Source organism: Amphiprion ocellaris, chromosome 4 (genome assembly GCF_022539595.1).
Source record: "Amphiprion ocellaris isolate individual 3 ecotype Okinawa chromosome 4, ASM2253959v1, whole genome shotgun sequence".
NCBI classification, from domain to species: domain Eukaryota; kingdom Metazoa; phylum Chordata; class Actinopteri; family Pomacentridae; genus Amphiprion; species Amphiprion ocellaris.
In genome coordinates this window covers 6,759,545-6,869,258 of record NC_072769.1, presented here as the reverse complement: position 1 = coordinate 6,869,258, position 109,714 = coordinate 6,759,545, and the positions used below count along the sequence as shown (strand labels likewise).

General features: G+C 39.4%; 1 protein-coding gene across 1 annotated transcript; it reads left to right on the top strand.

The window, feature by feature from the left end:
* Positions 1-10,972: 10,972 nt before the first annotated feature.
* Positions 10,973-100,428, top strand: pkd1a (polycystic kidney disease 1a). The gene is made up of 56 exons (XM_023275238.3): positions 10,973-11,477; positions 33,586-33,657; positions 33,747-33,815; positions 34,697-34,768; positions 36,365-36,525; positions 36,796-37,046; positions 37,582-37,842; positions 37,936-38,104; positions 40,160-40,337; positions 42,348-42,562; positions 47,141-47,262; positions 47,365-47,515; positions 50,298-50,560; positions 51,696-52,079; positions 52,330-52,803; positions 52,909-53,040; positions 53,931-54,106; positions 54,788-54,918; positions 55,079-57,708; positions 58,382-58,576; positions 58,693-58,992; positions 59,102-59,553; positions 60,947-61,097; positions 64,624-64,776; positions 65,054-65,194; positions 70,227-70,548; positions 70,643-70,859; positions 72,902-73,061; positions 73,153-73,305; positions 73,971-74,115; positions 74,789-75,124; positions 75,302-75,390; positions 75,596-75,911; positions 77,493-77,670; positions 77,815-78,079; positions 78,164-78,359; positions 79,583-79,753; positions 79,834-79,977; positions 80,052-80,262; positions 81,617-81,743; positions 81,846-81,956; positions 82,075-82,124; positions 82,587-82,801; positions 83,981-84,059; positions 84,164-84,279; positions 86,281-86,483; positions 88,067-88,261; positions 89,917-90,056; positions 90,355-90,485; positions 90,735-90,843; positions 90,978-91,103; positions 92,198-92,369; positions 92,465-92,755; positions 94,488-94,622; positions 96,746-97,072; positions 97,204-100,428. The coding sequence occupies exons 1-56, from the start codon at positions 11,209-11,211 to the stop codon at positions 98,185-98,187; spliced, it is 13,986 nt and encodes a 4,661-aa protein (XP_023131006.2). The 5' UTR covers positions 10,973-11,208; the 3' UTR covers positions 98,188-100,428.
* The last annotated feature ends 9,286 nt before the right edge of the window (positions 100,429-109,714 follow it).

The window sequence follows — 109,714 nt, the reverse complement described above, 5'->3', positions numbered from 1 at the left end:
AAGAATGTCCTTTACAGTTTTACATTACTGGCAATAAAGAAACTAGAAGAACAATTTTGCCTGAATAAAAGGTGTAGAAGTTTGTTTTTCCATCAGGTAAAAGTCCTTTTTTCTCACTATATGGAAAATTCCAAACAATGTCCGACGATGTTTAGATTATGTTTGACAGCCCACATACAAGGCTTTTATATACAGAATAATGGATGTATAAATTTTTTAAAAAGAGATATATATATATACAGTACACTGTACAGTTGTACAAGGGATTTTTGCTAAGTTTAACCTCCGTTTAGTGTTAAGAGTTCGAGCTCTGGATTGTGCATGTTTCAGATCATTTGTTGTGAAAACTGCAATTATACAGGATATCACTCATTTAACAAACCAATCTATCTAAAATTATGAAGCCAATACTTCTGTTGATTGTTGCTGATTATATCTGGTGTTAGAGATACATTTATAGTATGAAACTTGAAGTTATCTGTTTCAGCTGCTAAATTAAATAACAAATATTTGTGAAAGTATTCTAAATTTGTAAATGTATTTCAACAGTCAGTCAATCCTCTTTTAAGAAATGGAAATTTTATGGTTACTCACAATTACAAGTTTTTTTGTGAGTGTCAAAAATCTGTAAAAACAACTGTAAAAATAATGAATGAAAAAAATGAAATTATGGATTTTATTACAGTGTTTTGTGATCAAGTAAGGTAATTAGATTACAAGCATAAATAATGAAAAATTCATAATTACAAAAATTATAACTTAATGTTCAATAGTTGACACAATGCAAAGTTTTGATTCTGTAGTAAGTGTTGACTCTATACTCTGTGGTGGTTCTTAATTTGTATACATCTGGAGTTGATGCATAACAGCAAGTTGATGAGATTATTAATGACTTTCATTTGTCTCAATCTCTAACTTTTGTTCAATAAAGTTACAACGTCAGCTGAACACATGCTCAGGTCATCCAGAGGTGGAGTGAACATCTAAATACAACAGTATATCCATCAGTTTACATACAGTATCTGTAGGTTGAATTTAAGTAGGAGTTTAGGATGTAAAAGTATCTATTACATGAAAACAGAAAAACTGGAAGGTAGAAATGTCAAGGACCCATTTCACAAAATCCATTTCAAATCAAATATCACAGAAAAATCTTCAGCTGCTTCTGCTACATAGTCACAAATGACTGTCATCAGTACTGACAAATGTTAGTCTCTCAGAAATTGCAGGGAGATCTCACTCACGAATGGGCTGCAAGTATAGTATTTATTTGTCAAAAGTTTGGGGGTCACCTTTGTGCTAACATAATTGCACAAGAGGTTTCTAATCATCAATTAGCCTTTCAACACCATTAGCTAACACAATGTAGCATTAGAACACAGGAGTGATGGTTGCTGGAAATGTTCCTCTGTACCTCTATGTAGATATTCTATTAAAAATCAGCTGTTTCCAGCTGGAATAGTCATTTACCACATTAACCATGTCTAGACTGTATTTCTGATTCATTTAATGTTATATACATTCAAAAAAAACTGCTTTTCTTTCAAAAATAAGAACATTTCTAAGTGACCCCAACCTTTTGAAAGGTAGTGTACATGAAAAATGTCCCCGTTCCAATCATCTATCAGTAATTTCTTAAGTTAATTTGGATTTTCCACTCTGATAACACAAAAGTTATATATATTTAAAGTAGACGTTTTATTGAAAAATGTTTGCACTACCCGCTACTCTTCTGTCATTTGCTCCTCTGCATGTTGCTTGATGTAAACACAATCTCATATTGTTGACCTGAATTAGCTGAAACTCTTCAAATGTTATTGAAATACAGAAACAAATTTATTGAAACATAATCCCATCCTACTGTGCCAGATGAATCAATACACAAATAACTGAGGCAAGTAAAGCTATTGTATGGTTCCACCTGATATTATATGGCTTTTATACTTCTCTTGACTGAGTATATAATGAATGATGCACTATAGCACAGTGCAGCAGAAACCTGAACACATACTGAGTATATAATGTACAAGTAGCTCAGCACAGATGGAGAGTAAAGATAATTTTCCCAGAAAAATACAGAATGAGGTGGAGCTGAAAAACTGCAGGAGAGAAGCTTCTCAGTCATTTGTTGCTTGCAGTCATTGCTATTAATGGATAAACGTATGTCTTTCCACAGTTTATAACGATGAGTACAGTAGGCGTAAAATGCAGGATATTGAAGGACTACTGTGCTAGTGTGTGTTGTTAACAAAAGATATGAAAGAAAAAAATCCTGACCTTTTATTTGTTTACATTTTTTGAGATATAGGTATTGCTAAAGATGTATATAAGTTGGTTCAGGTTGTTCAGTCATTATTTTTCACTTTATTTTCAGATGTACACTTATATCAAAAGTTATTTATTAGTAAATATTGTCAAAATGTTTTTGAACCGTACTGAGGTTATTTGATTTGACGGTCAGTTATTGATTACATGCAAGCTCTAATAAAACTACCAGGTTACATCAACATATATCACACTAATTCAAGTTAGCCTTTATGACGTTCTGGACCTTTGCTTTGACATATTTTCTTCGACTGGACCTCTTTGAATTTTAGTTGAATACCCCTGCGCTAAACAGCATGTTGGCCCTCTTTTTAAATACAAAAAAACCCCCAAAGACGGAACAGTCCACCAACTTACAATAATATGAACACTGTGTGTTTAATAAACATGTTAAGTGCATATATATTCCCTTCTTTCTTGAATCTGTTTGCTCACGCAAAATGAAATGCGATTAATATAGATTGAAAATGAATGACATTTAATTGCGATTAATCAAAATTCATCAACAGCAACCCTGTGATTAATCTGACTAAACATTTTATTTGTTTGACAGCACTAATTATATTATATATATTATATATATATATATATATATATATATATATATATATATATATATATATATATATATATATGTATATATATATATATATATATATATATATATATATATATATATATATGAAAGGGGCTTGCCTTTCTAGTTCAAACTGACCAATCAGAATACGTCTATGATCCAATCATAGTTTAGACCCTGCCTACTCAACTCTATTTGAAATCTTTCTATTAGACTGCTTGTTTTGACTCATAAACTCAACTTTAAGAAGTGCAGTTCAGTCTGTAGCCAACAGAACTGTGAAATTAATTAAACTGAAAAACAAAATGGTGCGTGGTTTGTGGCCACATCTCTACACAAAAGGTCTGCATGTAGGCTTGTAGGGGCCTAGGAATTCCCAACAAAGATCATTTGCGTGTTGCATTTAAGCTGCTTTCGTAGCTTTGTGGGTAAAGACCGCCATACAACAGTCATATTACTGCCCCAAGATGAGAGAAGTTCTTACATCTCATCAAACAAAATCACATTTTCTATCTAGAGACTAACATGCAGCAACACACATGAATATGCAGATGTCCTTTGGTGAAGTTGTGTTGTCATATCAATAAAGCACATACAATATAAAACTGAAATGATTGATTTCAACATTGTGCTGCTTATTTCAAGTATTACTGCATGTGCTCAGACCTTCTGAAAAACATACTAAAAATAAACCGACTAATAAAACTGTGTGTGATTCAAGTCCACCTCTCGTCACAAAGGGTCTCCATGTAGTCACAGAGGGAGCTAATAATTTTTAACAAAGGTAATTTAGATGCTGCATTTATGTTTTTGTTTCGGGTTTAAATTTAAAGGAGGTGTTGGTTTGTCTGAAAATGTTTAATAAATAACCCTCAATATAAAAATTTATACATCATATATCAAAAGCACGGGAAAAAAATGCAGTCAACGATCCTTCCAAATCAATAGTAATTTATGCATATTCTGCATCTGTAGTTGCTGCTGTAGTCTCCTAAAAGACACACATACTTTGAAAAAACACATTTTTTCAGCATTTTTGTGTCTGTTTCTGGCTTATATATCCATTATGATGAATAACTTTGCATGAGATTTCTTCTACGTATCCTCTCCAGGTTTTTATCACTATCGTTTCATTTTATTACCACATCCTCGGCGTCCTTTAGCCTTTGACAGCAGCTCTCCCTTTGCTCTCTGCTATGTGCCTCCATGTCCGTCACCCTCTGCAGACCCTCCTCACTCTCAGCCCCCTCCTCCCCTCCGTCCTCCCCCTCTCTTCCTGTAGTCCTACAATAACACAGACAGAGGCCTCAGTAAGTGCTGTTTTCCTGGCCGGGCTGCAGGACCCTCCCCATAACCAAACAGGAGCCAAGCTCATTTTACCTTCACCCGGCCCAGACTGGACCAGACCAGGCCAGACAAATACATTTGATACATCGGGACCAAATGCATCAGCGGGACAGAATCCATGTGCCTGTATGTTCAGCAGAGTGTTATGACTCGTATCTCGTGCACACAGTTTTAACACATAATTAAAATTGACAGGTTGGGTGGTAACAATCCATATCCTGCTTTTCTTATTTGTCACACTATGATAAGACTTAGATTAAATGCAATGAACGATGTTCACCCTCTCCACACGAACATCAATAACTCATTTAGTTTGTGTCCTATCCATGCCATAGTCAGTCAGTCAGATGGTCACCAGCTTTGGCAAACGGTGAGACATTTACACAACTGTTACATTGTCATATATTTTGTACAGAACGTCATGCTGCTTAAAAATGGAATCCAGCATGACTCTGGCGGTCGTTTGGTTTTCAGTAAAATATGTTAAAAACTCTTAGATGGATTGCCATGAAGCCTGTGACATGTATTCATGTGTTCCCTAGGATGAAAGGTGGTTCATTTGCTTTTCATTTTGTGCTCTTTTCAGGACAAAATTTTAATTTGACCACTTACGAAACTACAATCATTCATGCTACAACACTGTTTCTCTTCATGACTTTGCAAAAACAAATGATCTTTTCAACTTTTGTGCACAGCACTACAGACCCTGTGTCCTTCAGTTTGGGTACCATATCTGTACATGTGAAAAGTGTAAACAGTCTATTTTTATCTTTAGTTTTTATCTTTTTTCTACTTTTGTATTTCTTGCCTTGTTGTTTGCTGTGCTTCATTTTCGTCCATCTGTAATGTGTGAATTTTACCTGTAAGGGATTGATAAAGTTTCTTACCTTATCTTATCCTATCTTAATATGTTTTTTTATGGGTTTCATTTAAATTTTCCAGCAAAGAACTGAAGTTTTTAATCTTTATATTCCTAAAAAATTTACAGGAAAGGACAACATAATTTGCCACAATAGATAAAGGGGAAATTAAGAAACTTTCATTCAGTTTGTGCTGGTTTGTGCTTAAATTCAATTCTATATTTTATATAGTTGCAGTTTTTGTCTGTAGGCAATCAGTGAAATCATATATGGAGAGTTAAGTTTTTAAAAATGAATTAACAGTGACTGAAGATTTGTGTATCAACTGCAATTTCCTGTGACGTGGTTTTTCTTCTTGTTGAAAAATCAACAAAAACTTTAATCCCACTACAACTAACTTCAAAAAGCTCTCAGAAAATGATCTATTTTATCTATAATTTTTATCAAAATAAAGATTTCTTACTAGAAGCATCTTCAAAAGTTATTTTTATTATAAAATTAAATGTTAATATTAAAGTCTGAGCGATATTGGATTTTTGGATATGATGCTAATTTTTAGAGCGTAAAAAAAATTCCGATATTGATATTCATCCATCTATTATCTGGACACCACTTAATTAGGATCAATATTCTCCATATATTTGTTATATTATTTATATTAGGCTAAATCCTTCAGGCCAACTCGAGTACATTTACATTTATTTGAATGTTGATTAATGCAAATTATCATATGTGAAACAAATTAAATGAAACTGAAGCAATGAATCTGTGCTGTATGTGCAGTTTACTGGTTCTGCAGAAAGTTCCTTCTTGTTGGAGGGATTTTTCTGCCCACTCTCGCCAAAGAGTTCGCGCAAAGGGAATCACTGGATTTTTGGGGTTTTTCTCTGACACATAAGATTGTAAATTCTTCATTTTATTATGTGAAGTGCCCAGAGAGGAAATATGCTGTGAATATATCTATTAAAAAAAAAACTCAGCTGACTAACTAACACTATCAACAATATACCTGCAAAACCTGCCTGTTGGCATTGTTAGTAGTAACATGTTGGCATGCTGACATTAGCATTTAGCCAAATGCTGAGCCTGCAAAAATGTATTGATTTGAATGTGATTTAAAAAAGAAAACCCACAACAACAACAAAATCCCTTTTTCTTTCTTGGGGAGTATCCTGGTGACACAGAAGTGTGATTTAATGGAGGTTTTCTCTTTGCTTCTCGGAGATGATGGTCTTTTGTCTTTGTAGATAACGTGGGCTTGTGAAGCCCTAATCTAACCCTAACCCTTGAGACTCCAATTCTAATTATGGGCCTTACAGCTGAGATTGACATGAATTGTTCCGACCTTGGCATTTTCCTGTCTCCGGGCGTGAAAAGCTTCCTGTAAGCACTGCCTGTCTGTCAGCAGGATGACACTTCAATAGGCTCATGGTTCAAAAGCTTAGAGCCAAACCTCAAGATGTGATAGATTCTCTGATGAGGAAACAGACAGTCAAAGACAGTCTGTCCTCAAAAATTAAATACATTTCACAGTCCAGGACACATGAATAAAATCACAACTCACCTGAATTTCTGAATTTCATCCATTTTAAAACCACTATGAATATTTTATGGGCTTTTCTTTGTAATGGAAAATGTTCATCTATGTCTATTTTTGTCTTGAAATTACGTTCAGTGACTGTACATGTCTTTCTGTGGGGAGTTTGCATGTTCTCCCTGTGCATGTGTGGGTTTTCACTGGGTACTGCGGCTTCCTCCCACAGTCCTGAGGTTAATTGGTGATTCTAAATTGTCTGTTGACTGTTGGTGCACTCTGTAAAGCTGGTTTATTAGTATTTTTTAATTATTTGCATTTTATTTTAAATTAATGCATTTTTTGTCTCCTTTTTAAAATGTCATGCTATTCTAGCTTAGTTGATTTTATTCTTGGTTTTATGTACAAAATTCTTAGATTGCTTGTGTGTTTTAAATATGCTTGTGTTCTTGACTAGAAGTCATGAAAAGTTTGAGGGTGCTGTCTAATCAAAATAGTTCTATACATACTCCTGGGTCAATTTGCAAATGCTTTTCTTCTCACATATGAGCTCTGCCCTGAAATGCTGCCAGTGAGGACAGGAGACTATGAGAGTTATTGTGGGACTTTTCTTTTCTTTGTGCAGAGCAGCAGATGTCTGCAGGGAGAATAGGTGGGCCTTGGCCAAATCAGATACCAGGGGAACACCTCAAACATGTGCCATGCGCTGCTTCAGGAAATACTGCAGTGAGATGGGAAGGGGCACTTTTTTTTCTCTAAAATGTGAAACGTGTAGAGTTTTATAAGTTCCTTTTCACAATCAAGTCACAGCAGAGCATTGTGAGATGAAAGCCTCTGCATCTCTGTGGGTGAAGAAGGCCATGCGACAATAATCTCAATACCTCAAGATGAAAGACATTCTTACATCTCATCTGAAGAAAAATCACACATTTTATGTACCGTGATACCTTCTACAGAGGTATTGGTTATGCTCTGCGGAAACAATGAAATGCAAAGACACAGGTGCATATATAGATTTCCTTTAAATAAAGAAGAGAGGCATAAAGAAGCATATATGAGCTAAAACTGAGCTGATTGATTTAAACTCTGTGCAGCGTATTTCAAGTAACACTGCATCTGCACAGACTTCCTGAGAAACATCAAGAGGGACCTGACAACTGAAACACCTTCAAAATAAAAGAAAACAAATGCCACACACTAAAAGTTATTAAAATATATGCAGCAAAATCATTTTTTTCCAAGAAATGTCAAGTATGGTTGCATGCAAAAGTTTGATCACTTTTTTTTTTGCTTTCATTTTGTTACTGTTGTAGTCAAGTAAATAAAGGACGAACTAATCTCGAAAAGGCATAAAGTTAAAGATGCATCATTCTTTTCAACAATTTAAGAAAGATCAGTGTATTTATTTATGTATTGTGTGCATGTGTGTTTGTGCATCTGTGTGTGATCTTGAAAGGAAGGGGAAACATGCCGATGTGCACGTATGTGTCTCAAATGTAAATGTGTGGACAACCCAAGACAAATTATTTCTAATATAACCTTTACTCAAGTCTCAGGTTTTAATTAGCTTGTTGGGGAAATGGCTTGCTCAATCATTGTTACCAACAGCCATTTGAGGCAAATTTCAAACTGCACCCATGGGTTCCTCTAAGCAGCTGCCTTACAGTCTGACAAATGAAATACTTGAAGCAGGAGAAGGTAATCAGAAGATAACAATGTGTTTTCAGGTAGTAGTTTCATTAGTTTCAAAAATGATTAAGAAATGGCAGTTAACAAGAGCAGTGAAGGTCAAGTTGAGGGCTGAAGCTGCTAGTAGGATTGCTAGAAAGACAAATCAAAACCCTCGTTTGACTGCAAAGGATGGAAGTCGCAGAAAAGTCACTAGAAGAAGACCTTTCCTGCATCTTCATCACAAAATTAAGCGTCACATTTTCCATGGTAATGGTCAGAGTGAGCAAAGACGTGTGTCAAGGAAAGATGAAGAGAATCATTGTGGACTGATTGCTTTGGACATGGTTGCAGACAGTGGCATGAGGAACATTTCACTCATACAAGGAACAACGGTGTCAATTAAATAGTAGCAAACTCTGGAAGCAAACGTCCCAGCGTCTGCGAAAATGCTGAAGATGATAAGAGGTGAGTGTCTAAAACAGGTTAACGACCCTAAACGCATCTCAAAATCCCCAATAGATGACCTCAAGAAGGGCGGGGTGAAGGTTTTGTAATGGCCCCCAACATCCCTCCACCCTGAGCATCATCAATACATCCAAAGAGCAATGAATAAAAGACAGAATGCCACAGAGGTAAAAGGGTTTTGCAGAAAGATAAATGGTTAATGGCTCACACTTAAATAGCGGGAAGGAGCTGGAGATTGAACCAATAACCTTGCAATTCATATACAAACCTGCTCTACCACCTGAGCAACAAAGAAGAAGAATAGAAGAAAATCTCCCAAACGAGGCCTGAAAGACTCTCCACAAATAGCCTCTGGCCAAAGGGGGCCATAGGGATATGACTAAGTCCTGACCATGCAGGTGCCCAAAGTGTTGCTTTCGACCCTTTTCATGGAAAAGAAGGTAACAAAGAAATATGCCATTCTTATCTTTATGCCTTTGGGGAAAAAAGGTCATAGTTTACTCACTTATCATTCACAATAACACAAACTTTGACTATACTTTTGCAAGCCACTCCATTTATTGTAGAAAAGAGGAAAAGCACTGACAGTACAGAAAAGAAAGAAGACCTGTATGTAATTTCAGCAGTAGAGCTGTAGGAAACACTGAACATTTTCATCAATCTTTTTCAGAGTCATTTTGACATGAAAAAGCAGGTAAACACAGATGCTACTATTCATATGAATGGCTCTGAACATAAGTAGAACAGAACCTTCATTATTTACACCCGTGCTTCTGTCAAAATGCCTGTGATGGGACCCATCAGCTGAACAGGGGTCCTGGATTTGTCTCTGCATTTGGCCCCCTCTGGACCCAAACTATTAAAAACCTGCCTGTTCTATGTTGATAATTTTAATGGTTTTATTTCATATGATTTATTGCACACGTTTTGCATTATTTTACTCTTACAACATTTCATTTGCAAATTTTCATTATCATGTACAATATTACTTCCTCTTGCTTCTTAATTTTCTATTCTAGTTTTCATATTTTCTGAACATATTATATTTACTGTTATTCTATGAGGCCCTGCTGCTAGCTTATGCTCTTTATACACTTAATTTTTTACTGCTCTTGGTAATCCTCTTGCAATTGTAGTTTCTTAAAAATATTTTTAAAAAAACGCAAGAATTAAATATATGTATTAAATACACACACACACACACACACACACACACACACACATATATATATATATGCACGTATACACACACACATTATATATATATATATATATATATATATATATATATATATATATAAAAAAAAATTATTTTATTTTATTTTTATTTTTATTTTTTTTAAAGTAATGCAAGAATTACCAACTTTTCCAACTGTTACACTGCAGCCCCACACCTGCAGGGAACTCAAACGCACCACTGGATGTCAAAACAACATTTTTCGGTTTGTAATAACTGAAAATATCTTACTTATGTCTTAATCTTATGTCTTAATGAATACCAAAATATCAGTATAGAAGTATGCTAAAGGTACACTTTTAAAAAACAAAAAAACTGTCTAAGGGGGAGTCCTACTTTATTTTACAAATCTGCTAGTTTCATGTTGTTTATATTTATGGTTTATTTTAAGGGTATTTAATGCACAAAATTCTGTAATATCCATTACCATGCAATTGGTTTTGATATTAGTACTTCAGGATTGTATTAATTTACCTTGAGCAAGGCTGGATTACCAATTTTTATAACAATTACACTGCAGCTGTGCAACTGCAGCGTTCTCAAAGGCCCTGACTGAAAATTAAAGACTTTGTAAATAAAAAAATATCATTTTATGAGACTATATGCTGAGGAGAAATTATAAACATATCTACGGTGGCTCCTGCTTTTTTTTCCAGTCAGAATTAGAGATATCTTTTTTAAAAATCGTACACCACAAATCATTTGTGAAACCTGATGAAACACGAACGCTAAAAATTATGTTTTTCTAATTACATGGTTGTCTGTTATTGATTCTACTGTAAATGGTTTGATTTTTAGGGTTATATAATATTCAGTCTCACTGCACTGTTTTGCATTAGTGCAGGAATGAGAGGAAATAAACGTGGTGTCATGACGCAGCGGTGGTTCAGGGAACTGCATCCAGTGGAAGGAGGAGGAGAGAGGAAGTTCTCCAAAAGTTTTTTTCCCCCCTGAAAGGATTCTGGACAAGCTCCGTTAGATTTTTCAGAGGAACGGGACTCGACCAGAAGTAGAAAAACAACGCTGGGGGAAGCTAAATGCAGCGTCCTGAAGTTCATCCCTTCTTCTGATTTTAGTTCTAATCACATGAAAGCTGCGCGAAAAGGACGCGCGTCTTTGTTCTGTGCGTTTTGCTCCTTTTCCAGACTGAGAGGACTTAACACCATCAGAGGCGATGAGATGTGAGTGAGCTATGCCTTGTGGAAATGGACAGACTTTATCCAAGCGAAAACATGGCGTCTGCGTCCCGAGGTTTAGCTTCTTTTCCAGTCTGCTTGTGGCGCTCTGCTGCCTGGAGGTCTGGGGTTCCGGGCCGCAGGGGGACGGCGGCGGCCGGAGCTGCAGTCCGTGTCCCGTTAACTGCAGCTGCTCTCTGGCGGGGCCACAAGCGTCCTGCGTCGTCAACTGCTCCAACATCGGGCTGGAAAGGGCCCCAGACATCCCGCTGGCCACCAACGTGCTGTAAGTAAAGTGCCAACACAAGCTGCACAGGACATGGATGTACAGTGGGGAGCATTTTTCACCCAATTTACGCAATTTGGAACCAGTTCTTTTATAACCATCGCCCACCATCAAAAAAAAAAAAAAAAAAAAAATGTTCATTGTTGGAACAAGCAAGAGTTTTCTCACTAAAGTTTTTTTGACAAATAGATTAATCTCATGAATGCTTTTCCACAGTATATGTCAACCACAACTGGTGGTTTGTTGTTATTTACACCGCATCCCTGTTCTTTTTCAATGTGCTTTTGTGGTTGTTTTAAATGGAGATAAATTAATCTGTCAATTAACCAATCAGTCCTCACCTGTAATTAATCAGTTAGACCTAACAATTTGAGCCACTTTCAAAGCAAAAATACTAAATGTTTTGCTTACTCTAACTTCTTAAATGTTGGTATTTTCTGTTTTTCTTTAGAAGTCTTTTTTTTTTTTTTTAAAGACTTTTCAGTCAAACAAACTGAATATGGCACGGCTGACTCTTGGAGAGTTTGGCGGGTCATTTTTCAAAAAATTTCATGCTTTAGGCCTGTTAAATATCCAATTTAGTTGCAAAGTAATTGGCAGATTAGACAATAATGAATTGCAGCGTGCATCAGCGCTCTGACAGATGTGGTGATTGGATTAAGGTGGCCTTGAAAAGCCTGCACAGCGCACCAGTTTAGGTTACTAACAACAAAACATGTACAAACATACATCTACAAAGAAAACAGGCAATACTGTGTTGCAAAAAAGGGTGATAATGGTGTTTACCATGTTTGAAGGTTACCTTTATCCATGAGGTTTGTGTATGACTGTGTGTGTTTTGGCGTGTGCATGTGTGCGTCTCAGTTTTTTAGTTTAAATGAGTCGGTCATCAGAAACGTGAACCTGGTGTTTGTGGTGCAGATCAGTCTTCAGCTGCGGCGAGAACATTCTGTTCTGTGCCGACAGAAGCCATATGTTATCCATTATTTATTTCCACTGAAACTACCTATTTTTGTTGAAGTATTTGCTCTATATACACACTAGGCATATAATCGATGCACATTATTTTGGGATTCTTTAAAGACTTCAATACATAGGCCTGTAGCAAAGTTTAGAGGAGGTTGTAGAAGTGTCTATAACGGTCATATTTGTGTTAACAGGTTTCCTTAATGTCAGAGTGATGGCATTCTGCATGAAAGAAGAAGAGTGATTGGTTAAAGTGTCATGTTAATTAGAGACAGATCCTGCTGGAGGATCTGTCTCTAATTAACGTGAACGTTTGTGTAAAAGTCAGACTGTATTGCAGTGTTAATTGCATCGGAGGTGACTGACTGTGAACATTACTGTCCTTACTAATTTGGCCTTCTTGTCTCCTGCTCACACTCTCCAGGCAGAAACATGGGAAATCAGATATTTTCCTCTTAATTATCTCCGATTTCATGGCCGGAAGAGACTTCCAGCCAAGATTCAGTGGAGAACTTAACAGCGTTCATTTCATACTACTGCAGGCACTCCTCGGCCTGTATTACCTACAGTATCCTCTCATTGTTAAAGGGTATAAAAAAGGCCATTCACTTGCAGGAACTTGACAGGATATTGAACTTCAGTGTCGAAGATAGAGAGATGAAAGTGCTGGACTCGAACATGTAATGCATGTAATGGTTACTCCCCCTGAAGTCACCTTTCTTCTTCCCACTTTCTCCCTCTTATTATAGACAAGAACAGTGGCGGGATCAGTAAGGCCACCATCAATCTTTGTAAAGTGCAATCCGTCACTAGCTTCAAATGGACATTTTAGACATCTTAGTAAATGGCATCTTGTATAGATATTTTATATCATAAAAGCAGTTGTTGTTCCATGTCAAGACTATTACAAGGTTGATATTATTGCCGAGGACTTAGAAATATAGTCAAAAGCTCTTGTTCTGTAGATTTTATTCCCACAAATGCAAATTTCAATGCTATTAGTCTTTTTCCTCCGTCCCAAAAACATGCAGAACTTGCAGAAAAGCTGTAAGTGAATAATAGACAGCAGCAGTGCTGGTGGTATATGTCTTGGTATTTTACAGCACTGGTTGAATTTAACTAAGGATATTTGGTCAAGTGTTGTACTTAGAATTTGAAGAACTTGTTCTTTATTTGAGAATTTCCATGTTTTTGCTACTTTACAGTTTTTTGTATGCACATCTATCAAATCGTGTGTTTAATAGTAGAATCACTAAAGAGAAGAGATTTTTGTATGATACTGTGCTGTGCACCAATATGACCTTTAATTTACCTTCAGCTACCGTTTCACATTTTCAACAGAAATGGCCTCATGAAAAATCTGTGTGATCCAGGTGTCGGTATCTTGGGATGTTACTGTCTGTTGCTTCTTTTTTATATCATATTGAAATGGAGCTAAACCATTATTAACCCACTGAACCTCAGCAGTTCCTTCTTTTGTCGCGTCATATTTTTACACACTGTGGTTTAATTTTTCACTGCACTATAAAGTCCTGCACCTCTATGAAAACAGCAAAACAATGACTAGAAGTAGAGAAAATGTTAAAATGCTCTTTCTGGAGTCTAACAAACTTGTAATGCCATAAAGTATAAAAAAGGAAAAAGTTTAATTTCTTTGGTTATCTTTGTTACAAAAGTTAAAAAAAAAAAAAAAACATTTCTCCAAGTGCTCACAGGTGTAACAAATGCTGGGTTGGAAAGGTGATTTTACATGCTACAGATATTTCGCTGCTTACATTTCTATTTCTTCTCTTCGTCTTGTATCTGCTCGGTATAAACACAGCCTGCAGTTCAGCCCAGTTCTACCAAGAAGTCCCTGAATTGACTTTTGGTTGCAGTTGTTTTACTGATACCTTAACAGTTGCGCCGAGGAGCAACAACTTTGGGTTGTGTAAACAGGGAACTTCTGGCCAATTTTGCAATAAGACATATAGAATGAAGTGATTTTGATAAAATGTCACAGTTGTGATCTGAGATTTGGTTAAGTTTTCTGACATGACGTTGAAAACGATTAGTTCAAGGACTGTTGGAACGTTAAAAATCCGGTGATGCTTTCTGTTTTTACAGTTTGTGGCTGCGATAAATGGTGTAGTTTGGCGATTTTTAAAAAGATAACATGCGTTTCAAAGTGGCTGGTGGGTTTTGGATTTCAAAGAGTTAATACATACCGTGGACCAACATGCCTCTTGTGCTCATTTTCTGTGTAAAGTTTGTGTTTATTTGAGGAAAGCTCTGGTATAAACTTAATGGTAAAACAGTTTCACCATCTAATCCTTCTGCTCCTCACCCTCCCTCCCTTTGCAGTAGAAATACGTTATTTCTGAAGCAAGAAGATGTCACCTGTACCTACATTTCAGTTTTGCATCTTTGATCAAACATCAGCTTCTCTCCTTTCTGTCTGTGCCCCTATCTGGCCCCAAATCTAAATGCTCTAGACACACCCTTGTTTTGTTTTTTTTGTTTTAAATCATCCAGTGGCAGTGAAGTATTTTAACATACTGCAGAGTGCAGCTGGAGGAAAGCATTCCCGTTACACACCAGTCCATCTGCTCCAACCCACACACATAATAAAATCTCTGAACACTTCACAGGGCAAGTTTCGCAGCTCTGAAGTCACTTCGGGGAAATGCTTGTGGAATGGTTTTTAAAGTACTTTTGTTTAGTATGCAGGTTGCTGGGCACAGATATCACTGTACTGTATGTCTCCTGGGACAGTAGACAGAGAAAGGATATCACAATACGTTCAACATTTGTCTGAAAATACGCAGTTCCTAGTGGACAGCCGTTGCTGTGCAGCATAATATGTGAGGTAATTTCTTCACCAGCAATGTTTTTTGTTGATTGTGTTGCTTCTGTTAATAATGACATCAGTTATTGATGCAAACATGCATTTCATTACAAAACCTTGGCCACCTCAGTCCATATATTGCCCAAATTTCTAAAATGGGAGACTACAGAGAACTCGAACTACGGTCATTTTTAGCTACCATAGCAATATATGGAAATTTGTCGACATACTCCCATTGATTCACTTTAATGATTGTTGGCTATTAACATGGTTGATTATTGAAGAAGAAAATGATCTAAATTTTGCATACACAGTAATTTCCTCATTTAAGTTTCATTATAGTGGACTGCACTACTAAACTATCGGATACTGTAAATATAGGAGACTTTCATGAATAGATTTGCAAAGAAGCTTTACAGTTTTAGCTCCAAGTAAAACTGTGCACTGCATTGTATTAGAACTGCTAGTAGACAACTGAGTTTCCTCCTGTTAGGTGGTAGGAATTGTAAAAATACCGCAGTCTACAGAGGAACTTCTTAGCAAAGAACACTGTTATTAATTGTTATTGTTTAGGCTGAGAAACAATGTGAAGTCATTATTTGTCTCAAAATGAACCTGCCTACACAGTGTTAAGTCTGGTGCAGTCCTGGGCAGCACACCGTTTTCCTGAAGAGTAAATATACTCTGGGTCTCACATACTTGGTCCTATCTGGTTCGCTCAGGAGAGTTTTGTCGTGTTACCATGGCAGCAAGACGCATACACACACAGACACGCTGCAGGCATGGCAATGCGATTTTGAAACTATTTTATTTACTGGGAGCGGTTTTGTCTTTACTCTGGCTCAAGAGGCCTCGCAGCAGCTGTTGAACAGGCGAGTCTCAATCTAGAATCTTCTCACGTTCTCCCATCTTCAGTATCTTTCCTGTTGTCCTCCTCCCGAGGTGGTTATCATCCATTTCACCACCTACACACGCACACTCACAGCCTTTAATGAAGTGGGAAAGGAAAGGTTGGATGTACCGGCCATATGCAGGGGAGAATTTGTTGTGTTACCATGGCGAAAGTAACTAATGACATCAGCCACAGAAGTGCAGACATTCCAGGATGTCATAAATAAGAGAATGAGGCAAGAAACGGGGAAAGGAGGAGAAGAAGAAGAATTATATGAGGCAGCTCCCCATCGTCTTCTCCACTGTGTGTGTGCGTCTGTGCACTTTGTACTTTGTGACTGCTGGGAATAGAAATGTCTTGGTTCATCATTAACTCAGTGAAGGGGTTACATGGCAGCCTGAGAAAGGAGCTCATTTTCTGAAGAAAGCCTGCGTGTCTGTGGCTACATCCATACTAATACATTTTCATTTTAAAATAGTAATTTAAGCTGATTTATCTCCATCCTGATGAGAGTGTTTGAAAAACCAATATCACATAACCATTATGCACCCGGGGTGTGCAGTGTGCTGGTGTCAACAAGGAACACGTTGTTTAGTTGTGGAAAAAACAACAGACAGAGATTTATTTGTTATATATGTTGATTATCAAGCCTGATGTCTTTGTTTTCTTTCTGAAAAGGGTCATTTTTGATAGTTGAAACAGGAAAGGACACATAAGCTGCATTTAAAATAACATAGCGTGTCTTTTTCCTTTCAGTATGTGCTGCAGCTGCCCTTACAAACTACATACTCTGTCATGCAGTGTTCATACGATCGGGACTGACTACTTCATTGTCGCAGTCTGTTGTGTGAAATGAGCTGTCATCTGTCTATGTGCTCTTGACGGCCGAAGCTTGTTTATGCTCACGCGAGACACTGTGACATATGTAACGTAGCTTTGCAAAGATTGTGGCCCAGAATGGCCAGAAAAGCATGCTGGCTTACATACTACAAAACCCAACTAGATATTGTAGGACTTCCAGGTATGTTTGGCATACTGCATTTGGCATACAATGTATTGGGACTAAACTAAATACTATATTTTTTCTGTCATACTATCTAGTAGTAGCCCCCACAGTTACCTGAAGACACAGTTAGGAAGTGGACATTGGTGTCTGTGTTATTGTGTCCAAAGGTTTCTGCCCGTCCAGGCTAAAATGCAATCATGAAACTCTGAATGAAAAATAGTCTGCACTGCTTTCAAAATGTCAACTTCACGAGTCCTCAAATACTGGAGTGGTGTGGATGCTAGTAGCAAACTTGGCAAAAATTGCACCTGGTATTGTGTTGGTGCTATGCAGAGCTTTGTAGACCCATGTGTATATGATATTTTGTTTGTTGCCACTTGGGGGCAGCATCAAAAATATGTACAACAGCCAGAAACATTGGCTGCCTTTGTTACTCCGCCAAGGAACGGGCAGAGTTATGTGACGATCGGCGTACGTTTGTCTGTGAATCTGTCTGTCTGTGTGAAACATTACTGAAAAATGGAAGCAACACATTTGGATGAAATTTTCAGAGAAGATCAGAAATTACACAAGGACCAAGTAATTAGATTTTGGCAGTGATGTGGCTTATAGTCTGGAACGCTTATTTTAACAGTAGCAAAACAAAGGTTTGCCAAAAGTGATGAACTGATCAACAGACTTTCATAAGAGTAATATACACGCAATTCAGTATCCATACATAACATGCACATGCATAACACATGCCTGTGCTCAGTGCAAGGTCCTTGTTTATTAAAGATTTCATCCGTCAGGAAATGATACGTCAACTGAACAGCCTTGGTGGAATACTGCGCTCTCTGAGTGCTTTTCTACTTCCTGTTTGTGCTATTGTCATTTCTTTGTTTCTTTTTTTCTTGCTGCATGAAAGACAGAAGTTGTGGAGTGTAGTGCATTGAAAACGAGTCCTTAGCAGTCAAAAGCAGTGATTATAGTCACATACATCGTTCGTCATATCAAAAGGACCCTTTATCCTTAAGGCTTTGAGCCAACCCCTCAACCAGTAGCCATTCAACCTAGGACTGGGGCATACAGCTGAAGTCTGTCTTGAGTAACTGTTTCATATCAGGTTTTAATTATTTTTTTTAAATGAAGACCAACAGAAATAAGGTTTATTGTTAATTTAACCACCTTTATTTTAATGATGTTAATGTTAAAACAAGGAAGGAGGAAAACATAAGGAAAACATACACACACAAATGTAATGTTCCAAAACATGAAATGTAACAGTGATTTGTAAAGGTTGGGTTCACTGAGGCAAAACTGGGTGAAGCTGCTGTATCGCGCTGAGGCTCAGAGTGGCAGGCCAGTACCAGGTGTTACCAGATGAGGAACCCACACCTGCACCTCACAGACCAACATAAAGTCCATCAGCTGTTAGAGCAGGTTGCCAGGAGAGTGTCTTTTAGGTGGACATGGTGAGGACACAAGGGCATGGGTGCTTTAAATTTGACTGCGAAGCTGATCGCTACAGACTTCAGAAAACTTGCTTGGAAGCAACTGGTAAGAGCGACAAAGGAAGAAAGAGACCCTGTTATGAAGAGATATGACAAGCTGTTCATGAGCAGGGAGGAAGCACGCTTGAGGTTGGTTCGTTCACGCAACCAAACTTTGTGTTTTCATTATGAGCTTATATGGCGGCTTGCATCTTATGCATTTAAATACAATTATTGACTATTCTCTTGAACAGTTTTCTTATTGCTGTTAAACAAGTTCCTGTGGATGGAAGATATCACCCAGTTCCTATTAAACCTACGCACTGTCACAGAGGGGTAAACTTGTGCTCATCACCATATCCTCTGTTGACTGAATCTCCATAATCTTATGTTTTGCATATGTGGATCGCTATGTAAGCATACACCAGTGAAGGATTATAAGACCGCCATTAGGTTTGGCGTAGCCTGTGTGGGTTGGTGTGTGGTTGATACATCAACTACACTGACGGTATCCATTGTCTTTGAAGGTTTGTAGCACTGCAGCTCCTTTTTTACTCATGACTTCCAACCAAAATGCACTGCCAGGTCATACTCAGAGCCTTACTTAGGCACATGTGGGCATCATTCACGTGACTGGCTGCAAATCTTCAGCCAGATGTGTTCACAGACAGAAAATCCTGAAAAGGAAACATACTGCAAACTGTCAGGGTGGCACAAAGGACAAAGTAGTCTTTATTTTTTCGTGGTAACTGTTTGAATCTCGCTGGAGATATGATCATTTTCAAACCTGCAGAGGAAGCTATTTGTTGTTACTTTGAAAGTTGTACATACTTACCTAAGCTGCATGTGGCATCACTCTGACTATAAACCAAGTTTGTTGAGTTGACTGTTTTCACTAATTATACAACATGTTGCTTACCACCACTTTCTGACTGTAAGAGCTCATTTTAAGCTTAGGTTCAAAATTGCCCAAAAACAACCACGTGAGATGTGACATTGTCTGTGTGCTCCAATGTGTAGAATTTATAGTGTTTTAGACTTTGGTTAAGTGTTCTGGATTTAATGTATAAATGTCATTGCATTTAATAGGGAAAAGTCAGAGCAACTTGTGCTTGTTTTAAAGAGAGATTGCACAGGCACACTTCTCATCCAGAATGTTACATAAACTTTTCAATATTCCTAAGAGTCTAGATTGTTAAGTTTTAAATAATGAAAAACAGATATACATTTAAGAAGACCACAATTACACTATTTTAGCATTTTTGTCTGCAGGACTGCTTGACTTTGTCTGGGTTTGGAATCAACCAGTTTGTGTTACAGCAATGCTGAAAGTTTCCTCCGTGTTTCAGCCCTCAAAGCTCTCAGTTCATGCACACCAGAGCATCGGCAAACTGATACTTTTTCTCCATCCCATAGGTGCTGTAAGGGATTTAAGTCGGCACTCATTCTAAGACTTTGATTCTTTCCTTGACAAAATATTCTTTCTGCAGGCACTTTTTAAGCTTTGGATAATCATCCTGCTGAATATTTTTTTGACTGAGGTCTTTTAAGTTTGCATCCAGAATCAGAGTTCATGAATGCATCAATAAATGCAAGTTAAACTACACTATTAGAAGAAAAACAGCCAGGGGTGTTTGACATTTACACCTCTGTGCTTTACTGTAGGGTTGGAGTTCTTCCTCTTGCTCTCTTCACACACACTTTCTACCAGCATTTCTAAACAGACTGAAAATGCACCCATCTGAAATTTACTGTCAGTGTTTCTTTTCATGTTTTTATGTACATTTATTCTGATCTGTCTTATTCTTGGAGCTTATGAATGGTTTCCTTTGTATAATTCTCCTTCTGTATTCATACTGATGGAATATATTTTGAAGTATTTGTGAACAGATGAGTCATATCCGGAGATTTTTGTTGATCTCTAAAGCAATCTTTACTGTGGTTTCTCACTTGCTTTTTTCCTGATTTATCCCACAATTATACATTCCAATCTGCTGCTGGTCTGTCTGAGTCTGTGCCTTCTTTTGTCAGTCACAAGTCTTCCATCTTTAAACTGCAGATCATGTGTTTGGCTAAGCTGTTCAATAGTGCAAATGAATTGTTCTTGACCTTTCCGCTAAAGCTTTGTTTGCCCTTTCTGCAGTTCACGTGTTCCATTGTAATATATAGTGGATGTGTGGTAGAAGGCAATTACCTTCAAGTTCCCACAGGTGCCCATTTTCATTGGCGTTACCAATACTAGAAAAAATGGTGACTCTGTATACTACATATTTTTATATACACTTTTCCATTCTTTTCTCCTCTCTGCTCTGTGTAAAAACAGCCAAATTCCCTGAATTCTTGTCATGCGACTGTTGCAGCAGAGTCACTGTTGGCTTTGCAGTTGTACTGAGGAGAACAGATTTATTTCTTTTTTTTTTTTTTACAGAATCTGACAATTGCATTTTTTTTTTTTTTTTTGGCAAATTCTTAACTCAAGTGACTTGAATGAAATATTCCAATTATATGCTCAGATTTGGGTAGTTTACCAGACAAAACCAAATGTCACACGCCATTAGTTCAAGGACCATCAGAAACCTCAAAACCTGACAGTTGTTCTTATTTTTTAAAGTTTCTTTCTCTAATTAAAGCTGTCATTTCTTTGGTTTTTCAAGAGAAAGCACCTTTTAAACCCACTGGCAGGTTTTGGGGTCCAGTCTTGTGCTTCTGTGCCTGCAGACTGGTTCTATTGGACTGCAGCTTGTCATAAAATTACATTGTGCTACCATATTAAAATCTACTAAAAATATCTTTATTTTACAGATATTCGACATTAGAACAGCTTTTACAGTTTCCGGACGAAGTTTCAGGATTCCACCATTTTTAAAACAAATAAATTTCCGGCACGCTTCTTTGATTTTCACTGTTATTTTTTACAGGATTTTTTGTTACTGCGTAGACTTAAAAAGTGGATGTAAAAAGTTTATAGTTGGCTCTATATCCTATTACTCAGTGTGTTCCCAAAAAAACCCCACAATTTTGCCACATATGTAGCTAAATACGAATGTCACAGCTCAGGAGCGTTGAAGGTGTCACCCAATTTGGAGACTGGAGAAGTGCTTCATGTGTGGTTTATATAATACAGAGATAAATTTAGCAGGGTGCAGCGCATATGTAGATGTTACATATCATGAATTACATAATTAAGGTCATCAAATCAGTGAAAGCGTTCAGGCAGAGTAACATGTAGTCGGTTGCAGCTGTATGTCTTGCTTTGCAAAAAAGTGTGAAACGCGTTATTGCAGGTGTTGATCACAGAAGAAACATTTGAATTTTACCCCAGATCAACAAAACACTTGCCTCCCTGTTATTACTTTTCCTATAGAAATAACTGGAGGGTTTGCTGTCTGAATTTAGATATAAACAGCCAGGACATGATTGTCACTGTGTACGGTGTGTGCATGCTGCATGAGCCGTCGCTGCCTGTGTTTGTGAGAGAGTTGCAGAAACACATCCTGTTTGTGTACGTAGTCTGTTCACACTGAGTGCAGACAGCCGAAGACCTAAGGCATCCTAGAATAAGACTCAGCTGTCCATGGGCTAAATGTTAATAAGGTTCTTTGAGGCTGAAAATGGAAAATTGGTTTGTTAGTCTCTAAACTTGGAATTGCAGCTCTGCCAAAAATCTAATGGAATGCAAGTTAGCAGCATGTTTCATTTAGATCCAGTGTCAAAAACATGTTTTACATTCATAGCAAAAAGCCCACTTCATATTTTTGAGTTAAGGAATGTGCATTGTCTGCCAGTACTAAACAGGAAATACTTCTCAAGTCCTATTCTGATGCAACTTTGTCACAAATAACAGAAAATAAAACTGAAACGTGATCATATAAGTGAGAAAATCATTTGTAAGCCTGCAGTGGAGCCACTGTTGCTAAGTGTAGACAGAAAGTTATGATGGAGCGCTGAGGATATATCAGGACGGTGAAGCTGAAACCAATCCAACAAGCAGAAAGCACTGTGAGCAGAGATAAGAGAAGATGAAGTAGTGTAGTCTGTTGCCAGTCGATGGTGTGGAGGCCTGAGCCAAAGTGTCTTCTTCAATACAGATTGTGCCAACTGCTAACCTCTGTTAAGAGCTGCTGAAACTTCTCTCAGTGGAGCTGAAAGCTTATTTAACTGCTGGGTGACCGACTTCATTATTGTGCTCTCTGTTGTCGATGCTGTTTGCGTTTCACTTGGTGAACTCAACAACATGGAGCTTCCAGCTTTTACTGGCATGTGATGAATTAGACAAGAATGGTGCTTTCTACAACATGCTGCATACACAGTTTGAATGCTGGTGGCCAAATGTACAAGAACCCAGTGTATGGTCCAGCCTGGAAATATGCAAATACACTCTTCAGGGTCAGGTTTACACAGATTTATGTAATGCATTGTTGTGATCTGGAGTGTATCACTAATAACTGTTAACACGATGCAGCAAGAGCCAGCTGACCTCTTTCTTTGGGTCACTTATGCTCAGAATTCATATATTGTAAGTATATTTCCTCAAGCACTGTACTTATTTTAATGTGCTTTTGAAGTATTTCATGAAGTATTTTCATGCTATGTCACTTTCTACCTCTGCTCCGCTAAATTTTTGAGACAAAAACTATGCTTTGTTCTTCACTATATCTATTTTAAAATTGAGTTGCTAGTTGTTTCTGCAGATTCACATGATTAATTAGGGATTTGCCGATTTACTGTCAAAAATCGGGATCAGAGCAGATTGAGGTGTTTTTAACTGTTCAGTTTCAGCACAAACATAAGCCCATATATTTGTTAATGTGTGCTGTCACACAGGTGTCTTAAAATGGGAGCACAATTTGTGGCAGGACGTTAGGGATGCAACTTGTGAATTATTTTCTTTATCAACACAGACATGATTTCGGCATGGTTTTGGGATTGGTGCCTCTGTCATAGATACGCTAATAGTGTGTAGAAACACTGTCTTGGTTGAACCTGGCTTGTCCTGAACTTTAAAGAAGTCTTTGTCATGGTGCCCATTGTTCGCTAAAACCTCACAATGATCTCTGCTTGCCAAACATGGAGCCGTCCTTAGTTTAAGGCACCAACGTCTTGGGTTGCCTTAATATAAAACAGCAAGAAACTCCACCTGGTGACTCAAACAGATACTGATACTGGTCTACAATAGATTATCAGGCACACGTGAAAAGTATAGTTTTTTTTCCATCTTTTCTATCTGGTAGAGCTGCATATCTTAGGATAACTAACTACATTTTGAGACGGTGCCTTTGTGGCGCTTTACAACAATGTTTATGACCACATACATTCAGGAATAGATAAATGTGTGCTTTGCACAGCTATTCAGTTGTCAGGAATATACTTTGATTTGATTACAATGTCTTTAGTGTACTAGAAGTGTGCATTATGCAGGAAAATGGTATTGGATTGGGACTAGGTAGAAGATCTTAATGGTTCTTCCACCACTGTTAATCTGAACGTGTGTGTGTTTCGGTATATTAATGACAGTGAATGTGATTGGATTGAAAACATGCATTACATGAGGTCATGGAAGTGCTAGATTAGCTACAGTATATATACCCCCCGTGAGGTTTGACATTTGTGATTTCCAATGTGCGTGTGTGCTCACTGATTATGTTCACAGTTGTTTCAACCACCTTTGTGGAAGATTTTTGGGATCATAGCCATGTTTTGTGACATGCACTTCTTGTGTGTTGAGTGTGAGTGAATGTGTTTAAATGCATTAATTTACATAATAAAGAGGTTGCATTAATTATGTAATAATGTTAGTACTTCCTGGAAGGATTACTGGAACTTTAGTCTCTAAAAGCATAGAAAAACATCGAGTCACATTTTAGCTTCCCGAGAAGCATATCATCTGACAGACCTACAAGGAATAACCTTACCAGCGTTGATACCGTAACTTAGAGGAGATTTAGAAAAAAAACCTGATTGTAGCATAAAAGAAATGATACTATCAATTAATGTGCTTCTGTGACACAATAGTGACATTAATCAGATTCAACAGGGCCAGTATAATTTTACATAATTTTTCAGATGGCCACATACGTCAGCTGCCATGCCTCAAATGTAAATTTCATCCCTTATTCCCATTTTTATGTTTAGGCTTAAAATGAAGAGGCGACATCTATCGACAATGCAAACAAAAAACAACAATCACATGCCAGTTTTGAATACAGACTATAGAGGGATCATGAATGCAGCTCAGGCAACATACAGGCCAGATGGAACCATGAATTTTTAGAGTGAAGGTCTCACAAAGAAGCTCATTATTCTTTAATGTTATTTATTCATTTCTTTCTTTTTTCAGCTTTTGATGTTGCACGGAGGCCTGATGTCAGTTAATTTAATGTCTGCCCTCAAATTGCATCCTTTGTTGTGTGTGTTGTGACCTCTAATTTTGAAATTAATGATGTTGAAATCCTTACTGATGGTTGCTTATGTGTGCTTGTTGCAATACATTACATTTATTTTGAAGAGGCATGTTTAAAGTGACTTTACTACATATTAGATCAGCGTACTGATGACGTGAGTGAGAAATCAACAAGACAAGCAGAAGTAGGCTCCACTGTGTCATCCATACATTTTATTTTCCATTAGCTTCCGAGTTTTCAGGTATCTTTAGCAGATTTTTTTAATTTCCTGGTATTCCATGTAGTGTCTCGTGTTTAATTTTTTATAAAATATAAAGTACAGTCGGAAAGATAATTCAAAACAGACTTTTGAAGTCATTCTAGTCTTCACTAATTGTCACCAGTCACCAGATCTGAACCCATTTGAACACATATAGAAGATTGGGAACATGTAAAGGACTCAAGACAAACTGTGCTGCGACTGTTATGCTCGCTATTGAGTGTCTTTTTCATGGCCTCTTTTTCAGTCGCCTACTGTGGTGACAGTGTCCATCGTCAGCTTATAAATGGAGTCCGCTAATGTCAAGAAATGACTGGTTCCCAGCACAGCTTAGACCCCATAACAAACTCCACCCAAGCACAAAAAAGTCTTAGTCGTGAAGCCTGTCTCTGACCAATTAGAATGTTGCCGACGTTGAGGGACAGCTAGGGTCAACACCAGCAAGACATTCGATTCATTGTGGGACAAAACAGGGAAAAACATAACGTTAGTCAAACTAGACTCTTGAATAGCCAGGCATGTTTCAAAGCTTTATTTTCAGTTAAATATGATCTCAAATATAGTTTACAGTCAAATTATATTGACAGTGTACCTTTTAGTTAACTCATCTAGCAGCAGGATTTCAGAATGTTACCTTTAAAGGTCCCATTTTGGGCCCATTTTAGGCAAATCAGTCAAAGTGTCACATATCCAGTGTCTTTGTTTTTATTCTGTTGCATCTATTGCAAAGATGTTTCATGTTACTGTATAACATTGACTGTACAACCCATGGTTTTGAGGATGTAAGTGGCTTTCTATTCCCGTCCCCTTCAAGAAGAATATCTGTTTCAGGTGGACAGCTATTGGTTATTAGTTTGGTGTTACATAGCAGCTGGGTCGAATTTTCACTCATAAATCCCCGAAATTGCTTAATTAAAATAATAACTTTTTTTTTTTCCCTTTTTTTATATTCGCACCCCAGAAATATTGCGGTCTGTTGATGGTTTAAGCCAGACCTGGGTATCGTACGGCCCGCCGGATGACCCTGACTGGCCCGTATGAGGTCAATGGAAAATATTGAAAGTCAATGCAAATATATATCATCACAATACATGCAAGCAATACACCTGCACTGCTTTTATTTTGAACGATCTGCTAAGTTACCGTTTTTTCCGCCCGTGCTTTTCTATAGTTAGCATAAGGTTTATGTGCTAATTGGTTTGTTGGTCAGCTTCAGCCTGGGAAGATGTCAGCTAATGGCAAAAAAAGAAAGATTTGTTCCGAATGCAGAGTTTTTAACAAGACATGGACTTTCAAGTATTTCTTCACTGAAGTCACAGGTAAAGCTGTGGGCTAGTTTGTGGCGAACAGATCGTGGTGCTCAAGGATTATAATCTGAATCGACATTACGAGACCAAACATGCAGAGAAGTACGAACTTTTGACTGATGCAGAGCAGGGAGGATGTCTGAAGGTTTGCTAGCTAAACTGCTAAAGCAGCAAGGATTTTTACCAACGCTCACAAATAAAAGGATGCCAGTTAGCCATTCTCTGACGGAGAGTTTATAAAAGAAAGGCTGGTGGACTCTGCAGCGCTTATATGCCCGGAGAAGAAAGGAGCGTTGGTTAATGTGACCCTTTCCAGGCGAACCGTAACGAGGCGGGTGGAGAGCATCGCCGAAATCTGGAGCTTCAGCTGCACAACAAAGTGGACAATTTTGACGTTTTCTCCTTGACTCTGGACGAGAGCTGTGATGTCCGTGACACAGCCCAGTTACTCATCTTTGTACGTGGACTAACAAAAACCTTTGAGATGATGGAGGAGCTGGCAGCTGTGCAGCCAATGAAGGAACCACGATGGGAGTGATTTGTTCACTGAGGTAAATACATGCATGAACAAGCTGGGTGTAAAATGGGAGAATTTGGTTGGTGTTACAACTGATGGCTGTCCACATTTGACAGGGAAAAATGTTGGACTTTTGAAACGGATGCAAGATAAAGTGACTGAAATAAACCCAGAACAGAGACTGATGTTTTTGCATTGTATTATACATCAGGAGGTGCTGTGTAAGTCAGTGTCTGATGTTGTAACCAAAGTAGTTAACTTCATCAGGGCAAGAGCACTGAATTACAGACAGCTTGTTGTGTTTTTGGAGGAGATGATAGTGAACATGGTGACCTTGGTTACCAGACAGCTGTCAGATGGATCAGCCTGGACAAGGTGCTTAAACGAGTTTCGGATCTGAGAGCAGAGGTTCAAGAGTTTTGTGAAAAGAAAGGCAGGGACATCACCGAGCTCTCAGATGCAGACTGGATGGCAGACCTTGCTTTTGCTGTTGATATGACTGCACTAATGAATGAACTAAATACCAAGCTGCAAGGCGAGGGCCTCTTTGCACATGAAATGTACAGCCTGGTGACCGCTTTTATGAGAAAGCTGAAGTTTCTCTCAAGCCAGTTGGAGGGCAACATTCTCATCCACATGCCCACACTGAAGGAAGTCACACCATCTAAAATATCTACAACTCAATAGGCAAAAATTAAAAAAAAAAAAGTTTCATTAAATAGTTGTGTTCTGTGTTCCACATTTTCATTGTATCATTGTAATGTTTCGTTTACTGTTGTTATTGAGATATATATTGAGCAGAACTGTAAGTGTACTGGTCCGGCCCTTAACAACAGTCAAAGTTTCTCATGTGGCCCCATATGAAAACTAATTGCCCACCCCTGGTTTAAGCCCACAGTTTAAGACATGAAATATGTGAGACTGACTTGGTTTCATTTACCAGAAAAGCAGTGAGCAATGAGTTTTGTTTTCCCTGCATGCATTGACAGCGTCTAAATGTGCGAGTGCATCGCTCTTTGAGTGAGTGTATTAAAATCGCTGGACACAGCTGCCCTTCGCTTGCCAGCTGGACACCAGACAACCCAGGCAGCAGCAGCAGCTGGAAAAATGGACAGAATGTTCTAAAGGAGAGGAGAGCTGTGAAGCTTTTTAGACCTTCTCCCCAGCTTCTCGCCCCTTTCCCCTAATTCCATGCTCCTTTTCTTCCTCATGCAGTGGGGAAAGTACCTAACTACCCCTGTCACCCCCTCACCCCTGTCCCAGGCATAAGATGTAGGCTGGCAGCTCTCCAATGAAGCCGGGCCGAGCTCGGACAGGCACCCATGGGACAGGCAGCCCACAGTGTGGCGATTGTTCCCGACACCTGCCATGTGTCTCTCACTGCTGCTACCTCAAACTTCTCCTCTGCTTCACCTTCACACCTGCCTTCTGCTAGAACTCCATCACTTCTAGCCTCCTTCTTGTCAGACTCTCGTAAGTCTGCAGAGCTTTCGAATATAAACAAAGCAGCAGAGCAACAGACAGGAAAAAAAAAGAGGAGAGAAATCAGGAGAAGTGAGTGGGGGAGGGAGGGAGTAGAGGAATCAGGAAGGGAGGCTGTGGGGGGATGAAAGCGACCACAGAGGAGTCTGTGTTTAGTGGGTTAGTGGACCGCCGGCCTTCACTGGCAGGGACTTGGACCCCTTCACCACCAGTATGTCCTACAATGCAGCTTTCATCACCATAACTCTTGCTATTTTCACGCAGATAGAATGAAGATGAAGACATCAATCTTCTTTCGGAGCTTCCTTTGTCTTTTTCATTTTTCCTTTCGCTTCAGATTTATTCTTTCCTGTATTGTCTCCAGAGGCCGTGCCCACTCCCCCTGTGTCATTACCCCTGCCCCGAACACACTGCAGTCAGTCAGTGTGTGTGTTTGTGTGTGTTCTCATCCTCCGGCTCAGAATAAGTGGCACCAGACAGGCCTTATAAGGAGTTCTTAGATCATTGGCCGCACCGTTTGCAAACCAGAACCATATGTGTGCCGTGTGTGTGTGTTTGTGTGCAGGCCTATACCTCAAGTGTGCCTAAGTAAAACCACGTGTGTCCAGAGGTAGACGAGAGAACAGGAGTCTGTTGCTAATAGACATGGTGAAGGTCACATTATATGGTCATGTTAAACACTCATACGCACACATTCTCTGTTTCTTCTCCTCTTGCCTATGCGATGTTGCCCATTAGGTGTGAAAGGCGGTTTTCATATGTACGAAACACACATTCGTTGATGTTGAGAGCATTACATAAGGCGAGGTGTCGGACTAATGCGTGAATGATCATCGGGTGGGTGGAGCGTCTTTTTGCTGTCCTGTTTCATCCTCTGATAGGTTTAGCAGAGGAGAAAACTCTCTCTCTCTTTTTCAGTCTCCATCTTTGTTACACAGCTTGTCTGGAATGTACAGATGTTTCCTTTTGGGAACGGGCGTCCTGGTCTGTTCACACAAAAAGAAAAAGAGTGTGAGAGAGGGAGCACAGTCCCATACACTCCAGCTCACATTTTCCCTGCTGCAGATTGTCATTTTATTTATTTTTTGCTGTGAAATTAGCGTCTATGCAGCATACACAAGCTGAAAACAGAAATATGACACTAATGCCCCTTTTTATATTTGAATTTATGGCTTTTCTGCAGACCAGCAGTGACTTGTCTTTCTCTCACTCATGGTGTTGTTTGTCATCTCACAGCTTCTGGCTTCTTGTCTCTTGGGTCTTTATTATTCCTTTTCTCTTCCTTTTGTCTTCTTTTTTTCACGTGCAGCTGAAACTTTGCTATGAAGGCGCACAGAGGAGGCTTAGTTTGGCAGCTCACATCCTCAGCTGAACTGATTACATTTTCCGACCACCTTAGTAATTTCTTCAGGTTTTTTTTCACTGATTCCAACTCTAGGTCGGAGATTGTGACATGGAAATGGTTTAGTTGCTGTGTGCAGTACTTCTTGTTAACAATATGACGTGTGAAGCAGTTACACTCCACCAGGGATACTAGTACCCCAGGAGATAATTTCTGCAGTAGCCAGCGGTTATATGGAAAGATTGCCTCAACTCGTGAAAAAACAGAAGTTACAATTTAATGAAAGAACTGAGAGAACAGAAGAAGAGAAGTTTACCAAAAGTAGTACGTAAATCCTTAAGTAATCACAAAACCATGAATACATGGTTGAAATACACTGAAATTGTTAGCTTAAAGTATAGATAAATTGCTCTATAATGTTTCCTAAAATTATTCATAAATGGTTAAAACACTTTGTTAAAAGTATGGATAAATAGCTGAAATTGTTAGTTAAACATATTGGATAAACTGTTGAACTTGTCAGCTAAAAGTGTACATAAACAGATGTAAAATGTTAACTAAACTTCTGGATAAACAGTTGAAATAGTTAACTAGCATATTGGATAAACGGTTACAAAATACAAGCTAAACATATGGATAAACAGTTGAAACTCTGCTAAAAGAATGGATAACTTGTAGAAATTGTTAGAAAAATATAGTGGATAAACAGTTGGTAGTGGTTACTTAAAATTATGGATAAACGTTTGAAATTATTAGCTAAGGATAATGGATCAGATGGAAAATGTTAGCGTGACCAAATGGAAAGCCTGTTAAAATTGTTAGGTAAAAGTATAAATAAACAATTTTGAATATGTCACTCAAAAATATTGATAAATAATAAACATTTTGTCAAAGGCTTGGATAAACAGTTCAACTTGTTAGCGAAGCATAATAAACATGAAATTATTAGCTGAAGTATGGATAAACAATTGAAATGGTGTGATAAACATAATTTATAAACAGCTGAAAAATGCAAAAAATATGGATAAACAGTTGATACTCTGTTAAATGTATGGATAAATAGTTTAAATAGTTTCGCTGAAAGTATGGATAAATGTTAAAACTTTGTTTAAAGTACAGATCAACATTTGAAATTAAATGTTAGCTAAACATAATGGAAAAACTGTTGAAATTGTCAGCTAAAACTATGAATAAGCAGTTGAAACAAGTTAACTAAAAATATATATAGACACCTGGAAAAGTTAACTAAACATGATGGAAAAACTGTTGAAATTGCCAGGTAAACATGATGGGTAAATAGTTGGAAAATGTCAACTACAATTAGAAATAAACAGTCAAAATAGTTTAGAGTTGAAAGCAATGAATAGATGATAAATCATATGAGTTAAACTAATAAAAAGATAGCTGAGACCAAACAGACCTACATTGATAGTTGAAGTGGATGCCCAAATGTTTTACTGGTGCTTGCTGTTATATAGCTAATAATTTGCAATGGGTTTAAATTGCAAATTTAGACATGAAAGATGATGCTGATGAAGGGGTTCTTGAGTCTATGTGATAAGAGTTGGACCTGTAAGTCAGACTTAAGTTATTTTGAAGAAACAGAGGAGAAATATATTTTGTCATTGTCATGTTCTTTACAATTCTTTGATCACCAAAGAAAAAAAACATACTTGTTATGTATCTGGTTAATGTGCATTTGTAATGTTCTCAAATAATCCTAAGAAGTGATACTGTGATTGCAGAGCCTTCCTTCTGTGAATATTAGGACAGAAAGCCTTTAATATACTAGAAAAAGTGTGTCACAAATACAAACTTGCATCGGTGCCATTTAATAAAATGTCTTAAACATTTTTCCTTGATCTCATCTGAGTCTTTATTCCTCCAAGTGTGTGGTTGTATCTACTTTTTGTAAGAGCAGAAAGGATAAGAAAAATACACCTGGCCATGATCTTGACTGAACAAGGATGTCTGTGATTTCATGAAGTTCATTACATAAATGTAGGAATGTGAGTTTCACATTTACAATATTATTTCCTCATTATTCTACCTGTCCTTCACCGCCCAACAGCACACAGGGATTTATGTCTCATTGTGTGAATTAATGATGAATCTCAGTGAGTCAGAAACTTCTAAATGAACTGTCACTGAAGTAAGCGTCTGACATGTTCTTATTCAGAGTGAAGGTCTAAAGCTACGTGGCCTTTCATGTATGGTGTCATAATGGGGAGCTTTTCTTGACTAGAGATAAATAAACATGCCATTTGAACGGATGCTCCACATTTTATACGTGCTCGTTTTACACATCACATCCTCCTAAAATCCGAGATTATTATCCTGATGCATCAGACTTTTTTTTTTTTTTTAAAGTTATTTTTTTGGTCTTTTATCGGCTTTATTGGATAGGTGCAGTGAGAGAGAGACAGGAAGTGGGAGAAGAGTCAGGGGAAGACATGCAGCAAAGGGCCGTGAGCGGGAATCGAACCCAGGCCAGCTGCGTCGGGGACCAGCCCCTGTACATGGGTCGCCCGCTCAACGCGTTGAGCTATACGGGCGCCCATGCATCAGACTTTTAACATGAAGTCTATGTTACGAATCAGAAATATGAGATTATGAACAATATTTACAGTGTTGGGAAGATAATAGAGATTTTGATAAACCTCGGAGTCATCGCTGCCTCTGCAGCTTCAGTTTGGACTTGGTGTTCTCCCATTGTGAGTCAACCAATTTCATGGAAGTGCAACCCAGAGTCCCTGCAACAGCTTCCCTTTCATTTAGTCAATTTCCACTATTTAATTTCAACCCCTTAAGACCTACACTTTTCTATTTCTTTCTTTTTTTTAACATTTACACCTGACAAAACAATCCTAAATTCAGTCAGTAACAGCTGCAAAACCTGCAGTGCCAAAATGAGCAGCCTCTGGCTCGATAGATAAGAGACACTCGGGAGAATTTTAAAATTCAGGTCACCTTACCCTTATCACTAGACCAAAGTGAGACACAAAAAACAGCAATCATTGATGTTTTTACTTCTGCCTAATTAAACAGCCATACACCAATAAATCAGTCAATTCTGATGTTACTAAGCCTGTTCCGTTGGTCATCAGTGAATGTACCTCACTTGACAACCGTTGAAAAACTAACCTGGCTTTATTTTTTTAACCGACATCACAGGACAGGAGCCTCCAGGGTGGATGGGTTAATGAAAGGATAATTGAGGTTATGCAGGTTATGTTCAGGTGGCTGTTCTGTTATCTTATAGTTTCTGTCACTGTGTACGAGCTCTCCTCAAATACACTGCCGAAGAAAAATGAATCACTCTGTGTGTTGTTTTATGAGCTGGAAGAAAGCTGGAAACTTACTGATTACTTGAGTTAGCCAAAACATAGAGTGATGTTTTTTTTCTAAAATGCTAATATGATATATAGCTTTTTTACTGGAAAATATCAGCATCACAGGGGGTCATTATAAAAACAATATGAAACAAAAAATCCCATGTTGTTCTTAGTACTGCATTCACTGTATGTCTCTTACACTTTAACCACTTTCTATTTGAAGTCTCCTAAGCAATCGCATTGTATTGTTAATTACGTTTGACAGGTATTTGTAATGTGGATCTGTTGCTTTGTTCCTGCAGAGATCTGTCCAAGAACCACATCTCCTCTCTTGATACCAGCCTGCTAGATCGTCTCACTGGCCTCCAAGAGCTGTAAGTAAAACCAACCCCAGTCTATCTATCTAGCTGTATATGTTATTAAGGTGACAATTTATCTAAATAAATGTATATCTGTCTTTCAGGTATCTTCAAGGGAACAGGATTAATCTTCTTCCCAGAGGAGTATTCTGCTGTGGACCACTGTCAGTCCTGTGAGTATAAAGTCTGGGGGAGATCTGGCAAATTTAGAGTTAGGAGGAGAGGAAAACATGGGGGAGGAGAAGAGGGAAAGGCTTGGTTTAGTCTGGATTTAAATAGGCAGAAATCCCAGGACCAAGCTAGCTAGACCAGAGAGCACTCACATAAAAAAAAAAATACAACCCACATACTGCACACACACACTAATCACAGCACGATTAAGTTCAATTACAGCTTACTGCTCCAGACTCCCACTGCCTCCCCCTCTCCATCTGTCGATCTCCCCCCTTCCTCCGTCCATTACCTTACTTCTTCCACCCATTGAATGGGCGTTTAAGCACATGTTTGTGTGCATGTGTGTGCGATGAGAGAGAACTCTGATGGTTTCCATCAGTTCCTTCCAAAACCACCACACAACGGCCCCATTATGTAGCCTTCTGGATGGAGGAGGGAGGCAGCGAGGAGGAGATCATGAGTGGAGAAGATGTAGAGAGAAGGAAAGAAAGCGAGGAGGATGGAAACAACGGGGATGGATGGAAACGGGGGGAGAAATATTAAAAGTCTGAAAGTTCAGCACTTCAGGAGTTGACAAGTGAGGTTATATTGTTGCTTCATCGTTCCTTTATGTGTTGTTCTATCTATCTGAGTCTTTTTTGTGTAACAAGGACGTGAGAATGCCCTTTTCTTTAATAAACATATCTAAATGTTATCATCAAACTGTTTCATTCAACAAATTACACAAAGATTGGCCTAGAAATTGTCAGTTAGCCACAACACAGACATCTAGCAAAATAACAATATGATAGTTATTAACATAAATATGTGTTGCTGAAAGACTGAAGGAAAAAGACTTTGTTTCAATGTCAACGGTGATTTGTCTCTTTGTTTCTGTCAGTGATTTGAGCAACAACCAAATCACCACCATAGAAGAAAGGATATGCGACAACCTCTGTAATTTAACTCAAATGTAAGTATCCACACTTCTTTGACAAACTCTGTTTCTGAGCTTCTTTGTCTCACTACCAAATGTGAAAATATGAAAAGTTTTGAGCAGATGTATGCACACATACTTAGACTGATCAGCCACAACATTAAAACCACTGACAGGTAAAGTGAATGGCATTGATCTGGTCGTTAGAATGGAATGTTCTGCTGGGAAACTTTGGATTCTTCTACATCTACATAAACAGACCAGACACACCCCTCCATAGCACTCTGCAACAACAGTGGCCTCGCCCAGCAGGACATTGTGCCACGATCCAAAAAAAACTGCTCAGGCACAACTTACTGAGAACACAAGGTGTTGACTTGGTCTTCAGACTCCCTAGATTCCCAACCGAGCTTCCACAAGATGCACCAGAGAAGCTTTATCTGTCACTCTGTAACCCCCAAGACCCAAAGCATCCATAGTCAACATCTCGATGCAGGATGCCTCCAGATGTCCAGTGTTCATTAAGCTGGTGGTTTTAATGTTGTGGCTGATCCGTGTACAGAAGCATATGCACAAACGCACACATCCGACCACACATGCTTAAATAAGCAGAACAATTTCAGTTGTGTCGCCTACACGGAAGACGAGTGAAGCTCTAATAAAGACAGGAGTGGGAGGTAGTGAGTCATGATTACACCCTAGTAGATGAGGATGGTTTTCTCCTAATGCAGAATCTGCAATTGAACAGAGAGAAATTAACTGATTGGTAATAGATTAGTCTGAAAGAATTAAACACACTGTATAATCAGTGTTCTTCCGTTTCTTGCTCCGTCTGTCCGCCCATTTCTCCAAATGTCGCCCTCCGTATTTTTCATTATTGCATATTGTTTTCACAGAATTTCCATTCATGCTCCTGTTTTACCTCGACACAATCTGAATAAAGAAGTGAATAGTAATAAGCTCTGATTAAAGCTTCAAGTGTCCACTTTTTTATGACTAGTTTTTGTCTTATTTCAGGACATCTCTAATTCCTCTCAGTATAAGATGTCTACTTTTTTCTGATGAATTAAGTTTGAACTAGTTGGATTGACAGATTATCTTCAAGTGGAACTATGACTGAATAGTAAACATGATTTTTTTAAAGTTAAATTATAGGCATCGGGTTTTAGTTTTGAATTAGGCAACATGACGTTCCAGATATTTGGAATTGCATCCAAAACTATATCAGGTGGAAGTTGGAGGCAGCTTGCTTTTGAAGTGTACTACGCCATCGCACCTGTAACTGCATCTAACAAGCTCTTTTACTAATGTCAGTGCAGCATTCTTGTAAATTTCAATCATAAGTCTGTAAAGAGCTTTGCATCTCATTTCATTATCTAGGGATCTCATCCGTCATGGCAGCTCCAATGATTTCTCCTGACATCATTGAAATGTTTTGCTGAACCAGTATATGAATTTTTGCATGTTCTCCCCTGTGCCTGTGTAGGTCATGACTATTTAAAAGCTTGAATTAGCTCATCACACTATCTATATACAGCAGCTTCATCAGTGGGATTTTACTCTGTGAATGTTGAGATTTTTTATCGTTATTGATTTACTTTGTCACTCTGTGTGTGTCCTTCCCTCCTCCAGCGATCTGAGCAGTAACCCCTTTGACTGCGACTGTAAGCCGTTCCGGTTGGTCAGTTGGCTGCAGGAAAAGGGGGTGCGAGTTCGACGCCCACAGGCAATGCTCTGCAACCATCCCCCGGAGCTCCGCCACCAACCCCTGCTCAATGTCAGCCTGCTCACCTGTGAGAAATCTCATCCTACTTTTTAGCTTGCAAGAAATAATTTAGAGCCTTAACCACCAGGCTTAATATATTAAAAAGTGAAGAATAAATCTATAAATGCATTATTTAGTCCCTTTTGGGTTTAATATTCAGTTTAAAAGACAAAGAGAATATATGTGATGGTAAATAAATACATCAGAGAAATATACAGGTAACCATTTGGCTTGTTTTGTTCCACCTGATCTGAACCTTTAAAGCCTCTGAACCATAAACCGTCTGTCTCTGCTTCAGGTCTGAATTATGCAGCTTGTCTTGAAGACAGCAGCAGCGGCGGAGGGGGAAGAAGCGAACTTGTCATCTTCTCTTCTTCCACGCCTGGAAACTTCACACGTGAACAGTGCAACAGCATGTGTTTTGGTGCATCACACCGATATGGAGGTCTGGGGGAAAGGCACGAGTGTCTCTGCAGCACAAACTCTCGGCCCAACTTCATCAGCGAGTCTCAGTGCTCTGCTGCCTGTACGAACCCCCATGTGATGAAGGTATGCATCTCACAGTGTTCAAAGATGATAAATAATGCGCTGTAAGATCTCTAGATAGAAAAATGTAAAATACCGCCCACTGTTTGGTGTGCTTTTATATTTTTGTCACTTAGTCGATGTGTACAATCACTTAAAGTGGGGCTTCTAATGCAGACCTTCTCTGCTGCAGCTTCCGTATTTCTCTTGATTGTAACATTCAGGATTTCCTCTAAACCTTCCTTTAGCCAACCAACAGTTTCCCTTTGTGCCTTGAATGACTTCCTTAAATGCTCCTTTTCCTGCTGCAGAGCTGCACCGAAGAACACAAGAAGAGTTATCCAAAAGTCCCCCCCCCCAAAAATTTAAGAATTGTTTATCTTAAATCTGAGCAGTTTATGTGTTTCGTTCAGTTTTTATTTAAAACCATAAAAATAATAGTGAGACCACAAATATCTCAACAATTAACTGGAAAAAGAGGTTTTATTTTACTTGTAAATACTTGTGCATATTAACACCAAAACCTCCTCTTCCTCACGTGGTTTCCTTCGACTCGCAGAAATGTGGGTGGACTCTGGCTCATGATGTGTTTGCGGTGGAGTTCACCGTCTCACTGAAACCTCTCCCGCTGCAAAGTGTGCACGAGCGGGTCACTTTCTCCACCACATCTTCTGTTATGCCCGTGACGCTGTCTTGGGACTTTGGTGACGGTTCATCGCGGGTCAACACGACAGGAGCAGCGATCACCACAGCAGCTCACAAATACGGACTTCCAGGGCGTTATGCAGTCAGTTTGATGGCCTCGGCTGGACACAAGGAGGTGAGATACCAAATATACACACTTCTATACCTACTGCAATTTAAAGGAGGTTATTTTAGAAAAGTTTTGTGTCAATGGTTTTGCTATCTTCAGGTCTCTACACGTGGGGAAGTGACTGTGACACTTCCTCCCAAACTGGAGCTGCACTGTCCACCTCTTTCTGTGGCCAATAAGAGTCTCGAGTTCACACTTGTCAGCTGGGGTGCAGTTGGCTTGGATGTAGACTGGAAGATCACAAAGAATGACATCCAGGTTGCCAAAGGTAAACTAACACACAAACCCTGAGGCGCTAATGGCGTTCAGCTAATGGACAGTCACATACACTTCCAGCAATAAAATGGTGTTTGAGTGTAAACTCAACATGGCAATTTACATCCAATTAGTTTGTTCTCTCCTGCTCATGTAAATATGAACATTAGCTTAATGGGTCCCTGTGGGTGTTATCTGGATGTAATTGTTTGCTCTGTTTGTGTTCAAAGAGTGTTTCCTAATGAGCACTTGTTCAGCTATGATAAATGACCAATATTCATTTATGAAAGGCATTTACAAAGAGGAGGATTTGAGAGTTTTCTTAAAAGCCCCTCTTTTTTTAGCAAGTTAATGAAAGTGTCACTTGTCCTCATGATGTGTCTTTCATCCATACCGCTCAAAATACTACAAAGATGGTTCATTTCACCATGACTGTACACCCCCTTTGTTTTCATTCTGTTCTAAACAGGCTGTTTCAGTGTATGTAGCTTTAAATAGAGCTGAGCTGCTGCTGTCCATGCCCCCTTCAGGAAGAAGACTCTCCCTGTGTCAGTGATTGACATCTGGCTGTACAGCAGCCAACATAGACTTAATTGAATGTGTTGGACCAGTACTTTGTAATGCTTCTTAGTCTCTGAGTGTTCATTTTCCATGGAAACATCTCCGATTTCATGGCACTCGTGATTTTTACTCTTGTCACACAGTATCCTGGTTGTAAATTATTATGATATGACTATAAAATTTGCAGTTTGTCAGTACAGAGCCACAGCTTGGAAGTGGCTCTGAAGTGACTGCTAGTTAACATTTATTCCTAATGGGCCAGGTTTCAGTTACTATTTCATACTCATTCCATTGTCTGGCAAAAGAAACCGTAAAATATGTAGATGAGAACAGCCTTATTCAATATTCAGCCGTATTAAAATGCAGTATATGTGAGCACAGAGAGCAGGAGAGAAGCCAACAGATGTACACATCGGCTGAGTTTTATGTTGCACCGAAGCACCAAATGAAAACATTGTAACCTTACCAGTCCTTGTTTCTATTATCTCTGATTGCCCTGCTGCTTTTTATTTTCCACAGACTTGTCAGCCTGCAGATATTCATAACATTAGCCAGATTAGCTACACAGAGTGCTAACACTAAGGATTTTCTCAATATTGTAAGATGTTGTCTTTAAAGTACAAATACTAGGGGTTCAGTTCCTCAGATGCTGGGAGTGCATGAAGACGCTCATGTTTACTCTTGGAGCCAACAACAGGATATTTGATGTGCTTTACTTCTGGCTGAGTATTTTTAGAGTTAGCAGAAGCAACTCTTGAACGTAAATAAAGCTAGAGGACTGTGAAGCAGCTACTTATTCTAAATGGCTCACCTTGAAGCAGCAGGCAGTGAGGGGGCAGGAGGGCTATTTGTTCTTCAGTTGGAATGTAGCCATTCAGTGATCTTCTGGCTTGTAAAGCTGATAGACTATGGCTTGTGGAATGACAGATGTAAACATCTTCATATCTTAACAGCTAGAATTGGTTTTGTAGGTTTGTTGCATATGAAACCCTTGGAAGATTAAATCTGTATTTTTTCAAACCGTTGTTACAATACTGCAATATTAGGGTGAAAATGCCTCGCCATGTCTGCTAATTTTCTCATTATGTGTCTTCCAGCATATAAAAAACCCCACCTGGACATGTTAACATGACCAGTGGTGAACTGGAAGATGTGAATATGCTGTAAATGTAATTTTTGAAACTGACATTAGCAGCATGTTTTACAGACTATATTGATCCACATTATGTATGTTTCTGTCAAGATTTTTGCTAAATTAATATTCATTCCACAATGACTATTTAGGCTCGCCAATACATTGATATGTTGGTACAAGCGTTTAACAGTACTTTCTGAGCATATTGATTTGCAGCTGTCTTTACATTGTCTAACCAGTATCTGGTGTCAGAATGTATTATACAGTAGTGTAAGATTAACTCTGTTGATATCCATAACCATTTCCATAATGTTGAAAGTGTGACTTCAAACGATGTGGAAAAATCATGTAAGTCTTTCTGTCATCTGCCAGCCTCCCCTCACTGTCCCAGAGATGGGGTGTATCACCCCGAGTCCTCAAGCTGTTTCCAGATCCTTCCGGGGGAGCTGAGCTGGACCGATGCTCGACGACAATGTTTGGAGCGCAGAGGGTCTCTGGCAATAGTCAGGAGTGACACACTGCGCAACCAGCTGGCACACAAAATCACTCAGTGAGTGTTTTCTGTCTGTATGGGTTGCAGAAATGGGGCCATAGTGTTTCTCTCCGTGAGATTCTTTCTAATACTTTATGTTAATTCTCAGGAATTGTTTTTTTTTTTTTTTTTTACTTTTATGTCAAGGGAAGAGACACAAAATAATTTCAGTCTACATTTTCTTAAAATGTATTGGTATTACTGTGTGCCCACACGCATGAATAGAGATGCAGTGTCTGTTCGATGCAGCGAAAGCTGAGAAATAATTGAGACAGAGAAAACGGTTGTATGTGGTATGAATGGGGTGTATGTGCGTAACATAGGCTTTTCTTTGCTTTCCCCTTCAATATAAGTGAGATTTATTGACTGAATACGGCTTGTCTTGTCTTGTGTGCTCACATGTTGTTGAGGTGTGAAGCCGTTGTTAAGGGCACATTCTGTGTTATTTACTATTTCTTTATATCACCTATATCAATTCATGCCTAACACATGGAATAACGTCTTTGATTTATTTGTCCTTAGTTTTTTTTCTGTTAAATTTTTTTATTTATCATTTTACTGTCAGCTTAAAATGAATTTGCTGAATTACAGAATTGTATACTGTGCATAAGACTGTTACACATTGTTTATGGACTCCATGTGAAGTAAGCCCTGGATACGTGTTTTATTTGGCTTTGAAAAACTTTGTGTTCTTGCACTGTTCTGAGTGCCTCGAGTGTTTGGTGTTTATATAGAAGAAGGTCTCAAAAACACATCTGTAAAAGCACAGCTGCATTGTAAATTTAACCCCGCAGCAGGAGGAATCCACACTTTCTAGTTTGTGTGTGTGTTAATGTGAGGGTAAAGGCCTTGGCCTCTGCCACTGAAGTGGATAAGTGAAGGAAAAAAAACTTTCTGCAGATGGAGCTTATCCCCTGCACTCGTGTGTTCCTCCACCCCCTCACTTATATAAGGAACCTCTTTCTCTTTATTAGTCCTTGTTTTGCCACAAAAATCCTTTTTTTTTTCCTGTTCCCATTTTGCTTTTATATTTTAACCCTTGTCCCATCTTTGTGACGTTGTCTTCACAGGTGCAAGTGGTCACAGTGTTGAAAAGCTAAAAAAAATGGAGATGGCAAAGGAAATTGCTTTTATCATGTTTTTTTTTTTTTTTGGGGGGGGGGGTGTTTGGCAACTGGTGTTTGTGTGTTTAATGCAGCCGTAAAACAGCTACATTAAAAAAAAAAAGTCTACATTCTTCATGCTTACTTCCACTTTCTCGCTTCTGTTTTTAGACTGCAGTGAATCACACACTAGCTCTTCTTTAGAGGAAGGAACATTTTGTTTCCAGAAGACAGTGTGTAACAGAAAAAAAGTGAAAGTGGGGAGTTTGTGCTTTCCATTAGTGGACTCATGGAGTGAGAATTCATCAGACATAATCACAGGGATGTACTAAATATCTGACATCTCATCTGCACTATCCAATCAAAGCAGCTTTTTCACACTGCCTTTGCTCTGCAATCATTGATTTTTGAAGGCAAGCTGACACATAATTCACTGGCTTGAATGTCACTTGTTGCGACATGCTTGTTCCAGCCTGGATGTTTTATGAAGAGGTTTGTGTGGCATGTTGCTCTTTGTCTGACATTATGATCACAAAGACTTGAAAAAAACATTTTTCTATCTTGTATTCATTCATCCTTGAACTGCATGTATGTTTTTTGATCATTTCAGTTGTTCTCATCTCAACTCAAAACAATAATGCGCAGTGTCACTTTTAATAATGCAGCTTCCGTGCAATCTCCTGTTCTGTTTTATAGGTTTTTATTTGATCTCATTACCTCCTGACTGTACTGTATATGTCTTGCCTCTTTTCCATATGTTGGAATTCTTAATATATTTTTGTTTTATATGTATATTTGATTTTCTTATTTATTGTCGTTAATTTAGCTTGTTTCAATGCACCGTCCAGTGTCAGCTACTTATATTTTCGTTATATATGATGACAAAGCTGTTCTGTTCTATCTTTCCTGCTCATCACTGCACCAGGGAGCGAGGAGTGTGGCTAGGCTTGAGTGATGTCGACTCTCCAGGCAAACTGCGCTGGGTGAACGGATCGGAGGCCCAGGAGGGCGAGGAGGGCCAACCGCCTCGCTCTGCAATATCCCGCGGCAACGTGTGCGTGTCCCTTGATCAACAGGGTCAGACCAGTTCACACCTGTGCAGCGCCACGCGGGCCTATGTCTGCCAATACACCCCCCAAGGTAGGACCACAGACACTACTACAAAAAATAAGAAGCAGCTCAAAGTCTTAGAAACCCTTTATCAAAGGATGACATTGAAAACTGAGACACAGATTCAATGCAAATGCAATTTCCCCCAGTAGCCCAAGTGCACAGAATTTCAGCCTTCTTCAGCATTAATTAATATCTAAATGCTTCTCAGGTTTTTCATCCAAAAATTAAAAAATCCCACAGCCCTCAAAACTCTGAAAAGTTGAAAATATGTAGACTCCATGAAGTCTGTAAGTATGTGCATGTGGCGACTAGATATAAAATAGTTTCAGAAAGTGATTTTTAGTTTCAGTTCAAATTTAGTCTATTGATGCATTTCACATTGTGTTTTGTTTATTCATGCTTGTGTTATAGTCTCATTTTAAATAGATACGTTCACCATTTTTGCCTATCAAATTACATACACTAACTCATAATGACAAATTCAACCCCTGGGCCATTCAAACCTCTCCTTAAACCACACCTGCATTGTCTTAACTTTTGGCTATGGCACATGATTGTGTTTGAAACTCGCTCATCATCCTCATGCCTGATGTTGCCACCACCATGCTTCACCAGAGGGTTGGTATTAGCTGGCAAGGAGCAGTCCCCAGTATTTGTTGGACATCAGCCCAGATGCTTTAGTATTTGTCTAACAAGATTAGAGAATGTGTTTTCTTATGCTCACAGAGGTATTTCCATGTTCGGCAAGCTTCAAGCAGGCTACTTAGAGTGGCTTCTATCCAGCCACTCTACTATAAAGGCCTAATTGGTGCTGTGCTGCTGAAAGCATTCTTTCCTTAGGTTCTACCATCTTTGCAGAAGACCTCTGAAACTCTGTAAGAAATAGGATTGTTGCTCACCTCCCTGACCAAAACCCTTTTTTCTCAGTTACTCAGTGTCGCTCCTGGAAGCACTCAAAGCTGGTTTTAATACTCTTGATCTGATTTGTGCCTGACCACCAGTACGTTTGCAGAGGCCAACAGGGGGTTTCTTTAACTTCATAGCTTGGTTTTCCACCTTTTACACACAGCTGTGTTTATAAGGTCCAATATAGTAAGTTTGCATGGAATTAAAGACAATATCTGATGAGAGATTTCACGTCAGACGTCGAGTTTCCACAGTAGGAAAAGTACAGGTGTATTAAGGAAGGCTGCCTTTCACAACCTGCATTTATGACTTCTGTTTCACAGTCATGGTTGACTGGGAAACTTAATGGAACTGAGACATCAATTTCACCTGTGCTATCCCTACCTGATCACACTTTGAAGTGCCATGACAAATGGGTGTTTTATTGAATTTACAAAAATGTCTAAAAGTTCTCCTTTCACAATAATACATTGTACTTGTATAACACAACTTATTCATTATTCAAAATAAAGTGCTTAACATAAAAGTAGATAATCATAAAACAATTAAAATAAAAAATATAAAATTTGCTTAAACTGCATTGCAGTAACAGTCAGGTGAAAACTCAACAGTGAAAGCATGTGACTTAAGATTTCTTTTGAAATGATTTGATTTAGATTTAGAGCCCCTAAAGCCCTCAGACAGAGTTTTGAGGTGAGTAACAGGGTGCCTCTGTCCAGCGTAAAGGAACCTATCAGGCGGATAAGTTAGCTTTCATTTAAATACCTGAAAACGGATTTAAAATTAATTCTGTGAGAGACAGATAACCAGTGGAAAGATTTTAAGATTGGAGTAATGTAGGTGCATTCTGGTTTTTTTTGTTTGTTTGTATGTTTTTGTCAGAAAAGGTGCTGCTGTGTTTAGCTCAAGCTGTCACTGACTATTAACACTCTATAGAAGAGTCTTAGAAATGTCTAACCTTCTTGATATTTAAGCATCTATTAACTTTTCTGTGTCTGCTTGGGAAAGAAATCCCCTATATGATCTTTAAATGACAGTAGGACGCTTTTTTCTTACATGATCTTCAAAATTTAGATCCAAATCAATGGTGAGATGAAGTTCAGTTGTTCAGTTTTTCTCTGTCAGGTTTTGCTCCAATAAATAGGATCTCAGTTTTATTTTGATTTAGCTGTATGATGTTCTGAGTCCTCCACAGACTTGACGGCCACATAAAGCATCTAAACCACCTTTGATGGAACTAGAATCATTTTATTTGACATAAATCAAAGGGTCATTTGCATAATTATGGAAATGAATGATGTCTAAGTAATATATACAGACTGACAAGAGTTTTCATTATTTCATTATACACTTTGTAATTGTTCATAGATATCAGGGGTTTAATCCATTTGAAATAAAAATCTACAACACAGTAGAAATGTACAAAAAAGTGAAGGCCTCTAAAACCGCTCTGAATGAACTAAACTTGTTGTAAACTACAAGTGGAGTACATTGGATTGTTGCTGCAAAATTACTGCAGTCTTGAATGTCCAAAATGTTTCCCACATCTAAATGTGAGGTGTGCATCGCAACGTGCGTCACTATAAATAGCACAAACAATCTCAATCTGACTGGCATCGTCAAAAAATGTATTTTTTAACTGCTTTAGGCAGAATTGGATGAAATCTGCATATGATATGCACAAGCAAAAAATACAAAAAGTAGGCTTCATTTTTATACCAGCAATTTTAAGTTAATATTGCACCACCTGTGGATTAAATGAATAAAACCATGAAATACGAAGTGTTCTGTACTTCAGAGGTCACATTTGAGTCTAAAGTAACACATACTGTAGCACCTCACTTGGTGCAGTTTGAATTTCAGCAGATGTATTGACTGTGTCAGCTTGTTACACAGGAAAGAGCTTGATGAGGTTGAATTCCTCTAAAGACATGTACAACAGCAACACTCAAAAGAGAAATCAACAATGTACGTTTGTGTCTGACCACAGTATGAATGTGTCTGTCTGACTGATGGTCCAATTGTGTTTTTTTGGTTCTGTCTGTCTTTGATTCTGTCTCAGTGTTTGTGGCTGTCTGCAGTAAACAGATACATTGTTTACTCAAGTGTTTATTTCTTGTTTCTTGGGAGCTTTGTTTTCTCCATAGACGTTTTTAGACGTTGGATGGGTAAAATTCCTGGCTTCATCAGTCCGTTTAAGTGCCAGATCTGTCATTCAGACGTGGGTCTCTATTCTATTAATAATTACATCACAAGCAATGACGACTCTGTCCACGTGTGATGACAATGACAGTGATGACACATGCGATTCCTGCTTTATCAACCATGAAATGAAACCCAGACAGCTGTGACGGAGCTCAACTCAACCTGATGATTCAATTCAATTTTCAATTGCGACAGTTACAGTTCAAATTGTCTCAAGACGCTTTATAGAACCCATAAAGCCTAAACCCCCAGAGCAGGCCCAAAGTGGCAAGAAAAAACTCCCTATGATGGACAATATGCATTGTAGTGTAAGATAAAACTGTAACTTTGTGTGACAGCTCACCTGTCTAAAGTGAAGAAAACTACACAGTTTGACCTGCTGTGAGGTCCTGTCTCCATGTCAGGGATAATTTACAATTCAAAGTATTTAATAAAGTTTCTGCTTTTGTGCTACTTGCATAAATTAGCGCTACTCTTGTTTTGATAACACTATATTTATTAAACTCAGAGGAAAGAGTCCCTCAAATACCTGGAAGCAAAAACTAAACTCTAGCTCTTGTTAATGTTTTGTCAAAACTTTCATTACATTTATCACAATTAGTACTTGTTAAAGTCTGTCTTTATTTCATTAAAGCTCCATTTTTAAGGACATTCCAGTTTGTAATAGATGGCAAATCATAGGGAAGTGAATGAGAAAAAATGTTTGGCAGCAATCTGTCTTTTCGTGCTCTCTGTGATATTTTTGGATAAATATTGGTGCAAAATACTGAAAATCACTTTACATAACTCAAAATATGTCATGAGCGTCTGTCTATCTGTCAGTGTGACTGCATATAGTTGAGACTTGCGTCTTGTTGAAAGTTGATACGTAAATATTACTGACATAGTGGGATTGCTGTTGTCACTTTTGCAGAAAATTTAGCAAGGTTCTCTTCAGACATGAAGTCAACATGTTTAGGTGCAGAAAATGGCTTATGATTCCTTCCTCTCAATTGCTACAATCTTGAATGTCCAAAGTGTTTCCCGCATCTAAATGTGAGGTATGCAATGTACTGCGAGGGAGTCAGTATAAAAAACATTTCAGGAAACAAGAAAAATCTCAGTCTGAAAATTGGCTGAAATTTGCATATAATATACACATGCAAAAAAATTTAAAAAGTATTGAAAATCATTTCACACAACTCAAAGTATATCATAAGTACTTGTCTATCTGTCATCCTGACTGCATGTAGCTCATACTTGTGTTTTGTTGAAAGTTGGTACAGGAATATTACTATGACAGAAAATTGAGCAAGATTCTCATTCAGACATGAATCCGACATGTTTAGGTGCAGAAAATGGCTTTTGAGTTCTCCCTCTTTCTCTGTCAAAACAGCTTGTTACTGTGTGGATAATTTCTCAGACACTGCCACACCTGCACCACTTCCCTTTTAAATCCCTCAATCATCCCTCCTCTTTTCTCACTTTTACCACACTCTGTTTCTGCCTCTCCAGTGCGTGTTCCAGATGCTGGGATCTTCATGGTGGGCATGGCTGTGTTTCCTTCCCACAATCCTCTGCAACGTGTGCCATCGACTCTTCCGTTCGCTCCACAACCTCCAAGCAGTGGCTTAGAGGTAAGTAGGAATCTCAGCGTTTTTATTTACTCATCAAATTGATCCTCTCAAAGCCTCCCTCATCAAACTGCTGCTTTGTTTCTTGTCCACTTTCCCTCCCAGATGCTGCTGTTTCCTGCACTGAGCTTTGTTCAGGCAGGTCGTCTGTCCTCCCTGGAGTTTGTCACTCAGGAGCTCAGCTCACGAGTCCACATTCGATTCCAGACCTACAGACCTCACTGTCATTATCTGAACCGGCACCTGCTGCTGCCCAGTGAGTCATGCACAGAAACACACATAATCACACTTTGCACATAAAACACAACGCACACATTCTTAGTTAGGACCAGAAAGTGTTAAAAAAAAAATGCATAAGCCACCTGAGCCCACACCGTCAGTTTGATGAAAGCAACGGCACCAATTTCCACACGCTGACCAACCTTGTCTCAAGTTGTTAGGTGGGTTAACATGAAAGGGAAGATTGAATGGAAACGCCATGAGGGGCAAAACAGAAGAATAAAGAGTAAAATCACCAGACAAACAACAACACCTGGGTACAGCTCCATTGAAACAAAACAGCAAAGATATTCATAGATAAGAGTCAAAGAGCTGATGCACTTGAAAGATGTGAGAAACAGAAATCCAGAGAGGCAGGCAGCTTGTTAAAGACACAGGATTATGTTTCCCCAAGAAGCTTTCATTTGAACTCGATGAATGCAGAAAGAGCGGAGGAGGAGACGGTGGAGATAATACGATAATGCAGCTGGAGTATTAATAAAACAGAAGATTGCTCCACCATACCTTGAGATGATGTAAGCCCACCACACTAATTATGTTCCCTGCTATGAATATGCAAACCGCACACATGCTCACACATCTTTCACATTCCACAAGTGCGCATTTTTTACCTGTTTTGGAAAGATTTGCTGGAATTAATCTTTTTTTTTATCCAGAAACTCACCGCTTTTATTTGCATTTTTGCAACATTTTACATGTTAGATAAAAATAGATGGACAGACATAGCAATACTAACAGATTATGTTGGGGATTTTGTACATTCACTTGTATAATTTGCCAATGATCACCCATATCATGCAGCTTTCTCCTCCATTTCACCTATTTATGTACTGCTTTTTTCATACTCCCAATTCACTATGAGAAACAACGACAACAACTTCCAGACTAGAAATCTACCACACTAAATCTGTCAAACGGTTTGGAGAGTATAATAAGGCAGACCTAAAGCTAGTTTTTTGGGTGGGTGAATTAGCCATTTTTTTTTCTTTTTTTAAATTCTCTTTATTGAGGTTCATATTTTTGTGTAGGACCAAAGACATACAAAATGAAACCTTATTTCCCACGTTTTTTTAACAACTGAACAAATATGAACATACAGCAGGTATAAGAAGAAAATAAATAAATGTTAAAAATGTTAATAAATGAATTAAAAAATAATAGTAATAATAATAATAATAATAATAATAATAATAATAATAATAATAATAATAACAAAATAATAATGAAATAAATAAAAGCACAAACAGAAACACCAGAAGTTCACCCCTCTACACCACCAGAGTGTCAATGTTTCTTAAATTGACCAGAGTACTACTGACTTATTAGAACAGGGTCCAGACTAAAACGTGTCCATAATAGCCACGTTGTCCAGAATGGGTCGCCATATCTTAATAAATCCTTCAGTATTGTCATGAAGGGTGTAGGTCAGCTTTTCTAGAGGAAGTATTCTCATGGACCTCCTTATACCAGTCCTCCACTGTAGGGCTGTCCTTTGATATCCAGAGTTTGAGGATTGTCTTTCTTGCTATATATAAGAGAATTTCAGTCACTTTAGCATTATGTTTGTCCCTAGCATTGTCCACTTTCGCTGCCAAGATACACTGAAATAGGGTGAGCTCCAAGTCATATCCCATCAAAGTAGTAACTTCTTCCTTCACTTCAGACCAGAAATTTTGTATTTTACAACATTTCCAAACCATGTGTGTGTATGTACCAAATTCCAAATTACATTTAATACAGTGAGGAGAGCCCAGGCCCAGCCTGCTCCTCAGCAGTGGTGTACAATGGAGTCTGTGCAATATTTTGAGTTGTGTCTCTTTGTCTGTATTACAGCTCAGAATTCGAAGTGTGTCTTTTATAATTGAAGTCCACACATTCTCTTCTATTTGTTCCCCTATATTGGTCTGCCACTGCTTTCTGATGTTGTCGGTAGAGTAGTTAAAATTTAAGCCAAAGGTTTTGTAAACATGAGAAATAAATCTTTTTGGTATGGGTTGTATTAAAAGGTCTTCCAGAAATGTCATATTGGGAGCATGTACATTTTTAGGTATATAGTGTCTTATTTGTAAATAGCGGAAAAAGTGAGACTGTAATAAAGAATATTTACTTTTCAGGGCTTGACTCCATTGTATCTCCCTCATAGAGTTTGACAAGCCGGTCCAAGCCCCTTTCCTGCCAAAATTTGTACACAGCATCATGACATGATGGAACAAAATCTGGGTTTTTCCATATCGGGGCCAGAAGAGAAAAATAATTTTTAAGTTTGAAACAGGCCGTAATCTTGTTCCATGTGTTCAACGAATTAGCCATTTTAATGACAGTGCTCAATTCTCTGCATGCAAATATTCCACAAAAACAATTCCCCATCACTATTTTCAGGGGACACCATTGGTGCATCCTGGACTTGGCACCGCCCAGTTGGTTTAAAGAAAAACAAACAAGTCAATGCTTTTTTTCCCCACTTATAGCAGAATGATAATGAGGTGCAGCCAGAACATTCTGCAAAGTGTTGGGTCAATGCTAGAAAATGGTCTGGCAGTGCAACACTAGCTTTCACCAATCACTGTGTTTTTTCTGATAACGATGTTAAATATGTCTCATTTCTTTAATCACTAAATAATATTTGCTACTTTTACAGCTGTTTTTACATGCAATGCATTAGAAAATGGCAGTTAAAAGAAATAAATAAATAATTCTTTTGTTCCTGTCCAGACTTTATTTTTTTTAAACTGACAAACAAATTGCATCTAATGTCTCAGGTTGTGGAGGCCCAGCGTGTGCTCCAGTAGCTGTTTGTGTCCCCAACGACACCAGGAGCAGTGATCCACCCCCCTGCCCCAGATTAGAGCAGTGGTGTCCCTTCCAGCGCCGATGCCAGCCCCTCTCTAGTCCTTGCCAGCCTTCTTCCTGTCCGAACTGCTCCCATTCTCACCGTCTGCCTCCTGGGATGTTGAGGCCGCGATACACTCTACAGAATGAGGTGGTCTTCACTCTACCAGCAGGACCAGCTGGACATGTACTGGTAAGAGGGTCTGCCTTTGTCTCCTAACTTATTCAGGAATGCCTTAACCCATCCATCCATCCATCCATCCATCCATCCATTATCTATACACCGCTTAATCCTGATTACGGTCGCAGGGGAGCTGGAGTCTATCCCAGCTGACTTAGGGCGAAGGCAGGAGACACCCTGGACAGGTCACCAGTCTATCACAGGGCTACACATAGAGGCAAACAATCACACTCACATTCCCACCTACGGACAATTTAAAATCACCAGTTAACCTCAGCATGAAGCCGGAGTACCCAGAGAAAACCCACGCATGCCTTAACCCTCTGACCCCAAAACCTTGAAGGCAAGTTTTTTTTGAAAACAGTCCTCCTTGACTGTCCTTGAACTACTCATCTGTGACATGACAAGAACATAACCAAATCCAAGCTTAAAATTGTAATATTTAGTCTACACCACTCTTCCACATGGCTCGTTTAAAAAATCGGCAAAAATAAACCATTTGAACTGACCACATTGTGTAAAATCCAAAAACTTCTGTGCTCCTTGATGCAACCATGAAGCCATTGGTGACTTTGCTTTGCCCAACAGTCACATGACATAAATTCTGTGGCTTTTCAGCTAAAATGCAGATGGTTGCGTCAACTATGGAAAAAAAAATAGACATATAAGTAATACTATTAAAAAATATCTATGGTATGTAGAGCCACCATTTTCCCTGTATTGATAACACCTGCGGACAAATGTTATGCATATGGATTTCAGATTGTTTTTGTAAAATAAATAATCCTAAGTAATTCACCTTTCCTTTTTTATATTTTTTAGGATTTTTGACATTACAGATTTGGTATTTTGCACAACAAATATATTTGTGTTCTTTCTATTGCCATTTCATGGTTGTCCACTTTCCATTAAGGTGCAGCACTTTGTATTGCAGTGAAAAATGAGGCCACATAGAGTAACAGTGTGACAAAAAAATACCTAGAAACTTCTTGGGGCATAGAGGGTTAATTTTAAGATGTTTGCAGCCATACTGGATAAATTGTAAATAGATAGCAACTGATGTGCAAGGCTGTTTCACAACATTGATCAAAACAGAAGACACTTATTGGCCTGTATCTCAGACTCTCCTGACTCTTGTTTCTTCCAGCTGCAAGACAAACTGGAGGACATCCTGGTTTCTCGTGGTGATGTGATCGCCCTGCAGCACGACGCCGGCCCGTCCTCTCTTCTCCGCTGCCAGCCGTCTCCAAACTCACTGTGGCGGCAACCCGTTTTAGCCCTCAACCAATCAGAGTGGTTCTGGATCAACAACAGCACCAGACAGTCAACGGATGCTACAGCCGATCACGATGCCAACCTTCTGCTCGACCCGGTGCTCGACATGGAGACCCTGGTGAAGGACGGTGAGGGAGGCTGGCTGGAGGAGGTGGTTTGTCCCGTCAGAGTGCTCTATGTGGGACAAAGTGAGACACAGCTGCAGGGAGCACAGCTGTCTAATGGACTGCCCCAGCCGGGACTCTACAGCCTGCTGGTAAGCAATCAAAGCTGCAGTCATATCCCAGCATTCATGCAGGAGGCCGCGTAGGAATGCAGAACCTGTTGTGTAGAGTTTTTTCAGTGGGAATTGTATTTTTCTGTAACACCAATGTCAGATAGACATTACATTGCCATACAAATCTTTTTAGTGAACAAGTTGATTTCTGTCTTTACCTTGTTTGCTCTGTGTTTGTTTTATGATTGTTTTACTGTAATAATTGAGACAAAACCTAATTGAATTTCAGGTGACCTCTGCTGAGCCATCATACCCAGCTTCAGCATCGTGCCCATTGCGGGTGGTGCCTCCACTGGGCTTAACAATCCTTCACCCGCCCCCACGTAATAATACCCTCTACCTGCAGCCCAACGACACTCGCCTTCTGCTCCGTGTGCAGTCTAGCTACGAAACAAAGATGTCGCGTCGTGGCAGTAATCTCAGCGTAACTTTCCAGCCTGAATGTCCACCAGAGTTTCCAGTGCTCTGTCAGCCTGGGCTGAGCTCAGGGTCTGGGGTCGAGGTTTCAGAGCCAAGCCAGTACGCAATGCTGGACCTGAGCCTGGGTGTGAATGAGCAGAAGGTTCCAGTGCAGATAGAACTGGAAGCCCACAATAACGTGACAGAGGCCAGTCTGATGGTGTTTGTTCACCTGGAAGAGCCGCTCAGAGGACTGGTGGTGCAGCCTCACCCTGCACACAGAGTACTGATGGAGTCGGTTGTGGTGAGTGTGTTTTTGATTTTGTGTTAATTTAACTGACAGTATATAAAGAGCTCATATTTGATATAAACATTTAATACACCACACTGTACTCTGTGTGTGTTTCAGAGCTACACAGCATCAGTGCTTGAAGGCACCAGTCCCACATTTAAATGGACAGTGGATGACAAGCCGTACTTCACCTACTACAATACAGTCCTCAATGTCATCTACCAGCATGCTGCCATCTACAAGCTCACAGTGAGTTTCTGTCTAATGCTCAGTTTCAGCATGAGTCAAACTGTTGTCATTCTGCCAGACAATCTTTTCTGTTGCCATACATTGGCCAAATTGATATATTATAAACCCCCTCCAGTGAAAATCATTAATAATGTCAGTCCAAGTCTAAGAATCAATTTCTGGTTTCGTTTTTAATGCCCGCTTATCCGATGTGACATCCAAAGACACTGACTAAATTTCTGCAAAATATATGCAAATCAAAGAAATTTTACCTGTGATTAGATAAATTTCTCTACTGGACAGCAACATAGGCACTTTAAATTTTAAGATATATTCTGTTAATCACATTATTAGAAAGAAAGCTGTCATACTTACAAGGTTGAATTGAGTATTTGGTACTAATTCAATTGGCATGTGTTTGAAGTGGTTGGCTCAGCCATCCTTATATTACCATAAAATCACCAAAGTTAGCATTTTGGTCTTCTTGATCATGGATTGCTTGTCTGTAACTAACAGCTACTTTTATCAGTCATGTTTTCTGCCCTGTTTTGTTGAACGATTGCCAGTATATAAATGTCAGAGACTGTGAAAAGTGAGTGTTTGCTTGAGCCTTGTCAACATCTTTGAACTACTAATTTTGTCCATAGGCAGTACAAAATCCATTTATTGTGAAAAGAAAATGAGAAACACATGTTTATAACAGCGGGAACCAGTAAATGTTTAGAATTCCGGCTTAAAGGCTGAATGAAAGGATTATTTGATCATAATGATCAAAATTAAAGTTACAGATTTCAGTTGTCGCTATTGTGTTTTTGGAAATATTACACTTGCATATCTTAGTTATGTTGCTGCTTTGACTACCTTGGATGTCACAAAAAACTTTCTACCAAACAACGTGCCATCTCTCCTAGGTGACGGCCATGAACCATGTCAGCACACTCACAGAGCATTTCAATGTAACTGTGGACCGGCTGCAGCCCATGAATAACCTCACAGTCAGAGGTGTGCCAGATGTTGTTCCTCAGGGCTCCAACCAGACTCTCACCGCCTCTGTGCTCGTGGACATGTCTGTGGCTGCCACCTTCAGGTATGAACATGGATGGATAAGTGGACAGCTTGATCGATACCCCCTTTAAAACAACTCAAGTTAAAAAAACTGCCAATTTCTATCTCTATGTCTCTATTTTTAAGACTGAGTGAACCCACATTGTGTCTCTGTTTGTGTGTGACTGCTCCTTTCTTCTCCTCTATCTGTCTTTGCTCTTTTCTCTGTTTTTGTCTTCCTCTGTGCCATAATAGCACTGCTGCAGTCAAGTCAAAGCAGAGCCTTGGATTTATAACCGTGTGGTTTGGGAAGATTGCTGACAAGAATTTTCCCTTCTGCGCGGCTGTTTCCCCCATGCTTTTTTTTCCCTGTTTCTTCCACTCTTTCTATTTTACTCTTTTACCTCCCTCCTTTTTTCATGTTTCCACCCTCTCTGCTTTGGAGCACTCTTTCACTTAGCTACACTCCGCTCTCCCCAATTCTTGGTCCAGAGAGGTTTCCTGAGTTTTCAGTTTCCACTTCTCCTCATCCAAACCCTCTCTCGTGTCATCAGAAAAGATTCCTCCTTTCCAGCTTTCCAGTGAGTGCATGTGTGCTGGTATTACTCATGTTGTATGGATGAAATCTGTTTACACAATCACATTGTGGGGACCAAAAAGGGACAAAAAGCTTGATCTGAAAGTCCTCCTTTAATGGTTTTACGTTGTCTCTGTTATGCTGTAGATGGTCTTTTGGTGACGGAGGATATAAGGAGTTTGAATACAAGCCGCCCTACCCTCTTTCCCTCCTCTGGCCAGATTCCCCTAATCAAATTCTCCTAAGCAACAACATCACCTATGTCTACTCTCAGCCAGGTAACCTCTCTCTATCAGATATAGTAGAATACAGTAATAGAGCAGTGTCCAGTCGTTTTTATGGAGGTTTGCAATGTTTGAAACCTGCTGGTAGTTAATAACATGTAGCTAATATTAGCTCTTTTTCATTGGTTTCTCTTTCTTGCCTTTCTCTGTACAGGAATATACACAGCACTCGTGTCAGTTTCCAATCGTTATGAGAACATCAGTCAAAGCATCAACATGAGCGTCTACAGCATCCTCACTCGCGTTGATATACAAACAGAGCCACAACTCCTCCTTGCTGGCAAATCCGCCGATTTTGAAGCTCACCCTCTGCCCTCGCCGTACGGCATTCATTACGACTGGCACTTCGGGGATGGTTCTGCCACCCTACAAGGACGTCGTGTGGCACACACCTGTGCGCAGAGTGGCGTCTTCACTGTGTGTGTATCAGTAAATAACACTATCAGTTCTACAGAAGCTTGTGCTGAAGTGTTTGTATATGAGGAGATTGAAGATCTAACAGCTGAAAGCTCCTCTCCCACAGAGTTGAATAGTCCCACCACAGTGTGGGCCCACTTAGCTTCAGGTAATAACATCACATGGACATTCTCAATGGGTGATGGCACTCTCTATACCACATCTGAACCTCGTGTGTCTCACAGCTACGTCAAAGATGGCAACTACACTGTAAATGTGACTGCTATGAATGCCGTGAGCTCTGGCTGGACAGTCCTTCCAGTTCAGGTGTTTGTCTTCCAAGTTATAAGGATGGAGCCATCCGGGTGTGTACAAGAGCGGACTCCAGTCAACTTTCAAGCCTGGGTGTCTGGAAACGCATCGATTCATCTTTATGAATGGAGTTTTGGGGACGGAAGCCTCAATGAAACACACCATGGAAATCCCAGAGTCTCACACACCTACCAAACAAGTGGGAACTACCAACTCTCCCTGCTCCTTTCCAGCAGGGTCAACAAGGCCACCAAGGACAATTTCTTTAACTGGGTGTGTGTGCAGCCAGCTTTGACGGACATCAGCCTTATTCTTGAGAAATCACATTACGCTGTGGGGGAGGAAGTAAAGTTCCATGTTAGAGCTGAGCCGCAATTTAACTACAGCTATCAGTGGGACTTTGGTAGAGAGGAAGATCTTGTGCCCATCCATGGTTCTGAGAACATCATGACAGCATATAAAAAGCCTGGTCTTTACATTGTGACGGTAAATGTTTTCAATAACATCTCCACCAGTAACACCAGTGCTGTGATTGAGGTTCTGATGCCCATTGGACCAATTGTTATTCATCATAATGGCACAAAGTACAATAACCTGACACTTGGAGCATCATACGCTTTCATTACTTACTCCTTGGCCTCCAATGTCACTTATATCTGGAATTTTGGAGATGGAAATGTGCTTACAGGCAAGAATACCCTCCATACCTACAACATCTCTGGAAACTACAATATCACACTGAAAGCAGCCAACACAGTTAGTCACAATGACACTGTTCTGCCTGTTAATGTCCTTACACCAATTCGTGGGTTGACAGTCAATGCAAGCTTGGTAAATGTCCCTCTCAATGCTTCAGTCCATTTTGAGGCCCAAATGGAGGAGGGAGACTGTGTGCGGTTTTCTTGGATGGTGTCTGGTTCTCTTGGATATTGCTGCACCTCAATCCCAGGGACACACACCATGTTCTACACCTTCCGCTCTGTTGGCACCTTCAACATCATTGTGACAGCGGAGAACGACGTGGGAACATCACAAGCAAGTATCATTCTGTTTGTCCAACGTGAGCTGGAAGGACTGCAGATTTTAGCGGATGAGATTGGAGGAGGTGGAGGCACAGGGCTGGATGGTTGTTGTTACGCTACAAATCGTGTTCTCCACCTTCAAGCAGGATTAAAGGAAGGCACCAACATGACCTTTACTTGGAACCTTATTAGAGAACTTGACCCTGTCAGCTCATTCAATGTAACTGGGAAGACTGTAGAGCTGAATTTCTCCAAGCCAGGTCCATGTGACATCCTTCTCCGGGCAGCAAACCTTCTGGGGCAGCTTTCCATCAACAGAACCATCCACTTTCTTGAACCAGCTGGAAGTGTGCAGCTGCAGATCAGCAACAATCCAGCTGCTGTAGGTTCTTCAACAAACATGACAGTACAGACTAATGGAGGTACAGACCTGCAGTACCGCTGGACTATAGATGGGAACACTCTGGACTGGAACAAGCCCTGGAAAACCCACAACTTCAACAGTCCTGGCCAAAAACAAGTCACTGTGGAGGTCTTCAATGAAGTTAGCTCGGAGGTTGTGTCAGAGATTGTCAGTGTCCAGGAAGTTATTTCTGGGTTAAGTTTCTCAGCCACCAATGTGACAGAGCAGAATTACGTAGCAACGGGGGTGAACGTCTTGCTCCAGGGGGACGTGTTAACAGGAACCAATGTAGTGTGGACGTGGCTGATGGAAGGGAGAACAGAAACGGGAAGGAAAACCTCTTTGATTTTCCAGGAGCCAAAGACAGCCAGTGTTACTCTGAATGCCACCAACGATGTCAGCTGTCAGGTGGTCTCCAGAGAGTTCTTTGTTCAAGACAAAATTCAGGGATTGGAGCTGAGGGCAAGTAAGAAGCGTGCAGCAGTGGATGAAAAGGTAGAGTTCACCATTACCATGGTAGCAGGTACGGATGTTCAACTGATCCTCAGCATCAGCGGCGATGCCACTATGTATCCTCAGCCCAACACAACCTACAGCCATGTATTCACCAGGGTGGACTCGTACTTGGTGAATCTCACTGCTCACAACCAGGTAATGAAAAAAAAAAAAGATTGCTAATGTACATTGTAAGATTCCATCCATTACATATGCAATTACATAAAATATTGTCATACATGGCTAGCTCCTCACCATTTTCTGAAGATGTACAAAGCTTCTTGCTTCATCTGAGAGGTACAGCATGTCCAACTTCTAGCATTTGCCAAAATATTTTCAAGTTCTGTCCATCTACACTTGCACTAGCATATAAGGTTTGCTGTCACTGCCTGACATAGTATCGGTACATTTACATAATTACACTGACAAAATACAGTTTCACTCGCCTTGTACCTGAAAATTGGTATAACATGCAAAACCATCTAAAACTTTTTTAGGTCTTTATTGTCACTTATTTTAATTCCTGCTTCATTTATTTTTCGATTTTGAAAGATCCAATTATTCTTAATGTTTTTTTATTTTTGTCGCCATTCTTATCCAAGGGTCTTACTTGTGTACCTAATTTTTTTATCTTTTTGCTTGGCTACATTGTAAATGAGGACTCTTTACCTAAATGCATTTTGAGTTTAAATAAAGCTTGAATGAATGAATGAATGAATGAATGAATGAATGAATGAATGAAATTAGGATATTCTGCTTATTAAAAAGGACATCAGACTAAAACATTGCAATAGTTAAATTTGTTGCATGTTTCAATGTGTTAATCCAGGTCAGTTACAAGAGGCACCATCTCCAAGTGGAGGTGATGGAGCCTGTGCGTGGGCTTTCCATCCAAGGAAGCTGTGCAGCGATTCCTGTAGGTGTGAAGAAAGTGTTTGTGGCCAACATCCAGACTGGCAAACCTGTTCGTTTCCTGTGGACTTTTGATCTGCATCTCCACAAGGCATCACATATGGGCAAAGAGGTCTGTTCACGTACAGATGAAAGCCTGTGTAATCATGACATATATATCACAAAATAGTAAAGAACTGTTAATGGCATGAATGGTGACATATCTTTATGAATCCCACCATCTCCTAGGTGCCCTACACGCCAGAAGAACCTGGTTTATTGACCATCTATCTGAGGGCCTTAAACAACCTGCATGGACAGAATATCACCAGGCACATACTGGTGCAGCACCTGCTGAAGGCTGCTGTCCTGGATGCAGTGCCTCGGGACACTTTCATCAATAAGACAGTGACCCTGATGGCCTCCGTCACACCCAGATCTAGTCCTGTGGAGTGTCTGTGGGACTTTGGTGACGGCTCTACTCAAGTTCACACCAACACCACAACTGTGGGTTATGCATACAGACACCCAGGACACTACCTGGTCCAGGTATGTTTCTTTGAATTACATTCTTTTATTTGTCCTTCAAATATGAGATATACTGATTTCTGATGTTGTCAAGTTTGTGAATTTACCAGCTTGGTTATTTCCTTTCTAGGTAAACTGCAGTAACCTGGTGAGCTGGGTGTTGGCCCAGGTTGAAGTGAACATCAGTGTATTAGAGTGTGAAGAGCCAGAAGTTCAGGTGGTTCAAGCCCCCCGTCTGGCCATCTGGCGCTACCAGCCTGCTTTGGTAGAAGCCAGCGTGGACCTGAAAGGCTGCATACGCTACGGAGCTCAGTACCTCTGGCAAGTACTCGCAGGGTCTTCCTGTGAGAGTGAAATAATGAAAGACAACCCTGTGCCGCCCAGAGCAGTTACTCAGCCCTCTCAGTTTTTGCCTGTCCAAGTAATTCGCCTGCCGGGGGAGGTGGATGTGCGGCGGCTGCAGCTGTCGTTGCCGAAGATGGCTTTGACAGCAGGGAACTACACCTTGGTGTTTTCTTTGTCATACGAAGGTGTGCCACTAAGGAAGGCTGCTTGTCTGCACCTCGGTGTCATGGCGGCCAGGTCAGTACAAAAATATGTTTGTTTAATGATTTTTACTTACTTGGCAAGGCACATTACTTATTATATCAGTAATCATCTGTGATCTTTACTTATGGGCCAGACGTAATGCGCAGCTTGATAAAGTGTAGAATTAAACCATCAATCCACCCAAAATCTTCATCACCATCTTGGCACTTATTCTCCTTAAATTCATTGCAATTAATTCTTACACTTGCCTAGTTTCATAGTGATAAATAAGTGACCCAATCCAGTCTCACTGTCCACTTCTCTGCTGGTGATCCTTATTTTCAGTATGTACTTTTGAGTCTTGACACACTTACCGCTCAAGCTTGTTGTTTGGAGCCATTCACATGTGTTTCTTTTGTGCTAGTACAGATTCAGTGTATTACATTTGGGAAACAGTGTCACCTTTAAAAACTTTAATGCAAAGAAAACAGAATAAATCGGGAAACTGAAATCAGTTTTACCCAGGTGATGTAAACGAATCACATCCATGAAACAACTGAAAGAATTTTGATAAGATTGAGACAACAACAACATCCATCCATCAAAGCAGTACCTTCCAGGTGCTAAAAAATTAAGGCAATGAATAAGTGCCAATAACTGCAGTTCCTCAAATGGCCACTTGAGGCTGGCCTCAAAAGCAAGTTAATGCCTATAGACTCCCATGTTAAAATGCCCAAATTGGCAGCAGAAATAAGTTTACAGGCTGGTACACAAGTCAGTTTTGATCTTTACAGGTAATTTGCCTATTTGTGGCAGCTGTATGTGGGCAATTTTTTTCTAAAACCATTTAAATTGTATTACGACGTAAACTGAAGTGTCAGTTTAGGGTGTGGCAGTCCATGGCCAAGAGACAGTGGTATGGCCTACCTGAATTCCACAATGTGCCTGTTTGCTTATTTTTGGTTTGACTCAGTCAGGTATTGCCAAGATATCAACAGCTGGAGCCATCACACTGAGCTTTAAAAGCACTTAAAAACACAAAACTATGGGTGATGTCAAAGAGATTTTGTTGATCTTCATATGCAGTGAGGCATACTACCCTCTACACTACTTTGTCCCACATAGCAACAACATGGGCAACAATAATAATTGCCTTTAAGAGAAATTCAGTTTCCTGTACTCTACTAGAAGATCACTTATGACAGTACTGTCCTCAAATGTACTCCCAAACTCTGAGGGAGAAAGCTAAGGAAGCTTGCTTGTTTGATGTGGAGGTTGCGCTGTGTATTGTTCATGTCCCATCATAACTTTTACTTTATCAGAGATAAAGGTTTGCAAAGATTTCTTGCACCTCTGATCGTCAGTTGGCGTTAAGAGATTGACAGGAATTTTATACTTGCATTACATGGTCTTTTTTTCTGCTAATTGTACCCCTGTTACTTGTCAGGCTGATGCCCATAATAGAAGGTGGCACCTACAGGGTTTGGCCGAGGACACAGGACCTGCAGCTGAGTGCAGAGCAATCCTATGACCCCAACATGGACCCAGACAGCCAGTCGCTGCTCAACTACAACTGGGAGTGTCAAAGTACATCAAAGGTAAACACAGCCTAAAACAAAAGTTGTTTATCATCTATCTGCTCTGTCTAAATGTAGTGAAAAGGAGGAGCACAGAAAGGAGCTACTGCAGCATCTGTCTAAATCCAGCTGATATTAGCATAGTTGGAAGGGAAATGGATTTGAGCCATTATTTATTATGTATAAGCTGATTTCTTAAATATAGAGTAGAATAGTGAATAGTGTGTTAATAACTGATGCATGTACATAGAATCAAACAGTTTCTTGCCGTTCTGCCTTTGTTTCTGAGGTTAGACAGGATTGTCTCTTGTGTTTCTTGCTATTTGTCCAACATCTGACTTGAGTCTAATACAAATAAGAGTGTTCACTTGTTAAACCAAACTCACTCTCAGAATTTCTTATCATACTTTTAAATGTTGAACTCCTAAAGCAGATTTTGGAGAACTTGATCCTGCAAAGGAGGCTCTGAAAAAAATTACATAATAGTCATCTGGTCCTGAGTTCTGTAACTGGCTTCAGAGAGGCTTGGCAGCACTGATGTGAGGAGGAGAACTTATTTCAGGACAGTTTGTTAGTGTGTCCACTGAGTGTTGAGTTTATGCTCATTTGGTGTTTTTCGCACTCACTGCTTCCTTGGTTGGGCGGGAACACATTCTGCCGGAGCAGCAAAAGACCACAATATAAGACCCAATGGGATGGGTGTATCCAGCAGGACGGAGTGTGTGTGTTGAGTCATATGTCCAACTTTGTGAGGACCAGTTTGTGTTTATAACGGTGAAAGTGCGTGTATTTCTGGAAAGTGAGTCTGTTTTATCCAGTTCTCATCAGGAAAGATTTTCGAAAAGGGCTGCATGTAGGGTAGGACTTAGTTTCAGGATTAAGGTTAGATTAGGATGAGCTTTGGGGTTTGGTATTTAGTCATGATAGTTACGGTTTGGAATGCATTGTGTCAGCAAAGGTCCTCACAAAGTAACAAGTACAGATGTGTGTCTGTATGTTGTACATCTAAGCAGGCAGGCATTTAAAGGGTTATGTAACTGTTTAGAGATAAACTCGGCATTCCACAGCTGGTGCTTTGCTCCCCACCCTGACAATTACACACACACACACACACACACACACACACACGCACACACACACACACTCATTGCTGTGCAGTACTGTTGATAAAAAGAAAGAAGGATGTTCAGTTTGACTACAGAAAGTGAAATAGTTTTTACACTCTAGCGGAAGTCAAAGCTAGAAAGGCCAAATAAATGATTGGACAGAAACACAGTCCTACACTGTCCTCACTGAATACAGTTGCAGAAGGTAGTGCAAGGGGTGATCACAAAGACTTATTGAAATCAGAAACTGAACCTGATTTAAATTTGGCTCCCATCCCCATCAGAGTAGTTTGCTTGTGCAACAATACAGCGCTCCCAGCACTTCTGCGACATTTGTAATGCTCCCTGAAAGTTATGTAAGCATGTCAAGCACCATCTGTAATGAGCATTGAATCTTCTAAACTCTGTCAAAATGGAGACCCTTCAATTTGAGTTTCATTTTGAGGAACAGGGAAAATTCACAAGGTGAAACTCTGTTGAGTAGTAGTGGATGTGGAGCAATGATTCAGTTGTTGTGGCCTAAAAACCCACCTGCATAATCACCAAGCTATGACCAGAGCACAGCGTGGGGATTTTGTCACCTCTCAAGTCATTGCAATAGAATTTTTCCTTGACAGTCCGATCCTGCGAGACAAATTCACAGTGTAAATCCACGTAAATGTTGAAGAAAACAACAAGCGTGCTCCTGACCTGATGGGGTTTTTTTTGTTTTGTTTTTTGTTTTTTTTTGGAGTCTGTGAGTTTTTTCACTGTGAAAACTTCAATTTCTTCTCTTGGCGGTAGCTGCAGACCCACCTGTTGTCACCAGTAATGATCCTCGACATGAAGAATAGATCATGTTGCTGCTGACTGACTCAAAATGTGATATTTTCATCTCTGTTCCAATTTGCAGACTATAAAGAAATCAGCCTATAACACTGGTCCCTGTCATGTGATCCTGCATGAAGAGTCCTGACAGTTACTTCTCTTTATTTGTTAAGTGCATTTCCAAACAAATTTCATGTATTTCAAAGTGTTTTACAGGCTTCTTGACTCAATGTAAGATACTAGTAAAATTTTTAACATTAGACAGAATAATTTGATTATGGTGAAATATTCACAAAATCTAAAAACTTGGATACAATAAAATAGAATGCTTTATTTGAAGACAATTTACTTGCATAAGGACTTTACAAGCAAGATAATAAGAATAAAAATCAGTATCACTGCGGTTACAATATTTATTTTACTGAAATCAAGAAAATCTGTATAAAAACATACATAGGTTCTTTATCTTATTTATTTTTAATATTAAGTAAGTTCGTGGTTCTGAGATTAAGAGACACAGTACTAAGGGAAACACAACCTCACCAAATTTGTCAGGGGAAACACTAAGAACCTTTTATTAAACCTCTTTATTTGTTTTGAACGTACTAACACCAACAGCCAGTGAATGATCTGTACCAGCCATACAGAGTTTTTAGATTAGGATAAATCTTAGCAAGTTTAATGTTAGAAAAAAAAGAAGTAGTTAGTGAAGTACTTTAAAAATCTGAATAACATCTAGGAGGAAAAAAAAGAGAAGAAAAGATCTAAGAATTCACAAAGGAATATAAACTAAAACGAAAATACAGATACAAATATGAAGGTAATAGATGAGTTTGGGCTTTGTAAACAAGAAGGTTTGAAAAGCAGTTCTAAAAGATAAATTCAACTAGTGTGGTTTGTCTCTGTCAGTAAAAATCTAAATCCCAGCTGCTGAAAGAACTGGAACTTCTTATTTTAGGAGAAATTCACAAAGCAACTTGTTACAAAGGTATTTATTAGAATTTATCAGCATTAGGTACAGAGTTATGACTTGACAACAAAACAAAAGTACACAATGTGACCTGCTGTGAGATCCTGATGAATCCTTTCTCCATGTCTGAGTTAATTTGTAATTAAGTAACCAATAAAGTTACCACCATTGTGGGATGTATGTAATGCTGCAGGTATTTAAACTCTACAATCAACAGGAAGTAAACTGAGCTTCTGCTACTGTTAACATTTTGTCAAATCCTGCAGCACATTTATTCACGTTATTCTGACCTGTTGCTCTGTCTTCATCACTGTAAAGTTGTTTTTTTTTTTATGGTCATATCAGTTTACAATAAATGTCAAATTGCAGGGCAAAGTAAAGGAGGGAAGTGTTTTGTGATTTTTGGCAGCAAACTGGTTCTTTTTTGCAGGGTTTATTCAGACATTAAGCTGACATTATTCAGACGCTGCCAGATTAATAGAAGGGAGTTCATGTCTGAAAGGAGCACAAATGTCATTAAATCTAATTTCTGATTTGTATCAGTGTATTTCTTACTGTTACTCGCTGATACCTAATGCTGATATCTTGCACCAAACCCTGTTCTTGTTCTTTGTGAAATTAACTGGTTTTATAAAGAAGATTCTTCTAATGTTTCTGTTTGCAGGGTCCGGAGCACTGTTCTAGTCTGAACTTTGGTCTGGGCTCCAGCGGTCCTGTGCTGGGAATCTCTGGCTCCGAGCTGGAGGCAGAAGTTGAATACACCTTCAAACTGACCATCAGCAAAGACGGGATGGCACCAGAATCAACCACACAGACTGTAAGTTAGTACGATCATTATTGACAACAATCAGTCTCTTCATTAAATTATTAATCATATACCAATATAAATGAGAGGAAAGAAGCAAATGTGGTCTTTCACTGTGCAACGCATACTGTATGGTACTGGTTATGTCAGTGTGAAGAAATAGTCAAGAGGAACATACACATGAATCATAAATAAATGTTTGTGTTTTGAGGTTGATGGAAATAGAAGTTTCTAATCAGAGCCGCCAACTCTCCAGGCTGCTAACCTGTGATCTCCGTGTGTCTGACAGGTGCTCGTTCAGAGTGGCCACATCCCCATGGTGTACCTGGAGTGTGTGTCCTGTAAGGCCCAGTCCATTTACGAGGTCAGCCAGAACTCGTACGTCTACCTCAAGGGAACTTGCACTAACTGCCAGGGCCTCCACCGTGGGGTAAGCACACACTCACACAGGCACAAACACACAATCTAAACCTTACTCTCCATGTCTCAGTAAATGAGGTCACTGCGCCACAGAAGCAGCTACATTTTCCAGGTCCTTTTCTTGCTTTTTTTTCCCTTTCCTCTTTCTCTATCTCATCTCCTCTCTGCTTTATTCAGACTTTCCCTGGGATTTCAGGCAGTAGTGTGTGGGTGTGAGAGTGAGCTCATCGTACAAGTGGGGCCAGACAGAATATGTTATGTCCTAACTGACACAAGGAAACTATTTGAGAGGCAAAACTCTCGTCCAGTCGTTGGAGCTCAAACTTCACATGCCAGCTGACTGTGTGCTGTGTAGCTTTATATAATTACACTGTACTTGAGTTTCCCTCCTGTGATGCAGTAAATTTGTTTCTCTGTGCATACGGTATAGCTGACTTATATGTTATCAGAGGGGGTGAAAGATAGGCATCAGCTGTACGGAGCTCAGTTTCACTTAGTGCTCAAACGCCTCGTGGAAGCGATTGTAACAAGTAATTACATACAGATTTATTCATGCAGCACTTTACAAAAAGTTGTAAGTAGCTTTATTAAGTTCAGAATAACTTGACAAACCTTTAATACAGATAGAAATAACAAGAAATAAGCTAATCATTTGTTACAAAAAATAAGGGATTTTTTTTAAATCTAGCAAATTAGAGAATATTGTTATGAGAAGAAAACCCTTAAAAAGTTTGGGTTTACAAGCGGCGAGGTTCTTTCATTTTCGCTTAAGCTTTGGGAACATTTAGTAAATTGCTTAAGTGACCAAAGAGACTTTAAAGTTTCTATGTGGACACAAGAATGCAGAAATGTACTCTGGGCTACACTGTGTAGCGTTTGGTAAAAACCACAGTTTTATTTAAATTTTAGACTCCACTGGCAGCCAGTGGAGAGAGGAGAGAAGCCAACTGTACAGTCACGTCAAATGCTTAAAAAACAGTAAAGTGATTGTTTAATGTTTACAATAATACAGCTTCTCAAAGTCTGGACCGAACAGCAACTCAGTAATTGTACCTCAAGGTGTGAATACAATACATTGTAATACACACAAAGGTTGGATACACAAGAATGTGTTCTAGTTTGACACATGTTTACTATCAGTCAACACATTTGTAGTGACGCTGAATATATGGTATAGCTGAATGTGACTCACAGCAATCCCGTCCCTGCATAAATGTGGTTTTAATGGCACTTTTTTCCCCCCATCGTATCGTTGTCATGGCGATATAAACTGCACTAAAGAGCATCTGCAGACTGTGTGCATTTATGTTACACCAGGTGGCCAAATGTCTCTTGTTGTCTCTAATGTAATGTGTCTGTCAGAAATCAATATGGACTTTTGTGTCTGCCTCAGTTTCATGTTGTTGTAATCACAAGAGATGTGAAGTTCAATTTCAATTCAGTTTCACTTATAAAGCGCCAATTCACAACATATGTCATCTGACAGCACTTCACACATTTTAAACAAAGAACAGAGAACCCAATAATCCAAAGTTGCCTTTGGAAGGAACCTTTCTGGCTGCAGCATTTTGTACCAGCTAGATGTTTTTGAGAGAGTTACTGGGACAACCTGATAAAAAAGAACTGCAATAGTCGAGCCTAGAAATTACAAATGCAGGGACTAGTTTCTCAGCGTCATTCTGAGACTGGGTGTTCCTGATTTTGATGATATTACGTAGGTGAAAGAAGGCTGTTCTACAGACTTGCTTTGCATGTGTGTTGAAGGACATATTCTAATCAAAAACAACTCCAAGGTTCTTTACAGTAGAACTGGAGCCTAAGGCAGTGTCATCCAGAGTAAATGTCTGGTTAGATAACGTGTTTCTGAGGTGTCAAATACAATAACCTCAATTTTGTCAAATTTTTAATGTGAAGAAAGTTACTGGTCATCCAGGCCTGTACTCCCTTCAGACATGCCTGGAGTTTGGCTAATTGATTGATTTCATTTGGCTTCATAGATAAATATAGCTGTGTGTCGTCTGCATAGCAATGGAAATGTATGTATTGTTTCCTAATAATATTGCCAAAGGGAGCATGTACAAAGTAAATTATTTTGGTTCTGACACCGAAACCTGTCAAACTCCATAACTAACTCTGGTGTGGGTGGAACAGGTTTCATCAACATGGACAAACTGGAATATATCTGACAAGTATGATTAAAACCACTTTAGTGCAGTTCCTTTAATCCCAATAACATGTTCCACTCTCTGTAATAAGATGCTGTGTTCAACTATATCAAATACAGCACTCAGATCCAGTGAAACCAGTATAGAAACTAGTCCACTGTCTGAGGCTATCAGACAATCATTGGTGACCTTCACCAGTGTTGTTTCTGTACTATTATGTATTCTAAACCTTGACTGAAACTCTTCCAGCAAACCATTTCTGTGCAGATGGTCACATAACTGGCTTGTAGCAACTTTTTCAAGAATTTTAGAAATAAAAGGAGGTTGGATATGGGCCTATAGTTGGCTAAAACACCTGGATCCAGAGTAGGCTTTTGGATTCATGGTTTTATTATAACAACCTTAAAAGCCTGCAGTATGTAGCCTGTTAGTAAAGAGAGGCTGATGATATCTAATACTGAAGTGTTAATTAAAGGAAAGATGTCCTTGAACAGTCTGGTTGGGATGGGGTCTAATAGACACGTTGCTGGTTTAGAAGAATTGACTTTTGACGTGAGGGCTGAGAGATTTATAGCAGAGAAGCAGTCCAAGTATAAACCTAGTTCTATGGATGCTTCCAGAGCTACAGGACCATATGTTCATGATTTTTTGTCTAATATTCAAAGCTTTACTTGTAAAGAAGGTCACGAGGTCATCACTACGAAGAGCTAAAGGAAATTTCCACAGAGCTGTACTCTTTGTCAGCCTGGCTAAGGTACTGAAAAGAAACCCGAGGTTGTTGTTATTAAGACGAATAATAAGCAGTTCTTGTCCTGCAAGTCTGTGGTGTAATCACACTGATGTCACTAATGATTGCAGGCAACAAATGTAATTTCTCCCAGTGGACTCAAATGTATTTTGACTACTTAGACTCTGTTAAACTTAGACGTTCTAAGTAAGCAAGTTCAATATCTTTTATTTTGGTATTGCCAGTCACTCTGGATCTCTTAGTCTAAACAAAACTCAGATGCAGAGCTTTGAGAAATATATGTACACTCAATAATGTAATCATGACAAAAAATGTTCAAGATAATTTCTTAGCTGAGATCTGTTTCTTTCGAAATATCGCTGATGTGGGAAAAAATGGCCCATTACTATACACAGAAAAATCCAAAATAGAGTTGAATGTGACACAAATTTGTGTATGTAGCTTAAAATTACAGGTTAAAAGTTTCTGCAGCTACAGGGACTTTCCAGCGCTTTTGCAACCATTAATAACAAGTTATATCCTAGAAATTACACTCTGTGCTGAGACCTAAACTAGAGACTCACTCTCATGTCTGTATGTCTGCTGAATATGAAACTAGAATCAGCAGTTAGCTTAGCTTTGCATTTCTCAAAGTGGTGCATCATACCCTACCATATGCTTTTCCTTCCCAGACAAGATAACTGTTAATGCCTGCTATATAGGAAAAACACACAGCTAGCATTAAAGGTTCCATATAATAAAAAATACAGTTTTATTGTGCATATTGTTTTTTATAAACTTGGAGGTGTGAACTACAAGCTGTTAAGAGCTAAGTTTAATTTTGCAGTTCTTCAAACTGTCCTACAACTAGATGACCTCCCTGCTTTCCAAGCCAGTAAGAATTTTACTGAACTGCTACTGAGACTTGCTACTGAGCCAACAGTTGTCTAGCTCAAACTTTGTAAAATCCAGCCCACTCACAGACACAAACCAGGTTTATTTACTTTCTAGAGATCCTTTAGCTAACTCTAAAATGTCTCGGCCACAAATACAGCACACCAGATGTTCTGCTGGTGGCTGCAAGTGTGAACACAAGAGTCTTTATGCACTCCTAGCATCTGAGGAACTCAAGTAGATTACTTGTATTATTGATAGCAAATTGGCAGTATCACCACAACAGCATGAAAATTTCTAGTGTGAGCACATAGTGTGGTTGATGCGGCTAGTATTACCATCAGCTTTGATTGTATATCCACAGAGCTCATTTTAATACAGTCAAAATCCCAATAAAGCTGTTCTCATTTATATATTTTTCTGTTTCTGTCATCTGACAAGAAACGTAGAGGAAAAAGTGATTGAAATGCAGCCGATTCAGACTATATGTTAACAAGCAGTCACTTCAGAGCTATTTTCCAAGCTGCAACTCTGTACCAATAAAATATGGATTTTATAACCACAAGGTTGTCTGAATAACTTGCTAAACATGTAAGTTAAAAATAAATAGCTGTGCTTTGATTTCAGCGATATTTCCCTGTAAAGTGATCACTCTGAGAGAAAGTTAGAAGCTGTAGAAAGTCCTGGTCATACACCATCATCTGTGTTATGTGCCATGTTCAACTGTTGAGCTCTGTGCTGTTAATCACAGATGCAGAGAGAGTCTTCTTCCTGAATGGGGTGTGGACAGCAGCAGCAGCTCATCTGCATTTAAAGCTACAGACACTAAAACAGCCTGTTCAGAGTGTAACTAAAAGCAGGGGTTATACGGTCATGGTAAAATGAACCACCTTTGCAGTATTTTGAGCTGAAAAACTGAAAGATACATTCCGGGGAAATGTGGAACTTGGCACATGTGGCACAAAAGTCACGTTTGAAGTGGAACATTATTATCCTGGTTTCTCAGCCTCATAAATCATTCATGTATCTAATTGGTCGCTCTTGTGACTGCTTGCCTCGAACATTTGTTCTGATATTAAATTAATTACAGTAAGGCAAGCATCAAAACTATTTTTAAAATAGAACATTGTGCCTACTTTTTAATGAAAGCTTCAAGGCTGCTAATTTAATTAATTCGTGGGACAGTATTTTTAAGGAAAATGCCAAACACAGCTTGCCATCACTAAAATCTCCCTCCCTTCCTCTCTGCCTCTCAGCGCTGGAGTGCCATGACGCTGCAGAACGAGACTCTGGTCCTGGACTTCTCCTCCACCACCACAGGAAGTGACGGCATGAATCTGGTGCTGCGACAGGGCGTCCTGCGGCAGAGAGTTTCCTACATTTTCACCCTGCATGTGACCGACAGCAGTTTAGACGGCGAGGGCGTCGCCTCTATCACGCTGCACCACAATAACCCCCCAGCGGGTGGGAAGTGTCACCTGAGAGTGGGAGGGGAGGCAGGGGTGGAGTTCGGGGAAGAGGACGCTGAAGGCTGGAGGATACAAACACTGGTGGACCGAGTGCACTTCAACTGCTCAGGTGGGAAGACACTCTCTTGCTCTTACTCAACTGTTTGTTGTGATCATCGTATTTTCTTTTTCCACACGTTCTCTTTGTCATTCCCGCCCTGCAGGTTACAGTGATCTGGGGGTCTCTGAGACTCCTTTGCTGTACAGTCTGCTGGTGACGCGCTGTAGAGAAGACTACTGCGAAGACTTCTGCGTCTACAAAGGCAGCAGCCCAGAGCACTCAGCCTTCCTGCCTCCAGGCTTCAGACCAGCCAGACACCGTGTAGCTGTTTCCATCACAGTGGAGGACCACCAGGGAGCTGCCGTCACTGCACTTAACAAGTAATAACATTTGACTTAGTTTTTCAGTTACCCCTGGGAGTCCTGGGCTGTTTTCAGACTATTATCTGAATCATTTTAAGGGCTAGCCATATATGCTCTATCTTGTTTTGTTTAGAACAGGTGAGGCTATCCATAGCTTCCACCTACATTATTAAGCAACAGGGACTTTGTGACTTACTCAGCCAAGAAGCTGGAATGTGCAAGTAGGTGAAGAAAACCATAATTTTACAAAAAGTTCAATCAAATATGTAACAAGCATAGTTACAAAGTTCCGGTACCACTCTGACTTGTGATATGATATTAACATATTATTGTCATTGCATTACATAGATATTAACATATCTGTCATGGACATTCTGGGGATATGCAACACTTCTCAAATGTCGCTCAAAATGTGCTTTTAGGGTGGAAGATGAATATTGTGGTTTCTGAACCTCATAAATTATTCATATAAATCAACAACTCAATTTGGTAGCTCCCATCATTATTTGCTAAATATTTGGTCTCACTTAAACTAATTACAGTAAGGCAAGCATCAAAATAAACTTTAAAAAGAAGAACATTGTGCTTATCGCTAATGAATGCTTCAAGGCTGCTTATGTATTTAATACTGGATTAGTATTTTTAAGAAAGTTTTCAAGAAATTGTTAAGAGAGTTGCCAAACATGGATATTACCATATTTATGCGATGATGAGCTCGTGTGTAATTTAAACAAGAGTATTGCCTGTGGAGATGGATGCAGAGCTGTACACAATTTGTCATGCAGACAAGCCACCAGCATTAATGGAAAGGTTTATTCGGGCAGTTTCATTTAATTAATGCCAAACCTCCCTGCAATAAATGCTTGAACAGCGACTGAACACGGGAGGAAGGAATGCAAATTTGGTTCCAAAATGGGTCCATCAGAGTCTAAGGGTTAAACAGCAATTAGACAAATTTAACCTTTAAACCTCAAGACATTTCTGTCACAGTTTAACTTACTGTTGACTCATTTTTCACTGCGATATAAAGTCCTGCACCTCAGTGGAAACTGTGCAACCACAGCTAGAAGTAGGAAGAACTCAGAAATGTGAGAAATTGTATTGGGTATAAGGACATAAATCATAAACAACAAAAGATTTCATTTGTACAACATTTTTCCAAGTGCCCACAGATGTTACCAATACAGGAAAAAAATGGTGACACTCCATACTGTAGATATTTTACTATGTGCATTTTAAACTTATTTTCATACTTGTCTCTGGTCTGCTTTCTGTAAACAGTGTCTGCACTTCAGTCCAGCTCAGCTGAAAAGTCCTTGAATTTTTGTCAAGTGGCTGTTGGTCACAGCTGAGTCACTCGTAACTTCTTGGTTGCATCAAGGAGCGCAAAAGTTTCTGTTTTTTTACAGAATTAGGTTTGAAAAAACTTGAGATGAATAGAATAAAATGGTTTTGATTAAATATCACACTTTAAGCTTAAGTTTGGTTAAATTCCTCATGGATCGGCATGTGGCAGTTAAATAATCCCAGGACTGTCGAAATGTTAAAAATCCAACAATTCTTTCAGTTCTTACAGTTTCTGGCCCTTACAAACAGTTCGACAATTTCAAAGAAATAACATACCGTTTGAAGTCATAGACAGGCTTCTGAGTTGAAATGGTTGAGTAAGATTCAGTCTTTCTAAATACTTTGTGTTATGCCCCGTATTTCTGCAGCTCCTGAAGTTTTTTATTTCTTGTAGAATTTTCGAAAATATTTCCATCTCCAAGGTTCTTTTTCGCTTATTGACCTCTGAACTCACTGTATACACAAATTAACAATGTCAACACATTGTTAATTTAATACTAGCACAGGGACACATCATTAAATTCTACATGATCCTGCTGTGACTGATACACAGTGGCCTTGTCTAGATCAGCTGCTAAATCATTATGGTATCCAGCAGCAGCTACATTAAAGAGACTAAAATGTTTGCATTTGTGCAGTAGTCTGCACAAACATGGCAAGGTTAGAAGCCCAGTATTTAACAGCGGTGTGTTTTCTTTTGTGCTTGTAATAAGTTCCATTGAGGTTGTGCAGCCAGATCCGCCCCCTGAGTACAGCAGTCTTCCCCACTGGCTGTCTGAGCTGACAGACACCAAGCTCAAAAAGCTGCTGGAGCAGGGAGACTCCCAGAGGGTCAGAGAGTTATCACTGGTTCTTATTACAGTCCTAAATGAGGTAAGAGAGGACACTGACTAATGCATTTATCCATCCAGTCACTCATCGGCTGATATGAGGAGTACTTATGTCTGTATTTACGTCCTTCCAGTATGAGCAGACCAAGGATCCATCACAAGTGTCCCGAGAAGAGCGCAACTACAGAGTCAGAGTGCGCAGCAACATCACCAGAGCTCTGACGGCTTTAGATCTGACCACCGTCAGCGACATCCAGCAGACCTCTGCTGCTCTGGCACAGTGCACGGTGAGCAGGACCAGAGTGACGAGAAGTAGAAGGAAATCGAAGAAAAACAGAGACATTTGTAAAGACTAATTGCCAATTCATGCTTTCTGCGTCCGTGTGAGCAGATGGAAAGCAGATGACAGACACGTGTGGTTCTGCACATACTGTGCAGCTGGTGGCATTGCATCTCATATCGACCACAGAAAAGGACACAGGTCAATTATTACAGGATATAGCAGCTTCTTACAGACGGAGCCACAGCACCATGTCAGTAAACTTTCCTGAAGTGGGTTTAGAACAGTAAGCAGACGTAGCACAGGATATCTGGAGAATTTAGGCACCGTCGATGGAAATTATGTACAAATCAAAGCACTTCCAAAGTCTGGCAGTGACTACTTGAATTGCAGCTCTTCGAATGATGAATACTAAAGGTGTGGAAGACAGAAAAGCTTCCTAAACAGTTTCTCCTCAAAACAAGCATTTGTGTTGAGCACCATTTGCTGTCTTTGTGCAGTCGGTGTACTTGCGTCACATTGACAAATTTTGGGCAGCACGTGGACATCCGCAAAGAGGATCTTTGTGGACTTCGATGGATGGTGAAATTTGCATGATGTGGCCTTAAGATTAAAGCTAGGAAATGATAAGAATAGTCAACAAATGCTAACAAATGTGTGTGTTTTTAACAGGCGGTGAGTCCTGAGTTCATCTGTGAGGAGTGTCAGAATAGCACTCTGAACAAGCTGGAGTCCATGTTGGAGATTCTGCAGACAGACACCAAGCAGGGCACCGTCACCCCCACTGAAATAGCCGACAACATCCTGAACATCATGGGTAAGAAAGACTCTTTGCTGTGTCTCTGCTTTCTTTCAGAACAGTGTTGGTGACCTAAAAATCTGGATGCAAGTAAACTGTAATTAGGAACCAAGTTGTGTATTTGTTTATTACTAAGTAGGGGGTGATGCCTCCTGTTTCTTATCACCAGATGACATACTTGGCTGTTATTAAATGGCAGCATATTAGATTTATTAGATATTATTGAAGCAAAACCTCAATGCTTAACAGTCTGTGCCCCAAGTGAGAATCCTGCCTCTGTGTTTTCAATGACCATTCTGGTCCAAGTTATACAATGTCTAAAGCACAAAGCCTCATGATTCAGACTGTTAGTCTGAAAGCAGAGAAATGAGTTCCATTTTAGCTACAAGTCTGTCTATAATAGATATACTTTCACATTGCTCTCATTTGTCATGCTCTATTCCACACTCTATGGTGGTGAATGTCAGTGAGTCATGGTGGCATGAGGTGTTACAGGCTTATAAAGAAATAGAGTTAATCAGTCGGTGGTTTCATGGACTGTGTAACTGGATGATTAATCTGCATCAAAGATCTACTGAACATTTTCACAAATTAAATAAATAAAAAATGAAGGACACACTGTGCTGCTGTAACTTTTCTTTTGCATGTCTTACCTTCTTCAGCAATTAACCTCATCTCCTGTCTCCTCCAGGTGATCTGATCCACCAGGTCAGCCAGTCAGCCTCCCACTCTTACCTCCATCCTCCCTATGTGGATTCCCCCTTACCTCCATCCACCTCCTCCTCTTCCTCCTCTCCTGAGGATCATGGAAACACCCTGTTGGATGCCTCACCCTCCTCACCCGAGCCTCACCCGCTGCGAGTGGCGGCCAAAGCCTACAGCCTGTCCTCGGTCCTCATGCTGATTCTGATGCATGCCCGAGTGCTAAACGAGGAGCCGCTGGTCCTGAGAGGAGCTGAGATCGCTGCCACGGGAAAACTGGCTGACCCCCACAGTCTGCTCTGCTACCATGGCAACAACAGTCCAGGTTGGGTTGTAAATTTAGCATCTCATAAGTCAGTAAAATCTATGTTTGTGTAGATGACAATTTCATTAAGTCTTAATCTATAGAAAGTCGATCTTATAAGCTGTACTATGAAAAGACACGTCTATCATATCAGTTTATTACGGTGTTTTATCTCGTCTTCTCTCTATGTATTTCCAGAGTGCCAGCGATTCTCCATCCCTCGAGCTTTCAACAAAAGTCTTGGCAGAGCTGCTGCAGGAAACAGCATCATGCAACTCCTTTTTCAGGTAACATCAGAAAGCACTGAAAATGATGAACGAGTCTTGTCAAAATTGTTCATTTGAACTTTCTCTTTAAATGCTGCCAAAGAAGTTGACAGCTGAAAGCCACTAGTACAAAACTCTCTCATCAGCACAACCATTTTCTCTTTTCAGATCAGTTTTTCCTGCACTTTGCCACTCCTTATGACTTTGTCCTGCTTTTTCTCTCTAGGTGGAGTCCAACCCATTCCCTTTCAACTATGTGGCCAACTACACTGTCTCAACAGAGGTGGCATCAATGGAGTTTCGCACTGAAAATGGCACCCAGATCCCAATATCTGGACTTGATGATAGTTTAGCCATCACTGTTGCCATCAACAACGGTAGCAGTGGAGAAGTGGGTACTGAGGGTTCTGGTACCGGAGGAGTTCCTGCAGCTGGAGCTGTTAACATCAGCCACTGTGACTCTGTTGTCGTCAGGGTCAGCACCGGAAACAGCAACAGACAGGCGGGACTGTTTGTGCAGCTCAACTTCACCTCTTTGGAAGGTGAGCGCTCACATCCATCATAAACACACTGCAGGTGGATGCATCAGGAGGAAGAGCGGAACGCCAGAATGTGTCAAACACAACACGCATACTCATTACTTAAGCTTTTAAATCCCCATTTTTTAAAATCTGTTTTGAATTAAGCAGCAGGATTAAACTGCTATATCAAAGAGGAACCTTTTCCTTTTAATTATTGTCACTTCTACAGTGTCCAAGCAGCTGTAATGCAGCAATTTTATTTATTTATTTTATATTAAAAACTCACTCTGTCTTTGTAATTTGAGGGCACTAATGTTATTATCCTGCCCAAATTATATATAATTATGAATCTGTCCAGTATTTAATTGCAGCAGTAGAAAGTAACAGTGTGAATTTTGAATGGGCTTGCATATGTATAGTGATTATAATGGCCCAACAGCTTCATTTTATACAGTGTTCAGTACAAGCAATCATATGATACAAAGAGATCGAATTAAATTGATTTTGTAAGTTATAAACTACAACACTTTAAAGACATAGCATGCCCTAGAAATAGTGGCTTAATTAATTTTTTTGTTTACTGTGTGTTTACCCTGAGCAGTTTCTGGGTATTTTTTTGCTCCTGTCTAGTATTTTTTTTGTGTCATGCTAAATGATTGCAGGCTTGTTTTTCACCATAGATAGATGGATGGATGGATGGATGGATGGATGGATGGATGGAACGAACGAACGAACGAACGAACCTTTATTGATCCCGCAATAAATTTTGCCATAATATAAAGTCCTGCATCTCTACGGACGCTGCACATCTATGGCTAGAAGTAGAGAGAACACATAGCCACAATGCTATATCGTAATTTTCTATGTATACAAGAATCTGTGCAATATCAATAGTACTTGTACATATTTCTTTTTTTTAATTGTTTTTTTAACCTATGTTCCCTGTGTTTTTGCACTATCCCTTTTGTTAATGTAGCACTCCAAATTTTCCACCGGTATGTTAGAGAATATTCTACCTCGGCATAGAAAAAGGGGAAAAAAAGAGAGTTGAAATCATTTTATCTCATAAAAATAATTTTAAAAATAGTATCAGTATGTGTCTATACTTGTCTCCTGTGTGTGCTGCGTAAACACAACCTGCAGTTCAGCCTAGTTTAGCCAAAGAGTCAGAATTTTTGTCATGTGATTGTGAGTCATATCTAAGTCAGGCATAGCTTCACGGTTTTTAAAGAATCTGGTTCATGCAAACTGTATATTTTTAGTGCACTTTTAAAAGAGACATGTAGAATAAAGTGATTTGTTATTGAAATATTAGGATTTTAAGCTGAAGCATGGTTATTTTTCCCAATAAAACAGAAAATCACGTATAAGTAGTAAAGTGTTCCAATTTAACGGTACATCACAGATGAGTAGTTCAAGGGCTGTCAGAAAGTTAAAAATCGAACAATCCTTTCTGTTTTTTTCAGCATCTGGCCATGATAAATGGTGTATTTTTGATAACATGCCTGTTTTGCAGTAAAAGGGCTTAACCCAGTCTATATTAGTATGTATGACTATTTCAACCATGTTTCATTCCTCTCATTATTTATCTTCCTTCTCCAGATGCAACAGGGAAGGAAAAAAACGAAGTGTATGAGGAGGAGCCGTACATCACCGCCTACCTCCATTCCCATGAACAACCCAATGAGTTCAACTGCACAGATAAAAAACTTGTTACTCTCAGTATGACCAGAGGGCAAGATCTTGACCACAGAAAATACACCTTCTTCCTGTCGCCCGAGTAAGAACCATGTTCATTCATTGCATTGTGATACAGTGTGTATGAAGCAATCAGAGAGCTGCTAATAGAGTTCAGACTTCCAGGCCTTCAAGGTTTGTCATTTTTAATCTAGTATCACAGCGTCACCTCTATCCTGCGTTACAGGTCCTTCGACACGACTCTGGACTACTTCATCAATGTGACGACACCCTGCAGCCCCAAATCTCGTCCGGTCGGTGTTCGTCTGGAGGTCGGGGTGTTTGCGTCTCTTTGTCAGTACTTCAGTGAGAACGAGAAGCAATGGAGGACAGATGGCATGGTGCCCCTGGCAGAGACCAACTCCAGCCGAGCAGTTTGCCGAACCAGGCATCTAACGGCCTTCGCTGCGAGCCTGTTTGTACCAGCCAACGCCATCAGCTTTAAAGTGCCTGTCAGTATCACACAATCACACAGTTACTGTCTTGGCACATGCTCTAAATAAACACACACTCAAACCGTTTCCCTCCTTCTTCAGGAACGTTCTGGGGCACCGAGCCTGGTCGTGCTGTTGGTGTGTATATTGGGATTACTGAGCTACGCTGTGGCAGCAGCCATCTTGCACAAGCTGGACCAGCTGGATCTCCGTCGGGCCGGTGTGGTTCCACTCTGCGGCCGAGATGGACTCTTTAAGTATGAAGTTCAGGTCAAAACTGGCTGGAGCCGAGGAGCAGGTGAGATAAGGAGTCCTTATTAAATGTCTTTGCTATAATGCAACTGTGTACAACTGTGTTGGCATGAAAAGACAACTCTGGGGAAAAAACCTAGACAGATATAAATATCTAACATGCTGCTGTGTGTTTGTTTAAATTTCATAGTTTAAATCAAAATGCATAAATTAAAATACGCAAGCTAGACTAGAGAGTGTCATAAGGAGACAGAGAATGCATGACAGTTTATTGTTTTGTATTGTTTATTGTTTATATCCTGTCCAATTTTCCTTTCACTGTGGGCTCATTTTTCTCTGCATTATGAAGTCCTGCACCCCTGTGGAAACAGCACAACCATGGCTAGAAGTAGGACTCAAAGAAGTAGAAATCAACAATCTCTTTTCTGCAATACAGCAAAGTTATTATGCCATAAATAATTTTAAATATATTTATTTTACAAAGAATTTAAAAATGCCCACAGATGTCACCAACACTAAAAAGAACTGGAGGCTCTACATAGGATAGATGTTGCTAACAACAGTGAGGAGCACAGAATTTTTAAAATTTTTAGTTTTTTCGAGAATCTGTTTAGAGGAAATAGTTTGTTGTTCAGAGTTATAAATGAGAGTTGTAGAATAAAGCAATTTTGGTGTAATATTATAATTTTATGCTTAGATTTGGTTGTTTTTTCTGACGAAACCACAAGTCACACGTAATTAGGAATGAAGTGTGAGTAGTTCAAGGACCTTTGGGAAGTTGAAAATCCAACAATTCTTTTTGTTTTTACACTTTCTGGCTCTGATAATGTCAGTCTCTGATTGTCAGTGTTGTGTCAGTTTTTGACTCATGGCAGCAGCTGAGTCAGTCATGGCTCCTCAGTTGTGCCTTTTTTTTGTTTTTTTACAGTCTGATTACCACAAATACATTTTTCTGGCAATTTTTAAAAAATGAAACATGTAGAATAAAGTAGTGATTAAACATGATGAATTTTCTCTTGCTATGATAAATTGCATAATTTTGGAAGTATTAAAAGAAATGGGTTATGGGGCTCAGAGGGTTAAGAGACATGTATACTGATGTTTTTTCTCGTCTGTGAAACACCAAGCATATCCAATCTCTGGAAAAACAATCAAGCGGAATGTTTAGAGAAGTGGTATTTTTACAGTAAATCTGATGTTATTATGAATTAAACATGCTGATCAAAAATAGAGTCTCTGCAGGATTAACAGCCTCTATGTGTCCTTCAGGCACCACAGCTCATGTGGGAATCAGTTTGTATGGACGTGAGAGCCGCAGTGGACACCGCCACCTCGACAGCAGAGGAGCTTTCGCACGGAACGCTCTCGACATCTTTCATATTGCCACAGATGCCAGCCTGGGCAGTGTCTGGAAAATACGAGTTTGGCATGACAATAAAGGTAAAAAACGTGTAGACGCTCACAAACCAACCCGTGTTTAACAGATCTGTTGTAACCATCGTCTGCTGTCCCTCGCTCAGGTCTGTCTCCAGCGTGGCTGCTTCAGTACGTGTTGGTTAAAGACCTGCAGACAGGAAGCAGCTTCTATTTCCTGGTTGAGGAGTGGCTGTCGGTTGACAACGAAAGAACGGACGGACGGGTGGAGATCGAGGTGGAGGCCTCAGGTGAGAAACCACAACCAGAAAAACAAAACAGGTGAATGGTGTCATTTTATTCACTGATGTTTCTATCTTTGCAGAGGAGGCTGCGCTCCGCCAGCTGCCTCGTCTCCTCCGCTGTGAGCTGCAGAGGGCGCTGTGTGAGAGTCACCTGTGGCTGTCGCTGTGGGAGAGGCCTCCCCGGAGCCCCTTCACCCGCCTGCAGAGGGCCACATGCTGCGCTGTGTTACTGCAGCTCTTCCTGCTGGCCAACACTCTGTGGTACAGCATTGTGGTGGACAAGAGGCACAGGTACGTGTCTGTTGATGAATAAAACCACATCCTGTTGCTACTTGTGATTTTGATAATCAAATCATCTCTCCTGCCCGCTAGTGTCACGTCTTTATCAATTGCCAGACCCCTTATTGGAAAACCAACCACTACTCACTCCTGTATTTACGTACTGTCCCCTCCATACTGAAATGTTGTATTCTGCCAATGTTCTGGGTCGGTTTACAGACTCGTGCTCTATGTAAATAGTAGGGACAGGCCAATTATCAGTCTGGTTGATTATTGTAGCCAATATCTGGCATTTTTCAGATTACCGGCATCCGTATTTTTATTGGCCGATTATTGATAAATTAAATGCACTACTTTAGGTCTAATGCAGTCCCCTCTCTCTCTCTGTCACTTTGTGGTCCCGAAATGTTTCTCAAGCAGAGACTGCAAAATCAAGAAACACGAGCTGTTCCCACAAACCAGGAAATTAGTTTCTCTCACAGTGGCTAAGGCTATGCTAACGGCAAGCGGCTAAGTTAGCAGGCAGCCACAAACTACCTTGAAATAGAGTCTGGAAAACAATGATTACTAATGCTTTAAGATATGAACCTTAGAGGGAAATGAAAGTGACAGAACAATGGAAGAGTAAGAAAATCTAAAAGAACAGCAGACGGAACTGCAGGAGACAAACTGATCAATCTCAATTCAGTTCAATTCAATTCTATTTATATAGCGCCAATTACAGTCAAATTGTCTCAAGACGCTTTACAGAACCCATATGCCTGACCCCCAGAGCAAGCCAAAAGGCGACAGTGGCAAGGAAAACACCCTTTTAACAGGGAAAAAACCTCGAGCAGAACCCGGCTCTAATGTGGGGGAACCCATCTGCCTGCTGGCCGGGCGGGTTGAGAGGGACAGAAGAGGTAGAGAGGTAGAGGGTTATCTCACGTAAACAGAGGAGAGCGTCCTGATTTAATTACTAAGCTGGAGTACCAGGTGAAAACCCACGCATGCACAGGGAGAACATGCAAACTCCACACAGAAAGATCCCAGGTGCAGGCTGGGACGCTAACTGGGGCTCTTCTAGCTCCAAGGTGACAGTGCTAGCCACCGAGCTACTGTGCAGCCACAAATTCAGTTCTAATCACCCTTATTAATCATGAATCCTAGTTCTATGCTATTTCATGCTGTCAAAATATTATATTAAATGTGTCTTCCCTAAAAAACCCGTATCAATCGATCCGTAGTCGATAGGTCACTCTGATTGGTGGCATACTAATAACACACCTGACAACAGCAAACTTCAGATGAGGATTATGAGTGTGAGTTTTATCCTTGCAATGGCTGGTGATTTGTTTCTACATTTAAATGCTATCTTCTCCTGCAGCCCAAGGGCTGTGTCCAGGATCTCCTCCTTAAATGGAGAGACGGTGGCAGCAGGCGTAGTGACTTGTCTCATCATCTACCCTTTCTACCTGCTCGTCTTCACACTCTTCAGAATGAGCCGCAGCAAGGTAACGCCAACCCGATCGACGCTTTATCACCTCCCATAAGCCAAACACGAAACTGAATATTTTCTCTGTGAACGTGTTTGTGTGTGTGTGTGTGAACGTCAGTGTGTGACCGTGGAGCAGGTGCCGCCACAAGTGGACCAGGAGTCAGTGGAGATCGATGACTTCCTGGACAACTCCATGGCAGGAAGTTCCTTCCTCTTCTTTAATGGCGAGGTAGGCTCTCTGAAGGAGACACAGAGATTTAAGTCAGGCTGAGACAATTGTTCTGCTTTTCCTTTGTGAGCTCATTAGTGTCGATGCATCAATCCACCCCTCAATCTCTGTTTCCCAGACCAACTCCGAGGAGACCAACGTGGATTTGCCGACTCCATCAACCAAAAGGTAAGCTGCTCTGTTGCCATGGTGTTTCCTTCAGAAAATATTAACAAATGCAAACATCAGGCAGCCTGCATACAGCATATGTGTTCACTGCCTGTTTTCGTTTTGTGCATTATATAGTGACTGTATTTTAATTGACTGAACTATTTGCCCCAGTGCCATCTAAAACACTGTTACTTTAATTTGAAAAGATTTGTGTAAGAGACAAAAGTAGAATAGAAGCATACTAAGAGTACTACGCTCTCAAAGAGGCTGGGAAGATGAAAATTGTTTTCATATTGGCCTCTCTTGAAAATGAAACAAACAAATTATTTTCCCTCTTGTCTCCAAACAACTCTAAATACAAAAGCCACAGTATTTCTAAATATTATTGCACAATCATCGTGCCTCTGTTTGAAACATGTTAGGGACAGAAGAAACTCTAGGCTTTCAGAGAGTGAATAATTTGTCATCTCCCTCTTTCAGCGAGGAGAGTTGGGGCATGGCGGACGAGGAGACGGAGGACAGGGATTGGCCAGAGCTGCTGAGTGACGTTTCTGTGGTGGGAGGTGCAGGACACGGAGCAGGGATGCCTCGGCTGAAGAGAGGTCAGGGCAGCCGACACCTGGGTGTGGACATGAGCTTTAACCCTGACGACGAGGAGGGAACTGACCAACGCAACAAATATTTCACCTCATCAGGTAACCAGAGGAGAAAGTCTGTTCATATTCAATCAGAAACTATTGCACCAATCAAGAAGCTAAGCAGAGTAGTAGGAAATCTGCAGGAATTAACGGGTTTAAAAACATGTCATCTTTTAAAAAAAAAAAAATCACCAAAATTACGCCGTTTATCAGAGCCAAGAACTGTAAAAACAGAAAAAAAATTTAGGTTTTTCATAATTTCTGCGATTTCTCAACTACGCAAGTGTTGTGCTGTTCTGTCACTTTATGTAACCGTATCTAAGCTTAAAATTGCAATATTTTATCACCACACGTCTCTTTTGAATAATCGCCGAAAATAGACAATATGTTGTAATCAGATGCTGTAAAAAAAAAAAAAAAAAAAAAGCAAAAACATTTTGCGCTCTTTGTCACAATCATGAGGCCATTAGTGAATGAGCTGTAATGGATAGCTATGTTACCAAAATTGAGGGACATTTTGGCTTAACTGCAGGCTTTGTTTACACAGAGCAAATACATAATCAATATGTAAAAAAATAAATGTATAAGTAGTAAAGTGTATATTATGTCACCATCTTTTTTCCAGTATTGGTGACAACTATGGGCATTAATTCCAGGATAATGTAATCAAAAAATGTGTAATGTATGGCTTTGTAGCTGTGTCGTAGTGCACAGAAAACATGTTTGAACTCTCTTGACTTCTGGTCATGATTGTGCTGTTTCCATAGAGATGCAGGATTTTATATTTATATAAGCGGTGATTAAATTAACTTCACTTAAAAATGATCCCACAGTAAATAAAGTATGACAGGAACAAAAGACAACCAGGGTTAATAAGTTTTCCACATAGCTTCCATAAACAAGGTCTTAGAAGTATTTTTGAAAGTCTAAAGTGGATTCTCCAGAAGCCTTTTATGCTTTCACTTCCATCCATCCATAATAATAATAATATATAATCACATCCTACCAGACGTAGTTTGGCCAGCATGATCATAAACAGGAATTAAATTTCAGTTTATGTGGTACAATGAAAGTCTTAAATTTGGTAAACCGTTCAAAATTGCCATACAAACATGCACACAAGAATACAGTTAAAACGGTATAAATGTACCTGACAATACATTACAGTAGTATAATAATACACGGCTCATGTTGTCTGACACCAAAAACTGACGTCAACTTGCTTTTCACTCACAGATGAAGACCTCATCAAGCACATACTGACGGACGGACAGAACTTCTTTCCTCAGGCGGATGAAAGCGAGATGGCTGACCTGTAAGTTTTCATCTCTGCTGAATTTTCACAGTCAAATAATTCATCAGAATCACTTTTGCGGATTCACTTGGGTCTGATTTTTATTTCCGTTGCTTGTTTCTCAGATCAAGCCTTTTTCTAGATAAGACTGAAGTGATTCTCCTTCAGAAACTGAACGAGCCTCTTCCTCTAGAGTCTGTCAGGAGGGATCCACCAAAAACTGCTTTCACCTCCAATACAGGTGTGTGTGCATGGTTGCAGTCTGAATTTGTCAGTCAAAATTGATCACCGCACTCAAGGCCTTTATTTATCAAACATCTATGAATCCCTTTTTAAATGAAAGCCTTAAAGAGCGTCTTCCTTCACTGTGATCACAGGACCAGTGAAAACAGAAGGATCTACCCTAAAATTGTACTTTTTTAAAGAAATTCCCCTTAAAACTCATCACATTTTTTTCAGTAATATTTAATCCTGCCAATCCTTTAAAATGTCAGCAACATTTCAAAACAATAAATAGGGATCAATAAATAACTGCTAACTAAATAAATAAGAACAAAAACTTGAGCAGCACCAAAAGTTCTGTTACTGATTAATGGGCAAGTTGAGCGAAAACATTTAACATCCTATGAGTGTGCAGTGAAATATTAAAGGAGAGTGATTTAAACCTTAATTAGACACAGTTTTAATCCTTTTTTTTTTTTTGCTTCCTTGATGAACAAAAAACAGTAACACATGCAAGTAATTGTATATATTGCTTCAGATGTTGTTTTAGTTCTAATGGCTAATCATATTTTGTAAGTTCACTCCAAAAACAAGACTAGATGGTGTGTGTTTTTGTGTCTCTACTGAAGTTGTCTAGGATCTACTCTCCAGCAGTTAACTCTCTGAACCCCAAGCAGTTTCTGGGTGTTTTATTGCTCCTGTCAAATTTTTACTCACTGCGGGGCCATTTTCCATCACAATATAAAGTCCTGCACCTCTGTGGAAACAACACAAGCGAGGCAATTGGTAAATGTCTTTTCTGCAAAATTTACAGACTTTTAATGCTATGAATAATAAAAAAAATAAATTCAGTTTAAAAGTTGCATTTCTCTGATTATTTATTCAACAAAGATAATAAACACAGCCTGCCTTCAGCACAATTCAACCGGAAAGTCTTGTTTTTGTTATGTGATGGCTATTTCAGTTGTGTTGCTAATTTAAAAATTTTTACTTTTTTTTTTTTTTTTTTTTAAAAACAAAATCTAGTAAAGGCTAACAATTTAATATTTTTTTACAAATTTTTAAATGAGAAATGTAGAATTATGTGATTTTGCTGAAATGCCACGACTAGCTAATTTTACCAATGAAAATTGAAGACAAACATGATTAGTTCGTCACCATTAGACCATCAGAAAGATAAAAATCCAATGGTTTTTCCTGTTTGTTCTTAATTGATTAAGTTGTATAATTTTGTTTTTGGTTTTTAAATAACTTGCCTTTCAAACCCACCAGCAGGTTTGGGGTTTAGAGGGTTGAGAGACTTGTGTCCCATTTTAAGGCCATAAGAAATTTAATTAAGAGTTTTATCCTTAGTAAATTGGGTGGATTTTTACGTTTCTCCTTCAGTAATTTCATAAAACTGGCACTGGCACTAAATCCAGATGTTATTTTTTTCTCATAGATAGTTACTTTCGGTCTGCCATTGCTTTACGCTCTGGTTGGATTAGTGACACATAAATCCAACTCTCATTAGGTAAAGAGAAAAGTTTGGTGATTAATCCTAAAAAGAAAGAGGAGTAATAAGTCAAATAAATACCGATGGCTGTGTGACAAAGACTTTATAGTTTGGCTTTGAAGTGAAACCAGAATAAATCCATTATATTCTCATTTTGCAGCAAAACAAGTTCTTTGTTGTCAGAGAAAAAGTAAATTCAAAACTGCACATTTAAACCAGCTCCAAAGTTCTTACTAAATTATTTACTCCTCTTTGGGAAACTAGACTTATTTACTGGTAATTTTATTAATTGAAAAGACTTTGAAGTCCATATGGATAAAGACTTGAAGTCTCCGAGAACTTATTTCCTTTTTTTTCTAACTGCAAAATGTACTTCAAAGGCATATGTGTCCCAAAGGATGAATAAAATACAAAATTCCCGGTTGATGCTCAGAGTTAAATATTGATGTTCTCTCTAAAGTCACTCTCTTTAGATCAGATTATTTTTTCTTTGTTCCATCTCTGGGCTTCGGTTCCTCCCTTCAGTTGTGACGGATGTGTGTCGGCCCAGACGTTTCCCTCCCTGGTGCGGTCGAGCCGCTCTGTGGGGCAGCTGGGCAGGAATCACTTTGGCCAACAGCGTTTCAATCTGGGCGGGACACGGCTTCAATCAAAGTGTGGCCATGATGTGGTTAATCTCCTGCTTTGCCAGTTTCTTGTGCTCCTGCCTGCTGTTGGAGCCTATTAAGGTGAGCACAAATAATCCTCTTTAAACTCCCGTGGTACTGCATGTTTTGTTTTTGTCTTAATGCGATTGCAGACCTCATGCATAGAAATGAACATCTGTTGCATTCAAGCTCTTATTAAATGAGTTCACACAACGCAGACCAAGCCTTTAGTTCCAAGTAAATCTTTCTGTATTTTGCCATATTCCATGGTTGTAAGTCTGATTTCTTTGGCAGCATGCCCATGCTGTGGAGCCCAAGAAACATTTTTGATGCTCCAGATGAAAAACAAAATCGACATTCAGAGACTCTAAAAATGAAAGCGAGGCCTACATCATGAACACCTGTACAGCTATAGTGTTTGTGTAATTACTCTCACTGCCAGAATGAGGAGACAAAGGCCACACTGCAGGGTTAAAGCTGCACAATTTAAGATTTTTATATGAACACCAGATGTAATTTGAAAGGTGTCACCTGTTGTGACCAACCCACCAAAAGTTATCACTGATTTCTGCTGGTCCCTTCACTTATAAGCACTTTAGCAACTTTCAGTGAACTATTTAGATTTTGCAACTTTAATGCCTCACTCACATCAGTTTTCAGCTGCAGCACACAGTTTATCAAGCAACTCCAGCTTGTGAATATTTCTAGCATTTAGCAGCTGAACAGCCAGATATATCCCTCTGAAGTTACTGACCCTAAAACAGAGCAAAAAAAATGTAATGAAAAATTGGATTTTAACAACTAAAAAAAAAAAGAATGTTAAGGCTTCATCATAGTATCTGCTGGGCTGTATAAACTATCAACACTAAGGTAATTGCTGTAACATCTATATAAGCTGATAAAATTGTGTTGCTTGCTACAGTTCCCCTAATTCAAAGTCGGATTAATTTATGAAGCACATTTAAAAGCAACAGGATTGTAATTTAAAGTGCAGTACTGTTAAAATAATAAACCACAATGACAAGAAGACAAATTTAAATAACATTTTCTATATAACAAGTCTGAGCAGTTCTCACATGAAAAGGTAAACTGTTCCAGTGTCCCAAAAAGTCAAAAAAAAACCAACAGATTTAGAGAATATATCAAAATCATGCTATGTTTGCATTTTAAAGATAAGTTTAAAATACACCTACTGATTTTTCCTGACAGGATTTTGCACATTTCATTTACACATCAATATTGCTTTTGAGTGAATTCCCATCTGGCTGAGTCATTTTAATCCTTTGTAATCTCAATTAAGGCTTGCTGATTTCCTGTTGATCAATCTGATTCACACAGTTGAACATTTTCCAAACCTAACAGCTACATTGCTTTCCTGTCCTGTAACACAATTTTTCCCCTCTTGTAGCTCATTCAGTGTAACGTCATTTAACACAGTTTCTTATTACAGCCCTTCAAGTGCAACACTATTCCTTTAACACTGTATTTCACTTCTAGCTCTTTAAGTGCAATAACACTGGTCTTTTCTCTCTATAATTTAACACAAACGTAGCTGTGTTGCTATGTCTAAATTTAAGTGCAGCTCTCCAGATTAGAACAGAGTAGTATTGAATGTGTTGTTTCTTAATATGCTTCGTTAGCTTACCTGCCCTGTGCGTCCACAGGTGTTGTGTGAAACAGCGTACTATGCGCTGTGTGTGCGTCGGCTGCGTCCAGAAGACCAGGACGTGCTGGTGGAGTTTCCCCGGGTGGAGAGGGTAGTTCTGAGGGTCTCCAGGGTGAGACCACCACAGGGCTTCGCTCTGTCTCAGGCCAGACATCAAGCCCGCAAGGTCCACATGCTGCACACCATGCTGAAGGTCAGTGAGAGACGGGTACAGGAGATGATGCTGGTGGCTTTCTTGAAGTTCTGAGCAAGAAAGATTGTGGCTGACCTCTTCCACTCTGGACATAAACTATTCAAGCTCCTCCAATTTGGCAGGAGGCTTCAGTCCATCAGAACCAGAACCTCACGCCACAGAAACAGCTTTTTCTCCACAGCCCAGCAAGCAGGGAATGCTCCGTAAACATTAGCTGCCTTCAGGTTCTAACAATGTTTTAAAGAAAACATTTTAAATGTAATGTTCAAAAAACGTTTTACGGACATCTATCATTTTAAATAATTTTTCTCTTTGGTTAGAAGTGAACCAAGACAGAATATTTTACCATTCAGAGGGTGTTTGGGGGATGTTGTCAGATTATGATAACTAAAGATGTACTCGAGGCCTCAGATGGCAGTATGTCTGCCAAGGAGGCGGAGCTTCTGCGGAGTTATATGACAATTGGTCTACATTTGTCTGTTTGTCTGTCTGCTTGTCTGTCTGTCTGTTAGCAACATTACTCAAAAACAGACCAACGGATTTGGATGAAATTTTCAGGGAAGGTCAGAAATGACACAAGGACCAACTGATTAGATTTTGGTAGCGATGCGGCTTATAGTCTGGATCAGTGGATTTGTTAAAGATTCCTGTATCAGTGAGAGATAGCTGCACGGCGTCACTGTAACTGTGACAACAAATGAACACTACGTTAACTGCCTGCTGATGATCACATGATTGTGATCCTACTACAAATTGACCGCTGCGGACTTATTGGGACTTATCCATCAGAAATGATACAATTGATTAAATTGTGGGGGTGTTTCTGAGTCCCATCAATTCCCACCGCCAGCGACATATTTAGGTCACGCGATTCAGTATCCGTACATAACATGCACATGCATAACACACGCCTGTGCTCAGCTCAAAGTCATTTTGTTTGTGGGTACATCTATATTAATGGCCAGATTCTATAGTGCCTTGATTACCACCACAAATTTTTTCAAGATTCATCTGTTGGAAATGATAAAACGACTGAGCAGCCTTGGCAGAGGACTGCACTCTCTGAGTGCTTTTCTTGTTTAAAAAAATGTTCCTGTAGTGTGACATTTTAACAAAGGTAGAACTTTTTGCTGTAATATTCTGAGGAAGTTTCGGGGATGTTGCTGTTGAGAAAGTTCTGCTGTAAAACTTTACCACGTTACATGATAACGAAGGAAGGGTGTTCTCAGTGCAACATGTTTTAAGAACATTCTGGGAACTAAAGTTTAACTTTCTGCTGAAAACATTACCAGAAAAAATTCTACCTGGGAGGAATGTTCAAGCTGCTTTTCTCCCTCCAAACCCCAAAATAGAAATTGACTTGGCTTTGTGCATACGACTTTTTGTTATCCTTTAGAACATTTGAAGTCATTTTCACTACATATTGTGAAACTTATGCCATTCTCTGTAGAATAATTGGAACATTTCTGCACATTGTGAATATTTGTGTTACTTTTATTACAGTGAATTTGCTATACTTACTGTTTACTTGACTTTAAACACATGCTTTTATATTTTTTTATCCTTCTTTAGATTTTTTCTGCTCGTGAGAACATGAAGACATTTAAAGCTCATTGTGCTGCTGGATAACACAACTTTTTGCGTCTCATTTTCAGAATTTCCTGGTTTACATGTTTTTCCTGTTGGTTGTTCTGCTTCTCAACTACTCCGACTCGGCCAAAGACACACACAGCCTGAGACTTCGCACTCAGCTGCAACAAGCCCTGCACACACCGGAGTACCACAACATCAGCAGGTACACACACAGACACACACCGAACAACAGACCTTATCTGAATGTATTGTGGTGGTTTGAGAAATATCTGTATTGATGAGAACTTTTCTTCCATTTTCAAGGCTGTCCTACTTGTCTACTTGTAAGACTTTCAAAAACTTTTTTTTTTCTTTTTGTCTCGTTCTCTTGAGGCATCACCTGAATGTGTTATTTTATTCAAACACGTGTGAAAAATGAGCTCAGTACAGTTTCTGTGCTTTAAACATTCTTTAATGTTTGACAGCAAAGTAAGTTCTGAATACCCCTTTTTGTCTTTTAGCCGAGATGATGTTCTGACTTGGCTAAATGAGTCCTTGTTGCCACGGCTACTGGATGAGTCTGCCCTCCTGAGAGACACGGGAAGCGTGTTACTCGGCACACTAAGGCTCCGACAAATCCATGACACACAGGGTGAGATGGCTTTGTGGTAATTTTCTTTACCCTTTGTTGTGAACTTTCATGGAGATAAATCTTTTAGTCAGACCTCGTTGATCTGACAGAAACCTGACTTATTAGGTCTATACACATGAATAATGTATTTTTCTTTGTTCACATATGTTAGCTGTGTAATACTCTGTTATCCTTACTCTTAAATGTGTTCCAACCAGATGAATGCACTTTAATCTCATTTTAATCTTACTGAAACTCATCTACTTGCAGGTGGTTTTGGAACAGGAAACAGATCATTTACTTGGGGAAGGGGCTGGGTTGCATCTCCAACTAAAGATCCAGAGAATGTGACAGTTTCTGGTGCTATTGATGGTGATCGGTAAGGACAGGATTGAAAATCTGACTCTAACAGTGCAGCTATTATGTCAGCTTCAGGATGTTTTGGACGTGCTTTTCCTTGATGTGTCATGTTGTCTTTCTCCCCTCCGTGTTTCCTCCCACTGGTTTTCTCAGGGTGTGGCGTTCGGGTCAGATGGGGGAGTCCGACAGCAGAGATGCGATCCAGCAGCTGAACAGAAGCCTGGAGGAGGCCTCGTTGACCTTACGGCAGCTGCAGCAGCTGCACTGGCTCGACCACAGGTATTGAATGTGTCAAGACTCATCTGAAAAAAATGTTGGAAAACACAGAAATTTAGATATTAAGACCAAACCCAGCTGTGGGTTTGAAAAGTATGCTGTCTTTACAAAATGGCCAAAATTACATCATTCATCAGACCCAGAGACTGTGAAAATGGAGAGAATCATCAGATTTTCTACTGTCCTTGAACTGTTCATCTGTGATGTGCCATTTGGTTAGAAAACTTAACCAAATCTCAATTTAAAATTGTGACATTTCATCAAAATCATTTATTCTACATGTGTTATTTAGAAATTTGACAAAAAATAAACCATTTGCTCTAATCAGATACTATTTTTAAAAAATAGTACTAAGTAGTTTGGAAACAATTTCAAAATGGAACTGGTAAAATATCTATAGGATATAGTACTACTAGTTTTTTCCAAACATTTGCAACACCTATGGAAACTTAAATATTGGTCATGTTGATTCATGTTGTTTTTTCTATTTTATTAAAGTGAGCAATCTAAGAAATTCAACTTTAATTTTTTCATTTGCTCATTGATTTCATCGACCAGGTTGTTCCAGAGTCCAGGGGCCACATGTAAGGGATTAGAAACTGGGCTCGATGTTCATGTGCACACAGTTTCACAATGATTGGAATAAAGCAGAACCATGCGTATTCAAGCCTTGAAAATCTCGAGTGGAGTTTTATATTCCCTGAAGTGCAATTTGCCCTACAGCCTGCAGTCATTAAGAAGTTGCTCATTTAATTGTTCAAAATATTAAAAAAATAAAACATAGAAAACAATCCAGCGAAATATTTGCCAAGAATGTGGGCTCAGTTTCAACAGTCGTTACTCAGAACTGAGGGCGTAAACAGCGCTTATATCCTGTTTTACCACATTTGGGTTTAGTAAAGGGAGAGACAACAAGTTTATAAAAATGAGTGTTGGTGGTCTCTTTTGAACAAAGTAGAGGTTGTGGGTTTTATTTCTCACAAGAAACTTTTGGCTTGAATAAAATACAGGAAGGTGACCAAAACAGGACGTAACTGTGTGAAATATTTTGATCTCATCTCATGCTTTAAGTGCTGTGTTTGCATGTGTGCTCACAGGACTCGTGCAGTGTTTGTGGAGTTCTCTCTCTACAACATCAACACAAACCTCCTGGCCGTCTTCTCATTCCTGTTTGAGTTTCCCGTTTCTGAGCGCGCCCAGTCGAGCTTTGACCTCCTTGTCATCACTCTGTGGCCAATCACAGGCCTGGACCTTCAGCTTCTTCTCATGGTAACCACTGACAACCTGAAGCCTTCTCCCTGACCTCGGATGTGCTACTTTGGCACCATGTGTTCGCTGAAACTTTGAGCTTCCTTGTTTTCCAGATGGTCCTCCTGGCCCTAGTGGTGTATTTCCTGGTACGAGGGATCTTGGGCTTCCTCAGAGAAGGTTACAGGTACCTGCTGTCGACCTGGAGACTCCTGGGCATCTGTAAATTGTCTCTGGCGGCGTCTGTTTGTGGGCTGCACCTGAGCCGCTGCATCATGGCCAAGCAGCAGTGGGCGTCGTACATGAAGCACCCACGGGACGCCTTCACAGACTTCTACCCGTTGGCCAGGCAGAGTCAGATGTACACCGTCATGTCTGCCTTGCTGTTGTTCATACTGGTGCTCAAGGTAAGGGAGAAAAACAGTGAAGAAAAGGCTGATTATATACATATTACACCTTGTCTGTTACAGCAGTGTTATTCACTTGTCAGTGTAGAATGCAGTGAAGAGAAAACAAAAGTTGGAGCGATGAACTGAATGAAATAAAAGGTGTTGTCTGTGGATTCAGTTGTCTCTTTTGTTCTCTATAAACATCATCAGTGTGTCATGTTCCTGCTCTGACTGATATGTCCCTCCAAATTTTTTGAGTCACTCTTAGATAAGTACCGTAATGTCACTATTAAAAATGAAGCTAAACATTTTGGATTTGAGAAATTTATATCTCTACTAAGAACGATGAGCTTGTGGCAGGGAGCCACAGACAAGGATGTCTGACAAATACTGGATCAATACTGTGTTGTTCTTTGGGCTTTTCATGGGATTTGTTACCAAAAGAAAAAATCAAGAATAATGCAGCCTTATGTTTAAACCCTCGGAACCCCAAAAGCAGCCTGTGTATTTCAAAGTCGTGGTATCTTTTTTAAGAAATTCCAAAATGATACAATTCGTCGAAGCCAGATACTAAAACAAAAGAAATTGTCCTTTTTTTTAAGTTTTCCAAAGTTCCTTGAAGTATTCATCAGTAAAGTACAATTCTATCAAGAGACCTAACCAAATTCAAGCATAAAATTATCGTGTTTCACCAAAATCAAGAAATGCTGAAAAAAAAATTGCCAAAACTCTTTGGTGCAACTGTCAAACCATCAATAACTCCAGTGTGCCCAACAGTCATGTAACAAAAATGAAGGCTGAACTGCAGGCTGTGTACCCAGAGCAAATAGTGGACAAATATGGAAACAAATTAAGTGTAATTGGTAAAATATCTGTTATATGAAGAGTGGCTATTTTTCTCCAGTACTGGTAACACCTGTGGGCACTTGGAAAAATGTTGTCATGCTGTACCACATATTTTCCTTTTTTGTAAAAACAAATAATCAAACAAGCTTTCATATATAGTTTTATATAGCATTATAACTTTGTTATGCTGCATAAAATACATTTTTGCGTTTTCTCTACTTCTAGCAATGGCAGTTCTTTTTTCGTACTGCAGTAAAAAATTATTCCATAGCGCAGGGGTGTCAAACATGTGACCAAAACTGGCCCACCAGAGGGTCCGATCCAGCCCAAGGGATGACTTTGCAAAGTGTATTTTTCTTAAAAAATTTTAAAATATTAAAATATTTGGCTGCAGGACTAAAATATGCATCAGTCTCATATAATGTTGACACCCCTTTTGTGGAGTTAAACAATGACAATAAATGCAGACAAAAAAAATAAAAATAAATTTTCAAGTCATTTATAATGTTTTTTTTAAAAAAAAAAAACTTCATTAAATGTGAACATTTTCAGAATGTACTTTTACTTTCTTGCACTAAAACAAATTTGAAAAAATGTTGTCATTATTTATAGGTTATTATGCTATGATTTTACTTGTCCAGCCTGCAGATGAGTTTGAAACCCCTGTCATAGTGAGTAAAAATGTGACACGAGCCCAGACACTGCCAAGGGTTCAGAGGGTGAAAGGCTGACTTCTTGGTTCAGTGTTGTTTTACTGTAAAACGTTTGCTTGTTTACAACCTGTTTAATGTATTTGTAATGACTTGAGCTCAGATGGTAGAATAAGTAGGATCCATTTATTGCTGAGTTAGTTATTTTTCCCATGTTGCACCCCTACATATATTTCTGCTCTCGGGTCTTGCAGGCGTCCCACCAATTACGCTTCCTGAGAGAGTGGGCCGTGTTTGGCAGAGCTCTGCGGCGTTCAGTCTGGGAGCTGCTAGGAGTCGCTGTGGCCTTACTGCTGCTACTGCTGGCGTACTCACACGCAGGACACCTGGTCAGCTGCTTCCTATTGTCTATTCCTTCTTTTTCTCACAGACGCACACAGCAAATACCTTATAAGCTTTTATGCAAATAAACCCACAATGTCAGAGTGCATAACCTTATATGAGATTGCGCACCTTCCATAAAGGTTACCTTTAGTCTGCTCTGTATCATTGTTGTGCCTACCATCCGACATTTTAGAGAATTTCTTATCGGCCTCAGCATAACTGCATTAAACAGCATCATCTTTACTGTCTTTACGGTTTGAATACGCCGCAATATTTATTTAATATTCGACCGAAAGATTGAGAGCATAAAATGGAAAATAGTTAGGGTACATGTGTCAAACAAAAGGCCGATTCCAGCCCGCCAGTTCATTTTATGTGGTCTGCAAGAGATGTGTGTTTGTTAATCTGATAAATTAATGAGATTTTTGTTATTATAACAGGGCTCCAGACTGCAATCAAAATAGTTGCATATTCAATCTTTTTTGAGAGTGCATGTTGAAATTTCTCATGGTCGCATTGTGCCAGAGAATGGTGTTTCTTTAGGCTGATCTGGTTCCTTCCGTCGGTACAGGTTGCTACTGTATTTGGGTTGAAAATAGTGATAATTCTTCCACATTGACTCAGATTCTCCGTCTGACGTGTAAAACAATTTCACTGTTAATATGTTCCAATGACAAAACGAGAAAAACCCAGTGAGGAGAGAGGAGGATGCTGGAGGAGAGGTCAGACACATGATGATAAAAGTGTTCAGGGGCAGGATGGGAGATCTCGACTGAGTCAGTTCAGAAGTAAAAGTAGCCCCTGCATTCAATCTTTATGGTTCAAGTTTTAACAGCATTCACAATTTTGACAAAATAAACATGATTGACCATGGTGTTGACATTTAAAATGCGGTCCACTCATAGAAAACTCTAATAGAAAATAACACAGTCGATAAAAATCACCGGTTTCAACTTGGGTAAATCTGTGTGGACAGTTTTCCAGTGTAGAGCTGCTACACTGCAGCTGCCTGGCATCGTCGACCGTAGCCAGCATGCGAGGCATTTAGGACACATCGGAAACATGTAGTACTTATAGAAAAGCAGGTGTTTAGCAAGTATTTAGCCTGTGCCCAGTTTATGACTGATGTCAGAAAAGGACTGGTGACAAAATAAGTATTTTTTCAGATTAAAACATTTCAACAACATCAAGAGTTGCATCACTGAAAGTCAATGCAACATAACTAGGTTATGCAAAAACAGTTATTCATCAGCATGCATGGTGGATTAATAGTTAGAGCAATGCTGTACCAAAGACAGGAGGTGAAGGTGGGACGACCAAATCATTTGTGTTGCAACCAACCAAGAAAGTTGGTAGCAGCAGTGCTACCAGTGGAGAAGTTACTGAGAGCCCTGTTACGATATAATATCTAATAATTAAAACTACAAACTAAAAACCTAGAAACCTCGAACCTAAAAACTAGAAACCTCAACGAATCCAAAGATTCCCCTTGAGCAGGTAAATTAGCAGCAGTGGAGAGAAACAACTCCCTTTGAACAAGACAAGACCTCCAGCAGAACCACACTCAGGGATCACTGCTGTTTGCATCGAGTTGATTGACTTCTCAAGCTCTCTTGACTACTTGAAACTGCATGGAATTATCTTGATTGCATAGACTTCAGTAGACCTCTTTAACCCTGACTGATTTGGTATCTTCATTCAAGTCGGGTGTCGGATTTCAATCCCCACTTTTCTTATTGTGCTGAGCGTGTTTATGCATTTTTGTCATTTTACCCTTGATACCACACGGTTTATTTACTTGCTTGACCGTGTGACTCCACTTCATCTGGTATAAAATGTCTGTCATTATGTTGAGAAAATCTACAAGTGAGATTCTAAGTGTCAGCCTCACTCGTATTCACAAGTCAAGAGGTCTTGATCACAGCATAGCAACTGATTTATTTTCTGCTAAATCACAGAAAATAATAATGTCCAAACTGCAATACATTTGTTAATTAACCTTTAATGACATCTTCTAATTTATTTTTTATTCAATCATTTTTTTCAATCCACCTTTAATTGCTTGTCAGTTTTTTGAATATTCTCTTTGAACTGATAACTGTTTTACTCCCTCGTCTTCTTCTCTCAGCTCTTCCACTCTGTCCTGGACGGTTACGGCAGCGTGACCTCAGCCTGTCTGTCTTTGGTGGGTGCCGGTGGTCGAGGCCTTCTGTCATGGCGTCCCGCCTGGACACTAACCGGCCCCTCCAGCACCGTCTCCTCGCTGGTGTTCCGTGTGAGCTTCGCTATTCTTCGGCTGGTGCTGCTGTGGTTGGTCACCTCGTTGTTACTGAGAAACTACCGGCGTGCGCGAGCGGAGCTGTACCGTCCAGCTGTGGACCTGCAGGACTACGAGATGGTCGAGCTGTTTCTCAGGAGACTCAAAATGTGGATGGGACTCAGCAGGACCAAGGAGGTACTGCAGCAGTTTGGACTAATTCCTTTTAAAGATTAAATTTATTTTTATGGAACAGAAGATTTTCTGGGGACTAAATAAAAGATTGATATCATTAATAATGATCTTATCTTCTTTGCGTCCTTTCTTAGTTTCGTCACAAAGTGCGATTTGAAGGCATGGAGCTGCCACCGTCCCGTTCATCCTCCACCAGCGACTGTAAATCTCTCTGCTTGCCCCCGCTGGACAGTCCAGATTCCCCCCCAACCCCAGACAGCGTTGATGCTGGCTCCGAGGCCTCGTGGCGCCCGACCTCCTCCAGCCCCTGCAGCCTGACGGAGGCCCCGGGGATCGGCCTGGGACTCGGCCTGGGCCTGGGGTTGGGGCTTGGCCCGGGAGTGGTGGTCGGAGGAACCAGCTGGAGGGAGCGAGCAGAGACCGAAGCCTCCCTGAGGAGACTCCTTCCCACCCTGGAAGCCCTGCTGCAACACCTCGACCGTGTCACCATGGCAACAGAGGACCTGTACCACATGGAGTGCAAACTGGAGCGAGCTCAGAGGATGAGGAGGTGTCGGGGGAGGGAGAGAGGCGAGGATGGTCAGGGAGGTCGGGGCGAGGTGAGACAGAGAGGGAAGGGGGAGGACAAGGATCGGAGACAACGAAAGAGCAGCAAAGAAAAGCATAAAGGAAGCAGAAAAGGGAAAAAGACAGATAAAAGTGAACTTCCAAAAGAATGTGGGAGTGCTGCTGCCAACCCCAAAAAGACTCCTGTAGCTACACTTGTCCCCTTTTTAAAGCCTCATCCTGCCTCCACCTCTACGCATCCCGCTGCTCCTCCAGTATCTGCCAAACGTTCAGTCAATGCACCTCCACCCACACCAGTCACAGATAAATCTGCCTCTGATGCCTCTTCTCTTTCAGCGTCATCAGCTCCCTTTTCCCACCCAAAAACACCTGCTGCACCTCTATCCACCCCCGGCCCTTCCTCCATCACCCGGGACTGGGACACTCCCACAGAGAGAGAGACCCTCCCCTCCTCTAGCCTCTTCAACCACCCAGCTCACACCACTACCATCCCTACAAGCAAGCGAAAACGCAAACCCCCGCCCCTCAAAAACAAGGTGCACCCAACTTAGACAAGCACGAGTTTGGACAAACCCCAAATCCTGAGAGAGAGAATGAGACAAACAGAAATGAAGGGTGTAGCAAAAGAATGTGAGAGTGAAATGCTGGGTTAAGGACGAGAGGAGGACGGGGACAGCCGGTTTTGTCCCCAGATGCTCCTCTCTAAACCCAGGGAAAGGAAGGAAACAAGTAGAGGGGAACGTAAAAGTACAAGAAAGAACTAGAGAAGCAGTTTGGGGCCATGAAAGCTGAACAGTGAGCAGTAAAATAAGACTTTTGCAGGTTTATAAGCAGTGATCCGTCCAAATCCCGACTCACAAAAACAAGGTGCAGGTCACCGAATGTTAACTGAACTGGCTAGTGGAAGTCAACAGTGAAACCAAGACACATTCCTATCCTTATTCCTCCCTGGCCAAGACTGACCCCTTAAACCCCCATGTGACCCCGGAGGTCACATGGGGTCGTCGACAAGAGCGCATGAACGTGCTCACCAGAGGACTGAATGAACTGACTATGCAATCAGTCTTTCATTTTTTTGTGTGTGTCTATCTCGGAAAACAGAAAATGTGTTGATTTCGCAGTTATGTTTTTGTCTTGTTATATTTTATATTTGGGTCACCATGGGTACTTGTGCGCCTGTCCCAAAGTTTGCATGCAGGCACACACAGATATACGCACACGCAGATAAACACACGTATAGAACACTGTATTGGCAAATGGTAATGTGTCACACACTTTGGCCCAATGAGGGAGAAGAGAAAACACACAAACTCTTTAGGGTGCAGAATAAAAGAAAGCAAAAAAAAGGAGGTGTAGCAGGCGGTTGTAGCGCCGAACAAGGTCGGAGTGTGATGAAGAAAATGTTGCTGAATGGAGAAGTTTGATTGTAGAATAAAAGCAGGAAGGATTTGCCTTCACCTACCACAGTACTGAATATTTACACCAGTTCTCCCGTTATAAAGCTATAATGACCCGTCTGATTATCTTTCCTAAATGTTTTTTTTGTTGTTATTGTTGTGTTCAATATGGAGGTGATTCAAAAGCACTTTTGTTCTGATGTAGACTGTTATTTTTTTAATGAGGTGTGGTGTTAAGTAATAAGCTTGGTTCTCCAGAAACCAACAGAGAAAGCTTCACTCATACTGTATCCTAACTATAAACATTGCCAAAGCTTTTGCATCATTTATGCATCCTGACCTTCTACCATGCCAAGTAACTCAGTCATTCATTCATTCATTTCTGTACTTGCACTTTATTCTCTAATGGAGTTGATATCCAACATCCGTATTTAACTCTCATATGTCAGTTCGTATCTTTTACAGCTACATTATAGAAACATTCTAGTAAGTATTATCACGGTATTGAAGCAATAGCTTTTTTGTTTTGTTTCCGCTTTTTATTATGTTGTAATGGTTTTTTTTGTCTAATTTTGAACAACATGGGCACTTCATATGTCCAGTGGGCAGATCTCAGGGAACCCACCCTTTCCTTAAAAACCTGGAAGGTAATCCAGAAAAACCAAAAAACTGGGTGTGAAATAAGTGTTTTCAGTAACCAAAACATATATTTGGTGCCACTTTGATCCTCCATGGTTCTTAGCTAGAATGAGAAATTTGTACTGCGTTGTGTTGTTGTTTAAGAGGTACTTTTGGGCATGTCATCATCTGATTTAGTCCCTGTTTCTCCCTTTTCTTAGTAAACATCATCATAAAGCAAAATATTAAGATTTTGAAAGCTGATCCTTATCCATTTCTTTCCTGTAAGTTGCATAAGATTTCACAAGAGACCCATCTTCCTCCGTGCGTGTACATTTCTGTATATATTGGCGCTTTATGATGTATATATTTTTGCTTTACGTAATCAGTATTGTTTGTGCTGCAACAACATACGTATAGGTCAAGCACTGGCGTCGCAACCTCCAAAGTTTTCCATTTCTCCAAAGCACTTCAGCCAAAGATAATGACGTATTTAATCTTTGACAACATTGACAAAAAGCCAGGTAGAAACCACAGTCAACAGTTAGCACCTCCACTGGCCTTTTATTCTGTGTAACAGCATCATGCCAAAACCCTCCTCTTCTTCTAGCCGTCTTCTGTTGTGCGATTCGTTTTGTTGTAAAACAGTGTTACAGGTGTGTGTTTGGAAACATTTTGTCTTTGCTCTCTTTTGTATCTCATATCTGTATTTTGCAGTTGCAGCACTTCTCATGCTTTTGCACTTGACAAAGTCGAATAAAGAGTTTGACAGCTGAATTCTGCAGAATGAAATGGTTTTGATGTGAAATACTGTCTGTCCTTATTACCTATACTGGCATTCTTCTGTAGAGGGTCATGAGGATGCAGTCGGATTTGAGATAATTGAGGTAATTTCAGGTTAAACTTTGAGTTTTCAGGACTACAATAGTGGTTCCCTTCTTGTACATCTCTATAGTTACATGCTGCACTTTTAACCAGCTCCAGTCCAGGTAATGTTCAAGACAACAGATCAGCACATATAAAAACACCACCTACTGACCCCTCAGTTCTCTTGGAAAATACCATCACTGTTTCTAGAAGATCCCCTGGAGTTTGTGGACAGATAGACGATCTCTGAGGAAGACAAGCTCTTCTAGAGCTGCTAGTAAATTCAAAGTCACTTCATTTTTCAGCATGCTTTAATATTTCAATGTAATCCTGAAACAGGCACTGATAAAGCACTACAGCCTTGTATTTATTGACCTTTTAAGATCTGCAGTCAGTCTACATATGATTTTGAATAATGTTTTTGTATTTGCTCTTTCTTTTTACTCCCACAATTGTTAAACACTACAAGGCCTTCAGCTGAGAGAATGGGGCTAAAACTGTCCATTACACTGTAAAAATGAGAATTTTAGGCTCCTTGATTATTTATTCCTTAAATAATCTGTGTTTTTGTGAGCAGCATAAAGGGAAACATTTTGTTATAGAATATTGTGTTCCATAGTGACGATTCTAATCCTGAATAAGAGGCTTTTTTTTCTAAAGAAGATATACACAATTGTAAAACTCTTCAGATCATGTGTTGGGAATATTCACAGACCTTGTGTTGGGAAGAGGTTTTGTTATACCATGAACTTATATTTGAACAGTTTTCTGCCTTCTTGGTTTTGGATGCAGCAGCTGCTTTAAGTCAGTATTATAGTTTTGAACATACACTACAGACCAAAAGTTTGGAAGCAAGATCAAACTGTGTACAAATGTACAAAAAAGATCATAGTTTCATCCAGTTAGGCACACTTTGCAAAAAAAACCCAAACATGACTATTATATTGAGAGTCACTTATCAGATCAGATTTTCTTGCTTTCTTCAAAGTAACCTCCTCTGGCTTGAACAACAGCATGGCATATACGAGGTATTCGTTCCACAAGTTTTTTAAGGTATGTGCCAGGAATTGCATTCTAAGCTTTCTTAAGTTGATCAATGAGAGACTGCTGATGCGCTTTTCTGACTAATCGATCCAATTCATCCCACACAAGCTCAGTTGGAGAGAGGTCTGGAGACTGAGGGGGCCAAACCATCTTTCGAAGAACACCTTCCTCTTCTTTTTTGTCTAGGTAACCCTGACAGAGCTTGGAAGAATGATTAGGGTCATTATCTTGCTGCAAAACAAACTTTCGATCCACAAGTTTTAGTCCAGATGGATGGAGTGGTGCTGTTCCTTCTTCATGATACCCTTTACTTCAAACAAATCTCTATCACCTGTAGAACATCCCCATACCATGGCACTACCACCTCCATGCTTTACTGTGGATGTTGCACATGGTGCTTTAAGACGTTCAGCAGTTTGTCTGCAGATATAGACTTTGCAATTTGAACCAAATAGTTCAAACTAGCTTTTGTCGGTCCAGAGAACTTGTTTCCAGGCATCATAGGTCCAATTTTTGTGTGCTTTTACCCAATCGTATCTTTTTTTCTTGTTCTTTGGAAAAAGCTGTGTTTTTTTGCAGATTCACAATCCTTCAGACCAGCCTCTCTCCAACATCTTTTCACACTTGTCAGAGATATGGGTTTTGACCTTGTCATGTTGATTTCCTCCCTTATTTACAGTGCTGTTTTCTGCCAATCTCTCTTACTGGTGACATTCATATGTTATCCTCTGCTTTTGTGGTAATCCTCTTTCTACCAGACCTTTTACTATCATCATAGCTTTCAGTTCCTTCTAGTCTCTTTAGAGTGTTGTGATTTCCTTCGCTGGATGCCATCAGGTGTTCTGCAATTTCTCTTTCAGTGTATCCTTCTTTGCTCAAGGTGCAAATCTGTACTTTTGTTTCTTTACTCAGCTGTTTCTTTCTAGTCATTTCTGTGGTAGTTTGTCAGAGATATGGACACAGTTGAGATTTACTGGGACCTCTCAAAAGCCAAAGAGCTAAAGTGAATGATGCAGACTGTGATTTGTTTTTTACTTTTGGATATAGAGTTGGGACTCTTGTAAATCTTCTCAACCCTAAAACTAAGCCCTTCTTTTCTTTTACGATGTATTCAAGCAATTGTCTGGTAACTTCAACGTATACCTAAAGGTAAAATGACAAAAATGATGCAGATCAATGAAAGAAAAATCTAATCATGCAGTAAATACATCTCAAAATCCACAGAATTCATACTGGTTTTTCACATTGCAGAACATGCGTGTAATGACTTAAAGTTAGCATAAAAAGTATGTACAAGATGCAGTTGAATGTAAAGGTTCATATGAAAAGAAAGTGAAAGAAGTAGAAGGTGCAAAAGGTGGAAATATTTCCAGATTCAATAAATGTCACAGTAAGTACATTTGCATTGTATAAACTGTAAGTTGACTAAACTGCAGGTAGCAAGTGTTCTCAGACTTCAGTTCTCTATTAGCATCTTACTGTCTTCGTAAAGTGTTTTTTCCATAAAAGTTATTCTTTCCTGAATATGCTCTTCTGTACAGAATTGATTTTGGTGTGAGAGTTCTACTTGCTTCTCAATAAAAGCATCTAAAGGTAAATATATTTATGTTTTACATTTTAAATAGTTTCATAGTCTCTCTACAAGCAGTGTTCTGTATGAAAATCAATATGTACATTTGTTCTCAAGGTTGAAATATATGATGAACAACTGACTTTTTTCGTAAAGCTTACATGCATGAGTATAATTGAGGAGAACATAGAGGAAAATGTTCTCTCCTAAACAGCCCTTCATAATGACATTTATTACTATTTGGCATTTACTTCCTAAAGATTAATATTTCCTGTATGTCCTTTTTGAAAGAATTAATTGAATTAATTAATTCCATTAATTTTCATCAAAAAGATGATGGAGAGAAGAATTTATCCACCAGTTTGTATACAACAGTGAATCTTTGCTGTTGTTGTGTTGTGTCTGTATTTTACACATTTTTACACATAAGAATTCACACTGTGCCTCCACAGAATGGGTGGAGGATTAAAAAAAACATTGATCTACTTGTTGGAATTGACTACGATGTGCATGAACACCCTCCTGGTGAGCTTCTTCCTGTGATTGGCCTCCAATTTTTCTTTATAGCACCCAGACCTTAAATAATACATGAGGATTTGCTACATTTGTGATTCTGACTGGGAATAATCATACAGGTCTTTTGAAGAATGATGTGGAGTGTGACTGTGTTGCCCCTAGAGATCAGCATCACTGTCAAGGGCACAGCAGCAATTGGAATGGGTAAGTCTTTATAGTCACGACACATCCTACCCTTAGGGTCAAACTAAAGAATTCAAGTCACAGCTAGTATTCTACGCAGCAAATCTCCCCCCATGGGCACAGTGTATAGAGCTGGAATGCCATTGGAAGTCTTTAAAGAGCCGATACTATCCACATTTATGTTTGTAATCTTATCTTGGGGTACAAACCAATATGTTTACATGCTTTATTGTTGAAAAAACAGATTGCTTTTGTCATACTGAACAATTCTGCAGCACCTCTTCTGCCTCTCAGTTTTAGCTCCTGTCTCTTTAAGGTACTCCACCTGAAACACCCATTCTGCTCTGATTGGTCAGCTGGCCTAATGAAAGCATGGCAACAATAGTTATGTACTAAATCTGACTGTAGGGTCCGTGTATATTTTGGCAACTGGATTTTCTGTTCTGAAACGGGTACTGAAAAACAAAAAACGAGTGGCTATTTGATTTTCGTTTTAAAATACAAAAATTAAAATTGAAATACAAGGCGTTTTTCCTTTTCATGATCAAAAAGGGATATACGAAATTTTAAAAATGCTTTGATTTTCATTTTTATATTTATAATAACAAAAAAGTAAAATCAGTAAGAGAGAAACAAAAAAATGTCGTTTTTTCATTTTCTCAGACCGGAAGTGGTCATCAGCAAGTGTGGAGCCAAACAGAGTACGGTGCATAGACTGTGTATATATATATATATATATATATATATATATATATATATATATATATATATATATATATATATATATATATATATATATATACATATATATATATATACATATATATATATATATACATATATATATATATATATATATATATATATATATATATACATATATATATATATACATATATATATATATACATATATATATATATATACATATATATATATATATATATATATATATATATATATATATATATATATATATATATATCGTTAGTTTTCATGGTCAAAACGAGAGATCAGGTGGCCGATCTTAAAATAAATCAATATTGATTTTTTTTTATAGAGCGTTAAAGTTTGGAGAAGCCAGGAGGTGGGGTTACTTGATTGACAATCTGGTCTGGAATGATTGACAGGTCCTGTGGAGGAGGCAGAGACTCTGTTCTCCTTTGGATTAATTCTAATATAATAAGTGTTGGTTTATTTATCGGTGGAGCAGCAGAACATTTTCCACAGACAGTTTTCCTGCCCAGTGGCTTGTTTTAACCAGTTTTCTGCCTTCGGCTGATTCTACCAGCAGACACTGAAAGGACTCTGATAGTTTGGTAAGTTAATGTTTACTTTCGTATCGGTGCTGATTCTACTGCACTTTATATGCAGTTTTAGTGGCAGATATAATGTGTACCATGCACTCCAGATGTTGGTGGAGTTTATTTCTGTGTATGTTGATCAGAGAAGAAAGTTAGCCTCCAGTAAATATTAGTTTTAATGTTAGCGATGCTAACCGAGCTAGCTGCTCAGTTGTAGCCTGATTAAAGCTAACGTAGCATTAAGCTAACGATGTTTGTGTTGAGTTTCAAGTAAACAGCTGAAGTGTGTTGTGTTACTGTAATGTAGTGCATTTTGTTAATGTAACTGTTCATGGAGACACTGGTTCACATTAATGTAACATTTAGAAAACCTAAATGTGATTAAAACAGTGAGGTTAATGTTCTGTGTTGTCAGTAGTCCTGAATATCTGCTGAGCAATTAAATGTTCATCAGTGATTCATCTTTAGTGTGAAACATTTACTTTGCACCTATATTTTTTAAAAATGTAGGTCATTTTAAGGTAAGACATTAAAGGATGGATTTCTTAGGTAAATGAATTAAAGGTTTAATTGAGTGAAATCTTTCAGTCAGTGTGTTTCTTTCAATTTGAAATATCTCGATTTAATTAATACAGCTCAGTCAGTTACATTTTATATTATTAAGAATTCTTTTCAGTTTAACACTAGATGACGTATCAGGTCATTGAGTATTTCAGAGCCCTTTTTTTCTTTTCAATTATCTGTATTTAAAGCGATATTATTAAAATATAATTGCAATGAAACAGCAGCAACATAAGAAATGACCAAATATACAAAGGAAGTGCAGCTATTTCAATATTTTAAAAAAGATCTATCCGTTAGAACATGGTGAAATTGCAGCTAAAGTTAGCTAAACTACGGATAAGCAACGTTTCCTTTTGCTTCCAGAAAAATGAAAGCTTCATATTTGCTATTTATTAAAAAAATCACTAAAAGCAACACTTCCACCAAGTTTGTTTTAGTTTGTTGGTATTTATCGGTGGAGCAGCAGCACATTTTCCACAGACAGTTTTACTGTCCGTTGTCTTGTTTTAATCAGTTTTCAGTTCAGTAATTCAGTCCTTCGGCTGATTGGACCAACAGACACTGAAGGATTCCGACAGCTCGTCGGTAATAAATGATAATTTACTGATCGATGCCGCTTTTAATGAACTTTAAGTTCAACTTCAGAGTCAGATATAATGTGAGCAGTGAACCCCAAGAGTTGGTGTTGACCAGAGAAGAGAGTTAGCATCCAGTGAATATTAGCTTTAATGTGAATTAGCGATGCTAACCAAGCTAGCTGACCAGTCCTGATTAGCAGCTAAATGTAGCATCAAGCTAACGATGTTTGTGTTGTTTCCTGTCAACAGCTGAAGTGTGTTGTGTTCCTGTAATGTGGTTCATTAAGTTCATAAAACTGTGGCTGGTTGACGTTAATGTAACATTCAGGAAACTTAAATGTGATTAAAACAGTAACGTTAATGTTCTAGTTGTCAGTAATCAGCTTTAATTTGACACTAAAACAGACTCTGATAGTTTTAAATGACATCGTTTCATTAATTTGTTGAAAATTGTCTCATTTGTTGTTGTGATGTTGCTGCTGATTCATTAAAACCAGATGATCTGTGTTGAAGATACGTTTAGTTCTAGCATCAGAAGTCCAAGAAGGAAAATGGAAGTTTAGTTCTGCTACGTCAAAGATTTCAGGAATAAAATAGCTAAATGAGTCTTTATGCCTCAAACTTTATTTTACAATAATGAAATAATCACAGATAATAAAAATATAAATAGCAGAGAAAACCTGAGAATAATTTCCTGAAAAGTATGTGAAGGTAAAGCAGCTTTTTTATCCTGAAAGATCAGAATCAGCTCCAACATCTGCATCTGACAGCATCAAGTCAACCAAAAGAAAAGAAAAAAGAAAATGACTTCTTTCTGAACACATCTGTTCCGCTGCTCACAGTCTGCTGCTGCTCACATTCTTCACCTTTATAGTCCAATTTTAAAAGTTCAGCAGACAGGTGCTCTGCTTTGGAGTGTGACGATGTCGTCGGTGATGTGGAGAGCGAAGTTTCCGTTTCACCCACAGCATGCTTTAGGGCACCCGGGTCGGACTTGATGTTTGAAATACTGACCGACAGCTCAGATTTAACTGTCTGTAGGTTCCATTTTGATGGATGTTAAATTTTCACTCAAAGCCGCCAGAAGCTGGGTCTTTAAAATAACCGCCGTCTCGTTACAGAGTGAAAGTAGCAGTTCCTCCTTAAGGTCAGAGATTACAGCATCTGAGGGCCTCTTCAAAAGAAGATGTAGTTGATGAAGGCGTTCTGGAGCAGGACCAGAAAGACCACGACCAAGCAGCCTTGAGATCTTAGGCAGCGTCTCCCTCAGGTGGGTGTCAACGGTGTTCATGGTCAGGTCTGTGGTAATCCCGTCAAAAAACAAAACCAAAAAAAATCTAGATTATAAATCAACATGTAACCAAAGCACTCTGTGTACAATGCCATAGTATAGGATGTAGTTCAGAAAATGTCAAAGTATAGTATACTTTTCAAGAATAACATAGTATGACCTGTAGTTCATAGTCTATCATGTCGGCAAAAATAAAAAAACTCATAGATTATTATGTGGTTCAAAAAGCACAAATTGATAGGATGTTGCCTAAAATTGTCATGTATATGTGGTTCAAAAAATGTCATAGTGCAGTATATTGTCAAAATAGTATGTAATTCAAGAAAACATCAGAGTATAATATGTTGTCTAAAAAATGCCATAGAATAAATTTCATTGCACAAGTAAAAGTATAGTAATGTTGTGAAAAAACAACAAAAAACTAAAACAAAAAAAGCCATAGTAATATGTCAATTAAAAAAGCCTATAGTATAGCGTGTCGCCCAACAAATGAGCATGTTGCTCTAAAAATGTCATAGTATAGCATGTCACTCTAAAAACGTCATAGTATAGCATGTCGCTCTAAAAATATCATAGTATAGCATGTCATTGAAAAAACGTCATAGTATAGCATGTCGCTCTAAAAACGTCATAGTATAGCATGTTGTTCTAAAAACGTCATAGTATAGCATGTCGCTCTAAAAACGTCACAGTATAGCATGTCGTCCAAAAAACATCATATTATAGCATGTCGCCCAAAAAACGTCATAGTATAGCATGTCGCTCTAAAAGCGTCATAGTATAGCATGTCATCCAAAAAACATGATAGTATAGCATGTCGTCCAAAAAATGTCATAGTATAGCATGTCGCCCAAAAAACGTCATAGTATAGCATGTCGCTCTAAAAATGTCATAGTATAGCATGTCGCTCTAAAAACTACATAGTATAGCATGTCGTCCAAAAAACGTCATAGTATAGCATGTCACCCAAAAAACGTCATAGTATAGCATGTCGTCCAAAAAACATCATAGTATAGCATGTCGTCCAAAAAACGTCAGAGAATAGCATGTCGTCCAAAAAAATGTCATAGTATAGCATGTCGCTCTAAAAACGTCATAGTATAGCATGTCGTCCAAAAGACATGATAGTATAGTGTGGCGAAATTCGAGGAATGTTTGTAGCCAATTAGACCAATTATGGTCCCGACAACGCCACCTGGGACTTGCACCCAGGAAATCCTAGCTCAGGTGTGTTTCACTGTCACTAAACCAATTAAGGCTCAACAGGTTGAAAACCACCTTCTGATACCTGAAATCTCTGAGTTTTCACACAAAGAACGCCTGAACATGTCAAACTGGTTTCATAGTAGAATCCTCATTGTAAAAACGTCATAGTGTGGTGTGTTTCTCAAACAACATTACGACCCGGCTGTCTAGGGTCGCCGAGGAGCAACACAAAAACAGGACAAACGCTGGTTTCCAGGGAGTTAGGAGGATATTTATTTGAAAGAGGAAGTTTACAACAACACGTGAGCAGAAAAATCACAAAGTCTGTCTTTAATTCAAGTGAAAATATTAGTTTTTGTCTTTTTTATTGACCAAACTTTTCAGGAAGCAGATGAAGAATAATTGACGCTCTCATGTAGAAGTCCAGCTTATTTTGGATCCTTGTGGAGAGTTTAATCTTAGAGTTTGTAAAGCTGTTGAGTTTTTAGAGTCACATGGATTGTTTTGACATTTAATAACGGAGTCCTGAAATAAAATTACAGTTGTGGATTTCTGTCATTTAGTCTGGACTAAACAAATAACAGCAGCATAAATCTCAAACGTCATTATGAGGAGTCTGGATTAAGGTTTCTCACTTGACAACGATCAAAACATGAAATTTAGGTTGGTTTAAAGGAATATTCCACCTTAAATCTTTGAATATTGACCTAAAAGGTTGGTTTCAGGAAGTATTCCACCTTCAAGGTCCTCCCACATCCACCTTAAAGGAACATTCCACCAAAAATCCTTGGACATGCACCTAAAATGTTGGTTTAATCGAGTATTCCATCCAAAATCATCAAAGAGACCTGAGGGGCTGGTTAAAAGGAATATTCCACCTAAAACCTCATATATAGACCCAAAAGGGTGGTTTAGAAAAAAATCCTTCAATGTAGACCAA

Bases quoted from the DNA above. Each gene is read 5' to 3' on its own strand.
- pkd1a (XM_023275238.3), top strand. From the start codon at position 11,209: ATGCCTTGTGGAAATGGACAGACTTTATCCAAGCGAAAACATGGCGTC. The intron at 34,769-36,364 runs GTAAGTATCCAC...TCCCTCCTCCAG, and splicing joins CTCTGTAATTTAACTCAAAT to CGATCTGAGCAGTAACCCCT. The intron at 75,125-75,301 runs GTTGGGTTGTAA...ATGTATTTCCAG, and splicing joins CCATGGCAACAACAGTCCAG to AGTGCCAGCGATTCTCCATC.